Source organism: Myripristis murdjan, chromosome 17 (assembly GCF_902150065.1).
Source record: "Myripristis murdjan chromosome 17, fMyrMur1.1, whole genome shotgun sequence".
NCBI lineage: Eukaryota > Metazoa > Chordata > Actinopteri > Holocentriformes > Holocentridae > Myripristis > Myripristis murdjan.
Window position 1 is genome coordinate 28908678 of NC_043996.1, and position 144179 is coordinate 29052856.

Here is a 144179-nt window from a genome sequence, read left to right on the forward strand (position 1 = left end):
CCATAATTCATGGAGTAATCAATAACCTGAACACTTGGGTAGCCTACAGTAAAATAATTACAGCAGTATAGTGAATTTACAGCATGTAGTGATTTTAATCAATTCAATTAAATTTTATTTGTATAGCACCAATTTGCCAGGCTGTTAGACATGTAGAACCAGACCCGTATCCAGAAAGAAATGACAGGGGGGGCATGAAAGATCCCAGGGGGGGGCAGTGCCCATGCCAGCGAACATTTTTCAGCCATTTTTTTCAGCCAGATATAGAGAGATATCTCATTTCTCATTGTTTTTCTAAGTTCTCACTACACCTCCCTCTGTGTTTTTGACATAAATCTATCAATCTGTCTATCTATCTAACTATCTGTCTGTCTATCTATATAGATAGATAGATAGATAGATTGATAGACAGACAGACAGTAACGTGAGGTGGGGTACTTGGCATGGCCAAGGGTCAATTAACGCATCAGAACTCAAATTGCATAGGGCATGCATATGAAATATCTATTATACAACACGTAGATCAGACCAAGCAATCTGATTGGTCAATCAGACGTTTAGAATCATGTACTCAAATGAGCATGACAGCACGGTTAGCCGTGTTCAAATGAAAAAACCTCATCACTGAAAATATTACTCCGCCCAGCAATATTATTGCCAGAGTCTGTGTGGTTTCCATGGCAACACGAAACGTTTCACTAAAACCTGCATCAAAAGCCGCTGTCAACTTTGTTAGCCTGCATAATGGACGGTTTTGTTGTCAGTTTTGATTTCTTTGGCGACCTAAGTTTGGATAAATGGCTGAACGAGGAAGACAAGACAGAAGAGAAAAAGGAGAGATACGCCAGAGTGACGAGTGAAGAGCTGGATCAGCTGGAGAGGTCAGGAAATGAAGCCGGTACGGCCGGTCAACGTCTTGGGCCGTCAAATGTCTACAAGACTACCTGACAAACACCGAGCAAACAGCTGATTTCTCACCTGTAAGGAAAGAAGAGCTGAACAAGATCCTCCGTGAATTTTATGGAGCTTTAATTTCTATAATAAAGAGAATGAAATGCCTCAGCAGATTCAGCACCACGGACAGTACCTGTCAGATTTTCCACGGAGATGTGCGGCTATAACTTTGTTCTTTAATGTGTTAATGTTATCAGTTATTAATTAGCCTATTAATCGTTATTAATTTTTTTAGTTTTTATGAGTTTCCTAGGCCATTGATCTAATTAATTTGTCAGTTTGTTTGTATCTGTACATTGAAAACAGATGTCTGTGAAAACTGTCGTCTTTATTTCAGAGGTAAATTGATAACAGCCTGAAAGGTGATTAATAAAAGCCCCCGAAAGGTGGGGTTGAAATGATATAACTCTGTTCAGCCTTAATGTGACTGTTTACTGGCGTTACTTTTGCTGCTTAGCCACATTAATCGGAGCTGATGTTAAATTGGAGTGACACACCCCCAGCTGAAATAAAACATCTGCCGGTGAGTTTATGAAAAGACATGTTTGTTGTGGCGCCGACACTGGAAAGCAGTAGCCCATATTTAAATATAACTGTTAATGTAAGTTGGTTGTAGATAAAGATCAGCTGTGTTGGTGAGTAGCTGTCACGGCACCTGTTAGATTAAAAATGACTGAGAAGTCGGCAGAAGTATAACTATCAGTCCATGAAAAAATATTTTTTCCAGCGGATATTCTAGTTACAACATGATTCAGCTCGCAAAGCAGTTTGTGTTGCTGTGTGAGGTACTTATTCAGTTTTGGGGAATCACGATGTCTAGAAAACATGATAAGCTCAAGTTGGCTGCTGACAAGGACTAGTTACCGTCAGATCTCATGTGTTTCCGCAGAAACGGAGAGAATAGGCCTAGGCCCTACTAGCAAAAAACTTTTAGATTTTGAGAGTGAAATGCCCACAGTATGAATACATTTTGATTATACATTTTAGTTTGGTTGGTAATAGTTGTATAATTGCATTATTACAAATAATAAAAACAGTGATGACGCCGACATGGCCTGTATCATGTATGACACAGCGGTTCACATTCACCTGCTGCATCTCAACAGGGTTTACTCCACAGTCACGTCAATCAACAGATCAATAGATTCACCTGTATCTCTCAACAACACAGGGTTTGCAGCATTTGAAAAATAAAGAACAATAATGAACAATACAATCAACAAAATAACCATTTCTAAACTTGCACACAACCAGTTATTTCTATCCTGTGTATACAACCGTTTGAATGAAACGACCAAATTGATCAACCGCAGGAGAGAGAGAGAGAGAGAGAGAGAGAGAGAGAGAGAGAGAGAGGGAGAGAGAGAGAGAGGGAGAGAGAGAGAGAGAGAGAGAGAGAGAGAGAGAGAGAGAGAGAGAGAGAGAGAGAGAGAGAGAGAGATAGTAGTAGCCTACCTTTTGCCTGGAAGCTAGCAGGTCAGCTCAGGGTATGAAGAAGCTTTGTAATCCCACCTCCAAGTTCATTGTCGTTTCAGCCACGCAGTCATTTTACAGCTAACGTTAGACATAGTGAAGCTTGGTGGAGTCTGGAGCTACTAGCTAGCTAGCAGACAGAAACTAAAGCAAGTCCACACCGTCACCGTAATCTTGCGTTAGAGCCAACCGACTTCAGATGTTTCTTCCTGCCTCTTTAGGGCTCACTCACAGCGAAGCGGCCGGCATTGTTCATGCTAAAATAATTTAAAAATTGTTTGGCATCCATATCTGTAATTAATTCACTCCGACCGAAGTTTTTAAACAGACTAGCCGTTAAATCTCTCTTCCTCGCGCGGCACGCGAACATGAACGGTGCGTTCCTTGGCTGTGATTGGTCAGGTTTTAGGCCAGAGGAGTTTGATTGGTTAAAGTAATATCAGGTAAGCCAATAAGATGCAGAATAGCCCGAGAGTCATCGCAGAGATTTAATATGATGGAGATTTAACTTAGAGAGAGAGAGAGAGAGAGAGAGAGAGAGAGAGAGAGAGAGAGAGAGAGAGAGAGAGAGAGAGAGAGAGATTTACATATAGAGACAGTAGTACTACTACAGCAGGTGCTGTGCGTGCTGACTCCGCTGAGGCATTTCATTCTCTTTATTATAGAAATTAAAGCTCCATAAAATTCACGGAGGATCTTGTTTAGCTCGCCCGGTGTTTGTCAGGTAGTCTTGTAGACATTTGATGGCCCAAGACGTTGACCGGGCCGTACTTCATTTCCTGACCTCTCCAGCTGATCCAGCTCTTCACTCTCGCGTATCTCCTTTTTCTCTTCTGTCTTGTCTTCCTCGTTCAGCCGTTTATCCACACTTAGGTCGCCAAATAAATAAAAATCGACAACAAAACGGTCCATTATGCAGGCTAGCAAAGCTGACAGCGGCTTTTGATGCGGGTTTCGGTGAAACGTTTCGTGTTGCCATGGAAACCACACAGACTCAGCGGATACAGACATAGACATAATATACGTAGACGCCTCATGACGTGCTGGAACGTGAGCAGCGTCGCCGCCATATTGGATGGGTCTCTTCACTCTAGGCTAGCACCAGAGTCAACCAGAGTCAATGGAGAGCTAGCAAAAATGCCGGTATTTTGTGCAGCTTATGATTGCAATAACCGGCACAGGATTTAAACCAGATCGCGTGGGATTACCTTTCAGAAGTAAGACTGAACAATGATTTTGGTTATTTTACCATTTATAATATTATATCATCGTTACTTACGTGTAACGTTATTACAGCAGGAACTGGTACTCTCTCTCTCTCTCTCTCTCTCTCTCTTTGACTCTTGCTGTTTTTCTTTTTCTTTTTCTTTTTAAAGGTTTCCCAGTGATACAGGCTTGAGGAGGCAGTGGGAAGTTGCTATAAGACGGGAGGGTTTTGTTGCGACCGAGTCGTCAAAGCTCTGTAGTGAGCAGGACGGGTCAGACTGTCAGTGATGTCCTCTGTGTGTGTGTGTGTGTGTGAGTGAGAGAGAGAGAGAAAGAGAGAGAAATAAATTCAAATGAACAATCAAACTTGTTTCTTTTTTAAATTATAAAATTAATTCATTTATACATGTATCTATATGCCATACCATATGTTTTTGTTATAATACGTCTTTCAGCATGAAAGTACGTATTTTTAATGTGTGACAGCAACCTGTATCATAACTGAAACTCTGCTGTTTGTAACAAACCAAACCGTGGGAAAATCGGGTAAAAATTCGGGGAGTTATGGATTATTAAAGTTGGGGATACAGTAGAAATAAATGCAGTGGGAGCGCATTAGAGACCCATCCAAGATGGCGGCCGGCTGCTACGTCAGCTCCAATAGGCAGCGGCAGCCTATGAGGCGTCTATGTATATTATGTCTATGGATACAGATATAGGCGGAGTAATATTTTCAGTGATAAGGTTTTTTCATTTGAGCACGTTCTAAACGTCTGATTGACCAATCAGATTGCTCGGTCGGATCTATGTGTTGTATAATGAATCGGCTTACAGGGGCCGGTCACATACGGCTCGCGGGCCGTGCTATTCCCAGGTCTGGCCTATCACAACAATAGCCGCCCGACCCAGCCCCCCACCACCAATTGCTAGTGGACAACAACGCTGTTGGCCGTTGCGCTAGACTTTTTTCCCTTTCTTTTTCTTTTATTTTTGCTTCTTCTTTGTCTGTGGCCCGGCCCACCGGCCCACCGGCCCATCGGCCCACCGGGGAAATCCCCGGTTTCCCCGTACGCCAGTCCGCCCCTGGTGTGTGTGTGTGTGTGTGTGTCCTGTGCACAGAATGGAGAGTCTGATAAATTGCGCTCACATTGCTCATGCTGTTCACACACTCATCTGATAATGAATGCAGCCTAATTAAAGAAGTGCTAAAAGGATTACAAAGACGTCGCACGTATGATCAGAGCCCACAGTGCCACTAAAACACTCTGCTCATGCACACTGTTTGTTAGTAATCACGTTTTTTTCCCCTCTCATCTCTGATAGAAAGCCATTTATATTAACAAACCCTGCAAAATGGAAAGCCTGGCTGTGAGAGTGAGTTACAATCTAGATAACCGGATCCAACACTAGCTTTTCTGTTTTTTTTCAGCGACACACGCATACATTACACACCTTAACCAAGCCAAACTTGTCAAATGTGATGTATGATGTGTGTTTTTGTCCCCTTTCGCCTTCACAGACTGGAGGAGAAAGAGCGAATGGCCTACCTGACTTTAATCATCATGAAGAACAGTGCACGGGGTTTGTAAAGCTGAAACACGAGTCAGTTAGGATGAAGGATCAGGATGTGATCCATCAGCTCCGTGTTTAAGAAAATGAGTGCAACCCCCATCCTTTACACATACACAGAACATGTTTGGTAAACAGCTGAAAAACATAATTAAATTATTATTATTAATATTATTTTTGGCTTTGATTGATTAGGATTACAAGAGAAAGCTGAGGATTTTCAAGCATGCGATCATTAATCACACCCGTTTTTAAAGCTCCACTAGGCCTGTGGTTCCCAAACCAGGGCTGCAGACGAATAGACAGAAAAAAAACAAAAAACAAAAACCGTCCTATGTCCTTTCCTAACCACTTCCTAACCACATAAGAGTGAGAAGATAAGAGTGGTGAGAAGGCGGATGGTGAACGTTGTTGACGTGGGTCCGCCGTGCTGAAACTAAAACTTTCTGAAAGCGTACGACAAAAATAAATCTTAGACACTTCACCCTGTGCGTTCTTACCGTGCTGCTTCATGCAGACGATATAAACGGGGAAAACATAACTTCATTTCCAAGGTTGGAACTGAAATTAAAAATGGAATATAGACCAACAGCCACAACAGTGAAAGCAAACGGTTGTCACATTAAGAACACGTACTGGCTCACCATCATATTTATCGACATGAATCCCAGTTAGTATGATTGCATGGGGAAAAAAAAGTTAGATTCCTGTCAGCTTACAAATCTACTGCTGTCCATATCGTCATTCTCAGGTTTCAAACATGTTGAATTAAAAACATCATCCGGCCAAAAAAGTTTCATATGTGCCTTAGAACCACCACAAAACTCAATAAACACCTTTGGATGTGAATTGCTGTCGCTTTAAATATTGTTGCTACAAGGAACTGTGGGATGGCATTGTCTCCTTTTCTATGTTCCAGTGTATCCTAGGCTAAAGGAGATAGGAAAGGAAGCACTGAAGCACCTTTCCTTGACATTTATATTGCTCGACCAGCAGCCCAGTTCTCACTCTGCTCTCCCACAGCTGATTCAAACGAAGGCAACACGCTTCCATGCATGCCCTGTTCAGGTGAAACTGTTTCAACCAATCAGATCGGCGAACCAGAGACCCACCAATAAACTGACAACACCAGAGCTGGACTGTCCTCTGGCAAAAAGCAAAACCAGAGCCGGTCCTCTGGGCCGCTTCAGAGGGCAGGAACAGATGACCTCTGAGCTCGTCTGGGTCGGAGGATTTGTCCATCAGCTGCAGCTTCTCTTGAGACCGGACCCTGATTCGTATAACGTCCATCCCCTCCTGGGCTGGAAGGTTATGTCCTCTCAGCAGCCGGCCTGTCAGCTGTAGTTTGTGTAATGCGTTACGGGGGAAAACACATCAGGGACGGACGTGGTGTTGGTCGACTCTTGATCTTTGATTGGCTTGGTGAGTCCCAGCCCAAATCCCAGCCCCCGCTCAGCTTCTTGCCATCATCCTGTAGGCGGTTGGGAGGGTAACGTTGTTCATCAAGTCCTCCAACCTGTACAGCCACACGGGTTGTTTGTTTGGCCGCCCACCCAGAGCCCGGTTCTGGTTTTTGGCCTGTTAAAAAGGTTTTTTCCTCGCCGCTGTCGCCCTGTTCTGCTCTGAGGGAAGATTTTGGTCCTTGGATTTGGCCGATATCTGTTGGGTTTCTGTAAAGCGCCTTAAGATAACTTTTGTTATGATTTGATGCTATACAAATAAAACTGAATCGAAACTGAACTGAATTGCTCAACCCCCTAAAACGATCCACAGGAGCGTCTCTAACTGTTCAGAACTAACGTGAAGCGAGACTTTTACTTGGCGCCATTACATAGAAAGTCAATGCAGAAGCAAATTTATGCCGTTCATGTTGTGGGAATGAAATTTGCGTGACATGCCTGTTCGTGGGAGTTGAAATGTTCATATTCACGCCAGTCCAAGATGTAAAAACCCGCTTCACGTTTTTGTCTGTGCACACAGCAATACGACCAAAAGGACCGTTTCCTGAGCGTTAGCCCGCTAGCTAGTGAGCTAACATTCGCTAACCACTAAAATACTTGGTTGAGGTTGGGAAAAGGTCATGGTTAAGGTTATGAAATGTTAGCTAACATTAGAGAACGTTCCCTAATATCAGTTAGCTACCTGAAAATGAACAGTGCTCTCACCTGGATTTGAATTCGGGTCAACTGAGTCGAAGTCGTGTTAATTGATCCATCAAACACCCAACAAATATCCTTACATAGATTTTGTCACACCCTTAATGCGACCACTAGAGGGCGCTGCTGTACAAATGCCATGTGAGGTCGTTTTTGGCCTCAGTCTCAGGTGCTGATTACTGATCATTAATAACTGAAATCTTTTAATAAACTATCGAAGCTGAAAACAAGAAGGTACGTTCACACGATGCAGTGCTTACAAAGATAGCCTTTATCAATCATCTTTTTGCATGACATTCATGGTGTCTCTATACAAAATAAATGTGTTCAACAAAGACTCAATGCTCAGCAACGTGTCAGCCAACATGAAATATGAAACAGCACTCTGCAGGCCAACACACCGTGCGCGCTACTTTATGGTCTTCAGTTGCATTTATACTCTCACCAACCGATTGACATTAATATATAGAGACGTCAGATGATGTGTTGTGTGTGTGAAACCCTGTTTGTAATGTATTTGGTTACACTTTTCTTAAGGCATACAGTTGTTTGTTTTGGAGAATGATGTGTGACAGTAGCAAGTCGGGTATCAGAAACTCTTTCAACAGATTAATAAAATGCATGTGGAGTTTTGTTCTAAAAAGTAGAGCCCGCGGTTACAAAATGAGTCCTCGTACAAAATTTAAACCTGTCATGGCACTTGAACAGGACAGCAGGTAGCTTCAGTCCTGTGTTGACCAAATAATAAGATTTAAAGGGATGGATTTTTTTTTTTTTTTTTTAAGAGGTATTGAAGTGATGATTAATGTCTGGTATATATTTTTGCAAGGAGGATTGAATACAAGCTCTTTGTTTGTACGCCTTAAGTCAAGTGGCACCACACATTTTTCTTTTTAATCTCACTGTGGTCGTCATGTTTGTGGTGACAATGCCTGGAAAAGAAAATATAGCACTCTGCAAAAAGCAAGCCTGTTTCACTTTCACTTTTCTCGTCATCTTTTGACAAAATTTACACTTTAGCTTACAAAGAAATTACACATTGACAGCCATATAGTACAAACCGTAATAAAAAAAAAAAGGCAGACACTGAGAATATTGTACAACTGTTGTAAAAACACTCGCTGCATGAATAAAACCAACATGCTTCGTCGCTTTCATAAACCACCGGATTATGAGTTCTGTGTCCACCGGGCGTCTGTTTTAGTGACACTCAGTCGGTGCTGGTCGTAGCTCCAGCTGCTGCTATTGAAAAGAAGCACACAGGTGGAATATTATCTTACATTAAACCCATTTGTCTGTGCATTGGAAACATGCTGCAGACTTTCCTTTGAAAGCAATTAGACAAATAAGCCGGTGCAGTGTATTCTGTCACCTGTGATCCTGTGTCCCAGCTGAAGTATCGCTTCACCGGTTGAATTTTGTGGAGCCTAAAGCTTTCAATTGTACAGAAAATAAAGTTTTACTGTTTGCACACGTGCTCCTTTCCCACTGCAGGGCTAGCCAGGGGCTTATTTATCACCATACCTCTTCGTTTATCCCACAACAGAAATAATTTCACTCCTTTCTCATCTCATTGCCTGTTAAACTGGCACAGAGGCTTTGGACCCCATGGTGACTTTCCTTTAGCTGTAGACACACATTTGAAGTTTTTTTTTTTATATATTTTTAAATTCTAGAAACCCTGATATGAAAATTTATTTTGCTTGGGGTTAAGTAATAAAGTGTTTAGACTTCATACTTGAACACTGACTAAATAAATATACTAACAAAAGTGACAAAAGTCTTGAGATTAAAGCATAATGTTAAAGTATTGACAAAAAGAATTTGTAGTGAATTAAATTACAGTGAAATCAAACTGTTCAAAACCCTGGAAGCCCATCAGTGACCCCTGGGGAGCCCCTGACCGCACTTTGAAACCCACAGTGCCAGGATAGGCCTGCTGTGGAAAAGAAGCTAAATTTAATATATGATGTTGCTGCGTCGGCAGGCACTTGCTTTGATTAATTTGAGTGTGCTTTGTTTTAGTTAATTCACACACTCACTGTCATTATTTTGTCATTAATTTACGCCGACATATGAATTAACACGCACCTGCAAGTTGATTAAAAACTTCTTTTTTTTTTTTTTAAAGCATATACTTGTAAATAGCTCTGTTGGCAAATTTCAGCTTGACTCCCCACAATTAGTTGAATTTATTTTGTTGCATTTATTTTAATGAGTTTGGTATTTGGTCAAGTATAATTTTCTGATATATTTGGTCGAATGGAAGTTATTGGGAAGATTTATTGAATTTTACTTCAGACTTGGTTGCTTTGGTAAACAACTAACGAGAATCCTGACAGTGAATGGGCTTTAGCACAGATAAAACCTCATGAAAACTTATTTTACATCTGATATGGCGGCTGTGGTGGTCATGTGGTGCTATTTGCTCAACCAGGCTACAGAGGCTCCCGGTGGACACGCCGACTTCAGTTTCCCTTTTAGCTGAATGACATCTTCGGTCAGCACATGCATGGCTTTACTGGAACAGGTCACTGAGCACAATGTGAGATCCATGATACCACAGGGAAGGGGACTTGAGCATGCACAGCACTTCTCAATTACACCAATTAATAAAATGTACATGAAAAATGAACCAATTTCTCAGAAATGTTTGAGTTTTGATTCTATATAAAACCCTGTTTTTACCAGCATGGACAGCCTGTACTTTTTTTTTTTTTTTTGTACGAGAACTGGATCAAAGTATGTTTGCAAGTCCTTCTTGCTGTTGGTTTTAACCAGAGGGGTGAGCTTTGTCACACTGGACCACAAAATGAGCACCTAAAAGTTTTGCGAGTCACAGAAAAGTATCTGACAGTCACTGCAGACCCGTAGCTCCTCAATATGTACCACCCAGGCCCGGGACACTGCCGGTTTTCATTCCAGACAAACACAACAGCGGCTGGTTTCAGCAGATCAAGCCCTCAGGATGTACGCTGGGACATGAAGCCAATCTAACATAGTGGCCAAACCCTGCAATTACAATTTCCAAGTCTCTTACATGATGCACACTGGCCCAAAACGACAAATTCCCATAGACTAACACTGAGAACGAGACGTCTGTAAATCAGCGGCTAATTTTTTGGAGGTAGGCTACATCAACCTCCCAGTTCAAACACTTAAATGGCCTTCATATTTAAATCATCTTCACTGACAGCCGAATGCAGAGGGATTTTTCTAGGCATAATGAAGTGCATCATAGCCACAGGATGGCGCTGCCCGGCATTCATTCATGACCTTCCTGTTCTGCAGGAACACATGCATGGGCTGTAATTTATCACCTTTATTATCTTGTAACACATCCATGGGCTGTGTGTAAAGCCTGTGTCATGGACACTTTAACGTTTCTGGTCCCAAACAAAGTAATGTAATTTAACTTAGTGACGTTATTAGCTTTAGGTTTCATTAACACAAAGGCACACAGCACAACCTCATATCCATCTCTGGACACAACAGGTTTTCATCTGGTTTATTTTCTGATTCTGGTGATGGATTAAGTCGTTAAATATGCTACAGAGTTTGGCTGGAAAGAAAACCTGCAGAATCTGGGCTTTAATTGCACCTGGATTGACAACCACTGCTTTTCAGTCACTAACAAGATACCTGACATGATCTGAGTCAGCAGATTGGAGTTTCTGTGGCTCTGGAGCCAAGAATAACCTCACAGGTTCAGTGAAACCTCAGGCGACGGAGCCAGAAAAAGCAGTTTTTACAGTAGAAGCACAAGTTAGCCAGGCGAACTTTTTGAATGACAAAGAAAGAAGTGGAAAAAAAACCCATGAATGTCAATTTTGTTTTGCTTTTTCATTCAATCAAGGCCATACATGGCATCCATGATGTTGGAAGGTCAGCAGGCCAGCTAACTAGCTAACTAAGGTAGCTAGCTACACATACGCTGCTTTTGTCTTTCCACTTCTGGCACAATATCTAGCAAAAACAAAAACGCAAGCCATGAATTTTATTTTCCCTTCACAGTTAATTTTATTACATCAGCTCAGTGCTCAGTTTTGTCGGTATATTCATTTTTTTGGTTTGAGATTTTCCACGCTATTGCTAGGAACGGCTAGTTTGAAACTTGAGGGAGTCCTAAGCTAACGAACTGACCTAGATAACTTAACATGATGACAGAATTTTTCAGCTAGTAGCAAGAATGCCATGCTTCATAATATTAGTTACCTCCTTTACTTTTGTTTTTTTGGATTATTGTAGTTTGGCTTAATGTTACTTAGCCAGAAACAGTCATTCTTTAGCTCCGCCCACTGAGGCTGAACTCAACCAATGAAAGTACTTATGCACTCAGAGCAAGGTCGTTATCGTTAACGAAAACTAACTAAATAACGAAAACTAGGTGTTCAGTTAACAGAAATAAAAATGAAAAACGAGGCTTTACAAAATAATTACTATCTGAAACTGTATTATGTGTTTACAAACCTAACTAAAATGATCTAAAACTACAGAGAAAATATCTTGGCTCTCGCCGTGCCAGTTTTAGGCCGGCAGATGGCTCATTTCCTTTTGTCTGGGCAGTCGCAAAAACGAGCACCTCGCGCGTCTGTGTTGCCGATCCGTCCATGCCTGGCATCAGAATCAGAATCAGAATCAGAATCAGCTTTAGTATGCATGCGCATACAAGGAATCTGACTCCGGTTACTTCCGCCGCTCTCATGAGCTTACACAGAGTTAGACGTCCAAGCACACTTTACTGCTATGTACAGATCTAAATTTAAATATGTATCCATGTAAGAATAGAAAGGGAACAAACTACCAGCTAATGGAGAAATAGTGCAATGTGTATGTGCAATAGTGCAAATAGTGCAAAAGACAATAGTGCAGTGGAGCAGGTGGCATGGCATCATGGCGGAGTCCCATGTGGGAATTACTTTGAAAGTGACCGAGTCTCAAAATATGTGCAAGGGGAAAATGCCTTGGATATAAAAGTCCGTTTGAAAAGCTCGCACAAGAAGGCTAACCTGGCTTACCTGGACGAGTACGGGAGAACGCCTGCCCCCCTCCCCGAGGCCAGGCAGCATGACGGAGCGCCAGGCAGCCGGATCCCCACGAGGACAAAAAACACTAATGCAGTGCCTCCACCTGCGACCTGATAGCTGCTGGCTAATAAATATTCATTCATTCATTTTCCACGCCACTTCTCCTAATTATGGTTGCTGGGCGCTGAAGCCTGTCCTGGCGACAACCAGGCCGAAGGCAGGGAAACACCCTGCACGTTTGGAAATATGTTTTTTAAGATGGGATGAAGTTTTGTGGAGGTTTGCCCCTGACAAATGCCATATGTTACAAAAAAAACTAAAACTAACACTGAAACTAATAAAAAAAACTGCACCAAAACCAAGCATTTTCAAAAAAATAAATACTAAATTAAACTAGGAAACTCCCTATAAAAACTGATTGAAACTAAACTGAAAATGAAAAAAGTCAAAACGAAATAAAAATAAAATAATGTAAAATTCAAAATTATAGTAACCTTGGTTCAGAGCAGCTGTCTTTGATATTTTTTTGCAAAAGCTTTTCTAAAACTCCAATCCACTTTGAAACAGCCCAGTGTGCAAGCCCGCCCCCTCGTGGTCAAACAAACATCAAGAATCATTCACAAAAACTGTTCGGCCGGTTGGTTTTTAAGCGAGCTGTGAAAGACAGGATGCTTTTCATTTGATTTCATTTTCTCGGGTGTATCATAGGAGTCTTTTTCCAGGAGTGCGCCCCCTTGTGGATGCGTCGGCTCCTCACAGCACCGTGGTCTCTGACTGCAGGATGGACTGGGTTCTGGAGTTGCGGTGGAACTGCACCGTGTGCTCCGAGCCGTTCCTGGAGGCGAAGGTGCTGCTCAGCTGCTGATCTCTGTTCAAATGGCAGTTGAGACACATGCTCCGCCATTTCCTCTTCAGCTCACACTGAACCTGCAGAAAACAGACATTCAGATGTTATATTTTCTGCTCTAAACACTCGAGGCGATGTGTTTTGTCTTTCCGGTTGGTTTGGAGTGAACACAAGAAGAACAGGTAGGTAGGTAGCATGAGCAACGATAGCAACCATGGCTGAACCAACAAGGAAGCTACAAGTCCTCCAACCCAAACCCAACCCGCATGGGTCATTTGTTCCTACCCTCTAATACGATCCACAGGAGCGTTTCCTAAATTAGCGCCCCCTACCAGCAGCAGGTGATATGCCACAAGTCGTGTCCTACAAACGTCAAAAACGGTTACAGTTTGGTTAGGCAACAAAAGTGCTTGGTTAAGGTTAGGGTAAGGTTGAGGTTTAGGTTAGAGGACCTTTGTCGTCATGGTGATAGTGGTAAACATGCAGATACAAATGAATAAAAACATTTAAAAAGCCTGGAGTTGAACTCCAGTCTCCGGATTGAAAGTCCTCTGTAGCAGTGACCCAACCTCCCCCCAATATGGCACACCACGCTGTAATTATTTACACGGCCACTAGAGGTCGCTGAACTTTAAAACGTAACTATAGGTTATAATAAGCTGCTGCTGTTTTTTGACGGAGGACAGTCTCTGGAGAAGAGAGAAACTCAAACTTCATTGACAGGAGATCCAAGCCCCGCCTACAATGAAAATGAGAATTACCACCCTTTTATCCTGTTTATTGTTGTTACATTTCTTTTACCCTCAATTTTTATCTTTTTATTTTGTGGAGACATGTTTTTACTTACTTTAATTGATTTTTTATAGGTTTGGGTTAACTTCCATATAATAATCAGCATTTTTTAGTTGGCAACCTGCTTTATAGACTATTTTGAGGTGACTGAAGCATAACATGGCCCAGTAGCGTTGAAAACACTTTTATGGAGTGTTTAATTCCAGCAAAGAGTTGTAGAAATATTACAAACCCATCTGGTATTGCATGACTGTTAAAACAAATACTAATGAGTATTTGCAAATCTGACCTAGGTCTGCTGCAATCTGCCCTGGATGGAGTTTCTTTTAGGTTAAATTATAATTTAATACAATATTAACGAGAAAAAGCAATCACATTAGTAATGAAATGAGGCGCACTGGCAATTTTTAGCAGCAACCAAACAACTTGCCAATATAATTTACGGCTTATCAAATGTTTGCAGCCAATGTTTCCACTGAGGCCCGTATAGGAAATAAGAAATTTTAATACTTCCGTGTGTTATCTTCTGGATACAGACGTGCATTTTACAGATATTTTAACATGCTTACTTCTTTTTGCCTCCCCACAATCAAATACCATAAAAGCAGCGATGTCTTCTGCAAGCTCCCTGTGACTAAAATGGATGCTAATTGGAACTGAGAGAGACGCCGCCGACTCTGCGAGACTGTTTGCTCCACTCCGTTCTCATTAATATTGCCCAATAACGGAGAATGAGTTCATATTAAACAGCAGTGACAGCTTACCTCGCTGTTTAAGAAACAATACAAAATGGCCACCACCAGACCCTGTCGAAAGGAAAGAGAAGAAAAGGAGAAAACAAGCGAGTCAACACTGAAATCTGCTGGGAAACAACAGAAAGTAAGGTGTACATTTTTTTTTTTTGGCATTCCTTGCATATTAACAGCTGATGTAAGGCCGTTAAGTTCTTGAAAAGGACCCTTGATTCAAGAAAATTCTGGATTTAAGCTCATTAGAATTGTGAGCATGGGATTATCTCATCCCACTGGCTGATTTGTTCCACTTTTTTGAGGAAAAACAAGATTTTAACACCGAAGATGAGATTAAATGACTTGGTTAAGACGGACATTTTCAGCGGTGATGCATGGTGCACGATGACTTTATCTCTTTGTATATTTTTTCTGCAATCAAATAAATGTATTCTACCTGAAAGGAACCGATGGCCAGGTCAAAAAAGATCTTGTAGTTCTCTGCTATGGATTCGCTAGGGGAAACGAAGACGACGTAGTGGATCCCGAACAGAGGGATGAGCAGGAGTGTGGACTTGGCCAGCCTCCTGCGAGAAAAGACAAACATGATGATGCTGAAGATATTTCGTTTTGCAGCTCTTTGTAACCGTAAACACTTCCAGTCTGGGTTTGACAGAGTCATTGATCAATACCAGATCCCAGTGACGCAGTGATCACTTCACCAGCTGCTGGGATTTCTGGCTTTTACTGAAACAGAAACTCCCTCACTGCCAGCTGAACGCCTCATTCTCAGGCCAAAACAAGCACAAAACCAACACATCATTATTCCAGTATTCTGCCGTGGGATTTTATTTTTTTTTTTACCTCTTCAGATGTTTCGCTAATTATCTAGCTCAGTGGTTCTCAAACCTTTTTCAATAATGTCCCCCCTTTGAATTTTTTTTTTTTCCAGTCAAATTCCCCCTGACTGCTGCAAAAAGAAAATGGGTAGAAACAAACCCTACGTAAAGAGGTAAACAGGAAAAATATGGCGGTTCTGCTCATTCAGTTTCTAGGCTCGTAAACGGATTCAAACATCATGAAAAAACATCAAAAAGCCTCAGAGGACATGATGAACTTTTCAGGCTGCCAGTCCAAAGGGGGCGTGGCAGTGGGCGTGGCCTATCACAAAAAAAAGTCATAGAACTTCCTGACATATTAGCATAACACCGAAATATTTTGACACAAGGTTTGTCCTGGGCTGAGGAATGACAAATAAAAATCTGTTTTCAAACAGATTGGACCACACCCACTCCCTCACAGGCCACACCCACTTCCAATTTTTGCAGTTTCTCCACTGGGGGGCCTTGTGGGGTGTCCTCTGACTTGCTGTGCTGCTGCCGACAAGCTGGATGACTGATGTAGGTGTGGTCATTATGACAGACTGCGGCCCCTCCCTAAACGCACAGCACTCACTGTGTGTAGGGCCTCATGTGGCTCCGGGGGCCTCATATCTGAACACCACAGGGGCCCCGGTGCCAGGAGTTCACGAGGCCCCCAGGCCGTCGCTCACCAGGCCCCCACACACCAAGTCCAGTCAATAATCACTGTAATGACAATCAACATCTGACCAATCACAGCTCAGAGCCGGGCGGCGGTGCAGGTGAAGAGATGGAGATGAAGACAATCTGAAGAGAAAATGTCTTTTGTAGAAATAGTAACATATTTTGTGTTTTAGATTTATTTCTTCATTTCAGGTTACAGTTATTTCTGTTGAAAGACACAAGGGTCTGTCTGCTGTTTTTTTTTTTCTGTTTCAGGTTGAAGATTTTTAAGGTTATGATTAATTGATGACCTAGTTTATTTTTTATTACAGATGTTATTTGTTCTTATTAGTAGAGATTGTTACCTTAAAAGGCATTTTGTTCTGCACTCACTTTGTACCTGTTGTACACCTGGTGGGCAGGATCGCACACCGAGGGGGCCTCAATAACATAATTTGCTGGATTTTTTTGGCCCCTGCTTAACATGTAGAACTACCAGGAAGCAGCAGGACCCTGGGGGGATGGGGCTTCTGCACCGTTAACTGCTGATTGGTTACACACCTGTTCATCACTAAAGCGACTGAGGGTTACAGCATGTGCCTCTCGTGCATACAAAACCACTACAAGGCTGTTGCATATCATTACATAAATATAAAATATCTTACATTAATACCACATTTAATGTATTGTATTTCTTTGGGAACATGAGGGTCTCCTCTAGCATTTAAAACAGAAGGTAATGAAACAGACTGCAGGGATTGGAGAGGAGCTGCTGCTCTGGCCCAAATAAACTGAGGTAAACGCAGCTCATGATGAACCCGCACTGCAAAAAGTCAAAATCTTACCAAGAGTAATTGTCTTATTTCAAGTAAAAATGTCTTATTTGTAGTCAAAATATCTCATTACACTTAAAATAAGACATGATCACCTCAGAAATAACTTGTCTTTAGACAATTTTCACTTGTTTCAAGTGAAAATTTACTTGAAACAAGTGAAAATTTGCTAGAAACAAGAAACATATTCTGCCAGTGGAACCAGCAAATTTTTACTTGTGACACAAGTGAACAAGCAAATTTTTTACTTGTGACACAAGTGAACAAGTATAAATTTGCTTGTTCCATTGGCAGAATATGTTTCTTGTTTCAAGCTAATTTTAACTTGTTTCAAGTAAATTTTCACTTGAAACAGGTGAAAATTGTCTAAAGACAAGTTATTTCTGAGCTGATCATGTCTTATTTTAAGTGTAATGAGATATTTTGACTAGAAATAAGACAAATAATCTTGGTAAGATTTGACTTTTTGCAGTCCGTCTTGTCTTTTCTACCAATAAAAACTCCACATCGCCCTGCCATGTTGTCACTGTGCATGTGTGTGTACTGTACAAAGCTATTTTTGCGGTTTGAATGTTAATGAGTATTTTTACATATATACTGTATGAAGGCAAATAGGCTGCTATTCAGACTCTCTTGCATTTCCATGCATTACTGATGAGCAGAACAAGCCTCTCCACCTGAGCACCTGCGTCTGGCGCTCATGAATTTGATCAGGCTGAATATTTCCGCAGAGATTATTAAATCCTCTCCGTCGTTGTTTTGCCTTCAGGGAGCAACAACATCAACCTGTAATCGTCTTGCCAGGAGGCATTTCCCCCACGCCTTCAGACGACAGGGTGACTGCCGGCGTGGAAAGGCCTCGACATCGGAGGATAAAGCTGGTGTGTCAAGATGTGTGCATGGATTTTTTTTTTTAAATTGAAGTTTTACTGTTCATCAAGTGTGCAGGTACCAGTTCAATTTGAGTCTTTTATAAAATGCTCTCTGTTAATGCTCAAATAACAAAAGCTAAATAAAAAAGCAAAAATTGAAAAAGCGCACATTTCTGATTGGATCTTGCTAATGAAAGTTGAAACTTCTTAAAGTTGTGGGGGGAAAAAACCCACAAAGACATGAAATGCAGTAGACAGGAAGCATATTATCTCACCAAACCTGCTCTGGATTCATAAAAGGACGATTTCTCACGTGTGAATGTTTGCCTCATCTGAATCAGAGGGAAAATGACACTTCTGGTTTGTTTTTGAAATGCTGATTGATGCATGGGAAGCGGCAGGGCTGGATACCTACAGGCTACATTCATTTTCAGTAATAAACCAGTAGAAAACGTTAAAAAAAAAAAAAAAAAAAAAATCTTATGCCAAAACCTTATAATTCACAGAGATCAGCAGAGAACATGGAGCAGATTTGGAGGATGAAGGTTATTATAGTTCACTAAAACTATAAAACTAGGTGCGAAAAAACTTTTTAGGAAATAAAAACAAAACCTAGACTTCAGAGAAAAAAGAAAACTAACTGAAATGAAATTATGCTCTTACAAAACTAGCTTAAATAAAATAGAAATACACAGAACACGTCTTTAGTTTTAGTCTTAGTGAATTTGATCACATTTTTCAAGACAAACATGAGGAGACGTTGGTGTTGATGTTTACTGAGACTGGGACGTCGATATGACTAGGAGTCAGCTGCCTTCACAAAGTGAATACCAATTCTGAAAAACACCTCCATATTAGAATAAAAAAAACTAAGTCTGACTAATACTGAAAATAATAAAAACTCAACTAAAACTAAACATTTTTAGACAATAAAAACTAAAATGAAACTAAAACTAAGTGACACCAAACTGAATTGAAAACAAAAAATAAAAATGAAACAAAAATCAAATGCAATGAAAAATACAAAAGTATGATACCTGCAAAAACAAACTGCACCGAAGGAATAAATTCAGCAGGTTTCAAATGGAATAAGTACGGTGCTACAGAAGCTGTCAATGAAAGACACTGAGTGACACTTCAGGGAACAGATTTTAACTATTAATTCATTGCTTCATAACAGGTTTATTGGTAATAAATTGGTTCTTTATTAGACATTACAAAACATTTACTAGCAACTTGTTGGTGCTGTAGCAGTGCAGTCTCTTGCTCTCTAGCTGCTGCACATGAATCTGACTCTTGGTAAGCTTTGCTCTGTAAGGGGCTTATATGAACTGCTATGCTGAAAAAACTCCAAATTAACAATTTAACAAGTCATTTAGCTTCATATTCACTGTTAAAATCTCATTTGTCCTCAAAAAAGTGAAAAAAATCTGCCAGTGAGATGAGATAATCCCACTTGTTTCCAGTGCCGATTCACTTATTTCAGGGCATTTATCTGGGAACAAGTATAAATCTGATGAAAACAAAAGCAGAATGAGGCAAATCAGCCGCGAGGATCAAGAAAATGACACTTGATTCAAGAAAACTGTAAAAAAAAAAAAGTTGATGAGTGTTGGAAGTGGGATTATTTCAACCCATTGCTTGACTGAAGAAAAACAAGATATGAACACTGAAGGTGAAACTGAATGAGATTTTTGCAGTGTATTGAGATTAAAATGACTAAAACACAAAAAACATCGCCTAGAATACAAGTGCAAGATCAAAATGGACCACGTGAGATCTCAGAAATCAGCAGTTAAGAAGCAAAACAGAAATCCGACGGGGGATCAATTCACCAAAAACAAAAACAGTTCTAGCTGTTTGTCAAGAATTTTTTCTAGGAACCAGAATAAATAAATCTGTTGAAACAAGGCAGAATAAGGCAGATCAGGTTGATTAGCTTTGGAAACAAGTGGGATTGTCTCACCCCACCGGCAGATATTTTTACCTGGTTTGACGAAAAAGAAGATTTTAACCCTGAAGATGTGACGAAATGGCTTGTTAAGATGTTAAATGGCTTGTTTTGTAGAGTAATATCGGCGTTACACAGCACTAGACACTTTAGTAAAGACACACTGTGACTGTGTTGAGCTTTGTGCAAAAGTTTTTTTTTTCTTTTTTTTTTTTTATTCTGAACTTCCACAAATAAAAGTAATCAAATGGACCGTTGATAGTCCTTACTGTTTGGCTGCAGTGTGCACATGCTGGCCTTGTTGTGGCCTGCATCGTATTTACACACTTCACTCCACCAGTGCCTCTTCACTCGGGCACTAAGAGGAGATGCTGCTGCTGGATAAAAACCTGGCTCATCCCGGCTCTGCATCATGTGAGTCTCCAATCCCCCCCGGGGGGAGATGAGGATACCTGAGCGAGCTGACAGCGCAGCACGGCTCAGATTTCCTCAGAGGTTGAACTCGCCCGAAGATTAAACCACTTGCAGCTTGACTGGAGGCTCGGCGGCGGAGAGCAGACGCCGAGTGTCTGCGTCACCCGGAAGACACGAGGGAGCTTTACCTCTCTCTGATGGAGGCTGCTGCATCACGAAACGCCGTCTCGTTAAATAAATGTTAATGGATTCACAGATTACGCTGCTCTTATTCTTTTAGCTGACTCTCTAATCCCCAGTGACTTGCAGCGAGGAAGCTCTTACAGCAGGTTAAGTACTGAGCCAGTGATCCTTCTTTAGCAGGAAGTTTTTCTCCCACCACATCTGAACGACATTTAAAGATGATAATTCAGGCTGCGGCAAAGTCGACCCAAACACGCCATTTTCCACTTATGAGCCTGTTCATTTTCTTTACCACAAGTTTATTTCTTTAGTTTCATCACCTGTTATGTTAACCATGAATTCCAGTTATCTTTAGCTGAGTTTTCCATCATTTTGAATCTTGGGTTAACACAGTAGTGACAGACAAACATCAGTTACTTTTATTGCTGTTTTCACTGCACAGGTTCACTGCATTATTGAGTTAGGATGATGTTATTAATATGTATTTCATTAATGTTTCGTGAATGGTAGAGAAGTACGCATGTCGTGCTGCGTTCATGTACAGTGGGGGATTTGAGTTCCTGTGAGTAATGATGCTGTGTGTTTGTTAGTTGCTGTGTTTGAGGTATTTAAGGTGCCCCGCCCCGTAGTGAGGATGCCGAGGGCCTGTTACAGTCAGAAAATTCAGTTTTCTTGTTTTGCACATTTGCCGCTTGCACCTGTAAATAAATGTCCACCTGTGGGACTTTGAACGACGCCTCTCGACTCTGCGCTCTTCACAAAAGACCCTGTGGCGACAGCTATCCTGCACGGGCGTTTAGCTCACTTATTTGTGCAACTGGTGCCCAGTGTGTTGCGGGTTGCTCACAGGTTTCAGCTGCTTTGCTTCAGGACACTTTGACAGGTTCACACTGTAGGATTTCAACACCACAGAGTGTCACATGTTGCAGGGTGTAAGCCACATCTGACGGCGCTGTGAGCTGACAGTGATGTTGAGAAGATCCATATGCAAAATAACAACAGACATCACATACACACTTTTGAACACACTTTATTTGTGTGTGTGTTCCTTTTGACTGAACTGAGGCGGCTCCCCAAACACCACTCGAGTCGGCCCGCTGCCATCGCTGTCTCCTGAGCTGACGCTGGCTCGGCCACGCTGCCTTGGCACGAAAGCTACGACAAATACAAATTTGAGTGTTCAAATGTAGAACACACACCTCTGGGGCTGATTTTGTATCTCAGTCATTTCATGAAGTGTGTGTGTGCATCCGTGCAAGCTGCTCATTCATTCACGCTACTTGTGCACGCACACTTCATGACCGATCATGAGAGGATTTTGCAGAAGTGGTGGTTGCAGCAAGAAATACGTGTGTTTGCAAAGCGCTGGGCACACGACTAGAAACCAGATACTGGGATTATACAGCAGGATGAGTGTGAGCTTTTTAAACTGAACTTCTGAAGGCATTTTGCTCTTGTAAAACAGTTAAATTACGCCTCCAATTTTCCTCCACTGAAGTTCTCCATGCTGAGTAAAACTTTCCTTTGTCAGGGATTGAAAGCTGCACACAGAAAGTTCTTGATACAGATATTATGCATGATGGGTGAAGTATCCTTTTAATGCCTAAAATATCAGCTAAATGTTTGAAATGTTTGAAACCAGATGACGTGATGGTGGTCAGGCGTACCTGTACTGTGATTGGTCGTTGCCGCCGACATCGGGACACCTCAGCTTCTGCACCAAGATGCGTATGATGCTGATGAACAAGATGAAGTTCACCTGGGAGAGGGGAGGGGGGCACAACGCTGTTATTGGAGCAACTGGAGAGAAATCTTCAAAATATCCACAAGTATGTGAATGTGGAACTAAGTAATCGAGCAGCTGAGAGACTGAATTTCCTTCGGGATCAATAAAGTATCTATCTATCTATCCATCGATCTATCTATCTATCCAAAAGATGAATGAAACCAAATCAGTGATGTGCCCCTGCAATCGTCTTTTTTAATGTAAGGAGTTTTATTCCAAAATATGACAGTTAATTCCATAAAACATTAAGTAGCACAAAAGTAAAAAGTTTTTGGTACTTTCTAACAAATTCATAATATATATTTTTTTAATATGGCCCTGAAATAGACCCACATTAAGCCACTGAAACCCGTTTGATAAGATATTTCTTGGCTGTTTGTTTACCCGTATGGGAGGATTTGTGTTGCTGTCAGTGTGTAATTGTATAACTGCCTACACTGTTTGCGAAGATAACAGTGGAGCCTCATATTGGAAAAAAGTCATCTTTATGCATTCTCTAATTGGGATCATTTCTGGCACATTAAAGATTTTTATGCAAAAAACCCAGCCGTCTCATCAGCCCGACCCACAAAGGAAGCCTCATCGCCGCTAATTGCGATGACACTGATTTGCCCTTTTAAGTCTGCCCACAGGAGGAGACCAATCCACACTTTGGAGTCAAAGAGTCAACGCAAACTGTCTGCTAAACTGCAGCGCATGAGCGATCCGTCCTGAGAAAGCTGGATTAACCAGCGTCAGATCTTTTTCCTCTGTCATCCCTTTGGTTTCGGTCGGTATGAAACATCACAGACTGGGCCCGGCTCGGTAAACACAGCACAAAATCGAGCGCTGTGTGCATTTTACTGATGAGACGGTACAGAATTTCTTGGCGCTGAAGTCCAGAAGTTACGTCTGCTGCCATTTGGAGCCTCTGGTGAGTGAAGTGGCCTCTGCAGCTTTAAATTATAGTGAAATCAGCTCTTCTTTTTGCTGGGAAGTTGAATGAGCTGATATGGATACTGAATGATGAAACCGAGCAGATTTTTTTCCCCCTCACATGAATATGAACTCATCATTTGTTTACACTGAAGTATATTCACAGGTTTCCTCACCTTTCATGCAATGGCATCTGCGTCCCACAGGGAATAACTTCCCCATGCTGAGGCTTTTAAAGTCATGACAGTTTAGGGTAGGGCATCTCTCAGCACGAGGGTGTGAATACACTCAGCGTGGCATTTGCATATCTTGTGCATACCCTCTGTGAACCTCATGCGCAATTTTTCAATGAATGCAGAAATGAATGCTTATTTTCTCCCTGATGCCTTTGCATTTCTAAAATAATCAAGTGTTTTTTTGTTTTTTTTTTTATTAATGCTTTCAAGGTCCAAGCGGTCATGACACTGATTCAAACTATCAGTAGACGTACAAACTTTTTCACAAGTAAAGTTTTGATGGTTTCCACAAAACGAAACCCATCAAGCCCCACTGTAGCAGAGTGAGGGGAAACAGAATGGAAACCTCACCAAATCACACAGAAACTATCTGAAGGGATAACATGCACCATGGGTAAATATGATCTTTTGTGTGTGTGTGTGTGTGTGTGTGTGTGTGTATTTTGGATGAACTGTCCCTTTAGCTCTTACAGACAAGCAGAGAATCTACCCTTATGGAAAGAAAATATATTTACCAATATATTACATGAAATATATTACAATATATTATGTTTAATATATGGAATTACAATTTATTTGAATATGTTATGTATTTGAAAATGTCGTAGCAATACATGAAATAATATATCGGTGAAACATATATAATGCAATATATTTATATATATATTGCATCAATATATTTTAATATATGGAATAATACATAAGTAATTGTGCATTTCAGATATTGCAATATATTGGAAAATATAAAGACTAGTTCCCATATATATGGAAATGTATTATCTAATATATCACATGACATTTTCCAATATACTGCAATAAATTTTTGTTTCGTAAGGGTATGGTGCAGGAGGTGAGCCATAACTCACCATGATTGAGAATCCTATTGGTCCATTGATCACCCAGTTGGGTATTGGGTTGTCATTTCTCTCCCAGCACCTGAGGAAACAGGGAACGTGTTATGTAACATCACAGTTCACATCTTCACGTCATTCAACTCAGGGATGCACTGATGTCACCTATAATCTGCTGTGCAAAACAATACCAACATCATGTCTGGACAAAAACTGTCCACAGCCCAGCCTGGACCTTCAGTGTGTTGTCACTGGGCATAATAACTCATATAAAACTGTTTTTTCCCCTCTATTTGACAAAGGCAGAAAAACAAGACAGAAAATCAGGACAGTTTGCTTTCACTTCGTGTCCCTCAGGGCTTTTGGTATCAGATGTTAGTCAGCGGGGCTGCAGTCTTCTGGTCGGTTGGTCAATATGTTCCTGTCCGACCCAAATTCTCATTGGTCAGACAATCGCTGGTGTTACTTTCATAATCAGAAGTCTGTGTCATGTCCAGGGCGCCGGAGGGACGCATGCAGACCTAATGTGTTTTTGTATGCCTCTCCCCTTGAGGCCGGAGCGCATTTTAGACGATGTAATCGTTTAAGACGTGTGACCGAAACGAAATTGTGATTTTCTGAAATACACGTGCAGAAGTTGAAAGAAGTTATGGAATGCTTGTTTTTGAACTAGTTAAAACACAAGTTAACCACTTCGCCGAATGCAGGAACATTAAAAAGTTTCTAAGGTTGAGTTTCAGACGGTGACGCTGTCAGACGACCTGAGCGAGGGGAGGGACACTGAAGCCGAGGTCAGCAGTTACTTTGAGGATGAAAACAACAATGAATTAGAAGATTCAGACCCAGATTGAGATTATGATGTGACTGCTGACCCACTAGCTGAGGAAGGACAAGGAGGAGGAGGAGGAGGAGGAGGAGGAGGAGGAGGAGGTATGCTGGATCCTAAGATGACTGGCCGATGGGAAACTTTCACCCATATCATATGAGTATTGACCCAAGCCCAGGGTAAAAATTATTTAATACACCATAACCTGATTGTTATGTGGTAGTTCTGATTCATTTAGGCTACCAGAGAAACTAGAGTGCACTCAGTACGCTGTACTCTAGATTAAATCAGATATGGTGAATATTATAACATTTTTTTTTTCCAAATCAACCAGTCGATTGGTTGAAGTGTAGCTCAAATTTCGGTCAACCAAGGACTACTTTGGTTGAATTTCTCTGTTTGACTTTCTTTGGTTCAGACACATAGTCACACATTCACACACACACTTTGGAGTTTCCCAGTAATTTATTGATTAATGTATTGGTCATTTAGTTTGTTAAGTGTCAAAAATAATGACAAAGTCTCATTGGTGATGAGAGTCCAGAGTGTCTTCAAACGTCTTCCTCAGTCTGACCAGCAGCCAAAAAAGCAAAAAGTATTAATTTTATTAAGATATGAAGAGAAAAGAGAGACAATCTAAGCATCTCAGTGATCTTAGTAGAGCTGAAGATCTTTGTCATTTGTACTTGATAGGCCACCATAAAAATGAGTTTTCTCTTTTTAATTTAATTTTATTTCATTTAAGCATTTTGGTGCACTTCAATCACTATATTCCACTCAGAGTAATTACTATTCTAATTCTGAGACACAAATGCAGCCATTTATATGAACCTGAGACTTATTATTGCTATGCTGTGTTACCACACATTTGCACTGTAATTGCCTGTAAATGAACTTATTTGGGAAAGTTCCTCTCTTCCCGGCGGGCGGAAAGCACAAGGGACGATCTGGCAACCAGTTGTTTCAACTTTGGTGTTATAATCTGCTTACTGAGCACAACTTCTCCTAAAGTGGGCTGATAATGAGTTGCAGAGTCTGCTCCAGTAATCATGCAGGCCAGAAACAGTAGATTAGTAATGGATCCACGGTAGGGAAAGACTATGACAACCGTCTGATGCAAATGCCATCTACTAAATTATCCAATTATGGGCTCTTTGGCGTGTGGGTAGCTGACAGCGCTGCGTTCCCACATGGTTATCTGCTGACAGAAACCAATCAATACAAAACAAAATTTATGAAATAGCAAATGCACTCCCGGTTGGACATAAATACACGAATGTGACTGAAATTACAGCAATATACAATGTCTAATTCACAAATTCCCTTAGTGCGAGACAAATGAGGGAGAGGTAATATAATATCAGTCACAATTCACAAAGCAAATCTGTGATGCATTAAAAGTTGTGTGGTGCGCCGTGTAGAGCGCCTCCCACGTAACGCTGAGGCTGAGCTGCAGTTTGGATCGCTGTCCCGTCTCTCTGCCCTGTCTTTCCTGTCTCTCTCCACTGGGACTGACTAATAAAGCAGGAATGGCCAAAAATAACCTTTAAAAAAGTTAGTCGGTGGATATTCAGATGGTCCCATACACCATCTTCAGTCTCCACGCTGATTCAAAAGGAAAAGCGCAACAAAGACGTCACTCACCCGGTGTCTTCCAGATAAATCCTCGTCATCACCCATGCGAAGACAAACACGGTGGGGATTCCTGCGAGCACACAAACACTAATCAAACGACCGCTGAGGCAAAAAACAAGTGGCAACAGTAAGAAATCAGGCAGCGTTTTGGGTCAAATGTGTCGACTTTCTTAGCATTTCTTTCTCAAATGTGTCAAACTCACACACAAAAGAACATCATTCTCATTTATTTTGCCCAGTACAGACTTAAAGCCTCAAGATCTTTGCTTGTGGTTACACATACGCCATTAAATGTTTGATGATGCCGTTTGTTCATTTATTGGACTATTACAAATAATATCCTCTTAACACTCTGACCTTTGGCATTTTATCTCCTGTATTAAATAAACATCGCACAAAAAGTAAGGAAATTTGTGTTTGGTAGATTATTTCTTTGTTGTAACAATGCTTCTTGGCAATAAATCTTATACCGTTGGAAAGCCTGTTTATTTCCCTTTTAAATGGTGCTGCATTTGTAAGGAACATGCATTTGTGGGATGAGCAGCAGAGCTGAGTATGTGGGTTGTGCCCATGAAAAAATTTGCCAAATCTTCTTCTGCCAATGCCAAACAGCTTATTTTGCTGTTGCTATTGACTCTTCTTTTGAGCTTCTGGTACCCCCAGGTGCTGCCAATCAGGTGCCTGATTGGTACCTGATTGTGGGCCGGCATCTCCCTCTCTGGAAAAATGAGGCTTTTCATCAATGGAGGCAATCTCAATGCAGAGAGATATTGCTGTTGGTGCTGGCCACGAACCAGCCAGGCTGTTGTGGCTGTGTATGGTTCTTCCACACGCTACTGAGGCTCCTGTTTGTTAAATGAATAAATTGTTAAATTGACAATATGTCTTGTTTCTTCAAACTTCAATCATCCAATCCACCAAACACCAAACAAGAGTCCATGGCAAAATAAACTGTATTGCATTGGCAGAGAAGATTTGGCAAATTTTTTCATGGGCACAACCCACATACTCAGCTCTGCTGCTCATCCCACAAATGCATGTTCCTTACAAATGCATCACCATTTAAAAAGGAAAATAAACAGGCTTTCCAACGGTGTAACATTTATTGCCAAGAAGCATTGTTACAACAAAGAAATAATCAAACACAAATTTCCTTACTTTTTATGTGATGTTTACATAAGACAGCCACATTGAGCATCAAAAACCACATATTGAACTTTAGAGAGAGAAGCTGAATGATACTGATCTGCCGGAATGGGCTAAGATGACAGGTTGTTATTTTTTTGTTAAAGCACTCGGTCAGTTCTTGTTCATTCCAAAAAAAAAAAAAAAAAAACCTCACTTGACAGAAAAAAGCATGGAATAAACACAGAATTTGATGGTTGAACCTACAGGGTTTCTTAGTAATAAAGGGTTGCTCTAGTTGCTCTAGATTTTTTTTTTTTTACATTCATACGCAGAACGTTTTTTGGTTCCTCAGCCCCCATCAGTGTGTTTCACAAACTGATGGAGCCTGTGGATCCGAAAACGTGGAGCATAAAGCGCTCTGTGTATGACAAATTAAAAAGTAAGACATCTTCAGTGTTCAAATCTTTTTCTTTTTTTTTCCAAACAAGGTTAAAAAAAAACTGCCATTGGGATGTCTTGTTTCCAACGCTAATTAACTTGTCTCCTGAGCTTTCAAGTGTCATTTTCATGATATTACAGGCCTGATGAAAAGAGTGAAAATGCCTTGGAAACAAGCGGGACTATATTTGTTCCAATGCACCACCCATCTGGGCTGCCAAAGGACTAAAACAAACCTCCCAAACAGCCAAAACTGGATTTAATGTGAAGAAAATGTGAGAATGAGGTTGGCAGAAAAGTCTGAGCTTGAACATAAAAGGCACAAAGGAACAAATATGACAACATAAAGAGAAAGATTTGACGACTGCAACCCTTTAATACGAAGAAATGTAGTGAATCAGAGGACAACTCACATCAAGTATCATCACGGGTATGACTCGCTCTTAAATTTCATGTTTATTCCACTTTTTCTGTCAGATTCCACCTTAAATCAGCCCCTGACAATTTTGCCTAGCGCTCCTTTAAATACAAACTTGTAAAAAATAAAAAATGAGAGTTAACGTGGCCGCGGTGACGGCGGCGTTCCCACCCCAGCCGATGAGCAGGTAGACGATGAAGTGTCGGTTCTCGGAAAAGATGACGATGAGCAGCGTGTGGAGGTACAGACCCTCCACCAGCAGCCAGAAGAAGTTGGCCATGATGAAGTACTGGAAAAACACCAGACTGGCCTTGCAACCCATCTGAAAACACACATGGAGCACGGGAATAAACAGAGCTGCGTTTGTTCTCTGAAACATAGAGCCACCAGATATCAGCACATCATGCATTTCTGAGATGTAGATGTCTATCTTCTCTGGAGGGCTGTTGGGTTTGACTTCAATGCCCTGCACAGACAACACAGGCACTATTATGTGATTATTTCTGCAGGTCCACGAGGATAAACTAGGGATTAGACTTCACATTGGCAAAGATTTGACCCATAAATGCTAAAAAAAACAACATGCGACCATCAGTATCATATCTCATCCTTTAGTATGCTGCAGTAATTCTGTCGCAGCAACATTTTTAAAACAGGAAATTGATGTTAAAGTCATTTTCTAATTTTCACTTCGCATACAGATATAATTGCGCAGCTTTGCAGGGTATTTTACCACTGAAGTGCCGGTAAGCTGTGACCCCACCGCCCACACCGATATGCAGAGTTAATTAGGTCGTTATGGTAATGAGGCAAATCTGTGTGTATTGTCTTTATTTCCATAGGGCAAACGATGATCGCAGCAGTAGGATAGGAGTTAATGTGTCGATCACAACATTATATGCAAACAACGGTAAGGAAAGGTCAGGCCACAGTGCCCTGAAAAAATTCTCCCATAATCGTGTGAGAGAGAGGCGTGGACGGAAAATAAACAAGTCGAGCGCTAAGGAGAGCGGTTGGGAGTTTTTAATCAGCTGAAATCACAAAGTATAACTGCGTCAAGGGAAAGCGTCTCGTCCGCAGGAAGGCTTCAGCCACAGTGACTCATCACTGCACACAGACAGAAACATGACAGTGTCAGTTTGGTTTCAGGAAACCTCTGACATCATGTCAGAATCTAGTCAGAACACACCGACCATGTATGGATGAAAACAGGGATGAAAAACTTTAAGCTGTTCCGTTCCTGCTTGCAAAAACAAAACAAAACAAAACAAAAAAAGAAGTGAGTTTTCCTTCTCTTATTGGGAGCCAGCACATCAGTTGAATTATACATCATAGAAATATTTTCCATGAGGCTGGGCAGTCTCTGCCACACAGCACCAGGCATCAGGGACTGCCACATGGAAATTATATTACATATTATGATTATACATTCATTCATTCATTCATTCATCTTCTAAACCGCTTATCCTCACTAGGGTCGCGGGGGGGTGCTGGAGCCTATCCCAGCGCTCATAGGGCGAAGGCAAGGAAACACCCTGGACAGGTCGCCAGGCCATCGCAGTATTATGATTATACATCTATTCTATTCATTTTCTCAGCTCCACCTGTACAATATAATGCAGTTCAGGTCAACCGCTCTGCCATAAATTCTACCTTTACGTTACTTTAATTTTACCTTTTACTTTACTGAGGTTGTAGTTTGCAGAAGTCTTGTACTGGACTGCAGTATATTCAGAGGTGTTTCTAATTTTTAGTCCTCCCCTATTTATATATATGAGGACAGACAGAATATTGGAAACAGCTGTCAGTGCTGCTGTTGGACTGGACTGCACTTTACTAAGTGTGAGCTCAATGCCAAACATAGAAGTGAATGAACACCTCTATTACTGTGACAACAAGAAAACCTGAGCATTATAGGCAGCAGGAAAGGAAACTTTATAGCAGAACAGCTGGATTGGATTAGATTGCGCGGAATAAAGTGGCAGATTTCATTTCATTATACCTATAGTCTACGCAAAGGTTCAAAGGTGAAAGATGTATAGATATTCTGTGGATATATTTCAATGTGCCAAAAATCAGGATCAGAATCAGAATCACAATACTTTATTGATCCCCAAGGAGAAACTGGGTCAAATACCACAGCTTCACCTTGTTCGTGCAAATTTAATTCTCGTATTAGTATGGATGCTGGTAAAAAAAAAAAAAAAAAAAAAAAATCATCTTTCTGGGTACGGACTTTGAAATCTTCCAAACTGTTCCCTCTCACCTCCACCTGGAGCTGCCACTATGTGAAAATGCCTACAGCCTAACGCCCCGGCTGTAAGTCATCATTTAGCGGCTGCAACCTCACCAGTGACGGCTGGTTGGAACACTGTGTGTTTCGAGAGAAGAGGATGTCGTCCTTTATCAGCACGGCCACGGCTCTCAGGATGAAGGAGAAGAAGAGGTTGAGGTGGATGTAGTTCCTGGTGCAGTGGAGCTTCCTGCCCAACGCATCGCACACACGCATACACAACAAACACACACATTTCAGATCGTTTTCATGCATGGATCCCCACCAAAACCCAGGATATTACTACTACTTCTACTACTACTACTACTACACTAATAATAATAATAATAATAATAATAATAATAATAATAATAATAATAACACCAATTGATTGAAACCACTGTCAGAAGAGAACAGGGTTTTGATTTTATCTTGATTTTACTGGCTTCAACTGTATATCCTCATCAAAGTTAAAATGTGATGCTTTTTTTCAGGCCTCAAAGCGCTAAAACTACAAAAGCTGAAAGTGTGTGTAGATTTCTAATATCCAGTGTCTCCACTGTTTTTGATGTGTGTGTCAAAGGGCAGAGGCCAGGAATAACTGTGTGGTGGTTAACCTGAGCCGTGGGAGGCGTTATATAACCAGTGACAGTGAGATCTGAGAAATTAACAGGGAGCTCATAAATGATGAAGACCGGGGGCCCAGAGCAGAACCCTGAGGAACACCTTTAGAGAGGCAGGATGGGGCAAAGCTGAAGCCCCTTGTTAAAGGAAAACTCCAGCCTAAAACACATTAACCTTATTAAAAACAAACTGCAAGTACGTTAAGTAGTAATTCTATTTATATGTTGCTAACCTAGTCATATGTCTGCAGCTCCAGTGGGGCTTAACTGGAGAACGAACTGAGCTCTCCCTCTTCTGCGCTGGATTTCTCCTTGTGTGTATTGCTGCAAATCTCTGAGTCTACAAGGAAGTCAACTCTTTCAGTTTTAGGGTTTGACATTGAAACCTGGCAGCTAATATTTCTTTTTTCTGCTTTACCTAAAGCTGGATGGCTGATAAAATTGATATTTTTATTATTTTTTCACATCCTTTACACTGCCTATTTTCAAAAGGAGGGCATATTTAATACTGTACTCCCTCTCCAGACACACTTCTCATTCTCCCATTTCTCCTTTACGTGCTCTACTGTTGAAACTGTCTGTTGGATCATGTTTAAACACCATTTGCTCTATTATCTATGCTTCTTTTTTTCCTTAACTGTACCCTGTCACCATTTGAGGTTATAATGGACTAATTTCCCCAGAGGCATCACTGAGGTTACACCTCACCAAATGATATTTTAATATTTTTATCTCACCTGAATAGACAGAGAATGGCACTCCCTGTGGTGAGGGCGATCAAAGACAGACTGTGACCCAGAGTGTACAACGTCTGGACGACCATGTAGAAGATCAGCTGCAGCAGAGACAAGAGAGAAACAGCAAGGGAGAGGGATATGGGAGGCGATTATTGTCATGCACTAGGTATTTTTAGTTTCTTATTCATTGCATTTAGATGTTTTTGGCAAAGCTGCTCCACTGACATTCAAAGCAGAATTAATTTAACAGACAAGAAAGAGGAGGGGGGAGGAGGAGAAAGAAAGGAGCGGGAGGGGGAGACTTTACTTTTATTAGCACAACTGGTATAGTTTAAAAAAAAAAAAGTCTAGTGCATTAGAACATCAATTTACAAAGAAAACAAAAACAAAACACACAATTTTTTTTTACATTACATTTCATCACGAGCGTTACCAAAAAGACACAGCTGATGACCAGATGCTACGTGAACAATTTACAGCGAATTTCAGCAAATTTCTCTAAGCACTGTAGACAAATTTGACTATAATAACTTCAGCATCAAACTAAAAAACAAAAAAAAAGAATTCTGACCACAAATTGAGGACTGTCTCCCTTCATAAATACACTTGTCTCTGCTCTGCAGCATTACATTTGGAGGTCAAAGTAAAAAGATCACATCTGCAGCAACACAAGACAACGACTTAGTCTTGGAAAGAGCAACAGAGATGCTCTAAAGTCTCTTTTCTCTGACAGATGAGACGCCTACTTTCTATTGTTGGATCAATGTGCCATTTCGACGTTTTCTTGGCAGCGATCACATAGGAAATCCCCCACTGGAGATCCACAGTGCAAATCCTCTGTGGTACGCTTGTACATGGATCTCCAGCTCCCCCTTGGGAATGAATCGGGTGCTGACATGTCTGACCTCCTCAACCCCTGCCATCCCACCAATTAAGATCTATGAATAACTTTAACGAGAGCGGCACACCGCTCTTTCTCTGAAGTTCCCACAAAGTCGTCTAATTGTGGCGCTTTACGACAAAGGAACAGCGGAGATGGGGAAGCTGGCTGCCCTTTGTGATGATCAAAGACAGGTTTCCGTTCCCTCTGCACCTCTGAAACAGACTGGGAGTGAACACACTGTATCGGCCAGCACCTCCTGCAAAGGCCTTTTTGATTTCATCCGTGCTTCCTTACTTTGGGTTGCAGACGCTTTGTCGTAACTTGCCTGGTCTCAGATCTACCTGCTTTCTTTGTCCAGTTCTAATAAAACCCGTCGCACGTTCATAGCGTTCAGTATCATCATTCATGTGAAGGAACAGTGGTTATTCCTCTGCATAGACGTTAACAGACGAGCGTTTGTTTGGACTTTTACGACTGTGGAGTGACGGACAGAACCTCAGCAGAAAAAGGTGTTTATCAGTGCTCCTCTTCTTTTCCTTTACAAGCCATTTCCATCCAAACAACCTCTTTTTAAAGGAGGAGACAGCCTGTAGAGCTAAGCGCCAAACATTTATTTAGTATTATGTTGGAAGTGCGTCAGTGCCAGGAGTGCGATCATAGAGCATTTTGCTGAGCAGCGGCAGACAGTTCTTCAAAAGTACCGTTGGAGTCAAGAGATGTCTGTTGTTCTGGCCTCATCTTAGAGTCGGAGTCCTTGGTGCTAAAAATATCTGTATAGAAATCCACTGCCAGTTTCTCATTTCAGCTGGATCTGTTGTTGTATCCTCACCGGGAAGCCTCAGATGAAACATTTTGTTTTGTTCCCTCGTCCTCTGCTGCAATATGAAGATAAAAAACAACAACAAAAGGGAGAATGCATATCCTTAAAAAATGGAGATTTGGACCCTGATGAAAGAGCTTTACTCTCCAGATTCATATCTATCCCATATCACTTTATTAATAACTCTCGGTTCAGGCTCATTTAATCTAATTTTCGCAGCAAGACTTTGTATAATGGTTCTACGGCTGGTGAATGTAATGTGTCGTTGATTTGTGCTTTCCTCGCCTCCCATCTCAGAGCTGAATTCTCTGAATCTCTTTACGTACACAAGTTTAACACCAAGAAAATGGTGTATACGTAGTGTTTGTTTGTCTGTTGGTGATACACAGGACCACCCAAAAACACACTGTTTACATCAGCAGAAGTCCTGGACCACCTCCATACGTGTAGCACTGCCACATTGTTGAAGTTGAAACAGGGTTCAGATTATTAACAAAACAGGAGTTAATGACTAAGTGTAATCCCTATGATATAATTCCATCCTGTGTGTGTGTGTGTGTGTGTGTGTGTGCAAAGCCCTATACACATGTTGATGTGTTCCTGTCATCCTTGGTTTATGTTCTGGTCAGCTTGAGGATGTAAAACAGTCAGCTGACACGGGAGGATCATCCGAAGACGACAAGTCCATCAAACCATGAGCCTGTTCTGTTTTTCTGAGTTAACTGAACGGAAACGTCCGCTTTGCTGTTTCAGTTGTGGATTATATTTTGCTTGATGTTGGATTATTAAGACTCTCTTCCAAGGATTTTTTTTTTTTGGTTGACCTGTTCAGTGGTGGGTTTTTCGATTAATTTTTTTAGCGTCTTTCTTGCTGCGTGGCGACTGTGCAGAGGAACGGACACACAAAACTGAGACACTGAAAAAACTGAGTTGCTATGAGCTGTGTGTGCAAGAGCGCATGATTTGGTTTGGTTATGGAATATTGTAAATAGACAGTGAAGACCCTAAGCTCAGGTATTTATCTTTTCTTATTTCCAAACTGAACACAATTAAAATGAAACGCATCAATACAATTATAATCAAAATTGACCCATTTTTTTCTTTTTGGTAATAATCACAGTTTACATAGTTTGATTGCTGCATATTAACTGGTGTCATAATCCTCCAATCTGACTAAAAATACAATGTTACATGTAATATTCCTGACCGGTGGTCCCTCATTACAACAACACTGTGAATGTGAGTGATAATCCAGTCTCAAAGATGCTGATTGATTGTTTCTTCACCATATTGCACAGGTCAGTCTCACGTTAAACTGAGACTGTTGCCTGCCTAAAATGTCATTGTGTGAACCATTTACACCTCAGCTGATCAGAACCAGAGCCAACAGTTCAGCAGGACTGGTGCAGGGTTCAGAACGTGGACCTGAACTCCTGGATTGTAGTGGGAGTTTAGTTCAGCGTACAAATCTGGGTGTTAATCTCCATCAATCCCAAGGAAGATTCTCATGAAGCCTGATCTTGAAGTAGCCTCACATTAAAGACAAAGACAAATGTACTTAAGTGACACGGCGATCAGAGAGGCCAAGAGGTGGCGCTGCAGATTTAACTACCCAGCTGCTGGGATTTCCATGCAAATAAACCCATTCTCAGTCACTTTCACCCATGCCTGCTGCTTGACTTCTGGGTTAATCTCTCTCACTTCTCCATCGGTCTTTAAACAAACTGGAAAATGATGCAAGCAGGATCCGGCTCTGTTTAGTGTGAAATGTATTTTGCTATTCCAGTCTTTTCCCAACACCAACAGTTTCTTAAAACACGATTAAGTTTCTGAAGCATGAAGGTAAAGCTGATAGCTGCCTGCACAACTGCACACAATAGACAGACTTTATTTGGACTGTCCAGCATCAACATTCAACTCAGTTTGTATGAGAAGAGTTTCACATCTCAAGCAGTGTAGACAGATTTCATATCGACCTGCTCGATGTGAGAACTTGAAGGATCAGTTTTTTTTTTTTTTTTTTTTTTTAGAGTCGATTCCCTTTATTCCCATCATGGGCTTCGTCGAGCAAAGGAGCTTACATTTCCGCCTTGATCCAGACGTTGTTTTATGGCTGCAGCATCACATCAAACAGCAAACGCCTGATTTCCTGTGCATCACTTTACACACTTTTCCCTGAAATTCAGCAGGACATATCTGGGGATTGAATTATAAAAGAGTGTGTGGATTCCACACTAAAAGGTGAGAAAACACAATATAGGAAAATATGTGAGGGATAATCAATGAGTAGATGTGCATTAAAAGGCTTTAAGGCACAACGTGGAGGCAAAGACCCACTCAATGCAAAGTGACTCGTCTATAACCCTCCCCTGCTCGACCACACATGAAGATAAATTTGTAATCCCAGACTGAAAAGAAACATACAATCTGTTGCAGATTACTTGCTCAGCCTCCCTCATTAACCTCATCACCGACCTGCAGAGAAATAACAGCAACAGTCTTACCTCTAATTAACTCGGTAAGCAGAGCCTGATGCTCCCGGCTCCACCTCCACTGGTGTTTAAAGCCACTACACTGGAGCTCTCCATTCAGGGAATTAAACAGACAGAGGACAGTGAAGGGTAGCAGCGATGGAGGGCTCCATTTGTGCTTATTTTTGTAGATGGAGAGGCACTATTTTTGCCTTTGAACCGTCCCAAAGACTTTATGTTGACTTATATTCCTCATTTTGGAGGCAGAATAAATGAACTCGCATCAAGAAACGCAGTCACTTTGATTGTGTTTACAAAAAGTTCCTTCCAAGAAATCATTTATCTCCTGCAATCAGTATTGCTATTGACATTTTTGCAGCAATACTGTTTTCTCATCTGGGTTTTCAACATGTTCAACCTCTAATTTGATGTCTCTTTTCACCTCATCACTTTCCATCTGCCAGCTCCATCTCTGTCCTCTTTTCCAGTTCGGGATCTTTACACGCAAAGCCAGTAGTTTTGACAGCGCTTGCAAAGTTTCCATACAGCTGCAATGTCCCGTACGCCTGACATTATATAAAACTTGGAAAGCTTCAACATTTGAAATCGTCTAAACAGAAGTGGGACCAAAAAAAACAGCAATCATATGACAAACAGGGGAGTGTTCGCTCGCTGTTTCAGTGCCTGGGAAAAGGTAAAATATAGCTTCAACCAAACATGGTGTTCATCAGATCACTTCTACTCCCGTTAACCACGTCCAGTAGCACAAAACACTGCCAATGGCTTGTTTACAATGTTAGCACCGTTAGCTTTTCTGTTTCCTGTGCTCGTTTCCTATTGTAATGTTAGCTTCCTAATGTCGACCATGACCTCTCCCTAACCTTAACCACGCAGCGTTGGTGTCTAAACCATTAGGTTCATTGTTGGTGGCATGTCATTTTAACCCGTGGTGGTGTAACATAATTTGTCCTAACTGACTTTGCATTGGATTTGTTTTCATGGTACCGGCATGTCATTTTAACCCATTTTGTGCCACCACCGAGTTGTTAAGAAAATTAGGCTCATTTCATATATTCCTGTAAAGTTCATGACTTCAGAGTTACTTTATAAGGATGCTCTTGTTTTTTCAGCAAAAGCAGATTATGGCACATACAGCACATTCAATATAAATGTAGTTTTTAATCAAGTTTTGCCAAAGAATACAAATAAAATAATTATAAGCCTCATACCAGTGACCCTCCCAAGGCAATGACAAAAACGTCTTTCACGTGCAAAGGTGAAAGACTTCAGGACCACTTGAGCCACAATTAATAACACCACAATACATCCAATATATCATATGCATAGTCAGTGAACTGTCACAACATCACGACATCAGAAAAGAAAATTAATAATACCCAAAGTGTACTCACGACGAGAAGAGCAATGCATTTACCTCATGCCTGTAAATTGTGCACACACTTGTTAAATGAACTGCATGGCTATCATCACAATCTTGGTGATTTTATTTCTGTTGCAAACAAAATAACTTACAGACCTACGTTACACACGTATGTCTGTGCATTGATTATAATATTACTGATTAAATATCCGTCACAACATCAACAACAACAAGAAACAACAAGAAATGAAAGGAATAGCAGCAACAAGTGCATTCACCTCCTGCCTGTCAGCTGTGCACACATGGTGGAAAACAAGCCGCCTATCGTCACAATCTGACTGATTATTTTTATTCCAGGAACAGACCGACTGGCCGACAATATGCACACGTCCTCTTGTTCCATCCGGATCCAGATCAGTGACTGGATCATGTTTCCACCACCGGACAGGCGCGCTCTGTCAGTAAATAAAATGCCTTTCAGTTGCAAACTGATAATAATATAATAAAAATAATAATAATAATAGATGAGGCCACGGCAGGCACACAATATACAAAATTATCCAATTTAATAACACATAATAATATTCAAACACACACAGGTCATAGGACGCATGCACGGCACGAGCACGCAGCCAGACACTGGACTGGAATGAGAAAGGCTGGTTATTAACTTTTACATATTCCTTTATTTAAAAAATAAAAAATACTAAAATGCCCGAGGGGGGCTTCACTACACCCCCTGATCCCCCGTGCAGCACCGTGCCTGGTTAAGTTGCATGTAGAAACTCCTTGTTTTAGAGAGATTTCTGCTGGAAAAATGTGAAATGTTTCTTTATTTCTGTATTGGCGCTCTTGCTGGAGGGAGTGTGGATCGGTCTCAGCAGAGCAGGTTCACGGTTTTTGGTTTTGTCGACGTGTCAGGCCATTTTGGAAAGGTCTCAGAGATTCTAGACCTGAAATCTGATTTTTCTTTCACCTTCTTATCCCTCGGAAACATCCCGAAAGACCTCAGTAAAAGCGACACGTGTCTTTTGAAGATCTTTACAGCCGTGGGTAAAAATTAGAAAATGCTGACTTCAGAGGAAACCCCCAACGGAGAAATGGACCTTCACCCTCCGACTGCAAAAGAAGAAGGCAGACAGATACTGTAAGAGATGGGATTGCTATAAACACCTGGACTTTTAACAGGCTTTTCTTCTCAATGCACCGTGAACTGCACCCTGATCCCTCTTCTCCTTTTTTTAATTTTTATTTTTCACACTGAATGTGTGGCTGCGCTCCAAACCTCATTCTGCTCATCCAAAAACACAAAAAAAAGAAAAACACTGCATATGATGTGGAGAATCTAAATGGGCGACAGACAGAAATATCATTAACCGAGGATAAACTGCATAACTAATACAAACCGAGGACTCGAGTACGAATCTGAGGCTTAATAGAGATTCAAGTTGATTCACTTGTTATGAAGTAAACACATGCAAACATGAAAAACTAACATATTTTCTCTCTCAGTTATCCGTATTACTTGAATTGACTGTCTTATTTTTTTTTTTTTTTTAAAGGATGATGATGATTCAAGTCAAAGCGGTTCATATGGATTCTGGCTGAAGTCCACGGTCACATTCATTTTCTTGGTGTCTCTCAGCAGACTGATGAAGATGAACAGGCACCATCTCTCCGTCCTCTGCGGTGCAGCGGGGCGGTGGAGTTCACCTTGTCCAGGCGTTCTGCAGGGAATCGAGCGCTTTAAAGCAGCTCGGCACTGTGGCGCTGATCCACACGCTCGCTTTGACCTTGCACTGACGGATTCACCTGTCCTTTTTTTTTTTTTTTTTTTTTTTGACGTGACGTGCTGGGAAATCTTACAATGGAAAATTGGAAACCATTTTTTTTTTTTGGCGTCACACACCGGGACTCCCGTCTGTGACAGCAGAGATGGAGGATCGTCGTGTCGAGTCATGTCTGACGAGGCGTTGACTGTCACAACCCGACTTATTAACATAAAAGTCTCACAAAATACAGATGAACCACAGCTAGAGAGACAGAGAGAAAGAGGGAGGGAGAGAGGAGAGAAAAAGAGAGGGAGGGGGAGAGACACAGAGAGGCATGGTGGAAGAGAAAAGAGAGAAGGACATAGAGAGAGCGAGAGAGAGAGAGAGAGAGAGAGAGAGAGAGAGAGAAGTGAAGTAAAAAGTAAAAAGAAAAAGTAAAGTGAGAGATGGAGAGACAGAGGAAAGTGAGGCGACAGAGAGAGAAAAGAGAGAGAGAGAGAGAGAGAGAGAAGTGAAGTAAAAAGTAAAAAGAAAAAGTAAAGTGAGAGATGGAGAGACAGAGGAAAGTGAGGCGACAGAAAGAGAAAAGAGAGAGAGAGAGAGAGGTTGAGCAGCACAATGGGTGATTCAGCGATGACGCTCCTGACCCAAAATGAACCGAATAAGTTAAAAGGACGAAGCTGCAATTACACACAACACTGCAAAGCCAAATGAGCGCTCGCCGGCTGGCCCGCCGCTGACGGGAAAAAGGGAAAAAAAAAGAAAAAAAAAAACCCAAAATCATCAGACAGTCAGGGGAAGTTTATTAAAGTCCGTCTCTGCTGCTGCCAAACAGGTTGTTATTGCTCATGAATATTCAGCTCTGTCAAGTGTGAACAAAAAGCTGGAAAAAAAAAAAAGTGAAAAGAGGAAAAAAGTGTCACCTGCTGTGACAAGATAATGATTGATGGAACAAGATTAAAAACAAATTCTCCATTTATGCCAATCAAAAGTTCAAACCCTTCTTCTTTTCTTTCTCTTTCTTCTGATTCTTCTACTTGTTTTTGTTCTTTCTTCTTCTACTTCGCCTTCTTCCTCTTTCTTCTCCTTCCTCTCCTTCTGAGTCACCCATGATCCCGAGAGTCCAAACAAATTGAATAAACCAATCAGAACTGGGGAATGTGATTTTTAAGAAGTAACCAGCTACATTACAATGTTACTGTCATTAAAAGTAATTTGTTATGTGTTAAAGTGTTAAAGTGTATGTTTAAAGGCTCAGATTTTATTTTTGCGCCAAACAAAAGAATCCAGAAAAAAACAAACAACAGCAATTACAAAGTAATGGCTTGCTTATTTGAAAAAAGAACATAATTGACTATTTAAAATGAAAAACAAATCGAAACGAACTGTTTACCACAGAAAAAAGTAAACTGAGCGCTAAAACTTCACAAAAATGTGTCAGCATGGATCCCTGAGCACCTTCAAAAACCCTTTTCCCCTGAGGTCATGTCCACAGTAATCAGGGTAAACATATTTATTTCTTGAGTTCTGCCTTCTGTCACATGGGGCTTTCCACAAACGCTCTCAAAAAGTGTTTATGTTTGAAAACACAGACCTGACGCTGAACTTTTTGAAATGTGCACATGCTCGATAGGGGTGCTTTTTCAAATTTGGGGGCATTTCAGTGTGGACAATGGACTTTTGGAAAATTATTTAAACAATTTAAACACTGAGGGCCCTATCTTGTGCCACCCGCTACCCGCTGCCACTACCCGCTACCCGCAAATTGCGGATATAAGAACTTCCGCTATCCCTAAACGGTATCTTGCGCCACCCGCTACCCGCTATCCCTTATGCCGACTCCATTAATTGCGCCTGGAGGTGCGTCCGTGGGCGTGTTTCATGCGCTATCCCTAAAATTGCTATCTTGCGCACACACTTTAGGGAAAGTTACACACACTTAGCGGAGAGCTAAGTGTGTGTAACTTTCCCTAAAGTTCGGGCTGTTACGAGAGCACGCCCAGGCGGCTTCAATGCGCGCCCCGACGGAGCCTCGCCACACACACGGTCGGACTGATACCGGGACGTCGCCGGAATGGACTGAGTATATTACTCATATAGACTGTTTAGAGGAAAGACTGTTTTAATTGGACACTTACGCCAGCACGTTTTATGGTTTTATCATAAGCAGCAGCTGTGCTATATTTTTATTTTTAATATTTTATTTGCCCAATCTACCTTGTCAATAAATTAGTTTACACATAGTTCCCCCTCTGCCTCTTGTGTGTGTGTGTGGTGTGACCCGGGGATTTTACTCAATCAGTACAACCTTGTGACACGTCCACTTGGACACATGTGGCTCCACCTCCCGAATTAACTCGCCTATAATATAATATATAATATGTATATAAAGCCAACTTGCTTTAGCCTCAGTAGAAGCCCTGAGAAAATCTACCTCCCTCTCTCCATCGCGGGTTTAGGATTTAGGATTTAGGATAGCGCAGCCTGCCCTTAAAGGCAATGGCACCTGGCACACTGATTGGTTTAACTGGCGTAACGCCCAAAAACACGCCTATGCATAATATAGCGGGTAGCGCAGGTGTTTTACGGATAGCGGGAGGTGCACAAGATAGCAACTTTTGCGGGGGAACACCTCTTGCGCAATGCTAAATCCCTAAATAACGGGTTTAGGGACTTTGGCGCAAGATATATGGGCCCTGAGTCACTGATGTCAAGCTCAGTGTGGATGTAACTGGGCGCTGGAAGAAGCTTGATTCTAACTCATCGATCTACATCAGCCCAAAATAAACCCCTTTCCTCTGTATTCTGGCACCACAGATGACACAGCGCATTTTATAATATAGGGATAAAAGATTTATGCCAAAATCCCAACCCAGCCGGCATTGCTTTTTCTTTTCTTTACTTTTTTCTACCTGGAAATGTTCCATTCATCCATCAATTGATCATTTCTTGATACCGGCCTGCAGCTATCTCATCACTCTCACCACCGATGTATTACCTCTCTGATAATGATTTTTTTTCCACTCTCTTTTCACACAACAGAACAGTAACATTTATTTCTCCTCTTTCCAAAGCTTTTTAACTGCCTTCTCGTCAGTCTCCTTACCCAAGACCCAAAACCTGATCACTACAGCCATGCATCTTAATCTGTGCAAAATTGAACCTCCATCAATAAATCACCCCTACCAGGCAAAGAGAGAATAAGAATCAGAGCATTTTATCTGACTTTTTCCAACCGGATTGCGCTGTAATTTCAATATCTCTGCAGAGCGTAATGACCTCTGACAATCACTCATTCATTCCTTTATTTAGGGAGGTGCAGGTTGGATTTAACTGATACAAACTGGGGAGGCTGAGGGAGAAACATCCACTCCTGTATGTTCTTTCTCTGCTTTGTTTGCTCCATGTGTAAATAGGAAGATTATTTGTCCTGCCGAGGTCACAGCTGGAGGTTACGTCCCTGTTTCTGCTGATGTTAATTTTAGGCCAACCAGCATGGAAAGTTGCTCAGTGCTGCCTTGGCCCATGAGCAACCTCCCCACTGGGTGCTGTGAGGTTACCTGCATGTGTTCGGAAATTATATTATGAAGCCGACTGGCCCAAAAAGTTAACATACTTAACTTAAGTGTGTTTTGATTTATGAAAACATAAGCCCTTAGCAGAGGTAATAACATCACGGCTGTCATGCGGTCTTTTACTAGTAAATATTTTCATATTTTCAACAGTAAAATATGTCTCTCTCGACTCACCAGGGGAGTATTGTGATCATAGGAAAATTTTCAATAGCAGTATTTGTGACTGGTTTTGATTTCACAATAGTTGCAGAGAAGCACAGCAATGATACACTGTCATTTTTGTCACATTTTTCTCAATTAATTATAGCTTTTGCTGGTAAACCTGCTGCCTCCATACTGTAGATACTGGTAGAAAACTGGGCTTATACTTCCACAATTTTGCTGATGTAGAGAGAAATGGACAAAGCTGAGTTTTGGGACTTACAGTTTTTTTCAATCGCTTTACCTCCTCTGTCAACTCAGAAACCCTGGTATCAAAACAGTTAATACATAGGCCTAATGAGAGGCGCTCTTCCCAAAATAACACATTTTGTTTGCAAAAGGCTCTTGCCATGACAAAACATTTCAAACATGCAGCAAAAGCACATTTTGTCACCGCCCAATACAACTTGCAGTCAGGTGAGTAATTCCAGCCACTCACTCACTTCATACTCAACACCAAAATGCAACACACCCTTTTCAGTCTGAGCAGGTTCCACTTTACTTTTTCCTGTGTGTATTGCAGTCATATTTTTGACAATTTACATAGTTACATACTGTAAAGCAAGTAGCAAAATCCAATATTTCCCTCAAACAACTCAATTTATGCCCAAATGAGTAGATTCCTTCAATCAGCTCTACTGTACTGTAACACAGCTGACAGCAGAATACAAAATACAGCTGTCAGTTTGAACCAGGTTCTCCTGTGAGCTGCATATTCAAATGTGAACTTACAGTGAAGACCTGCATCCAAACTCAAAGACTTTGAGGTGAAATTTTACTGTATTGATGGCAAAAACTGAAATACTGTAATTCACATACAGTATTACACAGAAAAACTCAAAGGAGTTGAGAAAAAAAAATACAGAATACAAATAGGCCCCTTTTCTGTAGGTGCATCCTGATTGATTGGTGATTTGTGGAAAGGGCAGTGATGCAGGTGCACTAGTGATCTCACAGTGATGCAGGTCATTTCTATCAGCTGTGAGCAGATGTTTTGCTTTTGACAACCACAGTGAAGTCAATGGAGTCAGGGCCATGTAAATGACACATGTGAGAAGTGTTGTGCAAAAGAATGTGAAAAATGTGTGAATGCAATGAAAAGGTATGAACACATTTGCAAAAGAAAACGAATGCTGTGGTTTGGAGGTGAAGATGACAACAAAGTGGATCCCAGTTTCATTATACTGGAAAAAGCGAATGAAAAAAACTGTAAAGAGGGGTCCTCTTGTCTATGATGTCTTAAGTTACTTTTATGGAGGAGTTAGAGCAATGGTAAGCTCTAAGGCACTAAAATCAATCAATCTGCAGACCGTTGTTGCTTGCGCCGCTGCAAACCTTTAGAAAATCAGGAGGTACATTTTTCCGAGGCTTGATTTACTCATTCATTGTTATAAAGAAAGAGGAAAACCATTTCCTGGCTCTCGGTCCATCAGGAACCTGGTGTTAATTTTTCCTCCATTGTCATGCGTCTGTTCTGCCGTCTGCGTGACCTTTTGTTCTGCTCCCGGTGTGCATTGTGTGACTGACTTGTCATGTGTCAGCACCAATTAACCAGGTCAAATTCAATTTTTCTTGGTAAATAAAAGCAATGAAAAGAAAAGAAAAGAGCCACGCTGAACCTCAGGTGGTAATTTTCTTCTCTGACTCTTTTGTTTGAGGCTGCGTGTCTGTGCCGACTGTCACAACTCTGCACTTTGTTCCCTGACGCTTCCTCTGCAGTTGGAATGAGGAAGGTATGAATACAGTACATATCAAAACAAGGTAAAGGAAATGAATTCAAAGCTATGGTCCTTGAAAGTCTCTTAAAGTGAAGCTCAAGACTTTACATGCCAGCTGGAGTGAGGTTTTTAACCGGCTGTATTTCTGCTTCAGCAACACGCTCCTCCACCCTCCACCTGCATCCAGCTGCACTCAAAGCTTCTCTGAAAGTCCAGATCTTGAAATTCCCAAATTCTTATCAATATCAAGATTCAAGATTCAAGATTTATTCGTCACATGCATGAATGTACAGGTACAGCAGCAGTGAAATGTAATTGCAACAACTCCAGCACCGTGCAAGTAAAAAATAAAAAACAAAAATGATAATAATAATAATAAAAAAAATAAATAAAAATAAAGATAAAATAGAAAGAAAGAATATATGACATTCAAATTTCTTATCTTACTGAAATCAGCGTGGTGGCGACAGAAAAAAAGTTCATTCGAAGCTTACCTTGTAGCTGACCGTCTGTAGTGCCACCATGTTTATGTTTATTATTATTTGAAGCTCAGAGACAATGTAATCCAAATAATCCATCAGGGGCCTTGCAGGTTAAAATGTTTTCTCCCTTTCCCCAAAAACCAACATACAAAAAAATAATAAAAAAAAAAAATTCTCTTTACTTTTAATTTCTGTAAGATTCACTGAGGGGAGGAGTGACTCACCAAGCCCTCTAGTGGTCAAGAAATCACTTCCTGCAGCTCTAATAATGGAAACAGTCAACTGGCAGGGTGATTATATCATCTATTAACTAAGGATTTTCTTTAATCGACCCCCCGACTTTCCCACTGATTAACTGATCAATAATTAATTGGTGTTGGAATAGGTTTTCTACATCTCTTAGATTAATATTAGCTCTAAATTGATACAATTTGTGGTATTGTGGGGTCTAAAATACTGTGTATAAATTATGGCATAACTGGTAATCAGTGTTGGAACCAATTACTCACAAAACTAATAAGTTACAATTACTAATTACTTCTGTAAAAAAGTAATTTTGATTACTACTCAATTACTGCTGCAGAAGAGTAATTCAATTACTGGGGAAAGTAATTTTTATGATTACTTTTTTCTTTTCTTAAATCCTCTTATTAATGCACATATTTTTGCGTTGCTGTTGCAGTGTGGACATTGCTGTCAAATTTCATCTATCATTGTCAGTGTTGGGCACGTTACTTTGAAAAAGTCATTCATTACAGTGTAAAGTAGTGATGCCAGCTTGTCCAGGTGGGGAATTGAACCCCCGGTCTTCTGCATGGCAGGCGGAGAAACTATCCGCTCTGCCGTCGGGAAACACATACGCTTCTTGTAATTTGTGCTCATTCATTCTCCATGCATGTTGATAAGTTACGAAAAACTGCAAAGTCCGACTGGTTTGAAAATTGACACACCGCTTTTTCTCCACAAGACGCACATTTTTTGAATAGGATAATAAAATAATAATAATTATTAGTGGTAAGTAACGGCTAGTAACGGCACATTTTATTGTCAGTAACGGTAACGGCGTTATAACGGGGGAAACAGTAATTTCTTTGATTACTCGTTACTGATAAAAGTAACGCCGTTAGTAACACCGTTTCTTTGTAACGCCGTTACTCCCATCACAGCTGGTAATACTGAACAGTAGCTTCATATGACTTTATATAGTTTCTGTTGTATATACTGTATGTGTGAAAAAAGGAAATTTGAGTGGCTGTTTGATTTTGTTTTTGTATCTCAAAAGATATGACTTCAAAAGTGACACTTTTATTTAAATTTATAAAGTAAAACTGAACACTGTTTGTGCGACTGCAACTTGTGTTTGAGTGAATGACTGGAGATTACAAGGAAAAGGATTTTGTTTTGGAACTGAACGATATTGCACCTGTTTAAACATGCTGACACGTCACAGCCACACACACACACACACACACACACACCATTTTATTTTTCCACTCTGTGTGTGTATCTGTTTCTGAGAAGGATAAATAAATGTTTTGAACACTGTACTGAACCATATTTAAAACTTTTAAGGCCCACAGTTAATTTCGATGTGTAATCTAATCCATTGTGAGACTTTTCCAGGATATAATACGTCTCCCGTATTGATTCAACGGTACACAATGACGCCATACGATAAAGCTTCTTTCTTTGAAATGAAACCCTGCAAAGACCTTGACTGGCAGAAGGACAGAGAGAGTGTGTGTGTTGTTTGCGGAGAAAGCTTTTCATCTCTGCTATGAAAAGCTGTGAAATGAATCATTTCCCGTCAGACGGAGATACAAAGTGACTGGAATCTGCCAATAACCTGCCTGCGCGCCTGTGTGTGTGTGTGTGTGTGTGTGTGTGTGTGACTCTGCCCTCTTATCTCGTTTCCTCAGAAAAAAAGGGGCTTGCCTGTTTGATTTCCTCTCCTGACACAAATTAAAGAGTTTCTCTGACTGGAAGGTAAAACACTTCTGAGGTCAGATTTACATTCCCGGAGTGGGACAGGACGAGCGGGCGGGTCGAGCCACAGATACACACCTGACACTTCCTGCCTCTCCGGCTCTTGCTTTCCTCCTTCAACACAAAAGCCCCCATGTTACCTCGCTGCTGAGACGAGCATCTCCCGCACACATGTGTCAAAACCAGTTAGAGATGCAAGTTTAGGCGATTTTAAAGATCCTGTTATAAATAATGTACACATGGGAAAGTGACTGGTGTTACCAACTATACCCTGAGTGAATGTACGTGCATATCTGACAAATTTATAGGGTGGATGCATTTTTTGTAAGGGATAAAAAAGAATTTGCATAACAGCCTAAAGCTCCTGGATCTTGGAAGAGGGCTCTGTTGGAGAAACAATAACCTTAGCTCCTGTGTTTGCGTTTCCACAGCACCCTGAGAAAACTCAAAATCAGAACTAAACTGATGGAACGTTGTGTTTCTGTGAAAGGAATCAGTTTATGGAGCGATCTGAACAAAGAAACCAAAGAATCCAAGTTAAAGTTACATTTAAAAGAACAATTAAAGCCAGTATGTTAAGGAAATATAATGAAATGTGTTATGTCTGATTGTCATAATCGTTGTCATGAAAGGTATAGCAGCCTATATGTATACAGTTGTCCCTCGCTATAACGCGGTTCACCTTTCGCGGCCTCGCAGTTTCGCGGATTTTTTTTTTGTACAATTTTGCATGTTTTTTTTTTTTTTTTTTTTTTTTTTACAGCGCATTGTGTTCTGCGTCCTGATTGGCTAAGGGAGAGCCCGCGCATTGTGTTCTGCGTCCTGATTGGCTAAGGGAGAGCCCGCGCATTGTGTTCTGCGTCCTGATTGGCTAAGGGACTGTAGACCATTGTCAATCAATCTCCTCCGTGCCGTGTCTCCTGTACAGTACAGAATGCGTTCATTCTATAATACTGGACTTATTTTTCTACGAAGGTTTGAACTTTGAGAGTTTAAACAAGAGAGAAAAGTGAGGAAATGTTAATGCCTGTCTGAGAAAAGTGTATAAAGTGTGTAGTGAGGGGTTTTACAGCCTTAAAACATCTAGAATAATTGTAAAAAATAAAGCTGACTACTTCGCGGATTTCGCCTATTGTGGGTTATTTTTAGAACATAACTCCTGCGATAAACGAGGGACCACTGTATAACAAAAAAATAATCATAATAAAAATGGACATTTGAATGATATAAATTGAATTGGAACTCAGGAAAAAGAATGTGACTGTGTTGTGGCCGGCAGCTATTTTATTTTATTTTAATTTTGTTTATTTTGTTGTTGTTTTAATTTATGTGCTTTGCAAACTGTTTTTTTTTTGGAATAAAGGGGCAGATTAAATAATTAAATTATTCTTCTTTCTGCTCCCTTTCATTCAAGATTTGGCAATGTTGTGTTAATAGTGTATTGTTTTTTTGTTTTGTTTTTCAATGAATGAAATAAAATAAATAAATAAATGAATAAATAAATAAATAAAATACCAGAGTCCTAAAGTCATTACTCCCTCAAGTTTCATCCAAAACGGGCAGGAGACGCTCAGAAATCACATGGCACATATGGACACAACCCAATCCACAGTTCCTTCTCTTATTTTGATCAATGACAAGAAGGAAGAAGAGTCTAAACAGTGATTATAGAAGCTGTTAACACACGCAGGGGTGAAAAATGACCCGCCTTATAATGTTCTGCTTCAACGGCTAAAAAAGTCCTCAACATTCATAAACCACAGAGCTGATAATCGGTTTCCCCCGGGGACTATTTACCCTGGCGGAGGGAGCGTTTCTGTTCAATCCATCCCGATTTCAAAAGAAAACCCAACAGTGCTGCTGCTTTCAGGAAAACTCATGTGGAGGACTTTATTCCGATGTGAAGAAAGTTTGAAGTCTCTGAAAGTTCATTTACATATCGCAGTGGAATGAATGGAGATGAACAGCTGGAGGAAAGGAGGAAAAAATGAAACGGCAGCTCTGAAATATCACGGCTCGCTTTGGGAGGAGATTAGCAGAAACATGAGATTTAGATTTTGTAGATATTATGCTAAACCTGCAGAATCACTGCTGTGGTCCTGTACGGGTGCCTGCTTCCTCAGAAGAGTCCCTGTGATCCAGTTCCATGCAGTGAACACACACACACACACACTCACACACACTTGATATGAGTTCAAGGATTCAATGCTTTATTGCCACATCAACTTGACAGTTCTTGAATTTGTGTAGCATGCTCTAAAAGACAAAAACACACTCTGTCTCTCTCTCTCTCTCTCTCACACACACACACACACACACACACTCTTCAAAGGTTGCTCAAACACATCTGCTCCTCTGCGTGTGTGTGTGTGCATGTGTGTGTGTGTGTGTGTGTAATACCCTCCGCATAAACTCACAAATGCAGATTTTGCTTCTTCAGCTTGCCTGAGCACATCTCTCTCTCTCTCTCTTTCTTTCTGTGTGTGTGTGTGTGTGTGTGTTCCGTGTCTCTCTCCCTCTCTGTTTGCCCCTCCATGCCTTCATGTTTCCTGTATTCAAATGTCAACCACCGTGAAACATTTTAACCTTTACCCAACAAACAGCACACAGGACGGCCTGTTTCCCACCAGGCGGTGCAGAAAGGTCAGGCTGTGCTCTGCTGAGTCGCGCACCATCAACGATACTCAAATGACGCGATGATGTGTGACATGCACGCATGGATGGAATTGATCGTCTTATTTCCCCCTCGATATGTGTCGTCGCGTGCTGTGTGTGAAGCTGTGTGTGCACGCGTTCCTGCCTCTGAGAAAAAAAAAATGAAACTAGGTCACAAAAAGCTGCCTGATTACAGCCGTGCAGGTAAATATGACGAGTTATGTCCACCTCTGCTTGACGTCTGGCTCAGAGGGTTTCACTTTACCTATGCTGGTCTGTCAAAATATTATTTAGCACACCCTGACAGAGATTTTGGCTGGTCAGCATTATCAGCTGAAGTGGCTCATCGCTGGTGCATTGGTTGGCCGATATGTCAAAAAGACGGTAGCCTACATTTTGCAGTAAAAGCACTAGAGATAATTTAAAATCAGCTAATTAGTCAGTCCAGCAGACTTCATTTGTTTAATATTTTGTGGAGCCGTAGAGGAGAGTGGGGTAAGTAGTGCCAATTTTTACTTAAAGTGCCTTTAAAGCGAGGGGATTACAGTAATGCCTCCAACTAAAATATGCACATATAGTTTAGGATGTTGTGCATCCCTGGGAACAATCACTTTGGATCTTATATAAACTGTTTGAGAAATATAGCTTTTGAAAAAAAAAAGTGGTTTTGTGGCACAACTTGCCCCCAGTGCGGGGTAAATTGTGCCATTAGAGAGAATACACTGGGGTAAATTGTGCCATTGATAATTGAAGTAAAACAGATCATTTTAATCTCACAAATGATAATGCTATATAAAAGCAAAACAAATTCAATACAAAATTATTTATTTAACATTTATTTATTATTTTAACAAGATCACAGGCCACTTTTCTATAACGAGGCCTAGCGCCACATGAACACATACCCAGAACAAAATAAAACTTCCAAAATGAGCACCTGCAAATCATCTTCATCTGAATCTGAATAGTTTTAGTGATCAAAAGTAAGAAGACAATGTATAATAACAATAAAATACAATAAAGTAATATATAGTATATAATCACATGTGCCACTGGCACAAATTACCCCAAGCCCACCATTTTGAAAAAAATGCATCCCCCAGCTGTTTTGAGCTAACATCATGCTAACTGTATAGACTCATGGTGTAGCTTACTAAAGTACTAAAACCTGTGTGAACTGTTTTCAAAGTTTTCTATAATTGTTCAAACACAGCAATCAAAAAACCTTGATCATAGAAATTTTACTCTGGAGGGCAAAAAAATGTTTTTTGAACTGAAATGTGCTTTCCTCTCAAGCCATGTGTCTCCCTTCTTTGCAGGATGAGTGAAATGGATGCCTCTTCAGAAATATGTGGTCACATCACCAACTTCTTCTAAGGTTTTCTAGATAACAGGGGTGGCACTACTTTCCCCTTGGCACAAATTACCCCACTCTCCCCTACGCTGGCGGATCTGGGCAGATGACTGGGACAAGCTCAATTTAGTCCCACAAGGGTTCCACGGGTTAGATCTGTGACTTTTTAAAACATGCAGCTGGAAAAACTGGTGTATTTGGTGTGTGTGTGTCTATATAAACAGAAATAGAAGTAGAAATAGCCTTTATTGTCACTGTACACGTATTGCACAACGAAATTTTGGGAGTTCCCATCATGTTGCATTAAAAGACACACACAAGTTATATCACACTAGAAAAAATAGATAAATAAGTAAGAATGGAAAGAAAAAAAAAACAAGGTGCTGGAGATCATACGTTACGTTCAAGCAGGATTGCACGACTCAGTTTTATTGTGCTTGGGGTTCTGAGTGATGGTGAGGAGTGACTTATTGGAGTTCACCAGTCTGATCGCCCCACGGATAAAAACAGTTTCTCAGCCGGTTAGTCTGACAAGCAGTGGTCCTGTACCTCTGACCGGAGGGCAGGAGGGTGAGGAGGCCCCGGCCGGGTGGGAGGAGTCAGACGGGATCCTCCTCGCCCTGTTGAGACCTCAGGAGTTGGCAATGTCCTGCTGACCTAATGACCCCCTGCAGTGCCTTCTTGTCTCCAGCTGTGCTGCTGGCACACCACACCGTGATGCAGTGTGCCACAACGCTTTCAACGGTGGAGCGATAGAAAGTCCGCAGCAGCTTTTCCTCCAGCTGGCATCTCCTCAGAAGTCTCTGCTGGGCCTTTCTGACCGCTGCTGACGTGTTGGTGGATTCTGAGTGACATGCACCCCGAGGAACCTGAAGGATGTCACTCTCTCCACGCAGACGCTGTTCATCTGCAGTGGAGCAGAGTCTCCTCTCGTCCTTCTGTAGCCCAGCACCATCTCCTTCGTTTCACCGGTGTTCAGCACCAGGTTGTTGTCTGTGCACCACGCCGCGAGCCTCTGGACCTCCTCCCTGTGGCTCGTAGGAGGTCACATGGAACAAAACCTTCCTGTGCTTAAGTTGTTGGGGGTGGAAAACAATGGTCAGTCACACCCTGAAGTGGACATTGATTGGCTGTCATTGTGTTTGTGCCGGCCTGTCACTGGCCCGGTGGCCTGCCCTATCGTTTTTTTTTTGTTTTTTTTTTTTTTTAAACAGGTCGCCGGCCAGGCCAATCAGCTGTCGGTCCGGTCCGGCTGGCCTCACCAGTCTGATCTTTTTTTTTTTTTTTTTTAAGTCAGAGAGACAGGCCAGGCCAATCAGAGGCCAGCAACCTGTGAAGAGGTCAAGACATGATTGGTTTGTTTTGATTAACACCCGCCCCAACAGTCCGAGTCCGTTGTAAACAGGCAGCGCATGTTGAGGCGGGGGTGTCGCGACTCGTGTGTGTGTGTCTGACTGTGGAGGAGAGGAGAGGAGGTGGAAGAAAAGGTTGCGTGATCGAAGTTAATACATTACCGTATTCATCCGAATATAAGACGATATTTTTTCCATTGAAAATGCCCTGAAAAACGCCCTCGTCTAATATTGGGGGTCTAAGCAAATATACATGTATTGTGCATATGTAAACCAGTAGGTAGGCTCGCCTGATGCCGCGATTACCGGCCAATGTCATTTCAGCCGCGTATGAACAAAAATTGATATGGCAGTAGGCTATGTGTGCGCCGCTCACCTGTCAGATCCGGCAGACCAGACCCGGTGCCGCGGCCGGCTCGCCTGATGCCGACCGGTGGCTTTTTTATTCAAACAAGATTTTGTCCATATCATTTTTTTTTTTTTTTTTTTTTTTTTTTTCAAAAAAAGGGTCTTGAAAAAGAGTGGTCGTCCCCCCGACCCGCATCGGACTGATCTGCTACAATAATGTAATGAATTTAAAGGGAAATACCTCAAGTTCAGGGCTTTTCTCAGCAATTTTAGGTGAGATTAAAAAAGAGATTAATTAGATCAATTAATTACAGATCATAATTAATTAATCTCTCAATTTTTTAAATCTCTTGACACCACTAGTTTAAACAAGAGAGAAAAGTGAGAAAATGTTAATGCCTGTCTGAGAAAAGTGTATAAAGTGTGTAGTGAGGGGTTTTACAGCCTTAAAACATCTAGAATAATTGTAAAAAATAAAGCTGACTACTTCACGGATTTCGCCTATTGCGGGTTATTTTTAGAACGTAACTCCCGCGATAAATGAGGGACCACTGTAACTTCATGATGATTTTCGTTGATGAAACTCTGGTTTCACCAAGTTGGAGCTTTAAGAGGCAAAAGAAAAGTGAGGATTTAAACAGTGAAGATTAATTTACACACTCCAGCGTGAGCAGATGACGTCCTGGCCTCCACCTGGGTGTGTGTACAGCAGCTTGTTCGGCTGTAAATACCTGGGACCAGGTGTGTAACACAGAGACAGGAATACACACTTGCATTCTTTTCATCAGATTTATAAAGCCGTGTTTCTGTTTTATAAACCTCAGTCTTTGTGTAATTGTTGGCACGTGCACGAGCCTCATGCACGCTCCCACAATCAGACATAAATGCAGGTTGACATGCCCCTAATTAGCTCATTTCCATATAAATAATTTCCACAGAAATACCTATTGATGCTCATTTGTTTTTGTTTTTTTTTGACATGGCAGCTAAAAGAGCAGCGAGGTCCTTTAACAGCACCAGAGCCGCCAGCGCCGTCATCCCACACGGCTCAGCCTGTTTATAGCTCATCATAAACATTAACTGATCTCACACGTGCCTCTGAATCAATCCACTCATCAATCACATAGTCATACCCAAAAATATAGTAATAAAAAAAGAGAAATAGGCTTGTATGAGATCATATGCAACGAAATTACACAGAAAATTTCTGGAGTTCAAAAATCTGGAGTTAAACAAAAAAAGTGTTCAAGTGTTAGATTTTGGGAGTTTATTCTCTACCTTCAACTACGGCTTGTGTTCAGGGTAACTCTTTGGCGGAGTGATATGTCGGAGTTCATTCACTGAGTGTTGAGGAGCCTGATTCAACACTACACCTGAGTCAACGTGCAGCGTCGTCGCCGAGCTCCACTCAGTCGAAAGAAAGATACTGGTTCTGGAAATGGATAGATTTAGACATTTCAAATCTTTTGATGCTCAAATGTCCTATGGCTGTGACTCAGAGATGTATATTGTGTCAGAGGGTTGTATTATTTAATGTGTCAAAACCGTTGGCTTAATATAAGCTATATGGTATTCGCTGTTTTGTCAGACTTAAATTGCAGGGTTAAAGTCTGCCTCTTGTCAGACATTTGTGCATTTTATACAGTGTTTGCATTTTCTTTTATGCAGTTTGGTGTAACATGTTTACACAGTTTATTATTCAAATTGTCAGCATGCATTTAATGCATTTAAAATAAAAATGTGTGACAATAAAAATGTTTTTTGTTGTCGGTTTTGTAGTATTTTTTTTTAACATATTTAAATTTTGACTGTTAACACCATGAAAGAGTTCACATTAAAATTAACTCCAGGTGAGAGTTGTATTTAACCCCACATGGGAGTAGTTTTTTAACTCCCACAAGTGTTCAGTTTTAACTCCAGAAAAGAATCAACTCCCGGAAAAGAGTTACTTTAACTTTTCTCAGGAGTACATTCGACGGTCTCATATGTACACTCAAATGTAGTTGATATAAACTCCCAGAGAGTTTATTCCAAAGGCCAGAATTTGCTGTGTAGATAATAAGGACACTTAGTATATTGAAATAATGAAGTCCCTATAATAATGTCGAATAAATTCCCACTTTCATGTTATTTTCTGCCAATTCTCCAGCCAAAACTGTGTGTGTGCAGGTGTGAAGTCTGCAGGAAGGTACACACATTCTCACTGTACCTTCCTTTTTTTTCATAAATACTGATTTCTGTGTAGAAAACAGCATCTGCATGTTCCTGTGCGTACGCGGCGTGATGTAGAGTTCCTTAAGTGAGCTCCTAACTCTTAATGCAGCGAATGATGTCGCTTCAGCCATCAACAATCGTCTGTTGGTCCAATATGGCCTCCACGGCACTGTAATGTGTTAATGTGAAAATTGCGAGGTGCACTGCACGGCTACGGAGTTTTATTTTAACCGCCGTTCAGCTCGGTGCACACTGTGACGAGAATAAATCAGCCTTTATTTTGACAAGCTTACAGGTTTATCTCCACATCATGCTGCATAATTGTATTATTTCCTTGAATGCACTGATTCAGCACCTAAATCACCATTTTGGTTGCCATCATTTGAAGACTGTAATAATGTATGCTAAGGTTGACATGTTTTTTTTTTTTTTTTTTTTTTTTTGATTTTCTTGGGATGGTCAGGTTGCTAAAAACAAGAATCACTGTGTTATTCTGTTATTCAACTTATTTTTCTGAGTGTTTCTGAACCTTTTAATTCAATAAAAAAAAAAAGTTAAAAAAGAAACTTAAATAATCTGTTAACAACAGACAGTCCAAATAAAGACCATCGAGCTCCGAATCCAGTCTTTTTTAATATTTTTATTGTTATTGTGTGTATATTTGTGCTTTTGTTTTCCTGTCGTCGCCACATCTTGTTTTTACTTTAATTCTGTGCTGATCCTGTTTGGCTTTCTGCTGTTTTGCTTTCTGATTATTCTGCTCGGCTGTGTCTGTCAAAGCACTTTGTACACTCTGTTTCTAAAAAGGTGCCATATAAAAAAAAATATATTATGATTATCATTATTCTTATTGTTATTATTCTTATTAGGAGCCGACCTGCTGAAAAGAGAGAATGAATCGAAGAGTTTCACGCCGTGTCTGATCGAACGAGAAAGTTTTAGGGTTTGTGAGATATTTGTGTCTGGGCTGTCTGACTTGAGGATTTTGATTGAGCTCTATCGGCAAACCAGTTTCACTTGTTTACTTTAAGGTGCTGCTTAAAATGAAAAATGGATTTTTCTGAATGGACTCATCACAGCAGCAGCAGCAGCCCTGCAAGCCTCGCCAAAGTCAGAGCAGTGGGGAGTCACGTCATATATTCTGAATTGCACTAAGAAGGGGAGATAACAGAAGTTATTTCTCTGTGTGTGTGTGTGTGTGTGTGTGTTTGTGTGTGTGTGGACCTAAATGCAGGAGAGACGGTTTGAAATATTTCACCCTGACAGCAGGCAGGTGAACACAGGAGCGACATGAAGCAGGCAGACTGAGCGGAAACAGGTTTATACACAGGAGACTAATGACTAAACAAGAGACACCTGGCGAAGGTGCCGGGACGGAGGACAGGGGGGAACAGAGGACAGGTGTGCGATGAAACTGCACCTGGATAAGGTCACATGCAACGTGAAGGACACACACAGAGCAGGAAGGAAAAAAAAACACTAAATCACATGAGAAAACACAGAAAACTGCACCGTCCATCACCGCATCGTGACATTTTGTTAGTAATTGCACATTTTGAAATTGGCTCTGCTCTGTTTACTGGAAAAAGGGAGTGCATGTGGTGAGTAAATGTGCATCTCGCCCTGCGGCGCCGATGCAGGCCAGATGCATGATGGGAAGCCTCAGAGATGGCCGCTGCTCGGCAGAAAGCAGCCCTGCGGAGGAGTTTGACAGCCCTGATGCAAACTGAAGTGTTATGTAACGCTGCGATCAAAACACAGACTGATCAGCCTTTATGTGGCCGCGTCCACACCGAATCTGCGTCGACCGGCGGACGGACACATGCCACATGGGAGTGCTGCGTTTCCGCTCGCTGGTCTGAATTCAGTGGGCATGCACCGATCCACTTTGTCCAGTTCTGATCAGATTCCAATCCCTGGGCTTTGGGTATCAGCCGATACTGAGTGCTGGTCAACCACTACGATACGATACGATACGATACGATACGATACGATACGATACGATACGATACAACTTTATAGTCAGTAGTACTGAAATTGGTTGTACGACACAGCACCTGTATGCAGACATAATCACATAAAGCAACAGAAAGCAACATAGAGCACAAAAAAGTGCCAAGCACATGCAGCACATAGAGCAGACACACGTGTACTATACATAAAATTCATAACAGACACATACAAGACAGAGGCATAACCAACATTTTCTCTTGATCAGTGGTTCAGAGTTTGATTTAGTTGTAGGACTGACTGATGTACAAATGACTTCTTCAGTCTAACCTTGCTGAAGCCCGGCACTCTATATCTTCTTCGTGAGGGCATAAGCTCATATTCCCCATTTAGAGCTGTTTTGTCTTTATTATTATTATAATTAGTATCATTATTATTATCACCACTGTTATTGTTGGTAATACGTGCAAGGTCACATGAAGCTGTAGTAAACCACATAAAACGTCTTAACCCTCCTGTTTTGTTCAAATTTACGAACATCTTTTATGTTTGGGCTCAATTTGACCCCAGCAGTTTAAACCTCCACAAAATTATTATAATTAAAATTGTTCCCAAAGTTTATGTGTCAGGTACTTTGTTTCTTTGTTGACGACCTAAATAGCCCTTTAAATAAAACATAACCCCCCTCCCCACCCCCACTTATACATCCAGTATTCCTATTACGCCACTATGGAAAAATATGCAAATCAGCATAAAATCTCACTGATTGACCTAAAATTGGAAAGAAATATTACTTACTTACTTACGTTTTAATGGCTTTATATTATTTCTAAGTAACGTTTTTTGTTATTTATAACCGATGCGTTACAAAGTGTGTACAGGACATTGAAAACATATCATCATGTGAATTTCATGTTTACCTGGTAGCACCCATTACATTAGGAACACTCATTAAATATGAAGCAAAAAAAATAATGTTAATCATTTATTTAGAGACGTTAAACATTGAATGGGGTCAAACTGACCCCAAACATAATAGGAGGGTTAATAAAAGAGTAAAATTTAATATTTTTGATGTATTATTTGAATTGTAGGTTAAAAAGGCTTTACATACAAACAAGTGTAGGAGTGCAAATCGCTATGGCAACTCCTTTTAATGTTTTCAGAAAGCTTGAACAAATCAAGTGCACGGCAATGCATCATCAACTACTAGTGAGTAGATTTCACTCATAGTAATGAGCACGACGGTACAATGTCCTGATTTGCCTGCAGTACCGGCACGCTCCACTGTGGCGCTGTGCCGTAATCAGCACAATGCACTGGGAAAGAGGAAGAAAACCTACAGAAATATTACAGAAATACTATACTAATAGGTGGCAGTGTGTGCGTGTGTATGAATTACATCTGGATGGGCACGGATGTCAGTATCAGTATCGGCGCATCGCAAGAATGCAGCTTCTGTCTGATTTGCTGCGTCGCTCAAACTGCAGCGAGGCACCGCCAGGCAAAATGAAGAACTCAATGGAAAGAGGAAAGTCAAGGAAAAAGGTGTCGTTTGTATCCTGTCAGTTTCACAACCAGAGAAACGCTGCAGTGCAACCACAGAGCACACACACACACACACACACACACACACACACGTACACTTCTATCAGTTCGGTTCATTTAAATTCAGTTCAGCTGTGAGTTATTGGCACTGTAATTGAATATGCTGGCAAAGCAGAAGATGACAAAACAAATTACTCGCTACAGAACAAGAACAAATAAGAACGGATTAGCCGCTCTCTCTCTCTCTCTCTCTCTCTCTCTCCACTTCTGTCTCTTACATTTTCACTTCAGTTTAATTCAATTCAATCTGCGTAATTAGCATGGAAGTTAAATGAAGAGCATGCCAATGCATCAAAATGCAACTGAGGGAGAATAGTAGGAATGAATAATCACAGCGATATATTACAGTTGACTCAAAGCCCCTCCACTTGTATGACTGTGTGTGTGTGTGTGTGTGTGTGTGCACTCTACACTGCCATATTAATGAAGACTTTTGGTTGCCCTGTATCAACTACATACAAACTGTCGGTGTTTGTGTCTGACTGGGACTTTACGGGCTTCGTTCAGACCAACAGGATCCACATCTGATTTTTGACAGATCAAAATTGGAATCAGTCTGATTTGATCAAGTCTCAACAGCAAAAAAAAAAAAAAAAAAAGTGATTTGAAATGTGATTCAAACCAGATTTCCGCAGGTTGGTCCTTGATGTCACATCCGGAGTGACAGAAATGACAAAAAAAAAAAAAAAAAAAAGAGGAGTATCGGTCTCAGTCTCCTCTGTCATCTTCATAATGAGATGCTGTGAAGGCAAAGATGATGCGTATGGATTCTCTTTTGGCAGCTTTTCCAGCATTTGATGAACGTGCAATCGTTTACCGCACACACACACACACACACACGGTTACTGTACGTCGTTACCACAGCAACCAAATCAGATCAGATAGCTTAACAACACCTGAGCACACAAATCTGATCTGATCAATTTCATAGAGCAATATGGACGGTCAGTCCTGTAGATCAGATGTGGGGAAAAAAAATTACAAACACACACACACACACACACATTTCTTCTCTACATTTCATTCTCACTTCTGTCTTTTTTACTCTCTTGCTTTTAACATCTTTCTCAGTGTCTCCTGTTCTCTCTTGTACAAACACATACGCAAATGTGCAACCACGTCATGATGACTCTGTCTCTCTCTCTCTCTCACACACACACACACACACACACACACACACACCAGAGGCTCGCTCTAGCAGTCCATCTTCACAGAGTTGTGACGCAAGCATGATTCCCCCAGTTCTTTGGTGAATAATGACAGCACTGAAAGCAAAAAAAAAAAAAAAAAAATTATTGCTTTGCATCACACAAGTAACTATTGTAGTTACTTGTATGATGAATGTAAAACCAATGCAAAAATCCAAAATCATCAAACAAACATACAGCAGCAGCGACAGGTGACATCAAATTTAGACAGGTCAGAAAAGAGGAGGCTTGTTTAGTGAACTGCTCTCAGATTAAACAAACAAATGAAAAAACATTTGCTTTCTGTGATATGATATATGAAAGTCTTGCTGCTGATAATGATTTGATTTTTCAGCGGCATAGGTATGAATAAATATTTTAAGTCATACATGCCGTAACAAAAACTATGGGGAAATCAAAACTGCAAAAGTTAAGCTAATTTACAGAGAGTGAGAGAGCCAAAGAAATCACAGCCCAGTGTTGAAAGGTGATTTGAAGAGTCATTTTAAAAAAAAAAGACACTGACTTTGCAGCCTCTTCTCAGGATCTCAGGCTGCATTTTATCTGATTTGGGGTTAAAAAGGTCCAGGATGCAGCTCGGCTTCTGACCGAGACGAGCTACAGAGGTGATCAGTGAAATGCTGAAGTCGGCTCTGAGTGACAGGTGAGCGGTGAGGGGAAAGAGGGATTGGAGTGATGTGTTGTGGACGTTTGGCGGCTGCTGCTCTGTCTGAGCTGCAGCGGTCTGGACAAGACGATAAGGAAGGGAAAGGATTAAGCTTTGATTTTGGATAGAGATGAACCAAAACGTCTTTTTTTTTTTTTTTTTTTTTACTGATATCCAGCATTTCCCCACACAGTCAAACATAACCACTCGTACGCTGATGACACCCAACTGCTCCTATCGCTCCTGCCAGATGACCCCACAGTCTCGGCTCGAATAGCAGCATGCCTCACTGAGATCTCTGCATGGATGAAGGAACGCCACTGAACCTGGCAAAGACTGAGCTCCTCGTCTTCCTGGCCAGTTCCTCTGTACAACAATAGATCAGTATCCAGCTGGATTCTTCTCAGCTCATTTTCCACAAAATCTGCTAGAAACTTTGGAGCCATAATTGATGACCAGCTGCCCTTTAAGGAACGTGGCCTTTGTGGCTCACTCAGGGCCGATTTGCCCCGTACAACATCAGGAAAATCAGATCATACGTGTCTGAACATGTAAAACAACTCCTGGTCCAGGCGCTTGTGAGTTCAGACCTTGACTCCTGCAGCTCCTCATCTGCAGAGCTCCCAACAGGCCCGCTCAAACCTCTGCAGATGATCCAGAACGCGACAGCACGTCTGGTCTTCAACCAGCCCAAAACAGCCCACATTACTCCGCCACTCATATCCCTCCACCGCCAGCTGCTGCTCGCATCAAATTCAAGTCCTTGACACTCACCTACCGAGCAGCAACCAAAAGTGCTCCTACCTCCCTGGACTTTTCCAGGTTCATGCTCTCTCCACCATGAAGCAGTGCCTGGAGCCTCCAGCACAACAAGGCCCTGAACCAGCAGCTGGACTCTTCTCCTCTGTGGTTCCTCTGTGGTGGAACGAGCTACCAAACTCCATTCGACCGGCAGAGTCCCTCTCAGTCTTTGAGAAAGCTAAAAACCCAGCTCTTCAGGGAGCATCTGCTCACCTGATAGACTGAGTAAAAAAAAAAAAAAGAAAAGAAAAATGCTTTCCTCCTTCCTGTATGCACTTTATCCTCTCTATACATTCCCTCTTTGCTCTGCCTTGTAGCTCCTCTGTCCTCTGGACCAGAACCAGAGCTTTATGGCGCTTGATGTTCTCTCCTGAACGGCATCTGCCAAATCTGATGTGTAATTGTAACAATGGCTGATACTGGCATGAATTCTGTAAGAATTCTGATACAACTAAAAACAGGTTAAGGTAGACAGAGCTACAGAGCTGTCTTCAGATAATTTTTTTATGTAAAAGACCAGGATAAGTTGGTGTTAGAGGAAATGTTATAAGGTCACCAAAACTGACAAGGTTCATCCTTTGAGGAGCATGAACATGGTCATCTCAATTAAAATTGTGTCCATATGCACAAAGAAAAAGACAATTTGCGTCCATGAACACAAACTGTGGATGAAATTTCATGACTATTGAACAACCTATTACTTTTGGAGACACGTGTGAAAGTCAAATGTTTGGCTTGAGGGGACGTATAAGTAAAGGAAGTCTTCCTTCAGTGAATGCACCCACAAAATATGATACCAATCCACTGACTAGTTTTAATGATATCTGGTATACATGTTTACATTTTGGGCTGGAAGAAAAGTCATAGGGTCACCGAACCTGGCAGGATTCATCCTCTGGGGAGAATGAATGTGCTCACCAAATTTCATGGTAATCCACACTATAGATATTAAGATGTAGTGTACAAGCCAACTTTTTGCCTGATGGTGGTGCTGGAGGAAAGGTTATGAAGTCACCCAAATTGACAGGGTTCATCCTCAGAGACGCATGACTCGGCTCAACAAATTTCACAGTAATCTGCCCAATAGATTCTGACAGTATGTTGAAAAGGTCACAAAAGTCCCAGTTCCAAAACTGGCCAATTATCAGCAGTAAAATAACACTGAACCGTTTCTGATATTTCTTTTAAAAGCTGACATCAGTCGATGCTGATCACCTGTTATTATACTGGTGCAGCCCTGAATATCTCTCAGCAGAAAAGAACAGGACTCCTGAGCTGAGGAATTTACTAAATGTTTGGAAAATGGCCTCATGTTTGAAGACAGGCAAACTTATTTAAGATTAATTGGATTTTAAGAAATTAACCTGAGTTATCAGCCTCACTCACAAAGTGGAGCTGTCAGAGAGGAGAGCCACCTGTTAGCCACTATTCATCACAGCAGATTGAACATACTGGTCCAAATTAAACTCTGGTGTCGAACAGGGACACTGATGGGCAATGGAATAAAAACTTAATGGAAAAATCAGGCCAAAACACAGCTTATGGCTGTTGTTTTCACATGAGAGACACAGACACACATTCTGCCGTGAATTGTAACGCTCACCCACTTTTTTCCCCCAAACAATTGAGTTGTTTTCCACCTCCTCCTCCCTCAATCTGCAGAGTTCTGCGAGAGAAAATTTAGCTTCCTCTGCTGTTCCGACATGTCGATGCGGTTCGCTGCACACCGGCACAGACCCGTGGACGAGGTTAAAAATGTGAAGCTTAATTACCATGTTGGTTAGATTGGCTGTCACCGGGGCTGCAGTTGAGGAGCAGTAATGGGAGTCCATCACAGTATTCACAGCTCTGATAAACGCATGAATTGGGTAAAATTACCGGCCTGTTTAGTTTCATGAATGAGCCTCTTTGTCTGCTGCTCTCGGGTGAAAAGACACAATTGGAGTTTACTTTATTAAATCCAGAGAGAGCAAACGACAGAAAAGACATTTGAATTTCCTCGTTGGGTGAGAGCCTTGGAGCTGCTTTGATCTGAACTTAAAAAAAAAAAAAAAACTCTGTAGGATCTATAAGCCTGCCGCCATTAGTATGGCAGTTGTATAATCTGTGATATTACCTTGCCATTGTACCTTGCTGTTGCAAAAAAAAAAAAAAAAAAAAAAAAAAAAATGTTCAGGTTTTAGGTATTTCTCATTTACTTGCTTTTAATGAAAAAAGCATGAATACATTTATGCTTTCAGTGAGCTTCCCGGTCCCAAGGCCTTTGAAACCTGTTGAAAAGCCGGTGAATAAGTTCAGAAATAAATGAGTATCACTGAGGAAAATATGCCTTCTTTTCTTCCTTTCATGAAAAAAAAAATAATGTAATAGTCGCAGATGAATGGTTTTGGTCTGACAGCAGTGAGATATTATTTGGGACATTTGGGGATCTAATTCAGAAACAAGACTGGTTGAAGCTATTGGGCACAGAGAGAGAGACAGAGAGAGAGAGACAGACAGACAGTGAGAGAGAAAATGAGAGCGTGACAGAAAGAAAGGGAGAGGAAGACAAGAAAGTGAGAGCTATAAAAGTGTGAGCAACACAGAGACAGGCGGACAGACAGTTTGAACCGCACAAAGGGCGATTCAGAATAACACCAGTCGTGACCCAAAATGAACCAAACCTCTGAAAAGGGGAGAGGAGACGTAATTACTGCCAACGAGGCCGGACAAGGTCAGACCGGCTTGTCACCAAAAGCTCGCTCTTTACTGCCACATGCCAAAACCTGCAGAGATTTATTATTATGAGCCCAGGCCTTGAACAATGCCTTGAGGGTGTGAAGAAGATGCCCCCCGTGACCAGCCTGAGGCAAGGTAATACTAAAATATGCAATGAGACCCAAACTTTCCCCTCAGCTTTAATAACTTCGCCCTCCGCTGCTTTTTGCTGTCTTATAATGTAGAGGCAGGCAGCGGGGTGCCACGTCCTCCGCTGACCACAGGGTGCATTATTAAACTTTAAAGGGCAACTCCAGTGTGAATTTGGCTAATTTGTCAAGTTATTTCCATGCCTTTAATGTTAATTCTGATTGTGTTCTGACACTAGCGTACATGAACCATGATTAAAGACCTTTGAACCAGCTTTTGTCGAGCCACGGGCTCATGCACTCCCTTCTCAATGTCAAACAGCACAGAGAACAAGTCCCAAGACTCCTAATTCAGTCAGCACGGTCAGTCCAATTGCTATGAATGAGAAGGCAGCAATCGCATGGTGCAAAGTTGCATCAGAATGCGAATTTCAGCCTATGAAGTTTGACATCTTGAAAGAAATTTCGTTTACCAGTTCATATTAAAAGGACCGTACTAGTGAAACTTCACATTTTTTCTAATCTTTTCCCAAAGATTAGAAAGAAGTCCCACGAAACGTTCTCCCCCGTCTTCAGTGTGTGTGTGTCTCATATGCGCAAGTATGCATGTCCTGTGTGAGTGTGGCTATCTTCCTCCCCGGTCGCCCCTCCTTGTCGTCCCGTGTTGTCCTCCTCGTCCTCACCGCCCCCCTCGTCCTGGCTGCTGTGGCTGCTCTTTGTCCCGTGTCTGTCTGCTGCCACGGCCAAGGCTTTCTGCTGCTTCTGTTGTCATTTTGTCCGCTATTGTGTTTCCTTGCTTTTGCCTTATGACTGTAATGTCTGTAATTTGCTCACTAGGTCGACACCTGTTGTCCACCTGTGTTGCCAGGAATGGGGTCTCCTCTCTCTGTGGTCTCTCAGTTGGGTTTTTTGTTGTCGCTATGAGGATTAAATCAGGAGCCATTGTCCCATTTGTTGTAAATATGTGGGCATGTAAAGCCCTTTGAGCCTCTAAATAAACTTGAACTTGAAACTTGAACTTGAGGACATCATTTTCCTTTTATCCAGCCATTGGTTTCCATTCATTCCTCCATGACATGAAAATGTACTTTCAGAGACTTCAGTCTTTCTTCATCAGTATTCCATCACCAGAATAAAGTCCTCCTCATTATTTTCGTAAAAGCAGCAGCACTGTTGTGTTTGCATGACTTTTTGAAATTGGGGTGATGTGAAACACTCCTTCCACCAGGAAAAATAGTAAGGAAATGCTTCTTTTACACAGCCAGTTTTCAGTTTTATGGTTTATGAGTGTTGAGGACCTTGTTCGCCACAGAAGCAGGACGTGCTCATCACACCCTCTAATGGTCAAAAATTCCCTTAGTCTGGATTTAATGCTCTTAAAACTTTATGCATCATTGCTTATCCATAAAAGAGTTCTCAACAGGTCCAAAAATCCAAGCCTGGCTGGGGTGAGCCAAGACTTCAGCCCAGTCTGACCCCGTTTCCACCAACAAGAGCCCGGTGCTAGCTCAGGGCTGGTGCTAGTGCCAGTTCAAACATGATTCAGCTTGTCAACCAGTTTACTTTTCCCGCAGGGTAGAGCTGGTAAGAGAGCCGCATCATTACGCCACTTTAAACTTCTCCGCTTTGTACCTGTAACAGACACGCGGATTCGCTGCTGCTGTCCCGGTGCAGCAGGCAGGACGTGACGGGAAAACGAATCGACGAATCTCCTCACGGTGGTTTCTCTGCCTCAGCCAGAACGGGTGAAAGCCACCACTGTAAAAAGTGTCAGAGGTTGATATAATCTTTCAACAAGCAGAGGTTAAAATGGGTTAGCTAAATAGTCTGATGCTTCACCCAGGGACTCAAAGTTTTTTTTTTTTTTTTTTTTTAGAAACACTATTCTGATCGATAATCCCGCCCCCATCCCCAGTAAGCAGTTCTTTGTTGGTTCGTGACTTGGCTTGGTGGAAAAGGAATATCTGAGACATTAAAACACAACAAACACCAGGCCATCAACATCTGAAAAACAAAATGTCACAGTGTTTTTGATTCAATAAATTGAAGTAAATTGGAGCCCTGCAGAGTGCAAGCCGCTTGTTTGTGTTTCATTGTTCACTCATTTCTGGCCCAGCACCTGCCATTACTTTGGCACTGGATGTGCATGTGCAGTTTTTATCTGACATTAAAAACTGTACCCCCCCCCTTTAACCTCCCCAAGAAAAAGAAAAAAAATCAGCTTATCTGATTGGTGGATGTAGACAGATAGAGTGGAGAAAAAAGGACATCATTAGTGAAGTGGAGCAGCCAACATAAGGACCGCTGATGAGGACAGAGCAACAGAGCGCGACATCATGCCGTGTCAGACTGGACACACAGAGAATCACTGTGCATACTGCATGTCACAATCAACAATTTCCATATTGTTCCACATCCAGCTTCAGTGGGGCTCCATCATGCTCACAGAGTGAGTGAATGAATGAAGGCTTTATTTTGAACATGTGAAAATCACAAGGCAAAAACAATACAAAATAGTCGAACAACAAAACTATGATGGCGACACATGTCCAAAAAGGAGTAGGAAGAAGCGTATGCTTATTTAAATACTACCACTTCTCCACTACTCAGTAATACTGTATCAGTTGACTTCCATACATAATATCCAAATTAACACATTTTAAACTATATACCCATACACACAAACATATTGACATGTACATTTTTACCAACAGTAAAAATAAATAATGTTAATAAACAAAAATAACAGAACAAAAATAAACAAAAATAAATAAATAATCTGTGAAAAAACTCAGACAGTTACTCGTACACCCCAAGGACAAGATAAAACCAGACAATAAATGCAACATCATATATGAAATCCCTTGCCGTTCTTGCAATAGAGTATACATTAGTGAAACGGGCAGATGAGAAAAAAACACAGAAAAGAATGTGAAAAAGAAACAGAAAAGAGACACACAAGATCCGAAAAAGAAAAAGCACATCAAGAAAACTTAAAATCAGCCATTTCTGATCACTGCAAACGACAAAACCATATAATGAACTGGGAGGAGGCCAGAGTCATTTGCACCGAAGAAAATCGTCACCAACGGTGGATTATAGAGGCAAAAATAAGAAAACGTGCGCACGGGACGATGAACCGGGATGAGGGAGCTTATGTGCCGTCACACACCTGGAGCGCCGTCCTGGAGGAGCGACCTGACAGCAGGAGGCGTGATCGACCTGTCAAATCTGACAGGAGGATCACGCCTCCACAACACCGGCTGATAAGGCACGACACCGCTTGACATGTGGTGACAGTTCTGAGGAAGGCGGAAGAGATACGCCGAAACTAGTCAGCAAGGTAAAGAAATGCTTTTCTACGTCTACAAAAAGAACCAAAAACAAAAACTAAATATTCAGTAGACACGATGAACTTTTATAATATAATCTGTGAGAATACCTGGTGATCGTCACAGCCCTTCTTCCTCCCTGTACCTCATGAAAACCATGTTTTTGTACCGCTGTTTGAACTGGATCATGCCTGGACGTTGCTTTAGCCCCCCACTAAGCCTGTTCCACAGCTTCACACCACACACAGAAACAAAAACTTTTAAGAGTTGCATGGACATAAATGATAACTCCCTTTGTTTATTAAAAAACAATTTTTGAATGTTTCCAGGAAGTGAGTTGTTTATTGCTTTATACATTATTTGTGCTGTTTGAAAATGAACCAGGTCAGTGAGTTTTAATGTTTTTGATTTTAAGAATAGTGGATTTGTGTACTCTATCTATATAACCAGCATTATAAACTATTCTTATGGTTCTTTTTGTGCAGTAAAGATAGTGGTTGTAGTGTACATTTATAAGTGTTGCCCCAAACTTCGACACAGAGTGAGTCATTCAAAGCCAAGATGCCGTTGTTTTATGGCTGCAGCATTACAAACAAATAATAAAAATAAAAAATAAAAAAAATTAAAAAAAATCTACATGTCTCGTGCATCATTTTACGCTCATGTTTGGGATCTTTGGAAACCTCGGGACCTCCACTAGAATTTAACATAAACTTCTGGAGGACTGAGTTGAGTTTTGCCGTGTAACATGCATTTGTAGCGATGAAGCCACCGATGGTTGAGGCGGTTGCACAAAATGGGCATGGCAGTGCACAGAGAAACACACACACACACACACACACAGGCACTAACACAGTTGCGCTAATTGCTCATATTTATATCAAACTGCCAATGGCAAGACACAGCTTTCCGCTTGGACGTATCGATTTTTTAAAGATGCTGCACATAACCCACTAACCGGGTTAATTAAAAAATCAGCCCGGTAGACTCCATCAGTCACAGGCGACTAAAGGTCCGTATCATGTCGAGGCATCTAGATCCATCAGAGTCCAGGTGAAACATCGCCATGATATTTCACGACACAAACTTCAGGAGTGGTGAAGGTAGGTACACGAGATTAAAAGCACGAATAGGCACCGGGGTTGTGTGTGCATCCTAAGCTGTATGTTCAAGTACACGGGATGCCGTGTTCAGCGGTGCGGACGCCTACTGTACCTTATCCTGGATTGGCTCGGAGCCACACACGCTGGTGATGTTGGGGAAAACATCCGACCATCCGTCCGCCGTGCAGTTCCTGCTGATGTTCCCTGCGAGAGAGGAAGAGAAACGCAGCCAATTATCTCCACACTCCCACTCCCACACCGAGAGCTCGCTTCCAAATTGCGATATCCACCATTAGAGAAAAATGATACCCTTCTCCTTCAAAAATGATGCATAGCACAAAATCAAAACAAATTATGCCGCCCCTGCGTACGTTCACCGCAAATGGAGCAAAAACACATTATTAACACATTCAGCCGAGATATGAATCACTTTCATCACCAAGTAAAATAAATTTAAGGAATGTTTCTTGGTGGAAAAACTGATGCAGAGGCATACAGTGGAGGCTTGTGAAGATTTCCTCCTTCATGCGCTGAATGAGGATTTCTGTCCTGCATCACAACAGCAGGCGGTGCTTTCATTAATGTTACACAATAGCAGAGTTATATCAAGGCATCGTACTTAGTGACCGAGTCAAGTCCCAAGAGCTCAAGTCGTGTAGTCCGAGTCACAAGGTTTTGAGTTAAAGCCTCCAAGATTCATCAAAATCTGAAAACATATCCAAAGTAGAATTATTTTTAGCATTATTTTAAATAACACTGCAAAAAAAATCCATCGCATCAAGTCATTTAGTCTCACTCAGTCTTAAAAGCTTAAAGGCCTCATGGCATGAAAAATGCAGTTTTGGTTGTTTTTGCGTAATAGGGAAGGTCTCAGGTCCACATAAATACTGTCCCATGCATTAAACCTGTGATAAACGGAGAAATGCACACAGCCCGTTTTTTTTTTAAACTGTCCCTTTAAGACAAGCGAACAGCACTTCCTCCTTTCTGTGATGTCACACATAAGGTGACTCCGCCCACTTAAACTTGCCAGCCCACCTCCACTCCCCAGGTAACAAGCTAACACATGTCCAAGAAATATTGTTGCACCACAGACGGATGCAATTAGACTCATGTTTCTCTGCACACTCTTCCAAAAGAAACACACGTTACAGACCAGTGGCTGATGGGCATTTTTCCCAGCTCCCGCAGGATTTTAGCTCACTGTCACTGAGAGTGGTAACCAGTACATATGTGTCATGGCTGACCACTTTACAAAGTGGGCAGAGGCCTATCCTCTTAACAAGACAGCACAGGAGGTAACCCATTGTATTCTTGATTTTGTATACAAATTTGGGGCTCCTCAAAGACTGCTAACAGATCAGGGAACAGACTTTAAAAATAAGGTGAGGATTAAAATCAACAATTTACTGCAACCTAGTTTTGTTTATCCATGCTGACTTGTGTTTCTATTTTTTGGCATGCTGAAGGTTAACACTCTGGGTGGGGATAAAGAGGAGCTTTTGCTCCCCTTATCGCCCACAGACAAACGGACTTGTTGAGAAACTCAACAGCACCATTCATCGGTAAGTTTATCTTAAAAAAAGACTGAGGGCCCTATCTTGCGCCACCCGCTACCCGTTGCCACTGCCCGCTACCCGTGAATTGCGCATTTAGCAGCTTCCACCATCCCTAAACGGCATCTTGCGCCCACGCTACTTGCTATACATTATGCCGACTTTGTTATTTCTGCCTGGAGGTGTGTCCGTGGGCGTGTTTAGGCGCTTTCCCTACAATTGCTATCTTGCACACACACTTTAGGGAAAGCGGATAGCGGGTGCTCAGGACCACCCGCTATCCCATTTGGGCAGTGGCACCTGGCACAGTGATTGGTTTAACTGGTGTAACGCCCAAACCACGCCTATGCATAATGTAGCAGGTAGCGCAGGTGTTTTACGGATAATGGGAGGTGCACAAGATAGCAACTTTTGCAGGGGAACGCCTCTTACGCAATGCTAAATCCCCAAATAACAGGTTTAGGGACTCTGGCACAAGATAGGGCCCTAAATCCCACAGCATATCACAATACTAAGTTACTTTAGAATAGTTAATATAGTTCATTTTGAATATATGAAGTTAATAAGTCACCAACATATAACTGAATATTTTAGATGTGTAAGCAAGCTGGCGAAGGATCAGCCCAAAAAATGGGACCAGTATCTTCCTGCAACCATGTCTGGGATAAGGACAAAAAACACATTTGACGACAAAATTCAGTCCATACTACCTGATGTTTGGTAGGGAGGCCAGATACCCCTCTGAGGTACCATGTAATTATGAGGTAAGAGGAGCAAAGAATCTTTTGACACATGTAGATGTAGCAGTAGATGTGCTGACTTTATATTAATGCACTTATATTTTTGTTCTTGTAGATAAATGAAGACAAGGTGGAGGCCCTGATTAGGGAGGAGGGCCCATGTGAGGGATTACAAAATCAACAAGCCCTTTATCAGGAGGTCCAAGCTAATATAAAAAAAATCCCAACAAAAAATCATGAAAAGGAAAGCAGAGAGGGGTCAAGATGACAATTTTAAAGACGGAGATGTTGTTTTGGCAAGAAATATTCGAGAGCAACAAAGAAAGGGGGGTAAAATGGAAGCGGACATGATTGCACCATTCACTATTACCACCCTGGAAGACAAAAAGGCCATACTCCAACAAGCAACAACCAACAACACAACAATCAGGACAACAGCCAACATCGACCACCTTATTCATTTTGTTGATCCAGAGAAGAGGGTTCCTGCTAAACTCGAAAAAGTTGAAGGGCCCTCTCCCCTGGAGTTCAACCACATAACAGAGAAAGGACTTCATGCTGCCTCCCCTTTAATAAACTCTCCAGCCTCCTCATCCACCATGTCCTGCACTGTTACCCCTCCCATCACACGCTCTCCCATCTCGACAGCTGAAACATCTGACCACACTGAAATGACGTTTACTGTCACAACCCCCGTCCACAGCAATGGTATTCATATGTAAAACTTACAAAATATTGAACATAATGTCCTGTATTTAATTTATCATTCCACTCCCTGAAACTGAATGACTCCCCTACTTTCCCTTCCAGTGACTGACATCTGGGATCAGGGGAAGGGAGAGATACTGTGGGCCAAATTTGGCCCTTAGAAACTTTTTACGGCTGACCTCCAAAGCCTTAACCCAGGAAAAGAATTGGAGAGTGAAGTAAGTATTCACATAGGATATGTATTCAGCTTTAAGCAAGTTGTTCAGTTTTGTTGAACCACATTAATAATGATGAAGTAAACTCTTTGCAGGTGATAAATTCCTACTTGACTCTGATTTATATACTGTATCTTATTCGGAAAATTTCCGCATAAGATAGGGAGCAACAGTGGGTGAATGATCTTCTTCAACTCGTTTGATCAGACATCTGCAGCCCCCAACCCAGTCATCACTGCTGCAACACACCTCGTCGACACCTCCAGTATGCTGCCCTATCCCCCCCCCCCACCTATGGCCCTCTGCATTCACCATTCAGCTCACAGCCACACCCCACTGATCTTCTCAAAGAGACCACTCCATCTCCAAACGTGTCTGTGTTTGTCTGAGTAAAAATTCTCTTTACTTAAAATGCATTTATTAAAATGATTTCATTTATGTGTTCGTGTTTCTGGGCACAGAGGCTACCGTGTCCTTTCAACATGTCATCAGATTAAATTAGATTAGATTAGATTAGATTAGATGTTTATTGCCATTTGCACAAATACAAAAAAAGAATATGTACATTGGAATTTTTGTGCATTGCTCTTAGAGTCAGCTTTACAGATAAAAAATATCTCTAAAGTATATACAGAAGTAGAAAAAAAGCGAAACAAGAAAAATAAATGCACAGGAAAAAAACAATAAGGATAAGGCATTTGAGAGAAAAATACTAATACATAATGAATAAATTAACAAATTTATAACCACGGCACTACAACAAAACGCTCACTGCCCCCAGCCTCTGGAAAGCCCGTTTTCAAAAGGAAATTCCCAAAGTTTAAGAAGGGTGAATATGTGATTACGCCAGTCAAAACAGTGCCTACACACAGTAAGTTCAACAACATGTATTTATTATATAAAAGTAAGACAATATGTATTTATGACAAATATATACAAAAAAAAACAGCAGTAAAACCTATAACCCTTTTTTTCAGGCTACATCCTTGAGCTTACAGAGGTACTGTTTGAGAAAGTCTTCAGTGACCCTGCACCATACGCCGAGGAGGGTGGAGAGACATTTTGACTTTTTTCAGTTATGATTATGGCAGTTGAATGAGGCCAGGTCATCTGAATAGTACTTGTTATTGTCATTGTTTAATTTATATAATGAACTATTGTTTCTTGATTGATTGTGTCTCAGTTATTCATTTGGTTTGAACTTGGTATTATTCAGAAGCTATGATGATGATTTATTCTGTAGTGTGATTACAATTCACTGCTTTTTAAGTCTGTATACCCATAGAGGAAACATGGTCTGTTCAATTAACTAAGGGATGGTTCAGGACTCACTTGAGCCATTACTATTATTATTATTATTATCATTATCATCATCATCATCATCAATAATAATAATAATAATAATAATAATAATAATAATACGTACCTTTCTAAGCTTCTTATCCTCATAGGCCCATAGTCTGCCCGGTAAATGTTGTATGCATTTTGAAAAGCATATACATTCAAGCACACCGGCTCAAGGCCAGGATGGTGTGTCGTGCAGTTTGGAGGTGACTGTACCTGGATCATTCTTCCGAGAGCCTGATGAACGATAATCTGTCAACTTCATTCAACAGTGATTGAAGAATGTAATGGTTTTTGCGAAGGTGAATATCACTTGAAAGTACCTGGTGTGTTTCTCTGCAGCATATATTTTCTCTCTCTGTGGGCATCGCTGCACAGTTACCACAGGTACACCTTTGAAATTAAAAAGTAAAAGCTCCAAATTACAGCATGTCAACCGTCCATAAGTAGGACTTGTAAAATGCTGCAAAATGTTCGTTACCTAGGCTACTAACAAGGCCAAACTTTGAACCATCGGTGTTTACTATCTTTTCAAGTAGGTAGAGTACTGAATAAAGAGTAGCCTTGCATCTTATTGAGTGGATAGTGACTAAGACTGTTGTTACGTCAATGGAGTTTACACATTCATTTTTGCAAAAACGCGTTACCTTTTACCAGACATTATTATTAACGTTACTCTGTACTGTGACATTTGCTTGTTAACATTACAGCATATTTAATAAACATAACTTACCATTCTGAAATATCCTGTAATAAATGGATGTGAGGTGGTTTGGGATCGGAGTCGGGCTCAAACACATACGGTCGTATAACATCACGCTCAGCGGTAGCCATGACAATCATACATAATGTAGATCTATTTAAGATGATAATTCCCGTTTACCGGCGAGTACTGCTGAGCAATGTGGGTTTCAGTTACTTGCCTGTGATTGGCCCAACCATATGTCACTCAGCCAATCAGTGGTGAGGGACTGATTCTCTCTTCTGATTGGCTAAACAAACTGTGCTGCCAGAACTCCAGGAGAAAGGCAAGAGAGAGCAGCTGTGAAACTATATTTAGCGGACCACAGGTACTCAAAACCACAAATACATCTTGCTGGGGATATCAACAGTTAAAATAAAACCCTAGAAAGTGTACAGCATGGGGCCTTTAAAAAAAATCTGCCAGTTGGATGAGGTAATCCCACTTGTTTCCAGTATTTTCTTCAATCAAGTGCCATTTCTTTGATCCAAGTGGACTGTTCCGCCTCATTCTGCCTTGTTCCAACAGAGTTATACTTGTTCCCAGAAGACGAAAAAAAAAAAAAAAAAACTAACACAAATGAAACTGCACTGGAAACAAGTGGGATTATCTCATTTGAACACTGAATATGGGACTAAGTGGATAATTGGATGATTTTTTTTGACAGTGTAAATCACCCTTCCACAGTCAAAAAACAGCGGTGGATACTAACCAAGAATATTTATGTGAGTATGAAGTCCAGTTTTGATGTCCTGGCACTTTACCTGAGTATTTCTATGTAATGAGACATCATACTTTTACACTTAAGTCTTGTATGTCTGCTCAGAAGAACCAAATCAGTATTTTGTAGTGCAAAAACTTTCATCTCAACGAACTTGGTACCAAGGCAACAGGGGAGAAAAACCTGAGAGCATAAAAAGTTGTTTCAACAAATGTCTGCCTTTGCACTGACAGCATTTACAGCTGATGCAGAAGATGGAGGTTCAGCAGACGGCTTGTTATGTCTGCACACGAGGACTTTAATTACAAAAATGAATTAAAAAAACTGCCCCCTGCTTGTGTTCATTGTTAGAGGAAAAACAGATGAACACGTTATCGTCCAGAAATGTTGTAGGCGCCTGTTTGGCTTCGCCCTTCATCCCTCCAAGTTTCATTAAAATTGGACCGGTAATGTGGCGGTTATGGCCTTTCAGAAAGTGACATTTTGACCTTTAATTACAAGGCCTTTAATTACAGTATAATTACCTAAATGTGTCTGCGGTTGTGTCCTCTGCATCTGACATATCGTGTTTGAGCAGCAATCAGTGGATTTCATACAAACAGCTGGAATTATGCAGTTTCATGTCAATCAGACTTACGGCGTGGCTGTTATGGCCTTTTAAAGATCGACATTTTGACCTTTAATTGCAGCGTCTCCATCAGTCCAATCACAAGACATGTTTTAAACAGCAGAGCACGGCGTCAAAATGTGTCTTCCATCAGCGTTTCTACAAATTCATACCACTGGAGTCTAATATCGAATCCTAACCTGTAATGATAGCGCCCTCATTAGGCCAGTCACTTCAAGGAAAACTAATCTTTAGAGTAGTGTGTGTGTGTGTGTGTGTTTTAGCTCTCTGTGTGTGATGTGAATCCACCTGGAGGTGAAATCTCCTCATTAGCTGCTGATCCACACCACTGGATTTCTATCTCTCCATTCACCTCCACAGCAAAACAGCTCCCGAAATAAAATAACACTTTTAGCACAGAAACTAACACTAACAAACAGGATTATGACAAAAAAAACAAAACAAAAAAAAGTCCCGGTTCCCATCTTTTCAGGAAATTAAATGTCTCTTTTCTTGTTATTTTTCTGTTTGAATTGCAGGGTTTTTCCTGCATGTAAAATTACGAGGCGGCCGTCTCCGCCTAATTTCGTGCCGCCCCCGGCTCTCAAAACTCTGACGTCGGGAAAACTGTTATTTTCTGACAAGCGCCGTGGTAGATGGATGTCATTTTAACTGCAGTTGCAGCATTGCGCCGACGTGGTGGCGCTGTATCAACAAGAGTGCACTGGAAGTCGCAGCCAAAACTGCCAAAGACGAAGAACAGAGCCGAGAAATTCCCTTCCTGGAGGATTTTGTTTTGTGTTTCGGTTTCTTCGCTTGTGTGTGTTAATCGGCATCTGGTAGTGGAAGTGAAAATGCAGCTTAGTTTGATTGCTATATGATGGTATACGACGAGCTCACACACGCTGCGGGTCTGTGCGGCGTGTGTTTGCGGGGAGTATTTGCCCGCTCACGTGTGAATTAAAGGATCTTGTCAAACCAACCGACCTCTCTCGAATTTCCACTTTCCCAGCCCTCCTCTTAGCTAGCTGTTTGTGTTTAAAACACAGTTAAAAAAAAAAAAAACTGCCAGTGGAACAAGGAAAATGATCTTGAAACAAGTGAAAGTGGTCTAAAACAAGTTACTTTTTAGGCGACTGTCTTATTTTACCGGGATTTCCAGGCTACAGCAGCGCACAGACATAGATTGTGTAACAATATGAAGAGTGCCCACTCCGCTTTATTTTCACTGGCTAACAGCAGCACACTGGCTTAGCTTGTCTATTCAGAGAAGAGGTATCACTTCGGCTTATTTTTCAATCTATGTTATCACATGCATACTACTGCTCATTCATTGCTAGCTGAATTGTTAGGTCTGTTTGATAAGTAATTTACATTTTTAAAATAATAATAATTTAACATATTGTTAACATAAACATACACTAACACTAATTCCTGAGTGTTTGAGCAACCTATCTCCTCTGGCAGTTTATGGTCCTGTGTGTCGTTTTAACACAAAACGTGACTGACACGCTTTCCTCTGGTTTACCGGCGGCTCTATTACACACTTTAGCATGACATCAGGTTGAATAATGTTAGTTACATGAAAAAAACAGCTGCCAGGACTTGTTTTTTTCGTGATATTTTCTCCTCCATATGAGCTGAAGAGATCCTCCCTGTCGTGAGAACGAGTGCTTTACTGGCAGCGTTTTCCTCCAGCATGAATGAAGTGGATGTGAACCAGCAAACGACACGATATCGAGTGTTGGTCCAAAGCTGAAAAAGTGTCTTGACGGACGCACAACACACATTTGTCTGGTACACTGGTCTCTCGTTTATCGCGGGAGTTACGTTCTAAAAATAACCTGCAATAGGCGAAATCCGCGAAGTAGTCAGCTTTATTTTTTACAATTATTCTAGATGTTTTAAGGCTGTAAAACCCCTCACTACACACTTTTCTCAGACAGGCATCAACATTTTCTCACTTTTCTCTCTTGTTTAAACTCTCAAAGTTCAAACCTTCGTAGAAAAATAAGTCCAGTATTATAGAATGAACGCATTCTGTACTGCACAGGAGACACGGCACGGAGGAGATTGATTGACAATGGTCTACAGTCCCTTAGCCAATTGGGACACAGAACACAATGCGCTGTGTAAAAAAAAAAAAACATGCAAAATTGCACAAAAAAAAAATCTGCGAAACTGCGAGGCTGCGAAATAGCGAAGGACAACTGTATTCACTTTTTTTTCCCAGCCGCCTTGACTTTGCTGACTGGTGGAACTACTTTGTGTCTGTATCACTACCCTAAACACACATATTACTATTAAATATACAGCAGTGAATGGAACAGCGAATACCATTACAATGTATGGGCAAGAACCTGAACTGTCAGTTTAATACAGAATATGCTGAAGTGTTAACAAGGAGCACAGGAGCAGCTGAGGAAATAGTGACTAACTTTGTGTGTATCAATAAACAGTTAAATTGACTAATGAAACAATCTAAAAAAAAACAACAAAAAAAATGTAAATGTCCACGTTCCACCTCTGCCTCTGTCTGGGAAAAATATTACCTGAGCACAAAGCAGTGTATTAGAAAATATAGACATCAAATTCCTATCGAAAAATAACTCCTTTTACCAAGCAAATGATATTTTTCCACGTGTTTTCACCCCGCTTCATGGCTCTTTCCCCTCCCAGCGCTGCAGCCATGTTGTTCCAGAATAGGGAAGAACGGGAGCTTCCTATTAATCTTTCATTGCCACCGGCTGAGTGTTGACAGTGCAGATGCACGGAGGCGTTCGTCTGGGGCGCAAACAGATGTAATCTCGAGCTGGGAGATTGCTTTCCTCACCCTGGACTTCTCTGGGGCCTGGTGTGATTTATTCCCATTGTTTCTAAATCAAGGCACACCTTTTTTGGGACGTTTGAACGTGACGTGGATGTGGAGCGACCTTCAAAACACAGCGCGAGTCGAGGGAGGCGGACGCTTTTACGCTGCAACCAAATCAGACGGAGAATTACATGCGTTTCCATTTATGCTGCCTCGACAGTGAGATGTGTGTTTACCCGATACAAACTGCACATTTTCTATATTTTCGTTAGAAATAACAAATGAATATTAAAATACGGCCGGGAAAAAGTTTTGTTGTCATTGTTGATTCACGTTGATCTGTTGCAGTGCTCGGTAAATATTCTGAAAATCATGTGTAAACTTTTAAGTATGAGAAAAAACAACAACAAAGAGAGAGGAAAGGGAGGGAAGCCAGTTAAAAGACTGTGATTCAGGCTTGTTTAGGTCTAAGTATTTATCATTTACACACTTAAACTTGTGATAATGCATTTTTTTTTTGTTACAGATTAAGGCCTAATAAAGTTAATAACAGTCTGATAAAGTGCAGCTCACTACCTTTCATTCAACATGAGTTGTGATTCAGCGGCAGGAGCTGAGGCTTGGCTCATTATCCTGCAACAGGTTGTGTCCCTGGGTTTCATCTGTCTTCTTCACTCGCTCCAACTCCGGGGAAAAAAAAAAAAAATCTGTGATTCTGCTGCCACATTCACAAAGCTGAAACCAGCCTTTGTTGTAATTGGGAATACAAACTGGGTCTACGTTTGGGAATTCGGTTATGTGATGTAATTAAACAGACAAATTTATTAAAAATGCATGAAGTTGCTTCGGTGCAGCAGAAATGAACCCTCTTGTTGTCTGCAAATTTATACATGGTTATACATGGTTACATTTATACATGGTTACAATTAAAACTGTTAGCCAAGTTTATATTTCAGGTAGCCAACTTTGTTTCTTCACCGACTATCTAATTAGTGCCTTAAATAAATCAATTATGTTTTAATAATGTCAAAATGGTCAATGGTCAAATGGACCCCACAGAACATATACAACATATACAAAATGTGTACAAAACATAAAACATATTATGTTAATTTACCCCGTTGTCCCCATTAAATTAGGAAAAAAGTCATTAAATGTGATACAAAAATGACAAATATTTGTGGATTAATTTTCTCCTGTGTGATGAGCGTCTGACCACTGCCTCCTGGTTAAATTGTGCATCCCTCTTTCAGTGTGCGCCTCTTCTTCCTACAGTCAGCCGGGCTAGTGACACAAACTACAGTGTGGATCCCCGATTTAAGTGAAACTCTAAAGTAAAATATAAATAAAAATGATGGACCTGCTGTCTGTTCTGGGCAGCTCCCTGTACAGTGCTGGAGTTTACATGACGAAACTGAAGGCAACACGTAGGCTATTTCAGGCGGTAAAGGTAAATTGGCGATGGAGCGATGGAGTAAATTGGGGCTCGGGTCGGGCTCGGTCACTATACTCCAAATCGGGTTTGGACAAAAATATGCAGCCCGATACGTTCTCTAAAAACTCAAAGCTGCTCTTCTTCTTTGGCAGCAGGTGAGTTGCCGGAACCAAGAGGCGACATGGGGAGTTGACAGCGGTAGCCATCTCTGATTTCTCCATGGAAGAAAAAACTTACTTTTTTAACTTTGTTTATGCATGACTTTTGCACCAGTTTTCCCCGACCACAGAGATCCCCACCACATAGAGCCAGAGAGGCCTGCACAGTGCCACAAAGTGCCATAAAGCAGCACACAGACTAATAAATTACTAAAGAGATTCAAAACACAGGCAGCCATAAAGCAATATTTTCTTAGTATTGCACAAAGTTCATAAACTCTGCAGGTTATGCAAAAAAAGAAACTGTTTTGCCAGCTCACTTCTCCAGCAGAAAAAAAAAAACCTTGCTTCAGAATATGAAAAAAAAAGGGTTTCAAAGCTTTTAGTCTGAAGTGCAGAGGCGCCGTCTGTCTGACTGATCTGACTTTTATCTGATGAACACGTCCGACTCTTCTCCTTTCACAACTTTATTCCTGTTGTGTTATTCATTTTGGTTTCAATTTTCATCACTACTGTGAATTGTACGTGCTTCTTCTCTGCAGAGTGCGGAGAATAAGACTGACGGCAAGTTTAATGTCTTTTTCTCCTACCGCTAAGGGACTCCAGGGGGCGCCCAAGTCGTCACACTTCACATTCTACTATTAACACCTGTTAAATTTAGCAAATACTTCAAATAAAAGGAAGTAAGATGCTCTAAAAATCGGAGTTTAAAAGGTGAAATTGACTCATAAGGCAGGTCGATCCATTGGACAATAGGGCTACACAATGAAACAGTCTGACCTCAGAGCACTTGAATTATTTGGAGTAATTTTACTTTCACTTTTTGCAATTATCAGCTGAATTGATCATTTTTTTCTGCCAGTGGGATAATGATCATTTTTACCCTCGCTGCAATGAGCACAATTGAGTCAATGCAATGAATGTGTTTGGTGGAGGTGGTGCAGCTGAACATCTTTCCCTTCACTGCTGAATAAAAGCACAGCCCTCATTCTGGAGGGAGCGCAGGACACTCTTCACTTCTGGGTAATGAAGACGGGCACAGCGTAAGCTCGGAGTCAATTACAGGGCCAAGACTCCAAATCGATTTCATCACCGGGCTGGTTTGGCCGAGGCGCCGGTGACGCCTGCTGCCTCGCTGAGCTGAATACAGAGGCTGTCTTCAGAGAATGTGATCAAATTTATCATCAGGCTTGTATGAATAAAAGTGGTGTGTTTGGTGGGCAGACATTTATTCGGTGGGAAAGTGAAGTAAAGCCCTTCATTTACAATCAGTGCATTGTGTCGCAGCTGTAACATCGACTGTCAAGATTTGTTTAAAGTTAATTCCCGCTGGCTGACACTGGTGTTTATTTAATTACACCAACAGAAACGTAATTAAAACATGACAAGAGGCATGTTAAGCTGTTTAATCAAATATGATCGGACACGATACATGAGCAGGACAGGGTAACCTGCTGTCTGTTGTTTCACTGAGTTCATTAAGATGCCTAATTAAAGTTATCTGGGACAGGTGCGCGTCCTCTTGGCCAATCGGCAGTGGGTGCTCAACTTAAAAGGTTACTGAAGATGAAGTTCACCTGTGGGTAGGTGAAAAAGTGGCAACATACGCTTTTTCCCGCAAGGGCAAATGAGCATATAGATAACATTGGTAGTACTGCAGTAAACAAATTGTTTATGTTTGTATTCCTTCCCTGTGAGGGGGTGTCTGAAAGATTTGCAATCTGAAGTGTTTTTACACTGAGCACAGTGACCACATCTATAGCTGCCCTTGATGGAAAGCCATGTGGATTGTTGGTTGTTGGAAGAGGAATGTACAAGTTTGTCTCTTAAGGCTGAATTATGCTTCCGCGTAAGAAGAGCGTACGGAGATTGTGCGAAGCTTACGGGGGTTGTGCGACCGCCGCAGAGCCTTGCCGCGCGCCTCCCAAAAATTGTAACTACGCGGACCCTACGCAGCCCCACAAGAGCTGTGATTGGTCCGCCGAAGTACATCATTTCCGGCATTTTGTTGCAACCGGCATCACATCCTGTTGTTGTGCCGGCAGGCAGCGCCGTTTTTAAAACAACTGTTGTATCTCGACTCGTCGGTTGTGTTTGAAAATTTTGGAGAATGTTGGATCTCGCGGAAGAACGCCTGGCCGAAGAGGTGCGCAAGTACCCGCACCTATACGACTCGTCCTCTCGCCATTACAAAGACGTACAGAAGAGCAGTGACCATACGTCACAGGGTCTACGTTGGTGGGAGGAGAATTGCTCAGTGTGTTTCGCAGAGGTATGTTGGACACACACGCGCTGCGTAGGAAATGCGTGCTTCGCACAACCCCCGTACGCTCTTCTAACGTTGAAGCATAATTCAGCCTTTAGAGTTGGGGCTCTTCTGAAGATGACAAGAGGAGGGTTATTGGAAACTGCATTGAGGTTCAAGTTACAGAATGGGCCAGTGTTTCATGATTATTTGTTTAATTTGATTGGAGCAATTGTTTTGATCAGTTATAAAGGACAGTCTATGTGGTTTGGCCTCCTTAGCGCATTTCTCTAACAGACTATACCTTGGTGTAAGGATTCAGGATAACCGTCTTTCCAAAAACCTATTTTTCATGGCATTGGCTTGAGCATCAAAGTTTTCCAGTGAAGAGCAATTCCTTCTCAGTCTTAGAAACTGGCCAGTGGGTATATTACCTTTTAATTGACTGGGGTGATTGGAGGAATAATGGAGGATGGTATTCCTTTCCATAGGTTTGTGGTATAGTGTGGTGTGAATTTTGTTGGCTGTGTCTTTGTAAATGGTAACATCCAAAAAATGAACCAAAGTCAGACTACTTTCCACAGTAAATTTAAGATAATTGGTTGACTGATTAAGGTACGTAGCAAATTCATGGAGGTTATTGGACTCATAGAAACAGATTATGTCATCAGCGTAACGTTTCCACAGTTTGATGTTGGAAACAAATGGATTGTTGACATTAAACACCCACTGCTTTTCCCAGTCACCGACTACAATATTGGCATAGCTAGGTCCAATTGAAGTGCCCATGGCTGTGCCAAGTGTCTGGATATCGAATCTGTTGTCATACATGAAGTAGCTGTTAGTCAGGACCAAATGCAGCCATTCAAGGAGGAATGAATTAGGAGGGGTTACAGTTTCCGGGTTTGAAGAGCCTTGGCAGTAGCTGCTAAGCCGACGTCATGTGGAATGCAAGTAGAAAGGTTTGTAACATCCATAGACAAGTGAGTACCTCCCCACCCTCACAGGTGGTGATGATCTGTTTTTAACAGTTGGGTGTGGCTAAGTAATTGCTGTGGGTTCAAATACACGCTTGTGACTATTTGTTATTCTGCTCTGATGAAGGCTCTGGCTGAAACACGTCAGCATTAAAACCTTTGATATGGAATCTCGAGCCTGGTCTTGCCCTTAATTTTGGTGTGCCACTTTTTCACCTACCCAGTGTTGTACATGAGGATGGTAGATAGTGTTTGAGGGAAGGATGGACCAGCAAGCAGGCGTAGATTTTGAAAGATATAACAATTTATTCAGGCCAGCCACAAAAAAAAAATGAACAAAAACAGTCTCATCTGGTCTCCTTCAGACCAAAAAAAAAAAAAAAAAAAAAAAATTTGCTGCCTTAAGTACAGCATAGAGCCGTCCATTTCCCAGGAGAGAATGAAACAGACAAAAGAGCAGTCTGTGAGTTTCCTCAACCTTTTATACCTGGCCAGCTGCTGCTTTGGCCAGTCAGGGATGGTCTCTGGAATTAATGTCAATCTATCTCAGGTGGCATCGCTCTCAAATTTACTCTACACTTAGTTAATCTACACTTTAAAGGGGAAAAGCACTCCTTCTTCTTAAAGGGACAGGCAGGTCAGCAACTAGAGTCCCCATACAGAAAACCTGGGTAATCAAAGAGAACTAAACACCGTTAAATAAACACTTCCCAATCATATGTTCATAGTTTTTATATGTTGATCACACATAAGCCATGGAGGAAGTGAGCTCCATTACTCACAGATGAACTTCATCGCCTGTTTCTGAGCGTTTGTGTTTCAGCCATAGAAATGGAACTGAGTAGAAGTGATGTATGGGCCGACCAGCAGCTGTCTTGTAAATGTCAAAATACTTTATTGACACTTCCACAGCAACACGACAAGCATTGTTAATGTTTTCCATTACCGATAACGTTAACGAAGCTTTCCTCTCTTTTAGCTGTTTTAATTAACGTGTCCTGTCCCTGACAAATAAAGCTATAAATAAATAAATAAGAACAGAGTAAACAAGAGCAGACAGAGACAGCATCTTTCTGCAATGCTTTGACCCTTTAACTCTGACCTTGACCTTTGGCCTAGATACTCCATCAGCTCATCCCTCATTCAAATCCATGCATTAGTTAGATACTTTGCTGACAAACAAACAAACAAACAAACAAACAAACAAACAAACAAACAGAGACATGAGCACAGCCTCCATTCACCTTCAGTGGTGGAGGATCCATGAAGTGATTTTCTGAATTCTTTTACTCATTTTATTAAAATCCTGTGACAACTAAACACGTTTTCCGTTTAACTGCGATGACCAGACGAGACCAAACCTCAACCAGCCCAACCAACAGAGGCAGTGATCATCAGCCAATCAGAGGGAGGTTTGCAGCATGTGGGTAAAAAAAAAAAAAACATTAAAAACATTTGGCTGCTCCTTCCTTTGTAAAGTACCTGGCGACAAAAATGTGGCACTCATTTTCAACATTTTCAGTCACACATGGTGAAAATGCCAATATAAAAGAGATCATATTATGACGGCCAAACAGCTTGGTAAGTGCTAAAATAATTGTCCCCCATCCTGATGAAAACCCCTCTGGTGCTTAAGATGCACTTAAAGTCCCATGAAATGACCTCACATGACCTCCACTTCCTGTAAAACAGAGCGTCTTATACAGTGACATCATCATCCTGCACTAGTGGCTGTAAATTCAAGTTTCAGCCAATAAAACCTTCACAAAGCTTTAAACAACCTCTCTCATCCACCTCATCCCTTCAAAATAAAAGTGTTTCTCTCTCAAACTGACATCCTGTTGGTTTGTACTTGTGAGTGATCCTTCCCTGCACCGTGTCCCGCCAAAGTCCACTTCATGGGGTCTTTAAGGGTCCCAGTTTGGTCATCAGGTCTTCACCAACAAACATTTTTCATCAATGAACGCCACAGCTGTTGTCTTGCAAAGAGGAACCACCTGAAATACTGATTCTACTCAGCTCTATTTCTACAGTTTCCACCCAGGCCGCCTGCATCTCCATCAGTCAAGAGTCAGCTCTACTTTCTCCTGAATTTCATTTTGTGAAAACTGTGAATGATGAGTTTATTCGCCGACAAGGGTTGGTTTTATTTTGTGTTCACCGTTTTGCTCCAGTGGATTTCAGCTCCTCTGAACAGTGGAAATCGAATCTCATTTTGGGACAAAGAGCTTCAGCCACTCGGAGCTCGGGGCAGGTGCGCCGCTGTTCTTCTGCAGAGTCGCCTGCTTCAATTGCGCCTTTGAACCACTTTCGTCAAGTCGTACTCTGGCCCACAGCGCAGCGCACAGACTGTGAATCACCACCAGACACGCAGAGATCTTCTCCTTGGCTGTGCCACTGCTTCCCTTTGTCTGAAGGGGGTTTTACTGATTCATGTGATTCATTTTGGGGTTTTTTGAGGTGCAGCAAACAGGGAAGCAGTGCTCTGAGCGCTGACTTGAAATGAGCCAGTAGGCGCTTATGTAATGTTTAGTCATCGGTGGAAATGAGAACAGAGAGAGAGAGGGAGAGAGAGAGAGAGAGAGAGAGAGAGAGAGAGAGTTTGGTCACTGGCCGGAAGATGATTGAGGATTCAGGGGGGAAATCTACTGCACACATTCACACACAGACCAGAAAACCGAGGCTGAGCGAAGTGAGACGGAGGAAAGACAGAAGGTCACACTGACGCTGATACACTCATCATGACTACAACACAACCACAGAAAATCTTACTGAGCTGCAAAACAGTGCGAAAAGACGTCTGCACATATTCAGAGTCTGGATTAGGCTTCATTTTAGGGTGAAAGATGGTGAAAAAATAATAATAATAATGATTTTGGTGCCTAAACTGCTCTGTGCAGACTGTCTTGCTGTGTTGTCTTTACTTTGTAGAGCGTCACACACAAAAACCCCATCGTAACACATTTTATAATCTGATTTTCAGTGTTAAAATTTTGTTTATCGTTAAAGAAGTGGGATGAGACATAATCCCATTTGTATCTACTGCAGTTTGAATTGTTTCAGGATTTTTTTTTTCTGGGAACGAGCATGAATGTGTTGAATCGAGGCAGAATAAGGCACAATCAGCCTCTAGGATCAAGACAATGACACTTGGTTGAGCAAAAATCTGGAAACAAGTGGGATTATCTCATCCCACTGGCTGATTTTTTTTTTTTCCTCGCTTGAAGAAAAAAACAAGATTTCAACGCTGACAATGAGACTAAATGACTTGTTAGCAAGGATTTTTTTTTTTTTGTCAGTGCTTGAATGAATAAATTTTAGCATGCAGCTCTATGGGCTTTAAAGCCACTGGCAATGCAAATGTGCGCTAATAATTGGTGTCCAAGGATCATATACAAACAATATAAATGCACGGCCAATTAAAGAGCACATCCGTATGTACACAATTATATGAAAGTCAAACAGCAGTGGCCGTAGGATCCAGACATAATTGGATCAGAACGTGCCGCCGTGTAGCCGACATGCAGCTCAAACACAAACTCTGCTTTGCCTCCTACAGAAATGAATATTTGACATTTTAGAACATTTTTTAGGGTAAACAGCCATTCCTTTTTTCTTTTTTCTTTTCTTTTCTTTTTTTTTGGACCTGACAAACTCAGCTCCCTCTATGTATACGATTTGTTTTATTCGAGCGGCTCCAGCCTGAGGGTTTACCGGACCATGTGTTCTCATCTGCTTCGGCAAATGGTTCGATTTATTTGATGCAGGTTAAACGCCCAGGCTGTGTGTGTGTGTGTGTGTGTGTGTGTGTGTGTGTGTGTGGGGAGTGTTTGGTTTGGTCTCAGCCATCTCAGATAAGACGTTAGCGCAGCGCAGACCTTGACCCAGAAAAGATTTCTGCAACATTTGTGCTCCCAGCGCATCCGAAGCCCTCATGCACGCAGAGCCGGAAAACAAATCCCGTGTCTTCATCGCGCTGAGGAAGACGATCGACACACAACACGACGTGAAATGCTGCTGACGCCATAAACACATGAGGACGCTAAGCTTGGTGACTTTCCTGCACCGCAAATTAAATATCTGTATGACCTCTGATTGATGAAGCCCTCCGGTTGCATGTATTATATAATAAGTCAAAGTGTTTACCACTGAATATTTCATTTTATTTGACAAATAGCCTGTTTTCATATTATTATTATTTTTCATTATCTGGGAAAACAGATTTGAGGCAGGAGAAAATGAAGATGAAGTTGCATGAAGCTGCAAAACTCCACACCCATGAACACAGTGAGAAATATGAGCACAGATTTGAAACAGACAGCTTTTTTTTTTTTTTTTTTTTTTTTTACATCTGGTTCAAAAGGTCTGTTACACACAGTTTTCTGTTGCAGTGTTGCCCATATTTGTATTTCTACCAAGAGCATCACCCAGCATGCAAAGCAGATGTGGAAAACACTTTCCTTTCTGCTCTAATTAATCTCTTTAAGTAACGAGGCAGATGAGACACAACTGATGAACTGGTAAACACAGGCGGCAAATTCACCTGAGCTCCTCAGTCGCACGGAGAATCAGCGTAGAAGCGACACCACAGACTTGAGGGGCTGACGTGACTCGAGCCGGGCGCCACGACTCGAACTGGGCGCCACACCACGACTCGAGCTGGGCGCCACGACTCGAACTGGGCGCCATGCCATGACTAGAGCCGGGTGCCATGCCACAACTCGAACCGGGTGCCATGACTCGAACTGGGCTCCATGTGTCTCGAGCCGGGCGCTGCGACTCGAGCCGGGCGCCACAACTCGACTCGAGCCAGAGCCACGACTCGAGCCGGGCACTGCAACTCGAGCCAGGCGCCACTCCATGACTCGAGCTGGAGCCATGCCACTACTCAAGCCGGGAGCCATGCCATGACTCGAACCAGGCACCACGCCACGACTTGAGCTGGAGCCATGACTCGAGCCAGGTACCACGTCTCAAGCTGGGTGCCACGACTCGAGCTGGAGCCATGACTCGAGCTGGAGCCATGACTCAAGTTGTGCGCCACGACTCGAGCTGGAGCCATGACTCGAGCCGGAGCCACGACTCGAGCCGGAGCCACGACTCGAGCCGGAGCCACAACTCGAGCTGGGTGCCAGGACTCGAGCTGAAGCCACGACTCGAGCTGGGTGCCAGGACTCAAGCCAAAGCCGTGACAAAAAACACTGAGTGTAACTGGGGAAACTGGCAGAAATGGATTTAATTTACTTTAGCTATTGTTGAGAGATGTGCTCTCATTTCATTTGTTTTTGTTATGCCCCTGAAAATAAGTTTTGTTTACATTACGTCATTGAATAGATCAGTGTTTGCCGTAATGAAATCATGTGACCTACCTGATGAGCATGATCAACTGCAGGTGTACTTAATAAAAGTGTGTGCCCGTGGCGCGGCTACCCACACAAAGGAAAAGTGCGTGTCCTGTGATTATGTCACGTTAAACTGCGAATGAAGACTCTGCTAACAGGTTATGGGCCCAGTCTCATAATGCACAGTTTGGCAAGTTTGCTGGGTGAAAAGTCGCGACGTTTACTGCGTGCACCTGGGAGCTGAGATTGGAGCAATCAACGAGCAACATGAGCAGAAAGGACAGAGACGTAGTGCCAAGCAGCCGCTGGGCGAGGCTCATTTTTGACGGCGACGAGAAAAGTTATGAGTTGTGGGAGACGAAGTTTTTGGGACATCTTTGTCTTCAAGGGTTGAAAGACACTATTTTAAATGAACCCGCTGTCGCTGACGATGAGGATGAAGGGAGAAACGCCGAGGCCTACGCGGAACTCATCCAGTTCCTGGACGACAAGAGCCTGTCGCTGGTGATGCGCGACGCAGCAGATGACGGACGCGCGGCGCTGAAAATTCTCCGTGAATATTATGCTGGAAAAGGGAAGCCCCGGGTAATAAACCTGTATACTGAGTTAACCTCTTTGCAAAAATCACCCACTGAGAATGTCACTGAATATGTCATCAGGGCCGAGACTGCCATCACTGCCTTGAGAAACGCAGGGGAACAGCTCAGTGACGGCCTTTTGATAGCAATGGTTTTGAAAGGACTTCCAGAGACATTTAAACCGTTTGCTATACATGTGACTCAGGTCGACGATAAACTGACTTTTGCTGAATTCAAGACAAAGCTCCGAAGTTATGAAGATGTTGAAAGTATGCGTGCAGCAGCGTTTGATGATAATGTAATGAAGGCACGAGCGCATTTTGGCAAAAAGAGCGCGCCAGAGGGAGCAAAGGACAGTGAAAATATGGACATTGTGTGTTACAGATGCGGCGCCAGAGGCCACATTGCCAGAGCCTGTCCGCGCAAACAGTGGTGCAATCACTGCAAAAGTACCACACACACCAGTGCAAGCTGTAGAAGGAAGAAACAGCTGGATAACGCACGGAAAGCGTCTGAGAACACGGGGAGCAAAGAATACGCATTCCGGATAAGTGACGCGGAGATGCAAGTGCCAGATGTCAAGAGAAGAGGTCTGATGGTGGATGCGGGTGCCACCTCACACATCATCACAGACATTTCTAAGTTTAAGAAGTTTGACAACGGTTTCCAGGCCGAGACGCATTGCGTAGAGTTGGCCGACGGCTCCAGATGCAACGGAGTGGCCAAGCGCAGAGGTGATGCAGAGGTGTGGCTACTCGACAGCAGCGGACGGCGTTTCCGAACAACGCTGAGGAGCGCCCTGTACATCCCAACATATCCCCAAGATATCTTCTCTGTGAAAGCTGCTACCTCCAACGGAGCCACAGTGATCTTCAGGGAGAGGAAGAACGTGCTGATCCATAAAGACGGTACCAAATTCCCCATACACGTACACAACAAACTATACTATCTGCACACATCAGAAAATGACTGTGATGACCACTGTAAGAAAAGCCTTGATTTGCAGAGTTGGCATGAAATATTAGGACATTGCAATTATGCAGACATAATGAAGCTAAGAAATGTTGTTGATGGTATGGACATTAAGGAAGAGGGGAAAAAAACTTTGCCATGTTGTGAAATCTGCACTCAAGGGAAGTTTGTTCAGACTCGGAACAGAGGGCCAGACATAAGGGCTAAGGCTCCACTTGACATGGTGCACACAGACTTAGCCGGTCCCATAGATCCAGTGTCTCATGACCGACACAGGTATGCACTATCCTTCACAGATGACTATTCTAGTGCTGTTTTTGTTTATTTTTTGAGAAATAAAAGTGACACTGTACAAGCTACTGAAAAGTTTATAGCTGATGTGGCTCCATATGGCAAAATAAAATGTATGAGATCTGACAATGGGACGGAGTACACAAGCAGGGAGTTTCAGGCATTAATGAGCAGGAGTGGTATTAGGCATGAAACCTCAGCCCCATATTCTCCACACCAAAATGGTACTGCCGAGCGCAATTGGAGAACCCTGTTTGAGATGGCCCGGTGTATGCTAATAGAGAGTGAGCTGCCAAAGCCATTGTGGACCTATGCTGTCCAGACAGCTGCAGTAGTGAGGAATAGGTGCTTCAATAACCGCACTAAACAGACCCCTTACTACATGTTAACAGGCAGAAAGCCTAATATAGCTAGAATGCAGAAGTTCGGACAAGTGTGTTATGCTTACAAACATCCAAAGGGTAAGTTAGACTCTAGATGTGAGAGGGGCATTTTTGTCGGATATGACAAGAATAGTCCAGCCTATATGGTGTACTATCCCAGCAACAGGAAAATACAAAAACACAGACTTGTGGAGTTTACATTGAGAATGAATAAAGAAATGCTGGATGTTGAGGATGATGCTGTTGTTCAAAGTAAAAGACAATCAGTAAAAACCCCACCTTTTGGCCCCCAAATGGCAGAGAATCAAGAAGTGGTTACAGACAATGACACAGTGAAGTGTGATACTGACACAGTGGAATGTGATACTGACCCAGTGAAAATAGAAAGAGAAGAGAAAGAAGAACCTATAGAGAGGCGCTATCCTGACAGAGAGAGGAGAAAGCCAGATTACTATGGTGACTATATTTGTGGTTTTGAAGATGACATGACCAATATTGATTACTGTTACAGACTTTTGTGTAATGTGCCTCAGACATATGAAGAAGCTGTAACTTGTGTAAATGCTGAAAAATGGGTAAATGCTATGGATGAGGAAATACAGTCATTGGAGGAAAATGCAACTTTTACCCTAACCACTTTACCTAAGGGCAAAGATGTAGTGGGGGGTAAATGGGTTTATGCAATGAAAAAGAACAATGATGGAACGGATAAATACAAGGCAAGATATGTTGCCAAAGGGTTTAGCCAAAAGAAAGGTGTGAATTATGATGAGACTTTTTCTCCTACAGCCAGCATGACCAGTATTAGAGTGCTCGCACAGAAAGCAGCACAGGACAATCTGACTGTCCACCAGATGGATGTAAAAACTGCCTATTTACATGCACCGATCGAGTGTGAGATCTACATTGAACAGCCTGAGGGTTATGAGGTAAAATCTAAAGAAAATGGTAAACTAGTGTGTAAACTGAAGAAATCCCTGTATGGACTAAAACAATCAGGGCGCAACTGGAATAAAATGTTACATGACTACTTGTGTGAAATGCAGTTTGTGCAAAACCCAGCTGATCATTGTGTTTATAGCAAAGTTAATGACAAAGAAAAAGCTCACATAATTATATGGGTAGATGATTTGATTATTGCCGCCAATGATGATGATGTCTTGAAATGTGTAAAGGAAATGCTGAAGTCCAAGTTTAAAATGAAAGATCTTGGTAAACTAACACATTTTCTTGGTATTGATTTTGAACAAAGTGGTGATTGTATTAAGATGTCACAATGCAAGTATGTACAGAAAATACTGGAGAGATTTCTTATGATGAACTGTAAACAAAGGGCTACTCCTTGTGAACAAAAGCTTGACTACAGTGATGATGCAGAAGAAATGAATGATGTCACAAAATACAGGGAAGCAGTCGGAAGCTTAATCTACCTGGCAACCTGTACAAGGCCAGATTTAAGCTTTGTGGTGAGCAAATTGTCTCAATATTTCACCAAACCAACTATTGATCAATGGACAACTGTAAAACATGTTTTAAGGTATTTAAAAGGGACCCAAAACAAAGAACTCTGTTTTAGGAAATACAAAGATGATAACCTAATTCATGCTTACAGTGATGCTAATTGGGCTGCTGATGTTGGTGATCGAAAAAGTGCTACAGGGTACTGCATTAGCCTGAACAGAAATGGCCCATTGGTCACATGGAAAACTAAACGACAGCCTACAGTCGCATTGTCCACCTGTGAGGCTGAGTACATGGCATTAGCTGCAACTATGCAAGAATGTCTTTATTTACAACAGTTCTTACAATGTTTTGATGGTCAGAACTACAAATGTAATGTCTATGAAGACAATCAAGGTGCTATAGCTTTAGCCAGAAATCCTGTACATAGACAACGTTGTAAGCATGTGGATATTAAGTACCACTTTGTGAGATCTCTGTTAGATGGTGACAAGATGAACTTAGAGTACTGTCCAACCAACGATATGGTTGCAGATATACTAACCAAGCCTGCTACTAAATTAAAGCTGATGAAGTTTGAGATGTTTATGTTTGGCACATGAAATGTTTGTTTTGCAGTGTGTATGTTTATGGTAATAGATTACTTCTCAAATGTGAGCAAGTGGGGGTGTTGAGAGATGTGCTCTCATTTCATTTGTTTTTGTTATGCCCCTGAAAATAAGTTTTGTTTACATTACGTCATTGAATAGATCAGTGTTTGCCGTAATGAAATCATGTGACCTACCTGATGAGCATGATCAACTGCAGGTGTACTTAATAAAAGTGTGTGCCCGTGGCGCGGCTACCCACACAAAGGAAAAGTGCGTGTCCTGTGATTATGTCACGTTAAACTGCGAATGAAGACTCTGCTAACAGCTATCACTTGTTTTGGTCATATTTATTGCTAACACAGCAGTTAAGCTAACTAAATCTTACATGTAATGGGAGGTGGAGACGCGTTTCCTGTAGCGGTGATTTTATGGTGTCGCAGCAGCAGTTTAGAGAGGAAATCTTTGTTTTCTTTCTTTTCATTTTCCCAAACTCAGTGTATTATACGGCTTTGTACGGCAGCATATTAGGGCCATTTTAAGGAGAGAAAACCATTACAGAGCCAGGAAGAGAGGGTGTAATATTTGAGGAAAAAAGCTCTGAATTTTCAAGATGAAAGTGGGAAATTCACAAGAAAAAACTTTCTTTATTCTTTGAGATTAAAGGGATAAATCTACCTAAAAAAAAATCACAAATGTATCGCAAAAAACTTGAAGATTCTGAGATTATAAAGTCACAAATTTCTGTTGCTGTTCCTTTTTTAAAAAAAAATTAGTCAAGGAACCACATGACTTCACTTTGTGAGGTTGGATCAGCCACACTAATAATTTTATGCCTTTAATCTCAGAGAATTTCTGTGTTTTTTCTTGTAAATTTGTCACTTTATAATCTCAGAATTTTCTTTTTTTTCCTCATAAATTTTAGATTTTTTTTTCTCAGGAATTTAGCACTTAAATCTCAGAATATCCAAGTTTTTTTTTTTTCGTAAATTTATGAGAAAATTTACAAATTTTATCTCGAAAAATTCTCGGAATTGGTCCTAATATGCCATCATAGATTTGAACATCCTACTAGTGGTGTAATAATTTTGTACCTAAACCCAAAGGACCACAAACAAAACAAAAAAAACAAAAAAAAAAACACCATCCTGCAGTCCTTCATTTCCTGAACTGTAAATGTGTTTTTTCTCACCTTATGTCTTTTATGTTGCGGCGTTTCTTTCTTCAGCACCTTATGAAATTCAATCAATCAGCACATCGATGGTGCAGACCATTCAGCACAGTTTATGATTAATAAAAAAAAAAATCAACTTAATAAAGGACTTTTCATGAGCCGCACACAGGCTTTCTTTCACAGCGCTGCACAGCCTTTACAGAGAAAAACCATTAATGTTTTTCTGCTGAATTGTTGGTTTAAATCGCTGGTTCATGTTTAAATGAGCTTCTCTGAGTCAGTCCAGTTTCTCAAGGCCAAACGGTAACACAACCCAACCATGAAAAAGGTGAAGTGAAAGCCTTTTTCCTACCAGCACAGTCTGAGCAAACTTCACAGCGCATAAACACGAGTGAGCGGAGATGCAGCAAACAGGCGAGTAACTCATCCACCTCTGCTGCTTTTCACGAGATCACTGAGTAGAAACGCCGCACAATAAAAGAAGTGAAAGTCATTAAGTCTTGTGGAAACCTGCCTTTTGTAGAGTTTGCAGCCCTTTTTTTTTCTTTCCCAGGCAAATTTTAAGAGAGTGAGGATGGGAACAAATGAGCGCCCGTCTTCCATATTTATGTTGAAACTGTTTTTCTTCATAAAACCTCTCCGCCGAGCAGCTCTCCCCCTGGGAGCTCGCATTAAATCAACAAGACTTCTAATGAAATGCAATGAGAATTTAATGAAAAGAAACATAAAATTAAGCGGTCCCACACCGATTATTCAAACTCGCCGCCGTTCCCGACCGAAGGCGCTTCAAAGTTTAATGAAGTGACGGCGTGACTCGGCTTTCTGATGGCGTGTTTTCAATTAAATAAAGTTTACCGTTTCTTCCGAATAAGGTCTTGAGGACTCGCGGACAGGGGATGGTGACCGTCTCTCCGATCTCAGCCCGCTCCCAGCATGCAATGTTGTCCCATGATCCTCTGCAGCCTGGCCCTGTGGAAAAAAAACAAAACAAAAAACGAATGCTTGTTAAGTAATGAAGCATTTATTTACAGATGTGATCTCAGTCAGTGTTTTGCTGCCACAGTCCATATAGCGACCACACACTCCGGCTAATTTAACTCTAATTTTCCCGTAAATTTCCTTTTTTCCCACATTGAACAACAGCGTCACATCCATGTTGTGTCTCTGCAGCTTCACTGAAGCTCCATTACACTGATATTGCCGTTGTCTTCTGGGTTCAGAATCACATCAAACAGAAAAGATCTACATGTCTTGTGCATCATTTTATTCACATTTCCCTGAAATCCAGCAGCTCATGTTTGGGATCTTTGGAAGCGGCTTTGTACGGTGGCGTATTAGCGCCCACGTAGGGAGAGGAAACGATTACAGAGCCGGGAAGAGAGGGGGTAATATCTGAGAAAAAAGCTCAGAATTTTCAAGATGAAAGTGGGAAATTCACGAGAAAAAACTTGGATATGCTTTGAGATTAAACAGATAAATCTAACTGAAAAAAAAAAAAAAAAAATCACAAAAGTGGGAAAAAAAACCCTCAGAATTTCCAGGATGAAAAAACCTGGATATTCTATCAGATTCAAGTGTTAAATTTACCCCCACCCCCCAAAAATCACAAATGTATGAGAAAAAGCTCGAAGATTCAGAGATTATAAAGTCACAGAATAACAAGAAAAAAAAGTTTTTACTCATTTCCTGCCAAGGCACCACATGGTTTCACTTTGTGAGGTTTGATCAGCATCAGAAAGTTTTTTTCTCTTAAATATGTGACTTTTTAATCTCAGATTTTTTTTTTTTTCTCATAATTTTGCTAATAAGCTATGGTTCTTCTTATTTTCTGTATTTTCTTTTATTAGTATTTTGCTTCCTCAATTTTCATTTCTGTTGTGTAAAGAATTTGTTTAGTAGCAATCAGGAAGCCTTGTATTATTTGTACTATTTGCATATTCGGAATAAACAAAGCAAACAAACAAACAAACAAACAAACAAAACAAAAGTCATCTTTGAATAGTTATAATCTGATGAAATGCTTTGTGGCGGGTAAACAAACGTCTTATCAGGTCACTTTATTCAGCCTCCATGGAAACAGTGAAGCTGGAGTCTCTAATGGAGTCTCTATCAGCCTGATGAAATATTGTCCATGTAACTGCAGATAAAGGTAAAAAAAAATTCGTCTTTGCCCCGTGAGCGACGTCTCCAACACCTTTCAGGCTCATCCTGCCAGAAACTTTGCATTTAATGGCATTTCAGTGGAGAATTACAGTGGTCATTTGTATTGGGCGCACTTATGTCACAAATCTGCCCCGGCAACAGAAGGTGGACAGTGCACACACACACACACACACACACACACACACAGCAGCACACACACAGTGTACACAGTGGAGTCACAGAGGATAAGACAGGCCGCTGCGGGATGGGGAGTGTGTGTGTATATGTGTGTGTGTGTGTGTGTGTGGGTTGTGGCTGTTTGTCTGTCCTCCCCGGGGAAGTCATCAGTCTGCACACACACACACACACACACACACACACACGTGTGTGAGCAGTTTGGATGGAAAATGAGATAGTGAATCTACATAGGCTCACATAGGAGGCTCGTTCCCCAGGTGCTTAAAGGGACAACTCACCCAAAATACTAAATAAATAAATAAATAAAACCTGTCTGTCTCCCTGGATGGATGAATTTTACCTTCTGGGGCTCAAACCATTAAAAATGTGACAATGACAGATGACAGAGATACACAGACAGAGGGACAGACAGACAGACAGAGCTATACAGATTTATTTATCTATGTTATTTTATTTTTATTTTTATTTTTGGTGGAATAAAAGCCGTCATAGACACGCTCCAGCCAGAGAGGCTTTTTCCCGGCAGACGAATGGAGAGGGTTTGTGTCCCCGCTCGGCAGAGAGCAGCCGGGGCATCCGACTGTGGCCGCAAACAACAAATAAACAAAACACAACAACGAAAAAAAAAAAAAAAACACATCAGCCACAAACACACACACACCAGCCCGCTGAGCATGCTGGGTGTTCAGATGCTGAGACACGACGTTTCGGTGTCGTTTTGGGGCGGCGAGGCTTTTGTCCCACATCTGCGGCCGAGCGAGGAGGCGGTGCGATGATGAAAGGAGACATGCAGCTGGAGAGTCTGACACGCTAAACATGGTGGCACCGGCTGTATAAAACACACACACACACACACACACACACCAGCGGCCAATCAGATTTCACCGAGCGCAGCCGCCCAGACATGTTTCCTCGACAGCACAGAATCCGTCCAGGTAAAAATCAGATGAACGCATCAACCTGGGCATCATCATCGATGACAAACTGACATTTTTAAAGAACGCTGACATGCTGATTTAGAAGATCCAGCCGCGTCTGTTAGCCGAGCTCCAGGCTGACAGATCAATAATGACGTTTTATGAATCTTTCTTTCTTTATCGAGTCTGTTTGCACCTTTTCATTCATTTGTCGGTTTGCATCCCTCAATCTGAAACAAAAACTCATGAACCAGGACGACGAGGGTCAGCAGGAAAATCATCTGCAGCCAGCAAATACAACCCAGAACTGTGCAGTAACCAGCTTACAGAGAGGAGGAGGAGGAGGAGGAGGAGGAGGACGAGGAAGAAGAGGAGGAGGAGGACAAGGAAGAAGAGGAGGAGGAGGAGGAGAAGGAAGAAGAGGAGGTAGAGGAGGAAGAGGAGGAAAAGGAGGAGGATGAGGAGGAGGAAGAGGAGGAGGAGGAAGAAGAGGACGAGGAGGAGGAGGAGGATGAGGAGGTAGAGGAAGAAGAGGAGAATGACGAGGAGGAGGAGAACAAGGAGGAGGAAGAGGAGGAGGAAGAGGAGGAGGAGAAGGAGGAAGAAGAGGACGAGGACGAGGAGAAAGAGGATGAGGAGGAGGAGGAGAAAGAGGGGGAGAAGGAGGACAAGGAGGAGGAGAAGAAGGAGGAGGAAAATGAGGAGGATGAGGAAGAGGAGGAAGAAGAAGAGGAGGAGGAGGAGGAGGAGGAGAAGGAAGACGAGGAGAAGGTAGAGGACGCGGAAGAATTTGAGGAGGAGGAGGAGCAGGTGGAGGAGGTAGAGGAGGAAGAAGAATAGGAGGAGGAGGAATAGGAGGAGTAGAAGGAGGAGGAAGAGGAGGAGGACGAGGAGGAGGAGGAAGAATAGGAGGAGGAGGTAGAGGAGGAGGAGGAAGAATAGGAGGAGGAGGAGGAAGAGGAGAAGGAGGAGGAGGAAGAAGAAGAGGAGAAGGAGGAGGACGAGGAGGAGGAAGAGGAGAAGGAGGACGAGGAGGAGGATGAGGAAGAGGAGGAGGAGAAGGAGGAAGAAGGGGAGGAGGAGGAGGAAGAGGAGGTAGAGGATGAGGAGGACGTAGAGGAGGAGGAGGAGGAATAGGAGGAGGAGGAAGAGGAAGAGGAGAAGGAGGAGAAGGAGGAGTAAGAAGAAGAGGAAAAGGAGGAGGAGGAGGAACAGGGGTCTTGAACTTGAACCTCTTTAGCTCTATCTATCTAAGTTGAAGGAGAGAAATGTTAAAAAACAGGATTTTCAATCGGCCACATTTTGAAACAAGGCAGAAACTGCACCTCAGAGTCTCCAAGCCACAAAAAGTCTCTTCTAATAGATGGAAAAACAGCTCTGTGTCCATCTCACCAGGCTGTGCTGTCTCCACCTGACTCCTCTCTCACCAACGTGACCCCTGCACTTCTATTAATGAAACAATATCAATTAGCTTTTTTTTTTTTAATTAATATTTTTTTTATCCCCCATGCTGCATGTTGATGCTTGCTCCCACAGGTCTGGCAGCGGCCCCCGGTCCTGCAGACGTCGGCGCTCAGCTTCGCCCTTCGTCCCGCTGGAGGCCGAGCGGCTCTCGCTGAACTTCTCGCTCCAATTTAACAACTTCACTTGTCTCCTCGGCTCATTTCACACTCCGCTGCCTCCGCCCGCCACCGCCGCTCGTCACGTCGTGTTTGAACACGGGGTGGGAGGTTAAGGACGAGATAATTTGTTCCGTCTACTCTCGGCCCCGCTGTGGCTCGGACCCCTGGCCTCCTTCCAGCCGGTCACCGAGGAACCGAGGCTTCCTCCGATCTCGACCTCGCCGCCACGGAGGAAAACCTCGGCAGCGACACGCCGCGAATAGCAAACATACAGTAGGGATGCAAAATGCAGATCATGTTTACCGCTCCACACAGTCCATCAGCGCTCTGCAATTTTCCTCTTCCATTTGCATTTGGAAGAAAAAACATGGGTTTTGCGGGCCATTAATATTCCACACATCCGCCACTGCACCCTGCACTCCGACCGAGTTAGCATGGAGAGGAGAGAGCGCTCGGGACAAACAGAAATCAATTTCAAGAAAAGGCTTCACTGAGACTCTGTCGAATTAAAGAACAATAGAGGCGGGCGGTGAAGGAGTGAAAGGAAAAGGAAAAGTAAGACAAAGGAGGAGGAGAGAGGTTGTAGAGTCGCAGTGTAAATGCAGTTTTTGCTCGTCTCTCGCTGTTTTACATCACTGTGCGTTGTTTTCCAGCGCTTTAAAGTCCCCATGAAAATGAAATCCTATTGGAAAACAGTGTACTGTATCTTTAATGGTGACCTCATGCTGCTCAAGGAGAAGTAAATAGAAATTTAGATACCAAAGAGGATACAGGAAGAGATCAAAATGAATGATGGGTGATGAAAGAATGCTTCAGTGTTTTGAGCAAAATCCCCTTTTTACGACTTTCCCAGACGGAGAGAAAATGTTCGACACCTCTGTACGTCCAGTGGTTCAGTTCCTATGGGTAGCATTTTGTGTTAGCTTAGCATAAACACTTGAAGTCTATGGGAGTTGTTAGCCTGGGTCTGTCAAAGTGAAAACATAAACCTCACAGCAGCTCTGAAGCTGTCTGAGTTACACAGAGGATCATGTGGATTTTTTTTCAAGTTTATTTTCTCACTTTGTCAGATCTATGCTAACAACTCCTATAGACTTCAAGTCTTTATGCTAAGCTAACACAAAATGCTACACGTAGGAACTGAACCACTGGACGTACAGAGGTGAGAATGGTATCGAACATCTGGTCTCAGTCTGGGTAAGAAAAAGGGGATTTTGCCCCAAAATGTTGGATGATGTTAGGTATTTATATTGTACTTATAAATATGTTACTTAGCCAAAATGTTATATGCTGCATTGTTATTATGACAGAAGACGCATATCCACAGGCCGGCGTCATTAAGTCACGCCCACATGATGTCACAAATAAAACTTTTTTTAAGATTTATAGAATGACGAGGGAAACACGGTGCAACGTTGCTGACAAAAGTCATTACTTAAAAAAAAAAAAAAGTATGTAGTTTTATTGGTAGAAGAAAAATAAGTCAAATCCAATGAAGCCCCTGGTCTCTGATAAACCAGATTCCCAGCTGAATAATCTGAATAATCCCTCCCCGCGTTACATCTCGCCCCAACATCCTGTTACAGCAGCAAATGCAAAAATTCACAGAGGAGAGAGAGCACTTTGAAGGGTTTCCCATCACATTTTCTCCACATTTTATCTGTTTTCCAATATAAATATCTTGATCTAACTGCTTCATGTTGCCGCTTTCAGTCGCTTTGCGTTGCCTGTGATTGACAGCGGGCGGGTCCTCGTGCGATCAGAGTCTTTGCTATTGGCTCAAAGTTTTATTTTGGTGGGAGGAAAAAAAAAAGCGCAAACAGAGGAAGCAGAGAGTGGAAGTGTAATGTTGGTCTGCATTTATTTCCATGAAAATGAAATGACAGGACTTAAGTTTTTTTTCCAAAATGGTGACCCAACATTTCAGCGTTTCATTCACAGCGGTGGATTATCTTGACGGACTCATACGAGGCCTCTGAGGCTCGTATTTAGTTTATGCCACTTACAGTTTAATGGAAATGGATGACCCCCTGCAGATTGGCAAAACTAAAATAAAAAAAAAAAAAAAAAAAAAACAAATCCTGAGTCATGGTGCAGGCATGTAAACATTCATGACGGACAGTAAAGGGAAGGAAAATAGAAGGAAATTGAGCGAAACCTCAAATTAGACCGTCTCTGTGGAGGGCAGATGGAAAACGAGAGAAATCAAAGAGAGAGAGAGAGAGAGAGAGAGAGAGAGAGAGGAAGGGAGAAGTTGAGAAAGAGAAAAATGGAGGTGACGGAGGAAGACAAAGGGATGGAAAAGATGACCACGAGAGAAGAAAGAGAGGAAAAGAGGAAAAAAGGATGAGGGTGAAAAATCGAGAGAGGGATGGGAAATGAGAGAAGAGAAAATAGAGGAAGAGAGATAAAAGAGGGGAGGAAGGGAGAGGCTGAATGAAAAAAGAGAAAATAAAAGATAAAGCGGGAAAGAGGACGGCAGAGGAAGAGGAGGAAACAGGCAAAATGAAGGAGAGAAAAGGAAAAGGACAGAGAGAGAGGAACAGAAAGAAGGAAACAGACTGAAAAGATCATAGATTTTGAAAATAAAAAAAAAAAACATTTAATGGACATTTATGTGCAAAGTGCAACCATTTATAAATCAAAAAGATGCTGAAAAACTAATACATGCTTTCATCTCAAGCAGACTTGACTACTGTAACGTACTTTTTACTGGCCTTCCAAAGAAAACTACTGACAGACTTCAGCTCATCCAAAACTCTGCTGCTCGCTTATTAACCAGAACCAGGAAGAGAGAGCATATTAGTCCGGTCCTAGCTGCCCTACACTGGCTCCCTGTAACATTTAGAGTTGACTTTAAGGTTCTCCTACTTGTATACAAAGCACTTCATGGGCTAGGACCAAGCTACATTGCCAACTCCCTTATTGGCTATGCACCCCAAAGAGCACTGCGATCGTCTGCTGCTGGCTTATTGGTTCCCCACAAAAGTCGAAAGAAAATTGGGGATGCCGCCTTTGTTACGTATGCCCCCAAGCTTTGGAACACACTACCTTTAAATATCAGGGAAGCCAGCTCACTAGATATCTTTAAAAGAAGATTAAAGACCTACCTTTTCACTCTGGCCTTTAACTAGCTCCTGTTTTATTTGTCTTTTATCGTTTTATTTGCATCTTTTGTTTTATTTCAAAGTTCTCGCTTTTAGCCTTTTCCTTTTAATTTGTGTTTTATTCTTTTTAATGTTTTATTTAATGTTTTCAAATGTTCTTCTTTTTATTGTGAAGCACTTTGAGCTGCAATTCTTGTATGAAAGGTGCTATACAAATAAAGTTTTATTATTATTATTATTATTATTAAAAAAAACTGCTCTATGTACAAATATGTGCATTAATTTTATAAAAATATAACAATAAATACAGAAATAGAAGCACATCTAGACAGAGATGTGGCTCTGTGCAGGGAGGGAGGAGGAGGTGAAGCCAAGAGAAAGTATGAAAGACAAAAAGCAGGAGAAGAGGAGAGGGGAGGCGAAAGAACGAGGGAGTGATGGCAGAAAAAAAGAGGAGTAGAGAAGGCAAACTGTAATTAAACAGACAGAATACAGCATGTATAGAGGAGGAGCCAGAGAGAGAGAGAGAGAGAGAGAGAGAGTAAGGGAGGAGGAGAGGGTGAGGAGAGGGAGAGGAAGGGTAAGAGAGGGCAGAGGAGGAGGAAGAGGAGGATGAGCAGGACGAGAAGGAGGAGGAGGAAGAGGATGAGCAAGACGACGAGGAGGAGGAGAGGAGGAAGAGGATGAGCAGGATGAGGAGGAAGAGGAGGAGGAGGACAAGGAGGTAGAGGAGGAGGAGGAGGAGGAAGATGAGGGAGAGGAGGAGGACACAGAGGAATAGGAGGTGGAGGAAGAGGAGGAGGAGGAAGATGAGGAGAGGAGGAGGAGGAGGAGGAGGAGGCGGACGAGGTGGAGGAAGAGGAGGAGGAGGAGGAAGGGGAGGACGAGGAGGAGGAGGAAGAGAATGAGGAGGAATAGGAGGAGGTGGAGGAAGAGAAGGAGGAAGATGAGGAGCAGGAGAAGGAGCAGGAAGAGGAGGAGGAGGAAGATGAGGAGTGGGAGAAGGAGGAGCAGGAGGAGAGGAGGAAGAGGAGAAGGAGCAGGAGGAGGAGGAGGAGGAAGATGAGGAGCAGGAGAAGGAGGAGCAGGAAGAGGAGGAGGAGGAGGAGAAGGAGCAGGAGGAGAGGAGGAGGACAGATGTCTTTGTGTCTCCGATGCAGAGCCGAGCTCGTCGGTGCGTGAAACTCACTCCCACTCCATCCACTGAGTGACCCGGGCCACCACACCATGCTTTCACAGAGACACTCACACACACACTCACACTCACTCAGACACACACACACTCAGACACACACTCACACACACACACACACACACACACACACATACACACACGGCCGACGGCGAGTGAGGATCAAAAGCACAGCAGTGCACATTTTAAAGCCACGTTTATCTGAGGATCTCTGACGTGTCCTTCACTTTCTACCCCCCCACCCCCCTCCCCAGCCCACGTGGGGATTCAAACCTGCAACCTCAGAGTGACAGGCACGTGGTGCAGTAATGTGACCGCAGGAGTGATGGGGCGAGTTTGAGGATGTATGTTTTTTTAATTTGTGCAGCAAAGTGAGAACGATACAAAACATGAGGTCGGAGGATCAGACGGAGGACGAGTCAGAGAGTAAGCAGATCGTCAGGACGGAACGGAACGGGACAACAAGGACGACAAAAAAGACAAAAGAGGGTGAAACAAACAAAGAGGACAACAAAACAAAACTAAAATGAGAAGAAGTGAAAAAGGAAGGTGAAAAAAACAGGACAAAAACAAGAAAAAGAAAGCGAAATACACAAACAAACAAAAAACAGTACAAGAAAACAAGAAAAAAACAACAAAAATTAGGATAACGAATCAAGACAAAATGAAAAAAGAAGGCAAAAAAACAACAAAAAAAAAACAGGACAACAGGAAAAAAAATTTAAAAAAGGTGGAAAACAATAAAAAAAAACAGAAATAGAAAATGAAAAAAAATGAAAAAAAAAACAAAGCAGCAAAAAACAAACAAACAAACAAACAAAAAAAAAAAAACAGGACAACAAAAGAAGCCACAATGTGTCAGAGACGACCAGTCCTCCTCCAGAGCAGCTGTCCTGAGACCAGTTTGCCCAGTAAGAGTCTCACAAACAAGGCAAACACACCTGATCTCACCTCACTGGCTCTGCACCGAATAAAGATAAATCTAATCTAATCTAATCTAATCTAATCTAATCTACTAAATCTAAACCTTCTAAATCTAATCTACTCTGACTTCACCACATGACTGCCAAGTTTCCCAGACCACACCTCCACTCCTCAGCGTCGTCATGGCACCCTGTCCGGCTACGGCTGGATCACATTTCAAAATAAAATGCACCCATTTAACTAGCTTTCTTTCCTGCGTTAATCCCACCAGCACCTCAGTTCAGCAGCTGCTCCCGGTCAGAGCCATGAGTAAAACGCTCAAGGTCAGATTTATTTATGGAGCGTTTCAACAAACAAACCAGGTTTTCAACAAACATCACACACACACACACACACACACACACACACACACACACATAACACACATGTATGCACATTAACACACCAACATATGGGAGGTCCTGATGTTGGACATAATCCTGCTGAAGAGGACAAACATGACAAACGTGTTTAACAACCCGCCTGTCAAACCTCTAAAGCACCGCCCATTGATATTCAACGGTTTTTCACAGAGGATCCGATGCGGCTGAGGGACTTGAACAGCGGTAAAGATATATATTTTTTTAATATCACGGTGATGACAGGTTAAAGAAAACCCACCATGTCTTTGTAAACCGGTTATTTTTTTCATGTTTATTCGCTGTACCAAGCAGCGAACAGGTTCTGAGCAAAAAGGGGGCGTGTCCTATGACCAGAGCACTGCCAAAAGGGGGCGTGGCCAAAACGTCTAGCTGCGACCTCGCCGGACGTCTGCAGTCTGAGCGCCTTCTTCTCAGGACATGTTTTCACATTATTTAACAGGGATGCACCCAAATCCCAACCCCTACTCGGCAAGTAATGAATAATAGCTTTCTGATGAATAAATTACCCCTCCGAACATTTTTCGAAAAGTTCAGGTTTATATAACACATAATATATCACTGCTTTCTTTTACTTTGAAGGAGCGGAAACCCCGATTTCATATGGAAACTTGAATATGCCAGACACAAATAATGTACAACCATCCTTAACCTTAACAACACAACACAAATAATACATAATAAACAACACACAGACAAATTAAAGAACCAAACAGGGAACACGAGCCAAACGACAATGAACTAGGCTCAGGAGCTGCCCAAAAGCATGCTGGGAAACTCCTCTGACTGGCGTTGACTCAGACGTCGGTCACTGACAGCGACAGAAGTCCAACACATTTTTTTCACAGTGAGATTTCTTTTGATTTGCAGAATGCATCTTTGTTAGAGTGGTTTTCCTGCACCTATAGACTTTTAACAAGCAAGAATTTCAGTCATTTCATTTTTCCTATTTCTTTGTGGTTTAAAAAAAAAAAAAAAAAAAAGGAATCACTTCCAGTTTGAACCGTGAGAATCCAAATCCAATTTATTTTGCCCCAAAACAAAGACCAAACACTTATTTTCACCTGGTCAAGTCATTTCTCTCTTAGGTCTACATGTAATGCTCTCTATTTAAAATGGTTTGGTGTGCTGAGAAGGGATATCGTGCCCCAGCAGAAAAGTAAATCAGATATAACAAAAAAAAAAAAAAAAAGTCTTTGGACACCGAGGGAAAAGTGAAAAAAGAGACAAAACACGGCGGGTGGCTCTGGTGATTGATGCGAGTGGACTAGCTGGTCGCCTCCAGGGAGGGGAAAGAGAAAAACGTCCAGTTCTTTGGAAATGTCCGGTTTCTGGTTGACGAGACGGGAGAACGAGTCATGTATTATGCATCCCCTGGCCGACCCCTCGCCCTCCTCCTCCTCCTCCTGCACCTCCTCCCGGCCGGGCGGCGGTGTCCCGGCCCGGACGGCGGTGCTGTGCAAAAGGCTTGTTACAACGATGACTGCACAGCCCTTCAATGGAAACAAATCTGAAATGCAACCTCGACTCCCTGCAGTGCGACTCTTTTCTCTCCTCTCTTTGTAGTTTTTTTTCTCTCTCTTTTATCCCCCCCTTCCCTTCCTGCCCTTACTCTCCCTGTAGATCTTTTTTATGCAACGTACATATGATGGACGCCCTGTTTTGTCTGCAACCTTGCTGCCGCCGCCGGGTCTCCCTCGAGAGTGAAAATTTGAGTCGTAACGCCGCTCCACATCAGGACTCGTGAATCCAAACCAAACTGCTGGAATGCAAAATCTCTTTTTGGAGCCGGCATGTTGAGATGAAATCCAAAGGCTAAATATAGAAATTTTTTTAAAAAATGAATAAATAAAACAATGTTCCTGGCGACCGAGTGCTTCACTGTAATCCGGCTAAATGTCAGCTGAGGGATTTTCCACCGCAGTGAGAAAGTAGCTGCTGTCACGGAGGAAACGGGACGGCGATGAATGGAAACTCAAAACACAGGGACGGATGCCGGGCTCAGTATTCACAGGACGGTCCCATCAATCAGCCTGATGACCTGCTGGACACCGTGGAGACCGTCCTACAACGAAAAAGACCCCACACAGCGTTTGCACTGCAGCTTATTACAAGGCTAAGCGCCCTCTAGTTGTCGCATAAAGAACAACACTGTGGAGTCGCATCAAAGAGCAGGCTGGTGCGCTGGTCACTCCGCTGACCCAAGTTCAAATGCTGGAAAACATTTTTACTTTTAAACACCACTATGTAGCTCAAATGGTTTACGCCAATCAGAAGTTATGTGAGATAAATGCTGATCAAGACTCAGCTCCACAAGGAGGAGATAATGACCGGTAAAAAGGCGAGCACAATACAAACTAGAGGGCAGTGTGTTTGTTAGCTGATCCATGGACCAGCTCGGTTTATTGGACTCACACGGAGCTGATATAATAAACCCACCCCTGCATCAGATTTTGAGTTATTTCATAGATGTTATTGGCAGTGTTGGGACCAATTACTCACAAAACTAATAAGTTACAAGTACTAACTACTTCTGTAAAAAAGTAATTTTGATTACTACTCAATTACTGCTACAGAAGAGTAATTCAATTACTGGGGAAAGTCATTTTTATGATTACTTTTTTCTTTTCTTAAACCCTCTTATTAATGCACATATTTTTGCGTTGCTGTTGCAGTGTGGACATTGCTGTCAAATTTCATCTATCATTGTCAGTGTTGGCCACGTTACTTTGAAAAAGTAATTCATTACAGTTTAAAGTAGTGATGGCAGCTTGTCCGGGTGGGGAATTGAACCCCCAGTCTTCTGTATGGCAGGCGAAGATACTATCCGCTCTGCTGTTGGGGAACACATATATTTCTTGTAATTTGTGCTCATTCTCCATGCATGTTGATAAGTTACGAAAAACTGCAAAGACCGACCGGTTTGAAAATTGACACACTGCTTTTTCTCCACAAGACGCAAATTTTTTTGAATAGGATAATAAAATAATACTAATTATTAGTAGTAAGTAACGGCTAGTAATGGCTCATTTTATTGTCAGTAACGGTAACGGCGTTATAACGGGGGAAACGTTACTGATAAAAGTAATTTCTACCCCAAAACCACCAATCTCATCATCCTGAACTCTGAAGTGAAGTAAATCCACAAAAACACATTAAAGCTCTTTTCTTAAGTGCAAAAACTTATTTTATGTGCAATAATATGTACAGGCACTTTTTTTTTTTATCCTATTTAAATGCATTCAATGGGGATGGTCTTCAGGATCCTTCCAGGAGCACTAAGGGTCCAGTCGTTTCAGAGACCTGGAAAACATCCCAGTACAGGTGAAATACCTGGGACCCCCTCCTGGTCTATTAGAGCTGAAGAAGCTTCTTGGATGAGGATTGAAACGTCTTCAAGAATCTACAAACAAGTCCAGCTGATCTCGATTCAGACGTGGAGATCCATGTGGTTGTCTGGGGCAGAGGACGTTGAGACTGGGATTCTTGTCAGGAAAGATCTGAGGCATCAAGGCTCATTTATATTCGGTGTTAAATATGTATATGATACAGACGGAGCCTTCTGCCCATACTCTGCGTTCAGTCTGTATTAGTCCAGGTTTTCGGGAAGCTTCCGGACAAAGCGGAGCAGCGCCATTGGAAATCGTAGGGGGCCAGCGTCGCCGATAGTTCAATTGACACTGGTCTATGAGCGAGACACGAAGAAGAAATTTTAAACACTGATAATATTAGAGAACAGAATCCTCCATCCTCATGTCGTGATGTGTTTAATGACCTCACTGATCAACGTCGTCTAAAATGCTGCCTCCATGTTTGTTGTCAGAAATGTTTGGACTCAGAGCTGCCCCCTAGTGGATTTACTCTGTAACATCACCGCCAACGTGAAGGACACGAGGAGGCATGTGGGCGGTGATGGTTACATCATCTGAGATGTATTTATTTTCACACATAGAGTATAGACGAGCCTTCAGAGTGAAATTCGGGTCCACTATCAATTCATTATTGAATTTGTGGCTTTCATTTGGGCGGTGATTTGGATCAATGGTGTTCAAACTGGCGACCCGGGGACCCCCACAGCTCCTCGTGTGGCTTCCAGGGGGCCAAGAGACCGTTTACTGATCGATTCAGAGAAGTGACATTAAAACATGATGTTAAAATCAATCCATGTGGTCAAGTGTGATATCTAAACAATTTCATATTTACATCAAATCAAAAAAAAAAAAAAAACCTTTACATTTCAAGGTCCCTGATGCAAACCGGGGGTTGATGCCTTATTGAAAATCAACTTGAGGGTCCGGAACGTGAAAAGGTTTGAAATCCCTCTGTATGGCAGAGACACAACCACCTGGGAGAAAATCATTAAAGGCTCAGCTCGACCTCACCGAGCAGTCAGGCATGCAGCGGTTTTGTAAATCAGAAAGGTAAATGAGAAATATTGACCAGACCTCGGGAGGCCAGGCTGCGGCTGCTAAAGCCCAAACGTCTTTTAGGAGCTGATGCGTTGGGAGAGACTCCGAGGAGCAGAGGAGGAGCAGGAGTGTTAAAAGTTGTGGCAGTCATGACAGTCAGAAGTCATTAAAAAGTCATAACAATATCATCATTTTACCTGTTTGTATTTGCTCGCTTCCCATGGTAGTTTAAAAAAAAAAAAAAAAAGTATCTTTGGGAAACAATCAACTGAACGGTGTCGATTGTTTTTTAATGGGCATTTTTTCCTTGTTCTCAGTGTCATTCTCATTTATTGGCTCAGGATGTGGATGCTGTGAAGATACTTTCTGTTCCATGGAGTCCTGTGGGAAGCACATATTAAAAGCTCACAAGGGGGATGCTCTAAAAAAAAAAAAAAAAAAAAAAAAAAAAGACATCCAGAAAGTGCTGCTGCTGCTTTTTTCAGTTCCAGCAAATTCCAACTTTTCAGAAAAACAACCTGACGTCAACCACTTCCTCATCGGCTCACCGATACCAACGGTTACAGTGGCTGAATGTCAGTGGCTGTGTTTTTTTTTTAAATTTTTATATCATCCCCAAACGCCTCGTGGCAGTGCTTTTTTTTACTCATAAAGACAAAAATAGAACAAAATCGCTGTTTCAGAGCACGGTCTGCACTGCAAAAAACGAACATTTTAGCAAGATGGAGATTTTACAGTCTAATATTCAGTGTTAAAATTTAGTTTTTCCTTCGTGCAAGTTTAAAAATTTGCATGTGGCATGAGACAACCCCCATTTTTTCAATGCAGTTTCACTTGTTTCAGGATTTCTTTTTCTGGAAATGCGTTGAAACGAGGCAGAATGAGACAGATCAGCTGCACAAGGATCAAGAAAATGACACTTGATTCAAGAAACAAGCTGTTTAGCCACGGAAACAAGTGGCATTATTTCACCCAACTGGAAGATTTTTCAACCTTGCCTGAAGAAAAACAAGATTTGGACACTGAAGATGAGACTAAAGTTTGTTTTTGCTCATCTCTGGCAGGTACTGGCTCCCTGTTCGGCTCGGTGTGAGCCCACTAACGCAGCCAGGTTTGACGTTTGATTCCCACCGGGGCCGTGCAAACCTCCTGTTAAAAAACAACAGGATGTCCTCACTGCACCTCTCCTTATGGATAAGGAGCGAACAGTGAGCAGACAATACTACAGCTTCTCATTTGAATTCCTGAAAGCCTTGTTAACTCCTCAAAGCGCATAAAACAACTTCTCGGAAAGTGTTTTCCCCAGCACTTTTCCCCTGCGGAGGATTTGGGCCGTGTTATTTTGCTCTACTTCATGTCATTGAGCTTTAATTAACACAGCAGGGGGATTCAGCGTCCAGCACTTACATCACTGGAGAGGAAATTCATGCTCGTTATCTAAAACAGCAATGTCCCAGCAACTGCAACCGTGCTCGCTTAAAGTTTCCGCCTCTCCGTCTTCAGCCGGTCCGAAATGAAATGCATAATGTAATGATCTTGTTTTTCACAGGTCGAGCCCTTTGGAGCTGAGATCGCAGACTGCATCTCAAACGTATGGATCTATATTCTGTATCATTACAGGGTGATACAGGGTATTATGCAGATTTCTTTTCACAAGCAGATGCAGTTGAATTTTTTTGCACACAGCAGGCAAAATGCAAGCCTGCTGTGCCTCCTTCAAAAAGTCTGATGGAGCACTTATTTTAAATAAGATATGACAGGTTGTGTTGAAGGCTTGTGCATATGCTCATTTAACAGTATTTTTAGAATTAACATAATATCTTGTGTGGGTTTGAAATAGCTAATAACTTCAATAATTCAATAGTGAGTGCTAATTTCATGCCAAGTTGAGCTGCGGGGTAAATCATTTGAAATACATACATTACAGCGGATATTTCTGTAATAGAAAATGTGCTGTACATAAATTACAGATACACTATATGGACAAAAGTACTGGGCCACACCTCTTATCACTGAATTCAGGTGTTTCATTCAGTCTCTTTGCCACAGGTGTATAAAATCCAGCAGCTAGCCATGCAGTCTGCCTTTACCAACATCAGTGACAGAGCGTCTGGTTCTAAAGAGCTCACTGAGTTCCAGGTGCTGCTGTAATAGTGATGGAACAGGAAGCCACCGCTGCAACAAGTCAGCTGCTCAACTTTCTTCCCTCCTAGATATTCCACCATCAGCTGGAAGTGGGATTATTGCAAAGTGGAAGCGTTTAGGAGCCACAGCGACTCGGCCACCAGGGGGCGGCACCATGTGAAGTTACAGAGCGGGGTCGCTGAGCGCCGAGGCTCATAGTGCGTAAAAGAGTCCGACGCTCTGCCGCCTCAGTACCTGCAGAGCTCCAAACCTCCTCTGGCATCAACATCAGCACAGAAACTGAGCGCCGGGAGCTTCATGGCTGAGCAGCGTAAAGCACGACGCCACTGGACTCTGGAGCGACAGAAACATGTTATGTGGAGCAACCAATCAGGCTCCTCCATGTGGCGGTCTGATGGACGAGTCTGGGTTCCCTGCCTGAGCGCATTGTGCCGACTGTGCAGTTTGCTGGAGGAGGGGTCACGCTGTGGGCTGGTGTTTCTGGGCTCGGCCTCGGCCCCTCAGCTCCACTGAAGGGAAATCTGAACGCTTCAGCTCACCGACACATTTTGGACAATTCTCTGCTTCCAGCTCTGTGGGACCAGTTTGGGGAAGGAAGGCCCTTTCCTGTCCCAGCATGACTGAGCCCCAGTGCACAGAGCAGCTCCATAAAGGCGTGGCCGGCTGAGTTTGGTGTGGAAGAAGTTGAGCGGCCCGCACAGAGCCCCGACCTCAACCCCATCCAACACCTTTGGGATAGAACGGAGACTGTGAGCCGGGCCCTCTGGTCCAACATCAGAGTCTGAGCTCACTAATGCTCAAAACTCCCACAGACACTCCAACATCTGGCAGAAAGCCTCCCAGAAGAGTGGAAGCTGTTCTGCTGCAAAGGGACCGACTCCAGATTAACGCCTCTGGATTTAGGATGGAGCTCAGAGAAGCTCCTGCAGGTGGTCCAATATTTTGTCCATATGATATGAACGATATATATGTAATGTATATTGCTTTAAATTACAGGATGGCGGTGTTGAAAAGTGACTGAAAAGTAAATGTGCAAAACACACAAATGGGTTAAAAATGCCGCGTCATGTTCCAGAGTTTATTGTCTAGTGCTGCTTCTTATTCTGCAGCGAGTGACTCAGTCCTAATTAAACTGAATTCTTGCTGTGTATAATTGTCTCATTAGCGCTCAATATTATCTAAATAAAAACTCAGCCAACTGATTAAAAGTCAGTGTACAAATTATTAAACTCGGTCTCCGACTTTAAATAAAGAGGCGTGAAGCAGCGGCCCGCTGTGACGAAAACCGCAGACGTTTTTTGATGAATTCATTTTAAGTCTAAAAAGCAGCAGAGTGAGGATGTTTAAAGGCTCCGCTCACAGAGACGTCTGGCAGGCAGAGGCTTTCTAAATTAGGAAGGTGAATTAGAAATATTGACCGGCGCTCATGAAGCCAAACAGCCTGTGAGAACTGGCACATTGAGACAGGATCCAAACAGGAGGAGGATTAAAAGTTGATACACTAACAAAAACAACAATTATAATCATCATTATCATCATCATCGTGTCTGTTTTTTTGTATCACTCATTCCCAACAAAGTTACAAACTGTTGCAGAAAAGCTGCAGATGACACACACAATAAATGACAAATGGATTTCAAAACCAAAACTTTTGGATGCAGTTTTTGGATATTCTCAGTTTATATAAATAGTGTTGGGGAAAAAAAAAAAAAAAAAAAAAAACTTTATCTCATCTCATTACAGGCCCTAAAAAATTTGTCCCAGGGGTCCGTTTCATCAAGCAGGTTTAGTGAAAACTGTTAAGTCTGTTAACCCTGAAATGAGAGAAACTCTGAGTTTTCCGTTTCACAAAGGGAGGTAACTCAAAGCAGAGAAAGAGGGGTAACTCTAGCCTGTTTCACAGAGGGAGGTAACTTAAGCTCTCGGTCAGTTACCGCAGTAACAAACTCCATGAAACTAACCTGGTCGGGACCAGGTTTTTCTCATGAAACCTCGAGTTTCTCTCTGTGTCCGCCCTCTTTCAGCCACACACGGTATTTAACTTCCTCATTCATTCAGTCAGCAGGCGAGTTTTGGCGTGGCGTATTAGTTCTGCCGTCTGTTATTTAAAAAATAATAATTAAAAATCAGTCAGTAGGCCTTTATTAGAAGTCCATTAGTAGTTAGGTGGAGACTTTTTTTCACGAACATGGCATGTCCTTTCGACAACGATCCAGTGGATGAAGGTGCAGTGTTACTGCGCACAGAATTAAATATTCGTCGGGAGATAAAACCGCGCATAGATGTTTTACCTGTTTGAACAATGTTTTTATATTTCATCTTAAGCTGCTGCCAAGTGCGCTTCTCCCCCGCGGGATTGCACCTAAATGAAATAAATTAATAGGCTACCATTCAAGCAGTTTTCCCCTGTAATATTATTGTGATTGCAGTGGACTACATTTAAACTTACACACTGACCCGAGCAGCAATGTTCTCCCACGCCGTCTCCCTCTCCTTTGCCGCTGCAGCGTGTTGCACTTAAAAAAAAAAAATGTTCAAACTCGCTGTATGAATGCATTAAGATTTCCAATTCAACTGGGGTGAAAAACGCAGCCCGACGCTTCCCCGTTGCCATGGTGACTCGTCAAATCGGGGCTCCATTGACGCTGTCTTTTTACAGCTGTGGTGCACGCGCTTACCTCCAGGTGAAACTACTCGGAGTTGATCAAACTGACTCAAATCAGCTGTTCTGGAACCGAAAACTCAGAGTTTCCTGTCTCAGAGTAGATCAGCTCAGAGTTCGGGGTAAGACTCGGAGTTTGTCGAACCTGCTTCGTGAAACAGACGCCCAGATATTTTCTGTAAGTGCCAGACTTCATCTCAAATCAACTGGAGTCATAAGACACATTTAGCGATGCTGCCACTTTTCAGGAAAGCCAATTGAAATCTACTCAAGAGGTAAATTTAAATTTACTTGTGTGTGGATTTTTCATTAAAAGAGTTTGCAGTGTGTTGTGAGAACAAAGTGCTTGTCGAGGTGTTTTTACAGGGCAGGACAGAGCATGTTTTGGCAGTCCAATTAATGGTTTTGCTGCGGTGTACCACTCGCCCCAGCTTTATAAATCACACCGTGTAACGGCACATACATCAGGAGGCTTCCAGCAGCGTGTTGGTTCTCGTCTCTCGGCTGCGGTCGCTCACGTAAACACAGCCTCCACTGCTTACATTTCTGACGGGCTGAGCTACGAGCTGCAGATTTCCTCCGTGTACTTTAGAGACGGATCACACGGGCTCACAGCTGAAGAGGTCCGTCTCGTTTTTCAAAAAAAAAAAAAAAAAGAAAAAGAAAGGGACGGCAAGAAGGGATTTTACAGCCTAACAGTCCAAAATGAGCGTAATACATCTGGGCTGACGGGGATCTCGATGAACACCAAAGACTGTCTCCGTGCACCAATTTCCCATTAATACCGGGTTATTGGACTATCCAGTTTTTATCCTGATGCATGTAGGCCAGGCAAGACAGCTTTATCTATACACTGTCACACATTTCACACACAGTGGCAATTCAAAGTGCCTTACAGATCAATAAAAATACAGTAAAATGAAGGAAAAATAGATGTATATTCATAAGATGTGAAGTCTCAAGTTGGAGCTCAGAGGTGGGAAGTTACACCAACACAGGGCTTTTAGATTATTAATGGCAGTGTAAGGATACAGGAACTTTATAAAGTGCCATACTAAATGTGCACATAAACAGCATGAAGCTGATAAAATATAAGATTTAATGGCATCTGCATTAACGTCATGCATCAGTGTCGGCTGTTCCTCCTCGTTTTTGTGATTATCGTTATCATGTGCTGTATTGACACGTACAAAATCTTCTGTTTGTTGAACTTATGACGAAAAAGACAATATTGCTATGAAGCTGTTTACATGGCTGATAAAAATGGATATTCCACTAATATTCCTGTTTATGTGCAGTCATGCAAACACAGGCTCCCTCTTCCATTCATTCAACAACTTAAAGGTAAAGGTAAAGGTCGGAGTTGCGATATTTATAATTATTCTTCTGTGTGCAGCTGTGAGTTCCCGACACTGACAGATCTGACATCACATCATCACGGCCGCTCACAGTGTGCACGACAAGAAAATATTTACTTCTGTGCTTTTTAGCCGTGTTTAAAGTGGAGCTTCAGCCTTGAAATCTCTGGATCAGTCAACACAGATGAGCAGCAGCTCCACATCACCGAGACATATCCCGTTTCTCAATACCAAGTTTGCCAAGTTCAGACTTGCGAACTTTTGAAGCTGGGACTTGGCGAGGTCGACTCGGGAGAGCAGACTCGGAGGACGGACGGTCGTTCTGCAGTTGGACCAGCAGCGAACTTGATGACTTCTCCATCTCGTCTTGAATGTGTATATCTTTAACTGGGTAGTTGGAAAGTAGTTTGTATAGTTATATTTTGCTGTAACTTGATTTAAGAAGCTACTTTTTTTTATTAATAAGCAAGAAAGGGGCAGGGTTCTTCGGACACTGTTCTTTTTTGCTGTATTCTGTTTTTTTTTTTTTTTCATTTTGTATTTTATTTTTTTTGTTTGAGATAAATAAATAAATAAATCTGTCTTGGCAATATTTAATATAACCAGATATCCTGTAGTGTTTATAATTAAAAAAAAATATTCTGAACATTAGGCTACTCTTCCTCCTCTGTTTTTTTTTTTTGTTTATAAATAAATTCCATTTAATTTAGCTAATTTAATTTAAATAACTTACAGCCTACAGCTCAGAGAGGTGCTATTGATATATATTTGATTTCCCCGATTTGATTTGATTGATTATATATTATAATTACTACAACAACTCTGCCTCGTTCTCATTTTCATGGGCTAATTCATCAGTTTTACAGTTCTGAGTTCTCTCCTCCGGTGTTGCCGCCATCGCCGCTGGTTGGTGCGAAATGCATGCTGGGATACCTGGCTGTTCAAAATCCACATAAGTCACCAACCGATGCATCCTCGGTAAAAGGGGCGGAGCACGAACACATCCGGGAATTTGGACTGAACTCGGTCAGATGCGAACTTTGAATTGGAACAGGACTCGAGTCGTGACTGGTGACGTTTCACGAGTCTGCAAGAACACAAGTGCAGTCAAGAACGCGAATTGAGAAACACTCATATTCTCAGTTTCGGTGCTCAGACTGCGGTGACGTCCGTGTTTTTCTGAGTCGGTGCGGCTCAAACGCCGTGCAGCTGACCTCCCGCCTCTGACTTCAGCAGTCCAACTCAGAATCAACAGACTGAGATCAGCTGACAGCACAGAGATCAAACCTCCGACCCCATCACACATCCACCATTTGAACAAAGCAACACTGACCCTGTTACAGAGATAAACATCCCAACATAAAATATCACACAGCATGAAAACTAAAATTACATATATCTGATAAACTGAGGGGTAAACTTAGCTGTGTTTGTCCTAAACGGTGTGCGAGTGTGTTTAGGAACAGAGGGGCTCACTTATATTTCATCTCTGCTGCGTGAAGGTTTTAATATGAAGGCAATTTATTAGATGGTATCAACACAAACGCCTGCCAGCAAGCTGTTTACACCGTGTGCCACAGAGTAACTCGACATGACTCAGGAGTTCAATTGTGACCCAGACCAGCCCAAAGCTTCAGCGAAATGAGAATAAAAGTGAAATAATGCAGCGGGAGGTGTTTTAAATCAAAGGCAGGCCAGCACACAAACAGATTCACATTACAATAACTTGGCCAAAAAAAAAAAAAAAAAACAGAAAAGAAAAGAAAAGAAATGGAAGAAGACGTTTGGAAAGCAAAGCACAGAAAACATATTTGTGTGTGAAAGCATCCAGGCACACAGAAAACAAATCTGTGGCTCAGCCTTTGTGGGTGAATCAGGCCTAATCGGTTTTGGCTGCCGGAGCAAAGAGAAACCATATGTGTGTCCCGTGTCCGGATTATGTCTGGTGGGATTCACCGCAGATTGAAATGCATCCATCGCATTCGAGGTCGACGGGTAAATCTGATGAGTCGATGCATCGACAGAGAAACGCCGCGTCGTCCATCCTCCTGAAAGGTGATGCCGCTGGATCAACAGGACGGACACGCTGCGTTTGATCTTTGTTGACTGTGACGAAAAGTATTCATCGACGATTTTCATCAACAGGATGAAAACGAAACAAAAATAAACCTTTCCTAATAAAACTATAATGGAAAACAAGATAAAAATAACAGAATTAGACAAATGAAAACAGCATCATTAGTTTGCGAGTGGCGCAAAGTTCATTTTTTTCCTTGTTGTCTCTAATATTTGTGATATGTATTTGCTGAGACATATAGACAGACTCAGTACTACAAGAGTACTGCAAACTGCTAGTGCTGTTCCTCTGCTGGTATCTGACTGCAGTAGAAGTAGAAGTACTGTTCCTCTGCTGGTATTTGACTGCAGTAGAAGTAGAAGTACTGTTCCTCTGCTGGTATTTGACTGCAGTAGAAGTAGAAGTACTGTTCCTCTGCTGGTATGTGACTGCAGTAGAAGTAGAAGTAGTGCAGTAAAAATGTCCTGCAGTAAAAGTCCAAAGTGTCTCATGTCAAATGTCCTGGCAGTAAAAGTGACTGAGCTCCTTTTTCCAAACAGTAACTGTGTTAGCTGGGATCTTTTCCATGCAGTTAGAAAAGGAGGAGGGAACACACTGCACACTACATGCTTTTAAAGGGGCATTACGCTCAACTGGAGTGAGGACCCTGCAGACTTGAGTTTAAATGGTCCACGCTGCAGTTTTTCATGGTGCAGCTTTTATTGCGAAATTTGGAAAATGACAGAAAGTAGAAGCAACAAAGCAAAAGCAGGTTCCTCTTCTCATCTATGCTGACTGAGCTTTTATTGTGAAAGGTTCCACAATATGTCACCGATCATGTGTTCTCTGTAATGGATCTAATTTAAAATGTAGGGACGGACAAAACTCAAGTGATAATTTACTGATATAAAAGTAAAATTACTGACTTTAAAAAATACTCAGAAAAGTCCACAAAGTACACAAAAAAATGACTCTATCAAAGTAACGTGAGTAATTGCGACTAGTCGCTTCCACCTGTGGACAAACTTTACCTTTGATACTAGTCCACAGTGTAATAACAAAAGCAAAGTTAGAGAGAAAACACAAGAAAATAAAATGAACTATAATGTAGATCAATCTGTGTACCAAGGTCACAAACCAATAATTTAAAGAGGAAATAAGAAATTTAAAAAATGTGAAAATTATTCAGCAGTAATGGACAGGAAATTGACTTTGTTGACTAAACTACAACTAACCAAAGTAGTAAAATATGACTAAAACTAAAATGCATTTTAATCAAAAGGCTACAGCTAAAGCTAAAGGCTAAAGGCATCAGCCACCACAGTCGCACAAAAACCAACCATGAGGAAGTTCGGACAGGTCAGAAGCCGATTTCTGATGGGAAATCTGTTCAGGTGGAGTTTCAGCATCTCTTCATCTGCCTGAGGGTCGAGGCACGAGCAGCGTTTGGCCTCTCAGCTCGTGCTTTTCCTCTTTTCAGCCGCATCGTTCTATGTTTTAATTAACTTTGGCTATGGGATTCTGTTTCCAGTGAGCTGACATGAAGCACCGCAGTGACAACAACACAAAGGCTGTGTTGATGTGTTTCTGCGGCTCTGTGTGTGTGTGTGTGTGTGTGTGTGTGTGTCAAGGATTACTGCTCCATTATAACATGGCAGAGTGTGTTGGCTCTCCCACCTCCTCGTCTTGTAGCGCTGTCTGCTCTCAGGAACGACTGTCAGCTAAACGTCTAACACCTTGTTGGATATTTACATACAGAGGACCTAAGCATATTATTCTTTTTTTTCCCACCGGCTTCCAAACAATGGATGACACCAAAACTTGCACGATCAGGCGTTTTGTGAGCCAAAGCACACAGGAAGATCTCTCTTTCAGCTGCCAATCAGAGGAGGGCTTTACTAGATGATTAAGAATCAACCACGCAAAATCTCTCTCGTTTTAAAATGTTTAAACGGGCAGCAGGAAGTCCGACCGCAGCAGCTCCACTTTACATGACAGGCAGGTTTTAGCATTCAGCTTGAAGATGCTTGAAATTCACGGCCCAAAGTCCCATGAAAAACTGTCGATGGAGGTGTCAGTCCTCCAGGTTTACCTCAAGTCCCGGCAGCCAATAAGATTCCTTAAAACTTCTATTAACCCTTCGAAACCTGAGAAAATTCGCTCGATTTCTCTCAAAAACATGGATAAAGGGCAATGAAGAAATTGACAAAAAAAAAAAGTTACTTTTTGGGGGGATTTTTTTAAACCAAAAAAAAAGAAAAAAGAAAATTAGTTAAAAAAAAAAAAAAAAAGGAAAAAAGAAAACTATATATATATTATTGAACTAACTGAAAATGATAATCAAAAATGAGCAATAAATTAGTCAAAATTTACGAGAAAATGACCTGTAAAGTAGGGGGAAAAAATCCAAGAAAATGACCCGATGATTAGCCAAAAAAGGAATAAACAAACAAACAAGAAAATTAGAAAATAAATAAATAAATAAATAAAATCCCCTAAAAAATAAACAATAAAATGAAGTAAAGTGAATTTTCTTCATTGGGTGAAATGATGGGTCTCAGTTGGCTCACCTCATCTTTTGGGCCGACGCTGATCAAAAACTCAAGGGCCCCCAAAAGATCTTTTGCCCGGGGCCCCCAGATGTGTGGGGACGGCCCTGTCCACAAGAGCCAACTGGACTTTCTGCATAAACCTGACCTTCTGTTCCCCAGACGAGCAGCAAAATGTCAAGATTTCATGGAAAGTGCAGTTTCCTGAGCGTAGACACAGCTTCACAAACTGTTTTCAACTAAAATCAGAAACATATTTAGGTCCTGATTTCACAGAGAAATGAAATTCGCGTCTCTGACTGATTACTGGCATCATTTCAACTTTCTCTTAACCCCCAAATTTAGATTGATTTTCAACATCAGTGCCATCAGATCGGCATATGTTCATTCATTATTACAACATCTGCTGTGCATCTTAACAGGGAGAAACGTGGAAAATAATCTTTTTTTCCTGTTTTGACAAAGAAAAGTCAAATATGGCACGTCCACGTCTTGAGCGAGGGCTAAATAAAACTCGAAACATCAAACAACATTAGATCGTGCAGACTGTATGCTCGTGTTTCGTCTTTAATCTGCAGCAGAGACAGAAAGCAGCCTGCACACACTCATTTCTCAACAGGTGAACACAGGAGTGTGACCTTTAGGGTTTGCGGTGGCGTCCTGCTCCCTCAGCTTGTCCACACACTCCGCCTGGTCCCGCTCCAGCTCCAGCATGAAGTTGCATGTGGGATGCCGGCCGTTCACCTGCAGAGGAACAAAGACACACACAAATTACCTGAAGGATTTAAAGCTCGACCGCAAAGTGGAGCTGCAACAGAGAGGAGCGACTAGTGCTGCAGTTTAGACTCCAAAGGTTTGCATTGTTTACTCACATTCACTCCAGGTGTTAGAAATACATAAACTATACACCCAGTGTCCATTTTGTCAGCTCCACCTGTACAATCTAATCTAATCCAATCCAATCCAGCTGTTGTGCCATAAAGTTTCCTCTCCTGCTGCCTATAATGCTCAGCTTGTCTTCTTGTCACGGTAACAGAGGTGTTCATTCACTTCTATGTTTGGCATTGAGCTCATAGTTAGTGCTGCTGTTGGACTGGAGTGCATTTTATTGGGAGGTGTTTCCACTATTATGTCCCCCCTTATTGTAAATAAATAAGTGGGACAAAAAACTAGAAACATCTCTCAGTATAATGTAGTCCAGTAGCAGACCTCTGCAAACTACAACCTCAGTAATACACACAGAATCAAATTTAGACTTTCTCCACAATGTCAACACAAACTGAACATTATAAACTTTGTTAAAAGGTAGAATTTATGACACAGCTGTTGCATTAAACTGCATTAGATTAATAAGAAATTAAATTAGTAAGAAATAAATTTGTCAGAAGTTACAGAAGTTATTTGTCAGAGAATGAAGGTCGTTCACCTGCAGAGGAACAAAGAAACACGTACAACCTCCTTAACAGCTTGAAGCTGAACCTCATAGTGGAGCTGTAACCGAGAAGAGCGACAGCTGATAAAACCACTAACATTTAGTTTCCTGGCATCATGCTGCGTCATTTCTGGGTGATGGAGTCCTTCAAAATGAGGAAAAATTGTTATTTATTGATAGAAACAGGGGAATGGGACGTATTTATAGCTCCATTATCCTGAATGTCCTTTATGATTTTTTAGTCTTGCTTGTTTAGCATTTATTTTCTGTAATTTAGCATTATTGATTTAGGGCATTACAAATCCTTAATACTAATTTTCTGTTTTGTTTTCTTTAAATTATCTTGAGTTTCATCGATTATATTGATCATATCCTCACATACAACCTATTAGATTTTTCTTTTTTATTGTGCTTTTCCTTGCTGTTTCCTGTTACTGTTTTCTGCAAGTTTCTTTCTTTTTTTCTTAACCACACAGTCACACTGAGGTATTATAAAAAACAATGTATTTTTCATGGATTTTCCTTGCCAAAAAGGCAGAAAAAAATATTGTAAAAGTCGTAGGTGCACAACATGCTGCGATGCGCATGAGCAAACACACACACACACACACACACACAACGGGTTAAAGAAAAGTCGGTGTAAAGTTCATTTTTGTCGGGGTGAAGTTTTTTACCGAGGGTGAGCGAGGGGTCAGGGGAATGAATGAATACGCTGAGTCATTTTCTACATTTATTTATGTATTTATTCGTTCCTCTGGTTATAAATGTTCGGGTTTATTTTGTGTCTGTGCATAATTTATTCGTTCATGTATTTATTATGTATCAAGTTCGGCGGCGGAGGGAAACATTTCCATCTAATACACACGGGAGAAGCCCAGGCTGTGATTGACAGATGGATGGAAGGTCAAGAGAAGCAGCTGAAGCCGACACACACACACACACACACACACACACAATCTCTCTCTCGTTGCATGCTGGGAGTTGCACCTGCAGGAGCGGTGGCCGTGAGAGTCTTTTCTAACAGCACGAGCTTCATGTATGATATTTATTTTTCCAAAGTCACTCCTTCTCTCATTGCCTGTTGCCTGTTTTGGTTTATTCGCATTTGATTTCTTGGCTGTGTGGTTCATTTTCTTACGACGGCGTTTTAGTGCCACTGTTGGGAGAAAAATAAATAACACATCCAGGGGAGGAGGGTTATATTAGGAGAAAAAAGTCAGGATTTTTAGGTTAAAGTGGTTAATTTATGGGGGAAAAAAGCCTGAAATAATAGTTTTTCTTTTACTTTTTTGTGTCCGCGGCTCCACATGTGCTGCCCCCTGCTGGTCGTGTCTCAGGCCTGCAGCTGATCACCTCAGCTGATTCTGCTCTGACATGGGATTCAGGAACAAGGAGATCCTGCTGATCTGAGCCCAGAATCAGCAGATTGTTTTCTTCTGAATCGGCCCAAGTCACAGCAACGTCTCTTCAGAGTCCAGATGCTGAGGAGGAGATTGGGGTTCTGGACTCAAACCAGCAGGATTTCCTTCTGACTGGATCCCACAGGAGGAGAACAAACTGGTTTTCTGTTTTTTTCCTTCTCATAAATTTGTGACTTTCTAATCTCAGAATTTGAGTTTTTTTTTTCTCATACAATTTACGACTTTAATCTCAGAATTTCAGAGTTTTTTCTTGCAAATTTGTGACCTTATAATCCTTAGTATCTCAGAATTTTTCTTGTAAATTTACCACTTGAATCTTTTTTCTTGTATTTTTTTTTTTTTTACCTTAACCTTGAAGATTCGGAGTTGTTTTCTCGTGATATTACCCCCCTCCCCGGCTCTGTGATTTTTTCTCCCCACACTGACCCTGGCACACCATCACAGTCTCTGGTTTTCTGTTTGGCTGCTGGTGGTTTTTCCTCAAATGACTCCATCACTTTTCAGGTCAGGCAAGAAAACAGTTTGTCTAAGCTTCGGGTTAGGGATCAGGCTGAGGTCAGGAAGCTAAAACAGGCCTGCATCCTCCTCTGAGCATCGCCTTTTAGCACCACACACACAGCGGGGGACCGACACCCTTTCAAAGTTTCTGTATTTCTGCGTTAATTTGACCCAAAACATGATCAGATTTTTCTCACAAGTGAGGAAAATGATCCAGTTATACATATTTGCGTGAGGCTAAAGTATCTGAACCTGTGTTGTCGAGGTGTGTGTGTCCTGCCGGCACACACACAGTCTGCTTACTGGCTGAGGCTGTTCGCGTGTGTCGAACCATGTGACCTCGCAGGGCCAAGAGGCTGCAGGTCTTCACTCCTCCTCCAGGAGACTTCACTGATCATCTCCCCTTCGAGCAGAGAGAGGCAGAGTTTTTGGTCGGAGTGAGAACCTGCAGCCTCTCGGTCCTCCGTGGCACCAGAAACTTTCACAGGAACCTCGGAAGAAGCCGTACAGAGAAGCCCAAAGCTGGAAAACGTCCTGCAGAGATCACACCACGTCACTCTGGCTTTGACGAGGCGGCTCCAGTAAAACGCGTCTTGAAAACACAGTGAAGACATGAAACCTCCTTTTAGCCGAGTTTGGACACACAACCCGTGTTTATCCTCCACATCCCACAATCCATTTCCTGCAGTTGTCATTTGTAAAGCCACTTTGGCAGCAAAGGAAATGGAAAGGGAAAACTTTATAAACAAACACAAATGCAAGTGGCACTTTGGTTTTATCCTTTAATGTTACCTATTTTCATTTAGAATAAAAGCAAAACTTTAAAAAAAAAAAAAAAAAAGTTTTCATTAATTTAATAATAATAATAATAATAATAATAATAATAATAATAAAGCTTTATTTGTATATCAAAGTGCTTCACAGTAAAATGAAAAACATTTGAAAACACATTAAATAAAACATTAAAAAGAATAAAAACAGCACAGGGTGGAATTAAAAAAGGAAAAGGCTAAAGACGAGAACTTTGAAATAAAACAAAAGATGCAAATAAAACAATAAAAGACAACACAGTGTGGAATAAAATAGGAGCTAGTCAAAGGTAGGTTTTCAGTCTTCTTTAAAAGATGTCTAGTGAGCTGGCTTCCCTGATGTCTAAAGGTCGTGTGTTCCTAAGCTCAGGGGCGTAAGGAACAAAGGCGGCATCCGCGATTTTCTTTCGAATTTAAAGTTAAAAATGAGGATAAAAAGGTGTGAAGTTTTGGCCACATCCGTGTTTTCAGCGCCAGTTCACTTCGTCGTGGATGAACATTTGAGAGCTGTGTCTTTTCGTGAGGGAGGAAACCCTCAGCAGACCGTCCCAGTTAGTTAGTTAGTTAATTACCCAGAAGTCTTTGGTCCTGTGTCTTTCCCCTCAGATGGGATTAACTATTAACTATTAATTATTTTTGGCATTTTCGGCGCTGTAGCCACATACTGTCCTCCAGAATGTAAATCTCAAAAGCCTCACTTGAAGCTACAGCCGTGTGAAGCAAACCACGGTTGATGCAATGTGTTAATTTAAGTGGATATTTCAAAACCACGTCTGTGAAAACGCCCAAATTTTCCGATAGCAAGGTGCAGGTAAGACCCCTGTGGTCCCGACCGCATGCCGTTCAGGCTCGAGTTCCTTATTTATCGGCACGTGAAGTCAGACAAGCTTCACCTGACATTTCTTCAAAAGATTTTGGCCGAGCGGAGGCCTAAGCCGTCCGGATTCAGCTCAACTGGCGAGCTCAATTATGATAAGCAGCTGTTCCTGCTGCAGCCCGAGGAGGCGGACTGAACCGACCGCATTTTTTTAAATGCACGGCGGGCCCTCGAGGTCAGTTCAAGTCCAAACTAGTCTGAAAGGAGGAAACCGGCACATATTCTGATAAATTTCTAATTAGGAAAGGCTGCACCGGCTCTTTTGAAAGGCAGGAAATGCCACGAGGTCCTGAGTTAACGCAGAAAGAGCCGCTGGTGGCCGACTCCGAGCCAAACACGCCGCCACAGTTCAGGTTAATTGGTAATCGGAGTGTTTCTTTGCTGATCTGAGCTCTGTTGGCTGTGCACTGTCCAACATGAGACAGTGCATGTGTGTGTATGTGTGTGTGTGTGTGTGTGCTAGTTGCTTTCTTCATGCGGTTAAAACAGCGCGGTGTGTTCACTGCATCATGTTTCATGTACACAAATTGAATTATAACTATTCAACAAATGTTCAATAAAGGCATTTTTAAATTCAAATTCCCTCGCCTCTCTCTCTCTCCCTCTCTGTCTCTCTCCCTCTCTTTCTCTCCCTCTCCCTCTCTCTCTCTCTCTAGGCATTAAAACGAAGGGAGAGCACATGAATAAACAGCGAGTCAGCAGTGCACAGCGAAAGAAAGACTCAGCTCTGCCACAGCGAGTACCGCTGGACAAACAAACCAGCCTCCACATTTTGATTATTAATGTGTGTGTGTGTGTGTGTGTGTGTGTGTGTATGTGTGTATGAATGTGTGCTTGCATGTGTTTGTGTGTCTGTGTGTGTGTGTGTGTGTTTAGGATAACTGCAGCCTGGAAGCAGAAAAAAGCAGTAATGGAATGTTTTAACTTCAACAAATGGCTGCATATGTTTGCATGTGTCTGTGTGTGTGTGTGTGTGTGTGTGTGTGTGAGAGAGAGAGAGAGAGAGAGAGAGAGAGAGAGAGAGTGCAGTTAAGACAGTAATGGCAGTGAGGCAGGACTGATGAAAACGCTCTGATCATCCCGGGGGAGTTGAGTGTAACTGCACTGACATTTGAGCAGAAGTCAAGTTCTGCTGAAACTGATAAACTGCAAAAACTCAAAATCTTACTTATTATTTGTCTTATTTCAAGTCAAAATGTCTTATTTTCTCTTGTTTCAAGTGAATTTTCACTTGAAACAAGTGAAAATTGTCTAAAAACAAGTTACTTCTGAGGTGATCATGTCTTATTTTAAGTGTGATGAGATATTTTGACTTGTCACGTGAACTGAATCAGAGAAAATGGAGCTTCAGGATGATTTGCAAACTTCCATTTGTGATTCTGAGCTGGATGACCAATCAGAGTGTGTGATCGTGCACAGACGTGACGCAAAGTTGAGGTTTTTGGTCAGGCATGTAAAGCCTAAGCCTACGACTCTTTCAAGAGATTCAAGATGCTTTATTGTCAGTTTTGCAGTTATGTGCCAGACATACAGAGAATCGAAAAAAAAAAAAAAAAAAAAAACGTTTCACTCTGACCTTATCCATGGTGCAAACAGTGCAAAAAAAAAAGTATAAAATAGTGCAAAATAAGTTAAGTATAAAGCCAGTGCAAAAAACAGTGCAAAAAAAAGTTAAGTATAAAAACAGTGCAAAAAAAAGTGCAGAAAAAGGTAAGTATAAAAACACAATTAAATAGCGCAAAAGAAAAAATGCTTTAAAAGCAATTCAAGAACCAATATAAAAACAATATTAAACAATAGGATGCAACAAAACACAAAAACAAAACAACAACTCTCATTCCACAGTGACTGTGTGACTCTTTACATGCATCAAATAGCATCAGCTTACAAGGATGCTGCTTTTATGCAACACTTAAGGAATACCTTTACGTTAATACGTGTGATTTATTTCGCCAGTTAAATGGCATTAACAGCATGTTGCGCTCTGTGAAGTGTGTGTGAGATAAAACACAGCGGGCCGAGCCGCCTGCCTGCTCTCCTGCCTTAATAACTGCTGGTGCCTCCTTTCCTCTGCCCGTCACTTCCCTCTGGGTGCTGATGAGGACCTAAATCCTGCCAGACAGATAACCTTTATCCTTTACCATGTGGCTACGCTGGCTGCCTCCAGGACACACACACACACTCACACTCACAAACAATCACTGGAGCGCCCATGCAATCACACACACACACACACACACAGTCCTGAGCAATAAGTTCCAGTTGTACAACACGTCGTCTAAATTAAACGGCAGAAACGGCCGACCTGATTAGCAGGCGGCGCTCCGCTTCAGGCGACGGTGCGCTCGTGTGTGTTTCTTTGTCCGTTACCTGCAAAACCTCGTTAGCCGCTCGCAAACGACTCAAACCGAACGCGGAGAGGACGGGGGCGTTTTTTTTCCCACCACGCGGCTGCTGCAGCGCTTTGTGAAATCCACCGGGCGAGATGAGTAAGAGTGTGTTTTTATTTACAGCAGCGACCTGAGGGGGCAGTGACAGGGGCTAAGCAAGGTCACACACACACACACACGCAAACACACACGCAGATGTGGAAAGTGACTAAGTACACCCTTACGAAACAAAAAATATATTGCAGTATATTGGAAAATATCATGTGATATATTAGATAATACATTTCCATATATATGGGAACTAGTCTTTATATTTTCCAATATATTGCAATATCTGAAATGCACAATTACTTATGTATTATTCCATATATTAAAATATATTGATGCAATATATATGAATATATTGCATTATATATGTTTCACCAATATATTATTCCATGTATTGCTAAGACATTTTCAAATACATATCAATTTATTGTAATTCCATATATTAAATGTAATATATTGTAATATACTGTAATATATTTCATGTAATATGTTGGTAAATATATTTTCTTTCCAGTTTTGGTCTTTAGCATTTCAGTTTATTTCATTTTGTATTTCTGTTTAGTTCGTCACAGGCGCTGCATTGTTCCAGTGTAAACCAGCCAACAGGACGTGGAGCAGTTTAGCAGCTTTATCCTCTTGAACTCTGATTTTCTCTTAAAGCCATGTTACGCAAAATTACATGTTTTGTTTTGTTTGGTTTGTTTTTTTTTTTTTTTTTACAGTAAAATGAGTTCTTGCATTATATGAGTCATCACTGTTTTCCTTCTTTCCACCTGACAGTTTACAGCCTGTTGTTATTTCCTGTTTTGAGCTTTCTAAATCTCTGCATCAGCCTCGAATAAGATCCATTTCACCCTCTTGCCGCTTCAGCGTCACTCCTTAAGTGAAACCAGGCACTTTGCAGATGAACGCCCCGATTTCAGATCGGTGGCGCTGTTCTGGAAAAAGTTCCTTCAAAGCAGCTTACCTTGCAGCTGAGAGTCTGCAGCCTCGCCACATTTTCAAATTGGCGCTCACAGACAAAATAATCCAACAGGAGCTGTGTGAGAATTAAATATATGCCTCGTTTTCATCCCAAAAACCCCGAGCAGCCATGAACCTGGAGGCAGGACCGACTGTTTGTTCAGAGACGGAGTTTGAGCTCTCAACGCCCTCTAGTGGTCAGAAATCGCTCACTGCAACTTTAAAGGTTCCTGGCTTCAAAGCTAGATGTTGCATTTTTTTCCCCCCCCATACTGTATGGCAGTGTCGCCTCCATGTCACAAACCTCGGGCTCTCCATCAGCATTTTAAATAAAGTTTGAGCAAAGCAGCACACATTTGTAGTGATGAGCCCGCCGATGGGAGTCGCTGTTTTAAAGAGATTAAACTACCTGGCAACCTGAAAACACATTGAAATCATGTGAACTGAAATCAGGGAATCAGACCTCTGGAATCATTCCGAAATTTTGCAAACATTTTCCACCACATGCACACACACACACACACACACACACACACACACACACAGTATCATCTCTAAACTTCAGGCTAACATCTGGACAGAGTCAATCCTAAAGCATTCATTTGTTGTGTTTTATCCATAAACCAGCAGAGAAAGTGACAATAATTTATATGAAAATGTTGTGGATTATAATCTCAAAACGTGGCCTGTAGTCTCTGTCTCATCTGGGGTTGCGTGTAAAATTTCAGCCTTAACAACCTCCTGCTGCTGAATCGATTCCCCTGCAGGAGGCCTCTCAGATGCTCGGTCATGTTTCATGTATTTTAGAGGGAACGGCTTCTGAACATGTCATCCTGGTCTTTGTTAAACTGCAGCCACACCTCCGAGCGCTCCACTCTGTCACCACCGACACGGCCACAGCACGAGACACACACACACACACACACACACACACACACACACACACACACACACTGTCACACACAAGCAAAATCAGTGTCAGACGGTGCAATCAGCTGTTAGTCCCTGCTACAAACTCCCAGTCTGCTCTTTCTGCCGTCTCACTCCTTTCTCACTCTTTCATTCCTCTCTGCCATCTCTCTCTCTCTCTCTCTCTCTCTCTCTTTCTCTCATTTGACTCCTCTCTCTTCCATTTCACTCCTCTTTCTCCTCCATTGCACTTTTCTCTCTCTTGCTCTCCCTTTCTTCTGTTTCACTCATCCCTCTTCCATTTTACTCCTCTCTCCTCCCCTCTCTCTCCCTCCATCTCTTTGACCCCCCCCCTCCCTCTTTCTCCCCCCCTCCATCTCTTTGACCCCCCCTCTCCCTCTCTCCCTCCCCCTCTCTCCTGTGCGCTCTCTCCTTCCACTGATGTTGTGAGTGAAGACACTTTACAAGCATCGTACATCAGCTGCAGGAAGAAACCTGTGTGCCTGTGATCCCGTGTGTGTGTGTGTGTGTGTGTGCGCGTGTGTGTGTGTGTGAAGACCGTGTGTGTAATATTGACTTGAGCGTGGACGTTCAAAATGGTTTGGGCTCTCTGCAGTCACTGATCAGGAGCTTCAAAAAGAAATAAGCGCTGCAGAGGCGCCCGGTTATATTAGAGCAGGGACCAAAGCAGCTCAGAGGGCACACACACACACACACACACACACACACACACACACAGACCACATGACACGTGCAGCTGCCCACTCTTTGGGCACATTTGCTCCTTTTTCTGTGTATGCAATTGCACGCATGCTTTCACAAATACACACACCCACACACACACACACACATACAGGCCAGTGTTCTTACATGTTATCTCATTCAATAAACACTCAGTCACCTTCTGTCTGCACACACACACACACACACAGTAGTACACTGTTAATTACCAGTGTCTTCTTCACTTCATGCCCGGGCTTTAGAAATGCAAATGCTTTCTCCTTATCAGCCTCTGTTCTTTCTCTCTTTGCTGCTGTAGTTTTGTCAGGCGTGTGAAGCACAGCCGCCGCCGCCACCGCCGTCCAATCAGCTTCAGGGATGCATTCACACCCGCAGGCTACGGCCGGAGTCGACTGAGGTCTTCATGTCTCTTTGGCGCTGGAAAGTTCGGTTTTGGAGAAAGGAAGTTTGGAGAGTTGCCAGTTGCCAGTTTAGGGGCTGCCATCTCTCTCCGGTTTGATCTGGTTTAGTCTGTAACTTTGGTTCGTTTCGAGGTGAACACGCATTCGGACCAAAACACGCGAGCGGTGGTCGGCCTGAAACGTCTCGACTCGCTCGTGAATTACGGTAAACTTCATTCTAGGGACACTGTAGTCCGACTGAATGAGCCAAAACAGAGTGCATTGTGGGTTGAAAGCATTTGCTGACACCTGCAGCTGCCAGACATGAAGAAATAGGCGATGGCGATGGCGATGGCGATGGCGCTGGTTATGGCAACACACAGCAGCAGTGTGTGAGGCGTCCGTTTGTTTGGCCGTGTTTTAAGTGTTTTTTTACTAACTCTTTTAACCACCTGTGGAAGACAGTGGTGGCAGGGAATCACCCCAGTTTGGTGGGCATTCTCTTCATTTTAACACTTTTATGCCACTTTTTACTTGGAGTATGTGTGAGTGGAAAACCTCACCAGTACAGCCGCGACTTCTTACTTCTGTTCCGTGACTCTGGGATGGGCACCGTGGATCCCTCGACAGCTGTTCCCCCGGAGATCGACCGGCTGAATCCCTTCACGGAGAACCGGAGCTGGTCGTCCGGGCCGAGGCGTGCGAGGAGAAGGGGAAAACGCGGCGGACTGCGGCAGAGGCTCGAGCGGCAGGGCCACTGATCGTTTCGTTACTGCTGGCTGCAGAGCGATTTGGCCCACGGGGACAATAAAGACACCTTGAACCTTGAATACAGAATCATATGCCCCTTTTCCACCAAAAAGAACCTGGTGCTACTTCGGTGCTTAACTGGTTCCAACAAAGAACCGGTTTGCTTTTCCACCGGCCAAGAGCCAAGCGGAGCCAAGTCAGAGCCAAGTCAGAGCCACGTCATGACGTCAGCAGAAAACGTGATCACGTGGGTGTGCGAGATGCTCACTCGGAATCACAATAACCACTTTCTTGAACACCGGCTTTCTTCCAACTTGTTTTGGACTTGGGATGAAGCCCAGATGGCCAGAAAGCCCTGGGTCTCCTCCTCTGTCCACTGCTGCTTGTTTTTAGGATCCATGCTGCTTTTTATTTGCTAAGAATGCGATCATGTGATTTTTGTTTTACAAATGGCAGTTCATAACGTTCACTGTTCCTGTTTGGGTCTGTAACCCCGCCCACCAATGATGTGGTGAGTCGCGTCATCGGTTCTTTCTCTGGCTCCTGTTTAGCCCAGCTCGAAGTTGGTGCTTGCCTGGAACCAGTTTGGCCGGTGCTTGGGCACTGGAAAACCAAAGAACCGGTGCTAAGTCAGGCACCGGCTCCGAAGCAGCCCTGGAACCACTTTGGTGGAAAAGGGGTCTTAGAGACGGGATGGACAGACGCCGGCGTGGACCTTTTGTGTTTCCAGGTGGTTCAGGTCGCCATGGCAGCAGCTGTGGCGCTCACTGATGTCAAATCACCTCCAAAATCACCCTGATTCACATCTCAGGTTCCAGCGTGAAGATGCACAGGGAGACGACGTTAACACTGAGGTTATTATTTTAATCTACAGGCCTTCTGCAATTACAGTTTTTTTCAATCGCTTTACCTCCTCTGTCAACTCAGAAACGCTGGTCTCAAAACAGTTAATCCATAGGCCTAATGAGAGGCACACTTCCCAAAATAACACATTCTGTTTGCAAAAGGCTCTTACCATGACAAAACATTTCAAACATGCAGCAAAAGCACATTTTGTCACTACCCAATACAACTTGCAGTCAAGCGACATAATCCAGCCACTCACTCACTTCATACTCAACACCAAAATGCAACACACCCTTTTTAGTCTGAGCAGGTTCAACCTTACTTTTTTCCTGTGTATATTGCAGTCATATTTTTGACAATTTACATAGTTACATATTGTAAAGCAAACAAAATCCAATATTTCCCTCAAACAACTCAACTTATGCCCAAATGAGTAGATTCCTTCAATTAGCTCTACTGTACTGTAACACAGCTGACAGCAGAATACAAAATACAGCTGTCAGTTTGAACAAGGTTCTCCTGTGAGCTGCACATTCAAATGTGAACTTACAGTAAAGAACTGCATCCAAACTCAGAAAGACTCTGAAGTGAAATTTTACTGTATTGATGGAAAAACTGAAATACTGTAATTCACATACAGTATTACACAGAAAAACTCAAAGGAGTTGAGAAAAAAAAATACAGAATACAAATAGGCCCCTTTTCTGTAGGTGCATCCTGATTGATTGGTGATTTGTGGAAAGGGTAGTGATGCAGGTGCACCAGTGATTTCACAGTGATGCAGCTCATTTCTATCAGCTGTGAGCAGATGTTTTGCTTTTGACTACCACAGTGAAGTAAATGGAGTCAGGGCCATGTAAATGACACATGTGAGAAGTGTTGTGCAAAAGAATGTGAAAAATGTGTGAATGTGAAAAATGTGTGAAAAATGTGTGAATGCCTGAAAAGGTATGAACACATTTGCAAAAGAAAACGAATGCTGTGGTTTGGAGGTGAAGATGATGACAAAGTGGATCCCAGTTTCATTATACTGGAAAAAGCGAATGAAAAAAAACTGTAGTCCTTTTGCCCTTGACACAGTTGAGTAACTATAGAAATATTACAGAAATATTACAGGCGACAGTGTGAAAGGCAAAGTGCTGGTTCTACCTGCTCATTTTTTTTGTACAGAACAACTGCAACTTTTCACGATCACTGTTGGAAATGCATAAAAAAACACAGAGGTCCATGCTGTTGCGCTGTTGCAACACTCACGATAAAATGATAAAATCTCTGCCGAACACATAAACAACCTGTTGGACTGCAAAAAAAAAAAAAAATTAAAAAAAAATTTCTAAACTCAGGGAGTGTGTGTAATGAGAAATGCCAACCAAACCAAGCAGCAACTTCATCCCTGAATTGCACTGACGCAAGCGAACTACAGGTGTGAACGTGACCTCGGACAGTCCAGGCAGGTAGAGGACACGGTGCTGCAGACTTTAGTTTTAATGAAGTGAAACTGTCGAATCAAATTCCTCGAGAAATCGACAGACAGGCAGTTCAGAGTGCTGCGAAAACCAAAAGTGCTGGAGCTTTAATTAAGAGACAGGAAGAGCCTGTCCTGTCAGCGGCGAGGTCTGTAATAAAGTGTAAACATCATGACAAGGGGGCAGATGGCATCCCCCCTGAAATAAAAATGGTCAAAATCATCCCCCCTGTAAAACGGCCCTCCTCCCTTTTTATTCAGTCACGTTAGATTCGGGTTTATGAGCGTGGCAAACGTGGAACAGATATTTACAGTTAAATATAATCTCAAATATTTTACCAGTATTAATGATGAAATTATTGATGGAACTGATGATTTTTTTTTTTTTTTTTTTTTATTTATACTTTTTTAAAGGAGAAATACAGTAAAACAAGATACAATTCACAGGAAAGAGAGTCTGGCTTTTCTCCTAACCCAGAACAAGGTTTGACCGCTCTGTATAACAAACACATAAGTGAACACATAAGAAATGTGAGGGGAAAAAAAAGAGGAAAGAAATAAGCAATCAAATATATGAATGCACCAACAAAATAATTACAGAAATAGCTACACCTACTCCCCTTAACAAAGATAAAGGACCAAGTTAGCTGACACCGAGCCCTTTTTATGTTTTTATGAATGTTCACAAATTCCTGAGGATATGGAAAAAACAACACAGCAAAACAAAACAAATACATAAATAATCAGAGAAACTGGCTGTGTGTGTGTGAATTGATGAATTTAATCTATATACTGTACATTCTGTCTGTTATCCAAGAGCATGTGTTGGAAAAATGTTGGAAAGGAGTTGTAAATTATGTGCTGCAGTCTTTAAGAACACACACAAAAAAAAGAGATCATTGTTGTGATTTTGCACTTAAAATAAAATTGGCTTGACTTGATTTGAGAGGATTCAGAAGTCTTACCGTATTTACACTGTTTTGTTTTGATCATGAATTTTCTTCCTGGACATTGTAGTTGTTGAAAATGGTAATAAATGCATTGCCAACACATTCAAAAGCACCATGAATATTAAGTTACACTTGGTTGAAATTTGGCTTCTCCATTTGAGCCCAACTGCTTAGGAGCCATGGTGGCCACAGCCGGGCAGCCTGGGGACGGACTGGAGGTGGAGCCACGAGTCTCCCCTGGACACACACGTCCATTTTTTGCTATAATCATGCAGCTTTGGGCAAAAAATACTGCAGTTTTTATCATGCAGGAAAATGTGTTTTCACCTGTTGTTTTGACATATTTCTGCATAGGCTACTGGAGTGTTAAATAGTGTAGGGGATGCATAATATATCATTTAGACAGTACATCAGTAGGCTAATGTTTATTTCAAATTACACCCCTGCCCCCACCCCTATTTTTTTTTTAAGTGAAAAAAATTGACCATCCCCCCTGAATTTTTTTTTTTTTACAACTCGGGTTCTGTCACTTGGTCTCATGGTTTCACCCTAACCCTGAACCTCCGTCGGAGCGTGTTGTTCCTCAGGTTTACGTTATTTTTTCTCTGCTGTTTCAACTGTTCATATTTCTATTTTTTATATATTGCCTGTTTATAGTGTATATATTGCTTACTGCTATTTATCATCTGTTTATACTGTACTTAGATCTTTAGATCTCTAGTGTCATCTTTTATTCTTTATTTTTTATTTATTTAATCTTGTAATCTGTGGATACTGCTGAAAACTGTGAATTTCCTTTGGGATGAATAAAGTATCTATCTATCTATCTATCTATCTATCTATCTATCTATCTATCTATCTATCTATCTATCTATCTACCTATCTATCGACTACTGGGTATCACTAACGTTGTGGGGATGTTAATCTGTTTCCACAGTCATGTTGTGGGGACTCGGCTCCCAGCAAGTCCCCTTAACAAAAATCACTTATCTTAGGTTGGAGACTTGATTTAAAGGTAAGCTAACTTAAGGGTTAGGGTTAAGGTTAAGGTAAGTGTCAAAAAATGAACGTAAGTCAATGTAATGTCCTCTGAAGTGATGGAAACCTGACTCTGTGCGTGTGTGTGTGTGTGTGTGTGTGTGGTGGGAAATACGCATACAAGCAGTTCCTCCTGCTGTCAAGCAACCGTCATCACAATAATCGCTGAGCCTGTACACATGTATGCCAAGGACACACACACACACACACACACACACACACACACACACACACACACACACTGTACACGGTGTACGCAGCATGACAAGTTGAATTTGTAATAGGAGTCCTCCAGGCAAGGAAAAAAAAAAAAAAAAACTCAACTGCTGACCACGTAAACGGTGCAGTGGATTCCCAGAAGACACTGAACCCGCTCCGCGATGCGTTCCAGAGACGCTGAAAAATCAGACATTCTGACGTTCTGCATGTGAAGATGCAACAACACAGGCCCTTGAGATGTGAAGTGTTTGTGATTTCTATATTTCAGTACCTGACCTGGTGCACAGAGTTAGTGTCACGCTGCACGCTGAGCCCGGCAGCGTCAAACGTCCCTGTGAGGTTCATTCAGACACAAACGCTTACCAGCCCCAGCAGAGCCGACCTGTCACAGCGTGTTCCCACTCCTGCTGACGGTTTGTGGCGTTCGCGGTGCGGAGAGGGCGCTGTTTTCACGCACGCCGGTCGGTTCACACTTACAGTCGAGAGATCGATCTGTTTGAGCTGTTGCCATGGTGATGCAGTACCACCTATATCTGGCATTTCGGTCAGGAGCGTAGGGAAGGCTGCTTTTGAAACGTTAATAGGCTTGAGATTACTGCTATTTTAATTACTTCAAAGTAATGTAACTTTTAACTTTTTGTTGACTTTTCCAAAAGATGTTTTAATTTGGGCAATAAAGCCGAAAAGTCCTGAAAACATGAATCTAAAGCAGGCGGTGGAAACCTCAAACTGCCTGTCAAACTTTTATTAAAAGTTCCTCAATATAATTTGAATTAAGATCAGAACATTTAGATTAAAAAAAAAAAAAAAAAAGCGTCTGTAGATCACAGAACTAACCGCCTTGATGTCTCAGGCTGGTTTCTTAAAGCAAACGGCTTTGATTTGATTGGCAGACGAGAGGCGGTGCAGTTTCAAACACGAGAACCAATCAAAATCAAGGCTCTGAATCAGGTGACTGGAGCCCCGTCTGGACGCTGAGACGCTCCGTCCTCAATCCTGTTGCACTCAGATTTGTCAAGGCAGCTGTGCCGTGTGATAAATCCAGGGTTGCCAAGTCCGTTTTTTTTTTCCGCCAAAATGGGCTACTTTTTAAGTGTTGCCGCGGGTAACAAATTTTGTCCGCGGGTTGGGCTTGGGCAGACATGAATAAAGATTCATATTTTGAATGACCAATGTTTATACCCAAATCCTGTCAAACTGACTCCGGGCCAAATCAGCATATAAACTATCCACATATGTCACCTGCTCCACAGACAAATAATATGCCAATGCTGTGTGAGGCCAGTCAGCACATGACCAATCACATCATCAGCACCATAGATATAGAAACACTGTAAATAGTTCAAGTTCATGGAGTTTTTTCCCGTTCTTTTTTATGTTGGAGACAGCCAGCAGTTTAACAGGTGAGCTGAAATGATTTTCATTCATAACATAGCCAATTTACACATATTTACATGTCCTACCTACACACACATATGCTATATATTGTAAGTAAATTATTAAAATGTTCTAAATTAACAGGATACGGTGTTCAAGTTGAAATAAGGTATAACAGTAAATACGTATCCTATTACATATGTATTTGCTGTAAGTAGCCTATATGTCTAAAACATTGTGAATGTCTGAGCTGAAGTAAGGTATCCCATATTATATTTTAAGTTCTGATATACTGTAAATTAAATAGGTGAAAGAACTGTTTAGGGAAATTGCCTTTAATGTTTATGGTGTTATTTTATAGATATTATAGTGCATTTTGCAATTATAGCAATGCTGTTGGACTTTAAAAGCAACATTTATGGATTTTTATGGGCATATTTTGAGTTCTGGTATTGGGCTGATTTTTGGGCCCTTTTTATACCCGGTCGGGCGGGTTTTGGGCTGGTTTTGAGTTGTTGTTTGGCTGCTTAGGCAACTCTGGATAAATAATCTGCCAAAAGACGACGTTCCTGCACGGCGGAGCGATGCAAAGCCACAGAATGAATGTTATGTATCCTACACATCAGCTTTCTACCGTAACGCACGTACATCCAGATACACCTGCACCTCTTTGTGGTCAAACATTTTGATTAGTAACTGTAATATAATTTAGTGTAACTGTAACTGATTACAATTACATTTATTTTGAAATTTTATTACATGTAAACTAGTTACTCCCCAACAGAAGAAGCATAAATTAGCTTCCAGTATCCAGCTGAATGGGGCTCCATTTGCTCTCGCTGTCATTCAGGCTTTGCTTTGCTGTGTCTGCCTGGTTATCATAAACTGTATTTCTGTGACGACTGACGGGGAACAGGCAGGGACTCAGGATCACAGTCAATAACAGTCTTCACTAGCATTTGTGTGTCACAGAGGGGACAGGCAGGGCATCAGGGAAAAGGTCTGACAGGGAGATGATGAAGGTTAACGGGGTTAAGAGGCAGAGGTCAGACACTCTCAATGTGTCAGGAGAGCTTGACACAAAAGACAAAGACGAAGCGGCGCTGAGGCGGGGGGGAAACCTGAATCTGAAACAAGAGGGAGGCTGAGCATGACAACAAAACCATGACTGAATAAAATGAATAAATGACAACAGAAAGCCTAACCGAGGAGACGGAGCACAATGTCCCAAAGTCTTCACAGCACTGTCCTTTAGAAAATCTGAACAGAGAAACATGTTACACTGCAAAAACTCAAAATCTTACCAAGATTATTTGTCTTATTTCAAGTCAAAAATGTCTTATTACTAGTCAAAATATCTCATTACACTTAAAATAAGACATGATCACCTTAGAAGTAACTTGTTTTTAGACAATTGTCTCTTGTTTCAAAGTGAAAATTTGCTTGCTTCATTGGCAAAATTTGTTTCTTGTTTCTAGCAAATTTTCACTTGTTTCAAGTGAAAATTCACTTGAAACAAGTGAAAATAGTCTAAAAACAATTTACTTCTGAGGTGATCATGTCTTATTTTAAGTGTAATGAGATATTTTGACTAGAAATAAGACATTTTTGACTTGAAATAAGACAAATAATCTTGGTAAGATTTTGCGTTTTTGCAGTGTAACGGCCTGTTTTCGTCGATGAGGTTCTTGATTTGTCTCGTGAGGGTCGGCAGCGGCACAGCAAAGCCCTAAACCACCAGCCAGACTCTTCTCTTCCCTTCCAGTTTCCTCTCAGGGATCAATAAAGTCTTTCTGATCCTGGCTCTGGTTCCTCGGCGGTGGAACGAGCAATCAAACATTCGAGTCCCTCTCAATCTTTAAGAGAAGACTGAAAACCCAGCGCTTTAGGGAACACCTTTAGGGAACACCAATGCTTTATGTTCAGTGCTGTCTTCCTTCCTTTATGCACTTTAAGCTCTCAATACATCTCCTCTGTAGCTCCTCTGTCCTTTGGACCAGAACCAGAGCTTTGTGGCACTTGACGCTGCTCTTCTCTCCTGAAACGATCTGTGCTTGTCGGTGTATAAAAACCTCATGTGTACGTCGCTTCGGATAAAAGCGCCTGCCAAATGTGAAACTGTAACTGAACTGTGGGATGAAACCGAGGGGAGCCTCTGTGAAACATCGACCGTGTTTACGCCTCTGAGTGACTCCTCAATCGACTCGAGCGCCGTTTGTGTCCCCGTTTTCCAAGCGCCTCGAACGGGGTTACGCTTTAAATTAGCAGGGATCACGGTACCTTAAAGCCCGCACGAAAATCACCGGGGGAATTTCCACCCCAGTTTCCGCCGAATCCATCACTGATCCCCGGGGTGCTCGCGCAGCCCTGGAGTGCATGTATAATGGACAAATCTGCCGCAGCGTCTTTCAGAAGACAAATGCGAGCAGCCATTTTAACCCGCGCGCACGACGCACGACTGACACGGCTGAAATTTTCATGAAGCGCGCCGAGCCGGTGGAGGAATCCTCTGTGGCAAACTGATACCGACACACCGGTGCCGTTTTTAGCAAGCGTGGACCCAGAGGAAATCAAACCACTAACCCCGGCTGTGTGTGCTCGTGCCCCGCTGTTTTCACAGGGCAGCTAAAGTCTTCGGTGTGCAAATGGAAAATAAAGTTCACTCTCTTTTTTTTTTTTTCTTTTTGTGGAGTAAATCTAAGAGCAGACACAATCTATGGAACGCTTTCAAAACTTAAGTTTAAAATGTGCAAAGAACTTGGTAACCTTATGAAGACGTATAAAATGAAGGAACGAAATGTTTGACGTTTATTGAAACTAGTTGATTCATTGTGGTTAGTGCATTAATTTACTTAGATGATGTAAAAGTTAGGCACAATAATCTTTGCTGCTGCAGCCTTTTCTCTCTTTTTTTTCAAGGATTCAAGGATTCAAGGAACTTTATTGTCATACCAGCTCACATTTACATGCTAGTGGTACGAAATTAGCACTCAGGTCCCGGTTTAAGCCTAAATAAATAAATAAAGCAAGGTAAAAAAAGAAGTGTAAATATAGAATATAAGTATATATAGAATATAGAATATAAGTATAAACAGTATATATAAACAATATGTGTGAATATAAACAGTATGTATAACTATAAACAGTATATATAAATAAATATAAACAGTGTATGTAAATATAGATAGTACACATATAATAAATATAAATAAACAGCCTCTGTATATAAGTAGTATATTTATAATATTTATATATATATATATATATATATATATATATATATATATAAAAACAATAAATATAAAAATATAAAGAAAAATATAAACAGCCTATATAAATATAAACGGTATATATATATATATATATATATATATATACATATAATATAAACAGTGTATATGCACTGTTTGCACTGTTTTGCATGATGATATTAACAGTATTGATGAGTTTGTAATTGTGGGATGTGGTCGAGTGTAAAGATTTAAATGAAATGCATGAAAATGAGTCTACATTTACAACAACATCCCACACAACTGGTGCACACTGACCCTGGATGTAGCTGTATTTTTTCTCTTCCTTGTATCTGTGATGTTTGCTGTGTGGAGTGTAGGGACATTTTGACCTGTTGGTGGCGCCGCAGTGGGCCAATCAGTTTCATTTTGTCGAACAGTGGATGTAAATGTAAAAAGACAATTTCTCCAAATGTGTTTCAGTTGATCAAGCAACAAAGACCATTAAAATCTTCAGGAGGGAGGCGAGCGAGGAAGAGAGAAAAGTTCATGCGTTGCAGATGGAAAGGTCAAGTACAAACCCAAAACTGCTGCCGGATGAAAAACGAGCTCTGTGTCCGCTGATTCACCGAGAAAATCCCAATGTCCCGGGATCGGAAAAGGTCGTTTTTTTAAAAAGGCCACATATTCCAGTGAACTTGCCCTCCGTTTCCCTCCTGAGTGCGTCTGAGGAGAAAACGCTGAACGGCGAGGAACGAGTTTGGCTGGAGCAGCAGGAGCACACGGCTCACGGAGACGTCTTGTGGGGAAAAGCTGCACGTGAGGATGACTGATCCATCAACACACCGACTGCAGACAAACTACACGAAACCACAGCGTCCCACCTGTCCTGTTCGCAGCCGACAAAATCAAGAAGACTTCAAGAATTTGATTTGCCATTTGTGCACACACCCACAGACACGGGAACGCTTTGCAGTCGCTCAAGGAGTGATGAAAATTAAAAGACACAAGAAAAAGCATATAAATCTAAAAGAAACACATAAAACAAAGTGCATAAAAGGCCCCTATGTAATAAGAGGAAATATATATAAGAAAAATTTAACCTTCAAATTGCACAGGCCCAGGCAAACAGTACGATACAATGCAATACACATCCTGTAAATAGCAGACTCTGACAAGAGAAATGAGGTGGTAATATCAGTGGTTATGCTGCACTTTGCCCATTATTTTGTTTTTGCCAGGAGTTTCACTGTGGCAGGGAAGAAGCTGTGTGTTCTGTGTGTTAAGATACTGTCCGCTCTTCTGTGTCTGAGGTTGTACGTGCAGCGTTTGTGTGTGAGCAGGGAGTGACTACATCATCCACACACATCTCTTAAAAACACAGTTTGATATCTACAGACGTGAATCAGCGGCGTAACGGTTCGTTAAACCCACGTCAGGATTTCAGTTTTGATTCGGTTTGTTTTTGAGCGTTAGGGAGGAAAATCAAACCCGCTTATCTGCAAAAATAACTTTTTTTTTTCTCCATTGAGAGATTTGAGATAACAACATGAAATCAACAAATGTTCTTTTAAAGGCAAAAGTCTGCTGAGATTATTTATTTTTTTTTTTTTATTAAAAATACTTTAAATCATCAGCTCAGTTTGTGGCTCTCACACAGTGGATGAGCCTGTCATGCTGCACTTTGCATCCCTAATAAATAAACAAACAAACAAATAATAAATAAATAGTTTAACATTTATCTTTAATACTTTTCTGTAATAGCATTTACATTTTATTACTTCATATCAATATAATTCAGATTTTTTTCCTCAATTTTCTTTCTTTTTTTAATTCAACATACATTCATATCATTTAAAGTTTGTCTTTTTAGAGAATGTATTTGCTGCATGTAATTTTAGGACAGAAAATAAAAGCCTTTATTTTTAATCAGAACTTATAATAAATTAAATAATCACCGGTGTTGTGAAGAGAATTTACCGGCTTTTTAACTTTCCGGTCTTTCATGTGAATCTTAAAGTAATTTCACAATATCACAAGTTTTTGATGGAAATAATTGAGTTTTGCTGGTGGACTCGGGACGGTGCAGCTATTTTTAGGTTTGTGTGTGTGTCTGCTGAATGTCACTGCCAGCGTCGTGTGTTAAAATAAAAATGATAATGAAAATATTGAGGCGAGCGGCGCTGAGTGACAGCCGGTCGGTCTGATCAGCTGACAGTCCAGCTTTGTTCTTCCTGTCTGAGACTGAAACGCTCTTCCGTGACGGGAAACCACAGCGGACGCTTTGCGGCTTCACCAGGAGACGTCCCGCCGCTGAAGGTGACGGGGACACAGAGCGAGGGACGATGAGTCACTCCGAACCCTCCAGTGTCACATGACAAATCACTGGAAATCACTTCTTCTTCCCCTTTTTACACTGAACCTGAATCAGCCACCATCACATTTGACCCCAATAAATCCCATTTACACGTCAAGACGTTCAGCTGACGCTCATCCGGAGAGATTCCCGACACACGGCGCCTCCGAACTCGTGACTTTTCAGCTGCAGGAGCTTCTGACTCATGACTTTGTGCAGGGAATCACATCCAGATGAGACATGTGGAGATCAGGGCTGCAGCTAGGGATTATTATTTTATCTAATTATTATGTTGTTCAATTCATGGATTCATCGCTCAGTGTGTTAAGCGCCAAAACGAATTCCTGAGCCTCCTGGGAAGCGACCAGACCTCAGAGTGATGTCTTCACATTTCCTCCTTAGTCTGACCAGCAGCCAAAACAAAAAACAAAAGCAAAGCATTAATTTTACAACAGCATAAACAGGGCTGGGTTTTGGTAGATTTCATAATTTTATTTTTTGTTGATGTCACACAAAAATGAGAAAGAGAAACAACTTTCATTTCTCTGCTGCTGGAAGTTCAGCCGCTGTTTCAACAAATCAGCACAATGACTTCCCACCAACCCAATAAACCACTAATGTAATAATAATTTGCGCTGTATAGCATAATAATCCACTTAATGTAATAAGAGGTACACCTACCATTAATGCACCACGTTTTTATCTTGTTAACATAATGATCACAATAACAGGGAGCTTGAATATTACATTTTTCAAAAATGTAATAACAGAACTGATAATGTTAATAACAATCAGTTCAATACACAACTGTCACCCAATCGCTGATTTGCTATTAATCATAATTAAACTGATAATTATGACTTTAAATATTGAAAAAAGTCGATTTTGAACACTGTCTTCCATTCATTTAAAGTAATTTTTTCCTTTTCTTTCTTTTATTTTTACAGATTTATCATCACATAATTACAACATTACTGGGATGGATTCCATTAACACGAAGGGTGAAATTTCCACTTTTCAAAAACGTAATAACTAATCAGTCAGAATCGGGACAGAGAGGAACGATGAAGCGTTTTGAGAGCAGAGATACGCGAGAAAAATGCTCCCATTTTCATCAAACCCGAGGCGCAGACCGAGGCTGACAAACTGCTTCCAGAAGAAAATTTTTACCATTTTATTTTTCCTCTCATTTGTTTGGCTGTCTGTCTGTCTGTCTGTCTGCGGGAAAAATAAGACCAACATGATACTTTGTTTGTCTGGCCGAGCCTCAGGTTTAATGAAAACGGCAACATTTTTCCTCTTTGATTACACACCGGTGACATTAACTCTGTGCACCAGAGCTGACAGACACGGAGCGTCACGTTCACTGTAATCACTACTTTACTCTGGTAATCGCCCTCTTTGGAAGCGGTGAAAGCCGAGCCCACAGTCGGTTAATTACACACAGCTTCACTCGTATTTCCTCTCCTTGTACATTTCTGTGAAAAACGCAGCTAAAAGCAAACGTCTTATTCAAAGAGTCTGTGGTTGTTTTCCCACTGCAGCTAATGGAGAGGCATGACTGTTTATTTACCTGTGCAATATACACCTGCAGCACCTGACAACAGCTTAAACACTGCAAAAACCTCGTGTG

General features: G+C 41.8%; 1 protein-coding gene across 1 annotated transcript; it reads right to left on the reverse strand.

Annotated features, from left to right (window-relative positions):
• Positions 1-12979: 12979 nt before the first annotated feature.
• LOC115375877 (vasoactive intestinal polypeptide receptor 2-like) lies at positions 12980-120612 on the reverse strand (the record flags this gene model as incomplete). Its single annotated transcript, XM_030075460.1, has 12 exons — positions 12980-13312; positions 14789-14830; positions 15210-15339; positions 22196-22287; positions 24332-24401; positions 26787-26847; positions 28933-29083; positions 31112-31244; positions 32394-32491; positions 69212-69303; positions 95003-95116; positions 120486-120612. Coding segments are annotated over 12 exons (1284 nt in total), but the record flags the coding sequence as incomplete, so codon positions are not given.
• Positions 120613-144179: the final 23567 nt, after the last annotated feature.